This window comes from Urocitellus parryii, chromosome 3 (assembly GCF_045843805.1).
Source record: "Urocitellus parryii isolate mUroPar1 chromosome 3, mUroPar1.hap1, whole genome shotgun sequence".
NCBI lineage: Eukaryota > Metazoa > Chordata > Mammalia > Rodentia > Sciuridae > Urocitellus > Urocitellus parryii.
The window spans coordinates 205573592-205710623 of record NC_135533.1 but is presented as its reverse complement, the minus strand read 5'-3'; the positions used below and the strand labels follow the sequence as shown (position 1 = coordinate 205710623).

General features: G+C 56.4%; 7 protein-coding genes across 9 annotated transcripts; 6 read left to right on the top strand and 1 right to left on the bottom strand.

Moving 5' to 3' along the window:
* Window positions 1-18291: 18291 nt before the first annotated feature.
* On the top strand, window positions 18292-19233 carry LOC113183648 (olfactory receptor 1f45-like). The gene has a single exon (XM_026390018.2). It carries the CDS (start codon window positions 18292-18294, stop codon window positions 19231-19233), a length of 942 nt encoding a protein of 313 aa, XP_026245803.2.
* Window positions 19234-27988: 8755 nt separating this feature from the next.
* Window positions 27989-50595, top strand: Tpm4 (tropomyosin 4). 2 transcript variants are annotated; one of them, XM_026389986.2, is made up of 9 exons: window positions 27989-28137; window positions 33678-33803; window positions 38211-38344; window positions 40830-40947; window positions 41451-41521; window positions 42493-42568; window positions 44717-44779; window positions 44859-44928; window positions 49155-50595. In XM_026389986.2, exons 1-9 carry the CDS (start codon window positions 28024-28026, stop codon window positions 49235-49237), a joined length of 855 nt encoding a protein of 284 aa, XP_026245771.2. In that variant the 5' UTR covers window positions 27989-28023; the 3' UTR covers window positions 49238-50595. The 2 variants fall into 2 exon arrangements, with proteins under 2 accessions (XP_026245771.2, XP_026245770.2); XM_026389985.2 differs by lacking the exons at window positions 27989-28137; window positions 33678-33803 and adding an exon at window positions 34063-34326.
* A 2936-nt stretch (window positions 50596-53531) lies between these two features.
* Window positions 53532-70768, top strand: Rab8a (RAB8A, member RAS oncogene family). Its single transcript, XM_026389921.2, has 8 exons — window positions 53532-53664; window positions 58427-58487; window positions 60322-60382; window positions 63666-63743; window positions 65018-65107; window positions 65980-66045; window positions 66961-67011; window positions 69603-70768. The coding sequence occupies exons 1-8, from the start codon at window positions 53541-53543 to the stop codon at window positions 69693-69695; spliced, it is 624 nt and encodes a 207-aa protein (XP_026245706.1). The 5' UTR covers window positions 53532-53540; the 3' UTR covers window positions 69696-70768.
* A 7205-nt stretch (window positions 70769-77973) lies between these two features.
* Hsh2d (hematopoietic SH2 domain containing) lies at window positions 77974-85497 on the top strand. Its single transcript, XM_077795720.1, has 6 exons — window positions 77974-78077; window positions 79531-79676; window positions 80610-80699; window positions 81585-81750; window positions 82525-82682; window positions 84987-85497. Exons 2-6 carry the CDS (start codon window positions 79552-79554, stop codon window positions 85495-85497), a joined length of 1050 nt encoding a protein of 349 aa, XP_077651846.1. The 5' UTR covers window positions 77974-78077; window positions 79531-79551.
* A 2240-nt stretch (window positions 85498-87737) lies between these two features.
* Cib3 (calcium and integrin binding family member 3) lies at window positions 87738-94030 on the bottom strand. The gene is given in 7 exon segments (XM_026390069.2): window positions 87738-87759; window positions 89169-89364; window positions 90326-90352; window positions 90355-90472; window positions 91999-92110; window positions 93736-93770; window positions 93980-94030. Coding segments are annotated over 7 exon segments (561 nt in total).
* Window positions 94031-103311: 9281 nt separating this feature from the next.
* Window positions 103312-107148, top strand: Fam32a (family with sequence similarity 32 member A). The gene is made up of 4 exons (XM_026389923.2): window positions 103312-103422; window positions 103511-103652; window positions 105754-105807; window positions 106106-107148. The coding sequence occupies exons 1-4, from the start codon at window positions 103349-103351 to the stop codon at window positions 106172-106174; spliced, it is 339 nt and encodes a 112-aa protein (XP_026245708.1). The 5' UTR covers window positions 103312-103348; the 3' UTR covers window positions 106175-107148.
* Window positions 107149-110526: 3378 nt separating this feature from the next.
* Ap1m1 (adaptor related protein complex 1 subunit mu 1) lies at window positions 110527-136612 on the top strand. 2 transcript variants are annotated; one of them, XM_026389990.2, is made up of 13 exons: window positions 110527-110674; window positions 115842-115998; window positions 118114-118181; window positions 118820-118950; window positions 120288-120435; window positions 121578-121613; window positions 130365-130491; window positions 131198-131340; window positions 131733-131804; window positions 132401-132559; window positions 135767-135892; window positions 136319-136394; window positions 136502-136612. In XM_026389990.2, the coding sequence occupies exons 1-13, from the start codon at window positions 110633-110635 to the stop codon at window positions 136522-136524; spliced, it is 1308 nt and encodes a 435-aa protein (XP_026245775.2). In that variant the 5' UTR covers window positions 110527-110632; the 3' UTR covers window positions 136525-136612. The 2 variants fall into 2 exon arrangements, with proteins under 2 accessions (XP_026245775.2, XP_026245774.1); XM_026389989.2 differs by lacking the exon at window positions 121578-121613.
* The last annotated feature ends 420 nt before the right edge of the window (window positions 136613-137032 follow it).

Below are 137032 nucleotides of genomic sequence, written 5' to 3'. Positions count from 1 at the left end.
ATTCCAGCCTCGGGGCTCCAACTCCCAGGGCTTTTAATTTTCTCTCTGACAAAAGAAAATGGAGATAATGAGCAGCTTCAGGAGATTTTACGAAACCCTGTCCCTCAGGGTCTCTGTCCTCAGAGAGGTTTTCCGGTGACTCCGTGGGCCAAGGGTTCGTTTGTCAGAGGGGCTGGTTTCCAAGGAGGTTCAGCCTGAGGACACCCTGGGAGGTGGGGAGACCAGGTGCACGGGGTGCAGCGGGGTCTCCCTCGGACCCCGCAAAGGGGGGGCGAGGGCCAGGGACTCCAGGGCGGGCTGCCGGGCTCTAGGTGTGATCAGAAAGGAGCAGATGGCTTTTTGTTCAGGTTTGTGATCAGAACTGAGTTTCTGGCCAACATGGGGAGGCAGAGGGAAGGGGCGCGTCCTCCTCCCCTGGGGCTCTCTTGACCCCAGCTGCTGCCTGGTCCCTGCTGAGAGCCTGCCCACCGCGACCCTCGGGAGGTTGAGCTTCTGAAGTTCAAGGTGAACTTTCCCAGAATGCTACGTGGGGACACCAGAGCTCCTGACAGTTGTCCGGAGCTGAGACCAGGGACAGCTTCATCTCCCCTTTTGGGGACAGTAAAATAATGACACTCTGAAGCAGTTTTCAGAGATAAGAACAGTGAACCTTGGAGAGACAGGACCAAGGAGCCAAAGTCGGTTGCACGGACAGAACAGGGGACACAGAACAGGGGACTTGGACTCGGTCACAGGGAAGTTCCCGCCAGTCCCTTGTCACCTTAGCCATGTCCCCTCAGAGAGTTTACTCATTTGGCAAATGCTTACAGAGGGCTTGTCACTCATCTGGAGTTGTGTGGCCAGGGGGGACGGTCAGATAGCTCTCTTTTATTACAAAACTAGCCACGAGGCTGAGGCCAGGCTCCAGGGTGACTTGCATGCACGGGCTGGGGGGTGGGGGTCACTTTGGCCTCTGTGGATCCCAACAGGAGTCACCTGTCTCACTGTTGTTTGTCCTCCAATGTAAAACTCCTTACAGTGACATTTTACGGATGTCTATTTGTTTAAAGACATTTATACTCCGACCTGGATAGACAGCTTCGACTTTTTTCATCTGGATTTGAAAGAAATGGAAATGCTGCTGTGGCCCGCGTCCCCTGTGTTTGGTGGCCAGGGGCCCGAAAACATGACCAGGGTGGGCTGACAGAGGCCCCTCAGGAAGCCCGGCTGCTCTTCATCCTGAGGAACCATTTGATTTAGAACCAGGAGGTCAGCCCCAGGGTTCAGCCTGGACCCAAAGCTGCCTGTGACCTGCCCTGCCTGGCTGCCTGCGGAGGAGGGAGTCCCTGTCCTTAAATGTCCTGAAGGGAAAATGTGTGGGCGTGACTAACAGGAGGAGACAGGGTCCTGTGGGGGGAGCCGCTGGCAGGAGGCCCCAGAGCTCATGGGGGACAACGTGCTGGTTTATAGATCCATCGTGAATAAAGGGAGCCCCCAAAACTCTGGAAGGAGAAATGAGGCCCGGGGAGCACAGGTGGAGTGTTTGAGGGAAGGAAACGGACCCGTCACTGAGAAGGCACCGCGGAGACCCCAGACGGTCTTCAAAGGCAGGAGGCCCAGCGCCCGGAGGCAGGAGCGTGAGCTGGAGACCTGCAGGAGACCAGCCTCACCCGCTGGGCATCGCCTCCAGACAGAGGCCGAGGGTGTGGATGGGTCAGCGCGGCCAGCAGCCCGAAGGCCCGCCAGGCCAGAGCCAGGTAAGTGCTCGGGAGCGCCAGGGTGGGACAGCCAAGGGCACCGCGACACCCCAGACTGGGGAGGTGGCTTCTGCCCCAGGACAGGAAGTACAGGTGACCGGCAGGAGAGCCAAGGACGCACTTGGGTCCTGGAGGATCTGTCACAGAGCTGGTGGCAGAAAGTGGTGACGTGAAGGGACAAGCAGGAGCCATGGGGGCTGTGGTCTAGAGATGGACTCCACCACCACTGGCCAGGTGACCTCGGCTGCTGCGTTATTGTCCTGGCAGGGCCACCGCAGAGCACCACAGTGGGGCAGGGGCTTGGGACAGCAGGAGTGGCCTGTGTCACTGTTCTGGAAGGCGGAAGTCCTAAGTCACGGCACCAGCTGGTGGGCTCCCTCCTGGGCCTCTCAGGGACAGTGCTCCCTGCTCTCCCAGATGCTGGTGGCTCGAAGGGTTCCTGGCCACACACATGGTCCCCATCTTTGACTCTGTCTTTACACAGGTCCCTGTTCTTTCTCTGTGTCCCCTCCTCTTCATGGGAGGACACAAGTCACTGGATTTAGGGTACCCCCAGAATTCAGGATGAATTCATCTTGAGATCCCAGCTAATCACAGCTCAAAGACTGTTTCCTAACAAAGTCAGATTTTTAAAAATGTATATATATATATATTTTTTTTTTAATTTTTTTAATTGTAGATGGACACTATACCCTTATTTTATTTATTTATGTTTATTGGTGCTGAGGAGGGAACCCAGGGCCTCACGCGGGCCAGGCTAGCGCTCCACCACTGAGCTCCAGCCCCAGCCCGAGGTCAGATTTGAGGTGCCAAGTGGACACAAATTTGATGGGGTGGGGACATCCAGGATGGAATCTCTGTCCTCTCACCCCGACAATGCAGATAGTAACCCCTACTCCCGGGAATTAAGCAGGAAAATGCCTGTAAAATGCACAGATCACCCAGCCCAGATGTCGGCAGTGAGTGTGAGGGTCGAGACGTGTTTCAGGGGACAGTCGTCAGCCCTGCTGGCCTTAGCGGGCACCTGGTGTGCGGCAGGACGCAGCACCCTGCCCTGCCCTTTAGACAGGGCGGAGGGTCCGCGTGTGAAGACAGAACCAGATCCGTCACCCACTGGAATGTCCTTTGACACGGTCCTCGGGGACAGTCAGGCTATGAGTTGGCCCCAAAGGACAAGATTAAAGACTCTCCTGTAGGCAGAGATGTGCACCCAGCGGAACTCTCCCGGGAGTAAGCGGGAACTGACGTTTATTAACATTTCCTAGAACATGGAGCTGAAAATGCAGTTTCACAGCAAAACCTCCAGGCTTGCGCAGGATGGGAAGCAGTGAGCTCTCTGCTGAGCTGCTGCGACTCTGGACCCCTGACGGTCCCAGAGACTCCACCCGAGGTCAGAGATGGTCAGCAGAAGGACTGTGGACTTTGGGATCAGTTTATTCTTTGTGATGGGGACTGTCCTGGGCCCTGATGCTGAGCAGGGTGACTTGTTGCCATGACAACAAGAAATCACTCCATCAATCAGTGCCAGGAGCATGCCCTGCTCTTCACACCCAACAGTGTGCGATGGGCTAGGAACGAATTTAAAAATCATTCAACCTCCTCTTCCTCTTCCTCTCCTCCTCCTCCTCTTTCTCTTCCTCCTCCTCCTCTTCCTCCTCTTTCTTTTCCTCCTTTCTGCAGAGCTGGGGGATGCTGGCGATGGAACCCAGGGCCTGGCACACACCAGGCAAGGGCTCTGCCAGTGAGCTGCACCCAGCCTCAGTCCCCTTGAGTCCCCTTCACGATGTGAATCACAGTCGCCACCAAGTCCCTGCTCCATGGCGGCTGCAGCGCTGAGCTCCTGGGTTCCCTTAATTCCCAGCTGCCGTCAGGAAGGGTCATTTGTCCCCACAGGCTGGTGGCCAGCTGGAGTCCCACAAAGGTCAGAGAACTGGCCCCAGCCCTAGGCCAGGAGGTGGCTGAGGTGGTGCTGGGATCGAGCTCTGAGCTCTGGGCGTAGTCCCCTAACTCTGAGACAATCCGCACACACCTGCCCAGCACCGATCGCACACTCAGGTTCTCCCTGGACGTTCTACTACCCACAGGTGTATTTGGGCTTTCTTCCGTCCATGGCTCCTGACCTACAGCTCCCTCCCACGGCTGCCATGACACTAGATTTCTCTTCTCCGAGGCAGGTCAGAGGGCTCCGGTCCCCCTCCCTGTCTGTCTGGGAGCTGGTCCTAAAGAATTCTCAGGTTTCCTTGGATTGAACGTCCCGAGATTCAGAAGGGCCCTGCCCCACACCCGGGAGGAAGAGGCGGCCCTGGAGGGGCGAGGAGCATCTGGACAGCTGGCCCCCGGGGTCCCCCCTGCTGGGTTGGCTTTCCATCTGTCCTTTTCGTCCCCATCATGTCTGCCTGTGCTTCAGTGGCACCTGTCAATGACGTTTCCTTAGAACCCCCCAAACACAGGGTTCCCAGAGCTTCCAGAAGGCTGAACACGGGAGTCAGGCGGGGCGCCCCCACTCCATGCAGAGAGAAGCGCTTGTTCTGGGGACCTCACCGACTGCACCCCCCTCTTCCTCTGGCTGCTTACTTGAATCCGTTGAAATGTCCTTTATAAGAAACGGGTGACGTGGTGTTCCCATGGTGCTGTGATCTGCTCAGGCAGATCAAGGGAACCCCAGGAGGGGGCAGTGGGAACCCTGATGTCGCTCAGAAGCACAGAGGAAACTGGGGCTTGGGGTTGGCAGTGGAAGCGGAGGGGACAGTCTTGGGGACGGAGCCCTCTGCTTGTCAGAGAGGACACAGCAGGACAGAAGTGGATGAGCCGATGCCCGAGTGGTGTCCGCAGCTGCCCCGTTCACACGGAGTGTGTCCACAGTGACCTGCGCTGTGCGCGCAGCAGGAGAAACCCAGCCCGACTCTGTGCCTCTCCATCATCTCCCCTCCCATGGAGCTTTCCTGAGCCCTCCCCACCAGGCAAAGCCTCGTCCTCTCTGCTCACTGTCCTGAGGTGACTTGCTCACCCACCGGCACCTCCACCAAACTCTGAGTCCTTGAGGGCAGCGCTAGAGGGCCTTCACATTTCCAGTCCCTGCATCATTCGAGGAGCGAATAAATCAGATATGGCTTCAACCACGAAGCTCACATGCCATTTTAGATTTTATTATTTTTTTTAAAAAATATATTTAGGGAGCAAAAGAAAAAGCTTGCTGGGTGCAGGGGCACACACCTGTAATCCCAGAGACCCAGGAGGGTGAGGCAAGAGGATGGCAAGTTTGAGGCCAGCCTGGGCAACTTAGTGAGGCCGTAAGCAACTTAGCAAGACCCTGTCTCTAAATAAAATATAAAAAGGGCTGGGGACGTGGCTCAATGGTAAAGCACCCCTGGGTGCAGAAGGAAGGAAGGAAGGAAGGAAGGAAGGAAGGAAGGAAGGAAGGAAGGAAGGAAGGAAGGAAGGGCTTGCAGATCTTCTAGGTGTGCAGCTTCATGCTGTGACTCACATACACACTGTGTAACGATTGTCACAGTGAATTTGATCAACTCCTCGGCCATCACCCGTGCTGTGCACTAAAGCTCCAGACCTACTCACAAGGGAATGCCTGTACCCCTTGATCAGCCCCCAGCCCCCCGGTAGCCCTTCTCCTTCTGCTCAATACCTCTCCTGTGAGCCTCCAGGAAGCCGCTACCCAACCACCGCAGTTGACCTGAAAGACAAAACCGCCCCCCACCTCCCCGCAGACCCCTTGTCAAATGCCCTGCTCTTTCTGCAGGTGGATGACGCCTCCTGGAGGCTGGGGGCATCCCATCAGTCCGTGACCTGGGATTTCCTTCTGGTGGGACTCTTCAGCCACACGGGGCCACACCTGGTCCTCCTGTCCCTCGTGGTCACCGTGTTCGCCCTGGGCCTCCTGGGCAACACCGCCCGGCTCTGGCTGATCCACGCGGACTCCAGGCTCCCCGTGCCCAGGTACTTCCTGCTCAGCCAGCTGGCTCTGCTGGACATTGGATTTCCGCTGGTCACCGTCCCCAAGATGGTGGCTGGCTTCCTGCGGGGAGACAGCTCCATCTCCTCCGCGGGGTGCGCCGCTCAGATGTTCTTCCTGATGCTCATGGGCGTCTCTGAGGGCGTCCTGCTGTCCCTCAGGTCCGATGACCGCTACGTGGCTGTGTGCCACCCACGGCACGATGCCGTGCTCAGGAGGCGACAGGTCTGCCTGCTCCTGGCTCTCGGGCGTGCTGGTGGCCTCCGTCCAGACCTGTGTGGCCCTGCGCCTGCCCTGCTGCGCCTCACCGGGACAGCGTGGTGTCCCTCTTCTACAGCCTCGTCACCCCACCCTCAGCCCCCTCATCTGCAGCCTGAGGAACAGGGAGGTGCGCCTGGCCTTGGTGAAGGTCGTGGGGGGGGCGGCTCCAGGTCACGGAGATGACCTCGTGGTCCCTCTTCTCCTAGGGGCCCTCCCTGTAGCTGAGGCCTGTCCTCTGTTTGAGGCCCCGGGGTCAAGACGTGCCCCTTCCCCTCTCAGGCTTCAGTTGTGGGGGGCGGGGGGGGTCATAGGAAGCAAAAACCGTCACCCAATAACTCACAGGAGGAAGAGGGTGGTTTTTTTTGTTTTTTTTTTTTTTTTTTTTTGGTCTTGAACAGAAGACTTTTTTATTGTGGGAGCTGAAGTGCCATCATGCGGTGTTCAGAGGACGGGGACCGACCCCAGCCCTGGTGGTCCGGGGGGCCTTGGGACTGGTGAGGATGGATAAGGTCATTGGGAGGGAGCCCCTGATGGGTCCTGTGGCTCTGGAGGAAGAGGGAGAGACACAGGACACACACACACAGGTGCTGCCTGCCCTGTGCCGCCTTGGAACGCTGCCAGAAAGAAGGCCATCGCCAGATGTGGCCCCTTGACCCTGAGCCTCGGGGTCGTGGGCCAAAATAAATCTCTTCTAACTTACCGGGTCTGTGGTACTGTGCTGTTAGGGACGCAGGGAGCCACCTGTCAGTGTCCGCCACACACCCCATTCTTCTACCAGGGATGGAACTCAGGGGCCCTCGACCCCTGAGCCCCCTCCCCAGCCCTGTTTTGTATTTTATTTAGGGACAGGGTCTCTCTGAGTGGCTCAGCGCCTTGCTCTTGCTGAGGCTGGCCTTGAATTCGAGATCCTCCTGCCTCAGCCTCCCGAGCCGAGGTATTACAGGCGGGCACCACTGTGCCTGGCTCATTCGTGTGCCTTTCTGCAGTGAGGGCTCTGGGCTTCCATCCTGGGCAAAGGTGGAGGCCTCTGGATGGCACAGGAACCAGCACTTAGGTTTCTCCTGTGACCTCTCCTCCCATAATTTGTTCTTTGGAGGAAAACTCTATAATTCACCATTGTCCTCTATGGTTACCACTTTCTTATTTCAGTGAGGATTTCTGGGCAGCCTGTGCTCTAATGGACAAGCACACCAGCTAAAAGTCCTCATTTGATTTAAATTTGTCGAAGAGAATGGATGCAAAGAAGTCTAAATGATTTATGTTTCACAGAGATTGATCCCTTCCCAGCCAAGCAAAGACGCGGCCACTGTCACAGAGTGGCCAGCTCGAGGCGGCAGACTGCTAAGAGTAGAGAGACTTTGCAGGAAGGAGATAAAATTTCCCAGAGCTTAGAGACAGCGTGGGGCGACATAATGGCTGCTCTTGCTCCTTCAGCAAGAAACCACTGAAGTCTGTCCCCAGGCCACCAGGCCAAGTCCACAGGGACACCTGACTCCCTGCTGGTCAGGAGTGCCAAGAGCAGGACCTGGACTCCTCCGCCCACGCTGGTCTGCCCTCACACTGCCGCAAGACCCCGCTTTTCTCTGTCACTGCCACCGTGGCCGTCCCAGCCTCAGCCACCTCCACACAGTCACTCCTGTCTCCTGCTGGAGATGCCACCAGACACGATCACAGTCATCTGTCCCTGCTTCTACCTTCGTCCCTGCTTTCTCTGTAACGGACACATAAGGATTGCACCCATGTGTGGACACATACACGACGTGTTGGGAGCAGGCGAGGGTGAGGGACATTCCCCTCTCCTAAGCGGTGGTCATCTCTTGGTGTCAGGAGCCCACCAGCTCCTCCCCTCTCGCTCTTCCTAAAATCTAGACACCTTGCTGTAAACCGAGTCGCCCTCCTGTGCTGTGGAGATCTAGATCTTACTCCTCCTGCCCAGCCGTATTTGGGCACCTCTGTCATCTGTCCCCACTCCCTCGTCCCCTCTCTTCTACCAGAGTTAGAGGTCAACCGTCTCAGCCCTCACCCTGAGCGGGGACATGTGCTTGTCTTGATGTGCTCTGTCATTAACCGACGTTCTCCAGGTCTATCCTGCTGCTGCAAAGGACAGGCTCTCCTTGTTTTTCTGGCTGACTAGTGTTCCGCTGTGCGCGTGCCATCTGCTCTTCACCCATTCGTCCACCCACGGACCCCTCGGTGGCTCCAGTCAACGGGCTTCCTCCCGCCTGTCACCCTGCACGAGGCCCCCACCAGGCCCCCACCGAGAGACAGCGCTGAAGTGGAAATCAGCTGGCAGCCGAGACGACATTAATCAGAGAAACAGTGAGATGTGAGAACGGAATGAGAATCTGTCCCTGCTCGGGCCCCAGAAAGAAGCAGTTCTCTCTAGTCCCAGTGCCCTCTGTCCCCAAAAGCACTTTCCCAAACAATGTTCGCCGGCTCTTCCTCATGCATCCTGTCCCCCGATTCCTGGGTCTCCCCAGAGGTGTCTGAGCAGGAGACTCCGGGTCCAGGGAGGCAGGGAGAGTGCCCAGGAGGACACGATGCCTCTTCTGTGGTCCCTGAAATACGAGGCAATTCGATCTGGGATGAGGAAGTGTCTGATGGTCAGCCACAGTGAGGGACGTCCCATGCCACAGCTGGCCTGGATTCTCCAGCCCTGTCGATGTTCAACCCCGAACACGGGTTCAGCCTGGATGTTCCCAGGGACTGTGCCATCAGTTTCAAATTTAAAAATTTAATTAATTTAATTTAAAAATATTCCATGTGATGACCAAGGGAAGCCTAGGAACTGGTTCAGGTGAACAAGAGACGTGGCAATTAGATCTACCTGATCCTGGTGTGGGTCTTAGACCAGAGGCGGGGAAGCCTGCTGTGAATTATGGACATTTTCAATACTCACAGATGTTTGATCCGTACTCCACATTCGACAATAACACAGTGTCCTGCTGAACTTCTTGACTTTGATAAATTTACTGCAGTTATGTAAGAGAATGCCCTTGGATTCAGGAGGCTGAGGCAGGAGGATTTCGAGTTTGAGGCCAGCCTGGGCAACGTAGTGAGAACTTGTCTCAGAAGAAAGGAGAAATGGGGTTGTAGCTCAATGGTAGTGCCCCTGGGTTCAATCCCCAGTGTCTATCAATAAATCAATAAATAAGAAAATGCCCGTCTTCAATACCCAGTCGATGAGTATTTGGGGCAGAGGGACATTGCTATGGCCTCATTTGTGTTTCTGCAAAATTTACAAATTGAGGCCTTAAGATCCGATGTGACAGTCTTGAGAGACAGGACCTTTACGGAGATACGTAACTTGGGTCTTGAAGGAGGAACCCAAACCAGTAGGACTGGTGTGCTCAGAAGAGAAGGACAGACAGAAACTGGGGAAGGGCCAAGGGAGGACACAGCAAGAAGGCAGCCAGCCTCCCACAAGCCCGAGAGAGCCCTTGCCAGACGCCTGCCCTGCCCACACCTTGGTTTTGGACTCCGAGGCTCCAGATTCCAAGACAATACATTTCTGTAGCTGAAGCCACCTGGTCTGTGGTGCTTTGTCCTGGCAGCGCCGTGGGGTGGCGCATGTTGAGACTTGACCCTTGCTCTGGGGAGGCGACTAAGTCATGGGGGCTCTGTCTTTATGAGTGGATTAGGACGGTTATGAAAGGGGCTGGTGATGATGGGTGCACACTCTTCTGCTCCTCTGCGAAGGGATGACACGTGTTCCTCCTCCCAGCAGCGCAGGAGGTGGAGGCAGGAGGATCACTGGAGTCCACAAGTTTGAGACCAGCCTGGGGCAACATGGAGACCTGTTTCAAAGAAAATTTTCTTTTGCCATGTAAGGACACTGCCAGATGGCATTGACCCGATGGCACCCTGAACTGGGACTCCCCAGCCTCCAGAACTGTGAGAAAGAGTCTACCACGCGGCCTGCGCAGTGGTTTCATTAATGAGGTTCTAGGCATAAAGTTAGTTAGACGAGATCGAAATAAAAACACAAGACTCAATTACCTTAATTCTATTGCTAGGTCCAAGACGGCTCCCCTCTCTGGTTCGCTCCTCTAGCCGCCCAGCAGGGCAGCAAGGATTACTCAGGGCTAGCAGGAGAGAGAGAGCGAGCACGCCGGGGAGTAGCCTTTTATTAGGGAACCAGAGATTCAGGGGAGAATTCCATCCAATGAAGGTTGAGGGGGGGCTGCACTCCAAGGTCAGGGTCAGCGATTGGGTCCCCGGGGTCAGTGGTCAGGCACACCCCCACACGGATGGGCTCTCTCATCAGGAGAGGGCCAGGAAAAACTTCGACTTATGCCAAAGTGCCTCAGACCCTCAACGGGAGGCACCCGATCACGTGTGAGAATGGCTCCCAACAAAAGAGAAACAAATTTCTGTTCTTTATAAATTGCCCAGTCTCTGGTGTTTTGTTATAGCAGCACAAGGGGACTGAGACAGGCCACCTGAGCTGACTCATCCAGCTGTCACCCTGCATCCTCCCCTCCAATGGCTCAGGAAAAAGAAATCTATTGTATATAGAGATGGAGCAAGAAAATAAATAGGGGGGGCGGTGGCAACTGAAGAGCCTGAGAGGAGTTATTTGTACCTTGAAACTCTTCTCCCAGTTTGAAATATTTCACAACTTAAAAAAATCAAAGTGATAGTGACATCATCAAGGTGTTTTCTGAGAGTATGTCAAAACCTATCAAACGTGCATGCTAAATATGTGCTTTTAGTGTATATCCATCAAACCTTAGGATGGTCTAGAAATGAATTAAATGCGACCGGGGAATGTAGCTCCGTGGCAGAGAACTTGCATAGCATGCGCAAGACCCTGGGTTCCATCCCCAGCAGCCCCCCAAAAAATAGGAAAAGAAAAGAAATAAAAGATTGCAGAGGGAATGGCAAGGGGAGGCAGGTGGGAAGGGAAGGTTGTGACAGGTAAAGGACACCGCCTTCTAGTTGGAGCTGGACGACCAACAGAGGTGGACTTCTGCAGCCCCAAACTGAAGTTGGTCCTCAACCCTCACAGGGCGCGTTTCCCAGGGAAGGCGCTAGGGGGCGCCAGTGCTCCGTGAGCCGCACGCTCGTTTCTCCAGGCTGCAAAATCGCCCTCTGCCTACAGCACACCCCGAGCCCCAGGGTGGCTCCTGGGGGCTCTCAGAAGTCCCAGAAAACGTTCAGGACACACGGGGAAAAGTTTTAAACCACACATTTTCAAAGCATCAAAGCATAGCTCCAAGATCATGATCAATAAATGGAATGGAATGTCTACTCGGCCTGAGGAAGGTACCAACTCTTCATTAGCTTGACTAAATTCACAGAAATCGCCCCAAGGCAGTGACACTGAAAAGTGACCCTGGTCTCTGCAGCAGGTCCTGTAAAAGGCGCCGTAAGTAAACGAGTTTTCATGACACCTAAATAATTTCGAAATCAAAAATACAACGATCCTCTCTACTTTGATTGACTGATCTGGGGGATCAAACCCAAAGGGCACTTTACCACTGAACTCCGTCTCCAGTCCCCCACCCCAGTTTTTTTCCCCCCAAGACAGGGGCTGGCTAAGTTGCCCAGGTTGGCCTCAGACTTGAGATCCTCCTGCCTCGGCCTCCCCAGTTGCTGGGATTACAGGAATGTGCACCACGCCTGGCTTCTACCTTCTATTTTTAACAAAGTTAGAAATCATTTCACTCAGCTCCTGATAGTGTGTTTGCTGGGAGGCGGGGCAGGGCCCACCCCCACCAGGCTGGGAGCCCAGGCTGGGCCTCCACCCCTCCCTCAGGGAGGCCCGTCACCCTCCCCCCACACTTTGGCCAACTCCCCCCTGTTCACCAACCGTTTCTCAGGCCAACGTCACCTCTCCGGGAGGAGCCTTCCCTGACCCTAAGGGGACCCACTTCCCGATCTCTGGCCGCCTCGGTCACATGGTGACCACAGCCTAGTCGTGCGGGTGAGGGGCAGGACCCAGGACCGAAGGGCACATGGGAACGACAGCGTGGCCCTCCCGGGGACTTCGCGCCCGTCTCAGTCTGTTTTCTGTTACTGATGACACAACGCCCCGCGCTGGGTCAATTACAAAGGAAAGAGGCTTCCCTGGGCTCATGGCGCTGGTCCTCGGTCAAAGGGCCAAATCTGGTGGCTCAGGGCGTCACACATGGGGGGACAGGGAGACCAGAGGCCTCGCAGACCGCCCTTTACAGCAGCCCCCCTTCAAGAGGACCCTACCCCATCGGTCACAGAGGGGTTGATCCATCCGAGAAGGCAGAGCCCTAATGGCTTCTCAGAGTCCCCGGGCACCTCTTAGCGCCTGACGAGGGCATCGCGTTCCCACCTGAGTCCGGAGGAGACAGACCGCACCCAAGCCACAGCACTGTCCACCCGAGTGGGCAAGAGCCCGTTGCCAAAAGAGCCTTCCAGGGCCCTGCTGGGGGGCTTTGGGGGACACAGAGGAAGCTCAGCCCCAGGCCCTGCCCTGGAGAAACCCCAGGCTGGGGGTGACAGAATGTCAGAATGCGCCAGAGCAGGGGTCCTGCAGGTGCAGAACGGTGGCAGGAATACACCCGCAGCGGGGCTTGGGCTCATCTGTCAGAAGGGATAGGGGTGTTCCAAATGGACGGACCATATGTGCAAAGGCCCTGAGGCTTGAGAAAGCTTTTTCTGGAATAGAATGAAGGATAAAAAATAGTTATAGAGGCTGGGTGCGGTGGTGCACGCCTGTGATCCCAGCAGCTCAGGAGGCTGAGAAAGGAGGATCATGAGTTCAAAGCCAGCCTCAGCATCAGTGAGGCGCTCAGCAACTCAGCGAGACCCTGTCTCTAAATACAAAACAGGGCTGGGGACGGGGCCCAGGGGCCGAGCGCTGGCCTGGCATGTGTGAGGCCCTGGTTCCACTCTCAGCACCAATAACAATAAGTTAATAAAATAATTTTTAAAAAAATTTTAAATCAATAACAAAGAGATAAATGTTAAGAAGTTGTTGCTTCCGGCCGTGGACAGCCAGAGATGTGCCCCAGGGCTTGGCCAGGTGCCGGGCGCTGAGGGAACACCCGGAACCTGTGCTCTGCAGGGAGGTCCCCCAGAGAGGCCCAGCGCCCCGCCGCCCTGCTCAGCCGGTGTGGAGGGAAAAGTCCGGATGGGCCAGGGGGCCCTCCTTCCCTAAGAGGCGGCCCAGCGGGGACAGCGCACAGAGCAGACAATTAGCAGGTGTCCTAATGAGACACCAGGGACCGAGCCCAGGGGTGAGATGGAGGGGGCCGTGTGCTCTGCCAGGTCCTGCGCTCCCCAGCGGCGGCCGAGGTCTGCCTCCTGTGTCACACCCGGCTCAGGACATCTTCCAGGCAGGGCTGGCTCCCCTCCTGCCACGTCTCCAAAGCCGGAGCGACACCTCCCACAGGTGAGTGGGGACAGAGAGGGCCAGGCAGCGGAAGGAGAGGGGCCTCAGCAAGCAGCGTGCAGTGGAGTCTGCAGCCAAGCCGACTGTGTGACCTTGGGGAAGTGGCTTTGCCTCTCTGGGCTCACTTGTCTGTGTAGGGAGAGTAGAACGACTCGGGAAGTCCTGCTGAGAGGCTCCCCCTCTGAGTTCTGCGTGGCGATTTTAAGAGCTTTGGAATGAGACTATAAAACCCTGAGTGGTTGATTATTCTCTTTGAACTTCCTCATTCTGTATGAGGAGGGGATTCCCTACCTGGGAGGGTCTGGTGGTGGAGCTTGTTGAAGTCCTGGCCCCGGTGCCGGGTGTCCAAGAAGAGCATCGTGAACCTCAGCCCTCTACCGCAGGGACCCGGGAGCCAGTGCAAGATTTTAAGCAAAAGAGAGGCAGGACTTTCACCCGGGCGGTGGCCACTGGGGAGGGTGGACTGGAGAGTAAGTCACCCACCACCACCCACCGCCCTTGAAGTGGGGGACCGCGGTGTGCGCACCCGTGTGTCCTCAGGCATTGAAAAGGGACAGCGGGAGGTCCAAGCCGGGGGCCGGGGCTGGGCTCAGAGGGAGCGCCCGCCTAACTCGGGAGGCCTTGGGCGCCATCCTCAGCGCCACGTCAGGTCAAGTGAAGGCGTCTGTCCCCCACAGCTGAAATGAGCCCACAAAACCCAGGGGGCCTGGCTCCCGGTCATCACCACGTGAGGAAGGGGACTGTCTCGGGTAGAAAGAAGGCCCCCACCCACTCTCACCCCCCATGAACCTCCGCTGTGGTCCTCACCCTCCCTTTCTCCCTCCCTACCCGGCGTCCATCCATCCATCCATCCCTCACCACCGTTTCTCTTGATCGCCGCCTGTCTTCCCGGCCTCTCTGTCCTCTGCAGATCTATCTTCTCTGGTACCTTTTTGGGGAGGGTTCGTTACTGGGGATTGAACTCAGGGGCCCTCGACCACTGAGCCCCATCCCCAGCCCTTTCTGTATTTTATTTAGAGACAGGGTCTCACTGAGCTGCTTAGGGCCTCGCTGTTGCTGAGGCTGGCTTTGAACTCACGATCCTCCTGCCTCGGCCTCCCCAGCCTCTGGGATGATAGTTTCGCACCCCGCGTCGGCCATCTCTGCTGTCTCTGTCTACCTTTCTGCCTATCCACTGATTAGCCATCTATCTTTTTATCGATCTTCTATAACCTGTCTTCCTATGAATCCACTGATCCATCACCTACTCATCTTTCTGTATCTACCATCTCCATCTGTGTCTTTCAGACATAATCAACATCCTGGATCATCTGATCTCCATTATTTCTTGACACTGTAGAATGTGCCCATGAATGCCACAGCGGCCCTCCACATCCCTGGGTCCCACGTCCGTGGATTCGGTCACCCATGGATCAAAAGTATTTTTAAAAATTACGCCTGGCCGGGCGCGGTGGGGCACACCTGGAATCCCAGCAGCTCAGGAGGCTGAGGCAGGAGGGTCTCGAGTTCAAAGCCAGCCTCAGCAACTCAGCGAGGCACTAAGCAACTCAGCGAGGCCCTGTCTCTAGATAAAAAAAATATAAAAAAGGGCTGGGGAGGTGGTTCAGTGATTAAGCGCCCCTGGGTTCATCCTGGTACCCTCCACAAAAAAAGAAAGAAAAAGAAATCGCGTCTGTGCTGGACACGTGCCGACCTCCCCTGGTCCTCGTCTCCTGGTCAGCACAGCGTTGTATTTGCGTAGCTTTCACACTGGAGGGGGCACATGAGCCCGTGGAGGGGACTTAAGTCACAGGAGAAGTGGGTGGGGAGCCAGGTCTTGGCCATCGTCTCAGAATTCCTGTTCCCTGAAGATGTTCCCTGAGTAGTGGACACAGGAACCAGGATGTGTAGACTTCCTGTCCAAGGGGGGAGGGAGATGGCAGCAGGTGGCCGGTCCAGGGAGACCCCTCTCCAGTCCAGACACACAACTCATAAGACAAGGGAAGGTCGGGCAGCCATGGCTGAGCTACAGGCAAAGGAGGCACTTGGAGTCGACCTTAAAGACAGGAGAGAAGTCCTCAGGGAAGAGCTGTCCCGAGCAGGTGTCAGGGTCCTGAGGCAGGACCATTCTTGGACCAAGAGACCCCTGTGGCTGGGGGGCAGGGGCCTGACTTGAAATGGGGGAGGTCAGCCGGGGGCGGAAGGTGCAGGTTCTAGCTGCATGGGGACAGAATTTGTGGAGGACCAGATCTGACTTAGTGCTGTGAAAGTTCTTCCACCTGCTCGATGGGGATTTTATCGTGGAGGCCAGGGAGAGAAAGAAGAGTCAGTGGGGGGAGGGATAATCTAAGCAGAGAGAAGGGGGGTGCAAAGCCCTGAGGCAGGAGCAGGCCCGGGTCCAAGGAGCACCAAGGCACCCAAACCAGCAGGAGGGAGAGGAGGCACCCAGAGGTGACGGGGCGGGGCGGCCAACAGGGCCTGCAGGCAACTGAGCGGCTGTGGGTTTTCCCCAACGGTGGCTCTAGACCACGGGCTGAGGAAACAGATGGACGTTCCAGAAGGGTTTCCCTGAGGGTCATGTGGACACGAGACCATGGGGCAGGAGTGGAAGAGGACAAACCAGTTAGGTGACACTCCCAGATCCCAGTGGAGAGGACATGGCGCAGTGGGAGGGAGAGTGTGAGACTGCTCAGGTGCCGGGTGAGGGGTGGAGGGCGCAGCCGACAGGTTCTGTCAAAGGCTCTGGGGTGGGTGCAGAGCAAGGCAGTGGGCGGTGACTCCAAGATTTGGGGGTGTGAACCACCCAGAGGGATGGAGCTGACGTCCCCGGGATGGAGTCCAGGCTGGAGTCACCGGCTCTTACAGCCAATCATCAAGCATCGTATTCATGTACTGGTCGATCGCATTGGACCCCGAAATATGAATGATCATTAAGTGTCAATTACAGGGGTCTTTTATTTATTTATTTATTTAGACAGGGTCTTGTTAAGTTGCTTAGGGCCTTGCTAAGTTGCTGAGGCTGGCTTTGAACTTGCGATCCTCCTGTCTCAGTCTCCTGAGCTGCTGGGATAACTAGCATGCACCATCATGCCTGTCTGTTTTTAAAAATTTTTTTAAAGATTTTTTAAAAATTTAGCCATAGATGGACACAATACCTTTATTTATTTTTATGTGGTGCTGAGGATCGAACCCAGGGCCTCACACATGCTAGGTGAGCACTCTACCGCTGAGCCCCAACCCCAGCCCCTTAAAAGATTTTTAAAGATTAATCCCAGCAGGGACTGGGGTTGGGGCTCAGCGGTAGAGCGCTCGCTCGCCTAGCATGTGTGAGGCCCTGGGTTTGATCCTCAGCACCACATGTAAATACATAAAATAAAGGTCCATCAACAACTAATCGAAATAAGGACTGGGGATGTATGTAGCTCAGTGGTAAATTGCCCCTGGGTTAAATCCCCAGTACCAAAAAAAAAAAAAAAAATGTCACATACTTTTGACTTATACAAAAAAATTGCAAAACAAAACAACAAAAACCAAAGTAAATCTTAACTTTTCAACACCAAAACCGACCTTGAAATTTAAGGATCATGATAAACGGGTACCTTCCCTGGTGTGCAGAGGATTTCACAAACACAGCCACCGACTCGGGCCAAGGTGGCTCTTTCCAGGTGCCCACTTGGCCAAGACCAGGGCACCACTCCACAGCTGCAGCCTGGAATGGGGGGTCTACCTCTTGGTTTTTACTGTGAGGTTCTCCCTGTCCTCTGAGGTCCTACGATGGTCTTCATCAGCCCGTGATGAATACTTCTGGATTAGCCACAGGATGACTGTCCTGGTGCCCGCTGGCCGGCTATCAATCCTGGATCCGCGACAGGCTATCTGGTGGCCCTTGATGGGCCATGTATTTGAGGAGGGTCGAGGTCCCGGGCAGCAGAGGGAGGGGTAGCTGCCAGCGCTAAGAAAGGGATTCTTTCCGAGACCGGGGAGTCTCGCCCTCTGTGCCCTGGCCGGAGGACTGCCCAAGGCGGGTTCGGAGTCGGGTCTGAGGGTGAGTAGCTCATTTCATGGACACGCCCCGAAGGCCCAGTGAGTACCCAGGGGAAGAATGGGAGGAAGGGGGCTGTGGTTTGGACATGGTTGAGTGTCCCCTAAAGGTTCATGGGGGGCAGCCAGGCCCCCAGTGTGGAGATGTCGGAGGGGCGGAGCCTTTAGAGGTGGGGCCACCTTAGGGTGCTGACCTTGGAGGGGAGGAGGGGAGTTCTCACTGGGCCCTGGCCGGCCACCCTCCACTGGGGACTCTCTGTGTCCCCATGGGGTCGCCCCCTCACAGTGCTCCCACCATGAGGTGCCATCTCCCATGAGGTCCCCCCCAGAGCCAAGCAGTGCTGGCACCTTGAGCTAATAAGCCCCTCCCCCTCATTACAGCTTCAAGGGTCTCCTCCAGCAGCGGAACTCGGGCCCACACGTGGGTGGGGCGCAGGAGGCTCCCCTGGGGCAGGAGGGGGGTGATCCCGCCGCCGACCCGTGTTCTACCTCGAACCCTCAGAAAAGAGGAAACGGGATTCAACCATGAGCCCTGTCCCTCATCAGCGGAGTGACACTCCTGGGGGTGTCTGGTCCCAGGACTTCCACTTTAGGGTGGACACAGGCTCAGCCTGCCCCTGCGGCCAGATGGAGCCTTGCGCACAGAGGGGGAGGCGGTGGCCGTAAGAAATGGTCAGTGGCATGGAGTTGTCCCCCAAGCTGTAGGCGACATCCCGTGAGCGGGCGCTGGGATGAACAGTGTCCACCCGGTGTTTTCTGCTGAGGATGGAGCCGGCGGGCGGGGGAGGGGGATCTGCTGCGGGGGTGGCGGAGGGATCTGTTGAATATCTGCACCCACCAGAGGGCGGGACCTGGGGGACACCTGGGGGACAGGGGGCTGACCCGGGTCGGCACCACGGACAGCTCCCCTCCCTTGCTGATCGTCCAGGGGCGTCATGGAAGGAGCCAACCTCACCTGGGTCCCCGAGTTCCTGCTCCTGGGCCTCTCGGAGGACCCCAGGCAGCGGCGGCTCCTGTTCATCGCCTTCCTGTCCATGTACCTGGTCACGGGGCTGGGGAACCTGCTCATCATCCTGGCCATCGTCGCCGACCCCCGGCTGCACACGCCCATGTACTTCTTCCTGGCCAACCTGGCCTCCGTGGACGTCTGCTTCACCTCCACCACCATCCCCAAGATGCTGGCCAACCACGCGTCAGGACGCAGGGGGATCCCCTACTCCGGCTGCCTGACCCAGATGTTCTTCTTCATCTGGTTCGCCGGCATCGACAGCTTCCTGCTGACCGCCATGGCCTATGACCGCTACGCGGCCATCTGTCACCCTCTGCATTACGCCACGACCGTCACCCCCCGGCTCTGCGGCCTCCTGGTGGCCATGTCTTGGACAGCCGCCTTCGGGAACGCCCTGACCCACACGGTCCTCCTGACCCGCCTCTCTTTCTGCACCCACAACCAGGTCCCCCACTTCTTCTGCGATCTCAGCCCCCTGCTGAAGCTGGCCTGCTCCGACACCTTCCTCAACCAGGTGCTGGTGGACACGGTGGGCGCCCTGCCCATCATCGTGCCCTTCGCGGGCATCCTGGTCTCCTACACGCGCATCGCAGCGGCCGTGCTGAGGGTCCCGTCCGCAGGCGGAAAACGCAAGGCCTTCTCCACCTGTGGCTCGCATCTGTCTGTGGTGACCCTGTTCTACGGGACACTCATTGGGGTTTACTTCAGCCCCATGTCCTCCCACACGGCCCAGAAGGACACGGCCGCTGCAGTGATGTACAGCGTGGTCACCCCCATGCTGAACTCCTTCATCTACAGCCTGTGCAACAGCGACATGAAGGGAGCCTTGGGGGCCCTCATCAGCAGGAAGCCGGGTTTTATTAAATGACTGGAGGGGTGGGAGGTCCAGGAGCCACATATGCCCCCTGTCCTAAACCTCCCAATCTTAAATGTTGCCTTCACATTGCTTTCTATTGTTATTATTTTTTTTTTATTCCCCCAACACCTGCTTACAGAGCATCTATTCTGCTCGAGATGCTCTGTCATGGGATGAGGATGCAGGAGAAATGAACAAATCCCTAGCCCTGGAGTCTACACTCCAGCCTGGAGAACGCCCGGGGTTTTAAATGAACCCGGAAACCAGAGAGGCCAGGATTCAAGTCCTGCTCTGGATTCTGTTTCTATAGCAACATAGATCCTTGAAAAACCTGAGCAGAACTCTGGCCCCGCTGCTTCTGGTCCATCCACTGCCGGGAACACAGCGGGTGCTCTTTGCTCTTTGCTAGCTGAGTCCTGAGTCTGTTTAATTCCTTGAACTACCACGCCTTTGTCACTCTCAGGAGACAGATGCTACTTGAGGTTCACTGAATCAATAGCCTTGGGAAGATGGCAAGAGCCCCGCTGTTACTGCCTGGGAGGCAGAAACCCTTTGGCTCATCCAATCCTGTGATCTGAGAGGTGGCCAGTTCTTGCTAAGACTCTCTATTTCTTGTCATGGTTTTCCAAAAGCAGCAAAAAGCAGCCAATATGAAGTGACATCCCTTTTTCTTTCTAATCATTCTAGAAGCACAGACTAGGAGGACACATGGCCAGCCCTACAGCTATTCGCAGGTGATGGTCTTTCCAAATGTTCTTTGGTGTGGCAACGGTCCCCAGCTTGACAGTCTGCAATGCTGATGTCTTTGCCTCCTGGCCACTAAGCTAATGCAGCCATTTTCATAAGGCAAACACCCCACTTTTGGTACCAACCTCTGTACCAGTTAGAATGAATGGCCTCCTTGCCGTATCAGTTTGCCAGGGCTGCTATAACAAAACGTATATCCTCGCTGTTCTGGAGGCTGGGAAGTCCAGGACAAGGGCCCCCTCAATGCCTCATCCTGTGGAGGAGAAAGGGTAAAAGGGAGAGAGAATAAAAGGGAACTGAACTCCTCTTTGTAATAAATCCACTCTCACAATGATAAAGCCACTCCTGCAATAACCGGCATTCACTTATTCGCTCCACCTTTGTGATCTAATTGCCTCTCGTTAGGCCCCACCTCCCCAAACACTGGGGATTAAATTTCCAATACATGCTTTTGGGGTGACTTGTTCAAACTATAGCCCGGTTCTAAGTTGCTTCCATTTTCTGTCGTTAGCAAACCTAAGGCATCGCCTTGTCTGCAAGCTGGGTCGCAGGCCTGTCTATGTTCCTGTGTTCAACAGGTCTTCCCTCATCCACAGTTTGTGGTTGTTGTTGCTTTGTCTGTAGTGCAGAGGACCAAACCCAGAGCTACCTCCCCAGCACCTTTCACTTTTTATATTAGACAGGATCTTACTAAGTTCCTGAGGCTGGCTTTAAACTTGCAATCCTCCTGCCTCAGCCTCTCAGGCCACTGGAATTTCAGGCACACACCTCTGTGCTCAGCTCTCTCATCCACAGTATTGCACACTGTAGCTTCAGTTATGCACACTCAACCACAGTCTGTAAGAATGAAATGGAAATTTCCAGAAATAAATAATTTGTAAGTTGCCAACTGCATGGTATTCTAGGTAACATGATGACTTCTCAAGCCATCCCACCCAGGACATGAATTATCCCTATGTCCAGTGTATACAGGCTGTATATGCTACCCACCCATTAGTTACCTGGCAGCCATCTTGGTTTCAGATAGAGTGTCCCTGTATCATAGTCCTTATGTTGAAATAACCCTTACATAGTAACCCTATGCTATGTCATAATGCCTATGTCATTTGCCTTATTTCACATCACCATGTACACATTGTCACATCATCCCAAGAAGGGTGAGTACAGCATAACAGGATATTTTGAGAGAGGCCACATTCATATAACTTTTTTCTACAGGATATTGTTATAATTATTCTATTTTATCATTAGTTATTGTTATTCTCATGCTTAATGTATAAATTAAACTTTATCATAATTAGATAGGTGTAGGGAAAACATAGGATACAGAAGGCCCAGTACTATCGGTGGCTTCCAGAATCCATGGGGGCAGGGATTTCTTAGACCGTATCACCCAGGGACAAGGGTGTCAACTGTAGGGGGAAATGGGAGCAGGAGGAGCTAAGTCTCCCCCAGAAGGACACACGGAATTTGCATTCACCCTCCACAGGTGAAAACTCAGTCACCAACACTGTCTCACCTCAAGGGAGACTGAAGGAGAATATAACGTAGCTACAGAGTCACACGTTCATGTCTATTTTTGCAGGGCTGGGACGGAACCCAAGGCTAGGAGTGCCAGGCAGGCACTCTGCCACCGAGCTACAACCCCAGCCCTATTTTACATTTTTTAAAAAATGATATATTCAAAGGGAAAAAAAACATTGAGTAAGTGATGGTAGCTTTGGCAGACAGACAGGTACAGCCTCAGCACAGGCCGCTGGGGATCTCGAGCGCCAGGCTGGATCAGGGGCTGCAGGAGCGGGCTGTTAGGAAGCGAGCCGCCTGTCGCATTGTCTCTTCTGCACACCACGTGCCAGTGCCCTTCCACGCTCCACCATGAGCGAAGCAGTGCCAGTCCCTCAAGAGGAACCAAGGGACCCAGCCCCTTCTCCTTCCTCCTTTTGGCTTCCTGGCTGATGAGGTGAGGGATTTTGCTCGGCCACATGCTGCCACCACGATGTGCTGCCTTGCCACAGGCCCCAAACAATGGGATCAATGGATCATTACTGGAACCTCCGAATTGTGAGCCCAAATAACCTTTTCTCTTTATAAAATTCGCTATCTCCCGTACTTTGTTATAGTGATGGAAAACTGACTGCACCCTGTTGGACTTCCCCTCCTTGGGACCACGAGGCAAAGGAAGCCTCTTTCCTTTATTAATGATCCAGGAAGATCCTTACAGGAACAGAAAATAGGTTAAGGCACAACTGTCAACCACTGAAGGCCAAGAATTTGTGGGCAGGGCTGGGGATGTGGCTCAAGCAGTAGCGCGCTCGCCTGGCATGCGCGGGGCGCTAGGTTCAATCCTCAGCACCACATACAAATAAAATAAAGATGTGTCCACCGAAAACTAAAAAAAAAATTAATTAATTAAAAAACAATTGGTGGGCAATTCCTTCCAGTCCCCTAAACACTTCAGTGGGATGACTTTGAGGAATCCTGCATCAGTTGCTCAGAAGATTCCACAGGAGGCCAAGTGCGGGTTTCCCTTCATGAATGTGTCTCCCCTCCCGCCCCCTTTCCCTAGGCCCTCACCGTTCTTTCTGGGACCACTTCCCTTGTTTGGGGGAAACCCAAAGTAAGACATGGACAAAAGTCGGAGTTGATGTGGGAACAGCCAGCATTTGTAAACCCCGAGACAGTGCTTCTAAAACACTCAGTGCCTAGCATAGAGTGAGTGTTCAACAAATGCTTTTAGTTGTATTTTTGCTACTTTTTTACATTATAAAATACATAGATATACATATTTTATTTATACTTTATACAGTTAACCATTTTAATCATTTTTAAGGGGGGTACCAGGGGTTGATCTCAGGGGCACTCAACCACTGAGCCACACTCCAGCCCTATTTTGTATGTTATTTGGAGACAGGGTCTCACTGAGTTGCTTAGGGCCTCGCTTTCACTGAGGCTGGCTTTGAACCCACGATCCTCCTGTCTCAGCCTCCCGAGCCGCTGGGATGGCAAGCGAGTGCCCCCACACCCGGCTGAGGCTGATATTTCAACCTAGGCACTGCTAACTCTGCTGCCCCACTCGGTACCTGTAGCTCGCAGCAGAGGTGGGACCAAAACAGACCAAATCCACTGTCCCAGTAGCGACAACTTGGTGACAGCTGGCATCCCAGAACTGTGAAAGGTCTATGCTGTGGTTGGGGTGTGGTTTGTCTCCCCGGGGCTCACGTCCCCAGTCCCCAGCGTGGTGCTGGGCCTGAGTGGGAGGACTTCAGGTTGCTGGGGCCTAGGGTGTTTCTTCTGGAACCTAGAGTCAGTTCTCCCAAGAGAAGGTTGTCTTAAGAATGAGCCTGAGCCCTGAATCACTGGCTGCTTTCCGTCTGGGGCTGTGTGACCTCTTATTCTTGGTGTGTGCCCCTCCCTGCCTTTGTAACATCATCCTCCGTAAGTCCTCACTAGAGCTGAGCTAATGCCTTTTACTTCCAGCACTGTGAGCTAAATAAACCTTCTTTCCTCATAAAGTTACCCAGCCTTGGGTGTTTTGTTATAGTAGTGGAAGTGGACCCCCACAGTTTGAGATTTTACCCTACTTGTAAGCTGACAGTTTAAACCCTACAATTTCATGGATGCTGGCAGAAAGCAGGGGACACCAGGGTCAGAGAAAAAGGGACTTTATAACTGAGGCACAGAAAGCAGTGTGAGTTTTGTGTTTAAGCTGGTGCTTCCAAAGACTCACACGGGTTTGTTCCACAGCCAAAAGCTTCAAGCTTAGAAATCCCAATTTTTATAGTGGACCCAATCCAACCTGCCCTACCCCTATGAGAGGGAGACTCACCTTGATTCTACGGAGAGCAGACAAACCTCTCTGCTCCACAGGAAGAACCTCTCTCTATCCTCCAGTGCTGTTTGCTCTACAAACATCCTTGAAAGGACAGCTGGAGCCAAAGCCGTCCACACCCTGCTTGTGAGATGTGCAGATATTAGAGACCCATGGATAATTGTCCCCCATTAGCATCAGTGACACCCAGTGGCTGTCTTCTGTGGCACAACTTGGACTGGGAGTGGAACAGGAGAAGCTGTCGAGGGTACAGTGTAGTAGGTCAGCGGTGGACTCTGGACCCGTCCCCGGGTCCAATGCCAACCCTGCCTCTGCTCCAGCAAGTGACCTTGCCTCTCTCTGACTCGGTTTCCCCTTCTGTAAAGGGGACCCGCCACAGCTCCCATCTCAGGGGATTCTGTGAAAGCAAAGTGGGCTTCTGAACAGAAGGCTCTGGGAACAGCGCCCGGGCACCCTCAGCCATGTCTGTCAACTGTCATTATCACTAATTAGCGTGACGATGCTGCCAAACTTGTGGTCGTGCCTGTTTGGTGGCATTTGTGGGCAGGCCCTCTAACCCACACAGTTCCCTCTGAGTGTGTCCCAGAGACTGGGGCTCAGGCCTGTGCTCCCCTCCAGCAGCCGGTGGCCCCTTCCCAGTCGGTCAGCACGACCGTGGGGGTGGTGCTGTTCCAGAGTCCCCGGGAATCAGACCCCCTCAGGGTCAAATCCTGGCTTGGCCACACGCCAACTGTGGGACCCCAGGGAGCGGTTTTGCTGGGGGTGGCCGCGAGGACATTGCAGGGTTCCGGGTGAAGCGCGAGCCCCCCACGCCCCCCCACACCTCATGCAACTTGCTGGGCGCGGGGCTGCTGCGGGCAGGTCTGGGTCACCCCCATCGGGGCAATTTTTGCTCTGATCCTTGTTATTTTATTATTCAGTGATTCAGCCTCGTGACTGAAGACATCCCCGCTGTCCCCTGTGGTCCTCCGTGAACTCACTCTGTCCCCTCAGGTCTCCCTGCAAGCTGGATCCCAGGGTGGGGAGGGGTATCCCAATGTCCTCGGTTATTCAGGCGCCATCCCCACCTCTGCACTCAGGGGGACACACTCACCTGCCCAGTCCGTCCCTCGCACCTGTCACCTCTGGTCACGCTCCACGCCCACCCCCCAACCCCACCTCCGAGGCCGCCTCCTCCGGGCAGGAAGCCTTGCCTGACGTCCATGGAGGCGAATCAGGTGCCCGCCTGACCCATCCTTGAGCATTTTCAGCCCCCGCTCTCTGTCCGCGTCTCCCGGGCTCCCGGGGTCCCCCGACCAGGCGCCCCTTCCCCGGCACCCGCGGGCGGGGAGCTCCCCGGCGGCGCCGCTTCGGGGCCGTCGACTTAGGCTGCTCTCTGCTGCCCCCGGGAGGTCGGCGGCGGGACTGCGCCCGGCTGCCCGCGGTGGTCCCTGGCTCGGTCAATGCCCCGGGAGGTCACCCCTGCCTGTCTGGCATCCCCACACCCTCCTCCCGTCTCCTTGGGTCAACTCCCAAATAAACTACTTGCTCTCAGATTCTTCCGGGGACAGCTGTCTGCCCTGTTGAAGGTAATGGCTCATTGTTTGCAGTAATTGTCCCTCTGCCCCGCCAGGGTGAGGCGTGTCTGCCACCGTGCCCGCCACCGTGCCCGCCACCGTGCCCCTAAAACCTGCAGAGCGCAACTGCAGTGGCTGGAAGAGGATGCTCCATAAGTGACCTCGTGTCCGGGATGGTGACAGGGATGTGCCTCCCCTCCCTGTCCTCAGGAGACCCAGTGGGAGGCTTAGGAGGGGGAGGGGGAGCTCACTCCTCTTGAACTATAAATGGCAACTTTCAACCACCTCATGTCCCCGGCCACACAGCCTGGACAGCTGGGCCAGGGTCCCCAGGGTCCAGGAACTCCAAATGACCCCTCCACTCTTGGCCAGGGCTCCTGAGGTGTCCCTGGGGCAGATACACAGACAGGGTGCAAGTGTAGCCCTGAGGCTGCAGGGCAGGGACTGGAGAGGACCCGATCGGGGTGGGGGGGACACAGCTTGGCCCTGAGGCCATTCCTAGCCCCCTCCTGCCCTCCCGGCATCAGGTTCCACCTCCGGGAACTCCCTGGGCAAGACAGCGTTCCAAGGACAGGGGTCTGCCCTACAAGGCCATGCAGCGGGCAGCCGTGTCCTGCGGGAGGGATCCCTTTCCAGAGCAGGTGGAGTCAGGCCTGGAATTAGCCACACCACCTGCGACCAGGCCGGTCCAGGGGTCTCCAGGGACAGCAGGGAGGCAGCCAGATGACCGCTGGTGACTCGGCCTGGGGTAGTCAGCACACGAATGGTGGGTGGGCAGGAAGAAATGGGGGGCTCAGGACATGGCACCAGCTCTGGGCTAGAGTCTGGGGGTCACCGACCATCTGGGGGACCATAGGGGGCCACTTTGGGCCTCATGTCCCCCACCCCCCAACCAATTTCTCGAGTTGGTTCTAGAGACAAAGGAGCCTCAGCTGGAGCCACCTCACGGCTGCGTGGCCTTGAGGGAGAGCCTGGCCTCCTATCTGCAGTCGGAGAATAAGATGTCTCCAGCTGCTGGGGCTGCAGACGCAAGTGGGAGGCTGTGCGCCCAGCGTGTGGCTTCTTGATAGGCCCTTATCTGCGGGTGTCCTTCGCCATGTTGACATCCTCGGACATGAGGTCAAGACTGCTTGACCACAAAGGGAAACCGAGTCTGCACCGAGAGGACCCGGGAGATCAGGGAGGAGCCCGAGGGCAGAGCTGGGGAGGGCTCTGGGCCAAGCCTCCTCAGCTCCCAAACATGAGATGAAACCAACATGCTTAGGACACAAAAGAGGTTCCAGAAACTTCTGTTTGCTAACTGCCCACCTCCTGCACCTCCCTGCCAATAAGGGTGTCGTCCTCACCATGACAAAGAGGAAGAAGCTGGCTTAAGGGACTGTGACATTGCCAGCCATGAGCAGAGGAGAGCTGCGAATTCCATATCCTGCCATGACTCCCATGTCCCCCAGCAGTGCCGGCCCCCTCCCAGTCGCTCCCTTTATCCTGTTCCTTCTGAGGCTCAGGGCAGGAAATTCTCCCAACCTGCATCCACCCCACAAAGAGTCCTGATGCGGGGCCGGGAGTCCAGGGCTCTGCTCGGGTATCGGGAAAGCTTCCTGGAGGAGTCCTCTACGTGGGGTCTTGATGGATGAACAGGAGTTTCATAGGCAGAGGTGTGTGTGTGTGTGTGTGTGTGTGTGTGTGTGTGCAGGAGGAATTGCTCACTTGATTAACAAGCACTTTCCCACCCTCTGGGGACCTCAGGGGACCTTGAACAGGACTCAGCCACAGGCCTGCCTTCTGAGCTCACTCTGCTATTGTTCAGCACGTGAGAGGCACGTCAGTGGAAAGTACAGGAGCTGAGGCCATTTGCTCTTCCACGGCCCCTGGGGAGCCACAGCAGGTTCTGAGCAGGGGAGAGAGGGCATGGGATCTCAGGAGCCTGCCCAGGCTCCAAGAGTTTCCAAGAACTGATTGATCAACTGATTGGCTGGTGGTCTCCCCTGGTGAGCGGGGTGCAGTAGAACACCGTGGGTGGGAGGGATGGAGACAGAGAGACAGAGACTAGGAGGAGAGGGAGGGGAGATGGAGAGAGACGGAGGGTCACTGAAAGGCGGAGGTGATGAGAGAGAGGGACCAGAGAGGTGGGGGCAATGCAGGAGGGCTTCCCAGGGTGGTGGCTAGGAGTGGGACAGAGGCCTGACCCTAAAACCCAGAGGCAGGACCCAGAGAGAAGGACCAACGGGACTCCCACGTCTGGGCCCAGGACTGGGCACCCACCCCAGTGACAGCCAGGGACACGGGGGCCACCTGGTGCACCCCCACCCCAGGCCTTGCCGCCACAGGTCCTCTGGGCCCACACGGTGCCCTCGTGCCCACGCGGGACCAGGACCTGGGTCACCAGGTTAAAAATGGAAACTGCCCTGGCCTCTTCTTTCTCCTCCTTTGAGAAAATCCTAGGCCCAAATAAGGCGAGGGCTGCGGGCGCCGGGTGAGCTGGCCAAGTCCTCCCGACGAGCGAGTGGCGGCTGGCCCGGCCGGCCGGGCTTGGGCCTCCTCCAAGACTCGCCCTGCAGGAGGGCGGGTGCACCCCGATCCTATAAGGCCCTCTCCTGCACCCTGCCGCTCACTCACCCTCCAGCCCGCAGCCCGCCACAGCCCCCAGGCCCGCGCCCCCGCAGCCCAACCATGGAGGCCATCAAGAAGAAGATGCAGATGCTGAAGCTGGACAAGGAGAATGCCATCGACAGGGCTGAGCAGGCCGAGGCGGACAAGAAAGCCGCCGAGGACAAGTGTAAGCAGGTGAGTGGCCTCGGCTGGCTGGGCTGCACCAGGCTGCCCAGCGCCCTCTCTGTGCCCACTCTGCAGTCCAAGTGGGGTAGGTGCTGGGGCAGAGGGTGGAGGTCACAGAAATTTTGGTACCTGAGTGCCGGGGTGGGGCCAGGGCTGATGCTCTAGCAGAGACAGAGGGGACCACTGTGTTCCCTGGGAGGGTGTCCCTGGGCTGGGAATCAGGAGTGACCAGACATGGCCTCAACAGGGCCAGCGGGAGCCCAGGGAGCTGGAGAGGGAAGTTGCTGTAGGGCAGGGGCTGTGTGCCCCAGGGGGAGGCTGGGTGTGAGTGTGTGTGTGTGAGTGTGTGTGAGTGTGTGCACTCGAACACCTCTGTGTGCCTGTGCATATTTGTGCGTGGCGAGCATCTCTGTGTGTGTGTGCTAGTGTGTGCCCATGGGGACTTTTCTGTATTCACGTATTTGTGTGTGCTTGAACGTTTCTCTGTGGGTTGTGTGTTTGCATGTGAGCATTTTGGGGTGTGTGTGTGTGTGTTCCCGAGGGGACTGTGGGCAGGCGGAGGTGTGTGCAAGGACCGGTCAGTGTGTGGCCTGTGGTGTGTGGTGTGGGGCTGTGGACAGTGGGAGGCAGGCTGTGTGGGCATGGAGGTGACCGTGTGTGTGTGTGTGTGTGTGTGTGTGTGTGTGTGTGTGTACGCGGGGGCTGACTGAGCTTCTGTGGGAATGTGTCTGGGTGACTGGTTTTCGGGAGGACGTGGTGTTGACTTGTGTGTCTTTTCCTTTGTCTTTTTATTGTTCTTTTATTCATTTTTACGTGGTGCTGAGGATGGGCCCGGTGCCTCTCTGTGACAGGCGCTCTGCCCCCGAGCCACCACCCAGCCCCTGAGATGTCTCTGTGCCTGTGTGTGTGCGCGTGCGTGGAGAGGAGGGGATGGCTGAGCAGTGCGTGACATGGGACCCTGGGCCAGGAGGAGAGCTGAGGAGCCCCGCCTGGCTGTGTATCCCAGCGTGTCCTGACGTCCCAGGGACAGGAGGTGATGGCCTGGGGCAGGAGGGAGGCCGCTTCCCACCCCAGCAGCCCAGGAGCCCACGCAGAGCCAGAGCTCCAGGGAGGAGACCCCAGGAGACCCTCAGGACGGGGGTCCAGTGGACGGGGCCGGGTTGGGCCAAGGCTGGGGCTTGGGGTGGACAGCGGGAATGGCAGAAGGAAGGAAGGGGCTTGTGCCCTCCCGGGGTGCCCTTCCTCAGGCTGCGCCATCCCGGGCCACCTGCTGGGCCCTTGAGATGGTGCGGGGCTTCGGATAAGCCCCTGTCGTCCCCCAGGACGGCCACACCAGGGGCCCAGGCCGGCCCAAGCCAGGCCCGGTTCATGTCATCAGCTTGGTCACTGGGTGCCCTCACCTCCCAGTGCCTAGGTGGCACCTGTGTGAGGTGGGGACGTCACTGGGCCTTCCTGGCTGCATGGGAGGATCAGAGGTGACTGTGCAGGTGGAGGCCTTGGCCGGGTGCCTGGAGCGAGGAAGGGCTGGAGGCACAGGGGATTATTTCCTGCCCCGCCCTGCCGCCCTGCTGCCTCTTTGGCCCTCCCTACCCCAGTTCCTAGGGCAGCCCTGAGTGACACATCCATGTGGGCCAACTCCACCCCAGTGTTCCCGGCCACACTCCTTTCCCTCTTCCCGGGGCCCCTCCCTGGCAAACACAGACCCGTCCTGCCTGGGCCCTGGCCTGCCGGCTCCCTCCATCAACCTTTAGCCCCGTCATGGGCGGCTTAGCCAGGGAGCAGCGCAAAGCCCGTGGCTCCAATCCTCACTAAGGTGTGGGTGACTGATACAGCTCCTCTCCAGAGGCAGCCACGAGCTAGAAGGGAAGGTCCTCTAGGCCTCTAGCCCGCTGTCTGACCCTGGAGGTAGACACGGTGCTCCAGTCTCTGGCTGGATTTTATTCTTTCTTTTGTTGTTGTTATTATTATTATTATTAGTAGTAATAGTAGTATTTTGTACAAGGGGTTGAACTCAGGGGTGCTGGACCACTGAGCCACATCCCCCGCCCTTCTTTTGTTTTGAGACAGGGCCTCATTGAGTTGCTTAGGGCCTCGCTAAGTTGCCAAGGCTGGCTTTGAACTCGTGATCCTGCCTCAGCCTCCGGAGCTGAGGGATCCTCAAGGTGGCAGATGAGTTTTCCAATGGCCAGGCCTGGAATCCAAGGTCCCAGAGCCCCACAGGGCCAGTGGTCCACCCTGCCTGGGAACGGAGGCGGTGGCGAGGGGTCACCTTGCCCAGCCTGCCCTCTGCTCCAGGAAGCCAGAGAGAAAGCGACCTGGGACCAACCCAACCCTCAGGGACAAGGAGCAAAGTCCCGATTCCCATCCCTGCTGGTCCAGTGGGAACAGGTCATGGAAGGCCAGCCTGCCTGCTTCCTGCCCACTCCCCTCCCAGGGCAGTGACATCCGCCACCATTGGCCTTTGACCCCACATCCTGCCTCAGCCTGGCCCTAAGGCCCGTTTACATGGACTAAAGTTGCTCCACGACCCTCCGGGCCATTTCACAGGCTGGAAAACTGAGGCCCAGGGAAGGTCAGCAACTTGCCGGGCAGGGCTGCACGTCCCAGCACGTGTTCCGTGGGTGGAACTGGGTCAGAAGGAAGGGCCCGTCTGCAGCGTGGGTCTGCAGATCCGCCACCCGCCCCTGGGGGACTGGTTCCTTTCCCTGGGTCATTCGACAACTCTCCTACAATGGTCTGGGGAGGTGGTTCCAGGGAGCCCTAGGCTGGGGGACGGGGAGTCCCTGCGGCAGAAGGTGGGGAACCGTGGGCACAGCTCGGCCAGCAGTCCAACAAGCAGATAGTTTTGCTGTTGTTGCTTTTTAATATTTTTTTTTTTAGTTGTCAATGGACCTTTATTTTATTATTTGTGTGTGGAGGTGAGAATCGAACCCAGGTCCTCACACATGCCAGGCAGGCGCCCTGCCCCTGGGCCCCAGCCCCCGAGTTACTCAACAGAGTGGGACTCCCATCCCCCGCTGCTGGACACCCTCATTCCCCTTTCAGACTCCACTTGTCCTTCTGGAACGGGGACTCGAGGGAGATGGCATTTGCAACACGCCTGGGACACTCTGAGATGCTCAGTAGCCTCCTACCCACCCTGGGCTGGTCCCACGAGTTCTTGTCCAAATGTCCTCAGAGCCAAGCCATCTTCACACCCCAGGAACCCAGTGTGCCTTGTTTGAACCCATGTTTGAGCCCCTCCCCCACACCGGCCAGGCACACAGTCGGTGCCCAGTCAATGCTGGGATCCAGAAGGGAGACAGGGGTTGCTGGGTCAGGACTGATCTGTGAAGTGTCTTAAAGGAAACTGGCTTAGGACTGGGGCTGGGCCCGGGCTCAGGGGCAGAGCGCTGGCCTGGCACGCGGGAGGCACTGGGTTTGATCCTCAGCTCCACACAAAAAACCTTAAATACACAAAACAAAGGTGCTGTGTCCCTGTGCAACTAAAAATTTTAGATTAAAAAGAAAATTGTCTCGTTTTCTCCACGAAGGCAGAAGTTCAAAAGCCAGGGTGGTGAGAGGCCACCAGGTCAGAGAGGAAAAGTGAGGTCAGAAAAGGGGACAGGGGTCACATAGCTGGGACTTGGCGTCAGTCCTTACCTGGAGTTAAAGGCCAAAACCTGCAGACCCTGACTTTGGTCTGAGTTGCTGCTGGCACTGGGTTGGGCCCTGTCACCTTCCTGTGACTGAATATTTTTGCGGGGGGGGGGGGGTCCCTGGTGACTTAAGCAGACCCATCCGTCCCTGCTCTGGGCAGCACCTCAGCTAGAGACCCTCACGGGGCACTTCAGTGACCTGAGCTGAAGCCCCGGCAGCAGGACTCAGGAGCTGTGAGTCTGGGTGGCCCTGACTAGGGGCAGGACCTTCTAAGCATTCACGCTAGTGTGCGCACACTCACTCACGCACATGCTCACACCCACACGGCACCTCACCTCTGGGGGGAGAGTGGGATCAGCCGCTCCAGAAGTCTCAAGCACAGGAGCCTTTATGATCCATCCTTTGGGGGAAGGGAGAGAAGCCAGTTGGGGAGGAAGGAGGACAGCCCTGCTGGCGTGGGGGACAGGACAGCAGCTGGGTCTCCGCCCCGGGAGCTCTAAGCAGAGCCACGGCCATGCTTCCTCCCAGTCTGGAGGCTGGGAGTCCAGGGTCAAGGTGCAGGTGTGCTGTGGGGAAGGCTCTTCTGGCTCCTTGACAGCCACCTTCCTGCGGTGTCCTCACATGGAGGGGACGAGGGAACGCTGGTCCCTTCCTCTTCTTCTGAGGCCCCTGGTCCCGTGATAGGGACTCTACCCTCCAGACCTCACCTCACCCTAATCCAATCCCAAAGGCGCCCACCTCCAAATACCATCCCTTCCAGATTGGGGTCCAAAATACAGGTTTGGGGTGGGGGGACACAAGTATAGAGTTCATAGTGGTTTATGTTCAGAGGAACCGAGTTCCAATTCTGTACTGTGTGACCTAGGAAAAGCCACCTCACCTTTCTGGGCCTCTTCCTGGAAGGAGGACAATGAAGCAGGGTCTTGGGCTGCCTGCTCCTCCTAGGAGCATGAACAACAGCAGGGTCGGACCAGCAGAGACAGCGGTCAGACCAGCCCATGGGATGGATGTGGCCACCCCAGTCTGGAGGGTGGTGCAGTGTGGGGTCTGAGTTGATTTGAGGGCGTGGTGGAGGTAATGGGGATGGAGGTGATGGGGCCTGTGGTTTGGATCCCCCAGACTCAGGAGCTCCTCAAACCAGGAGCCAGGGAAGACTCTCAAGATAAAGAGAAAGGACTAAAAATTTGGAAAAGATAAACATACACCAAATATGCAACATTGGAAAAGATTTAACCTGAGCCTTCAAAGATAATGATTTTTGATGGGTTGGTTTCTTCTAGCCAAGTCCCCAAAGTTAAGAAGTTGGGGTGCAGGGTCGGAGCCCTTTGGAGAATTTTGGGAGACAGTCTTGAGATCCACTGCCTTGGGCATGGCTCAGGGCAACAGGCAATGGGGAGCCATGGCAGGTTCTGGGCAGGGAAAGGGCAGCCATACTCTTTGGAAAGTTTCCCTGGCTGCCAATGCGGGGTACAGACCTAGAGAAAGGTAGACTGAGGAGAAAGAGGAGGGGTCCAGATCCAGAGTATGAGGTTCCCCTTCCTGCTTAACCCACATCACTAGGGGGTTTTGCAAAAGCCTGAAATAGTCATGCAAAACTGAATGAGCAGTGTTTCTGCAAAACCTGTGGGAACACCAATTACTCCAAAGCTGTGATCGAGTCTCCAACAGGACTAGGGACCCCAGTGAGGTTAAGAACATTTAGTCCCCAGGACGAGGGAGGGATGCGGAAACCCCTGGGCAGGTCGCATTTCTTGAATGGTGCGCACTATTGTTATCCCTGTTTTACAGATGAGGAAACCCGTGCCCAGAGAGGAGGAGAGCCAGAGGACTTTTGTGGATATGGGGGCCAACCCTGTACCGCAGGGGCACGGTGGCACCCCAGGCTGATGCGTCCCCCGATCTGTCCCCAGGTGGAGGAGGAGCTGACGCACCTCCAGAAGAAACTGAAAGGGACAGAGGATGAGCTGGACAAATACTCGGAGAACCTGAAGGACGCGCAGGAGAAGCTGGAGCTGACGGAGAAGAAAGCCTCCGACGTAAGTGCGCAGTGCTGGGGGTGCCCGCGGCAGGGCAGGCAGGAGCCCCAGGGCTGGCCGGGCGGGCAGCGCTGGAGGAAGAGGAGGAGAACCAGTTGGAGAAGGCGGTGCCTCCCGGCGCTTTCTCCAAATAAGTCCCGAAAAGGGGCACTTTCCTGCAGCTGCGGCCAGCGGTGCCGACGTCAGGCCCTCCCCCAGCGGTGCTGACGTCGGCGGCCGGCCCCGGTGACCTCATCGCCTCGACGGCAGCGGGGCCGGGGGGCGGGGAGAGGCGGGGGCGGCCCGGCGCAGGCAAAGGCTGGGGGGCCGGGGCGCGGCTGCTGTAGCTCTCTCCGGAGCCGAGCCGAGCCCAGCCGATCGCCCGCTGCGTGCGCCCCCGCGCCTCCGCGCCATGGCTGGCCTCAACTCCCTGGAGGCGGTGAAACGCAAGATCCAGGCCCTGCAGCAGCAGGCGGACGAGGCGGAGGACCGCGCTCAGGGCCTGCAGCGGGAGCTGGACGGCGAGCGCGAGCGGCGCGAAAAAGTGAGAGCCCCGCGCGCCCCGCGCCCGCACCCCCAGCCGCGCGCTCTCCTTTCTCTCCCGCTCCCGCGCGCCCGGCTGCAGCCGTCACTGCCCGGAGCCCGCCTTGGCGCCCTCCGGCCTGCCGCTCCCCGATCGCGGCCCCGCGTCAGCTCCCCGGCCGCCGCCCGCCGAGTCCCCCCCGTCTTCCGCCGCCATCCTCCCTCTCGGGCTGGGGCCGCGGAGGGGGCGCTGCATCCGCGGCGGGCGAGGCCGGCCGGGCGGGAAATGGGGGGATGGGGCGGAGGGGTGCGCAGCCCCCGCTGGGGAGGTGGAGGAGGGGGTGCGCGGCGCTGGGCTCCGGGTCCGGACAGGCGCGGAGTCCCCGGCCGAGGGGCTCGGCTACTGGGCCGGGCGGCGGGGCGCGGGGGTGGCAAGGCCGGCTCCCATTGTCTGGGGCTGGGCCGGCTGGACTTGGGCGGGGGGCGGGGGCGGCGCGCTTTCTCGCTTCCCCGGTGGCTTCCCGGCTCCCGCTGAACTTTCCCAGCCGTTCCCAGGGGCGCGGCGGCGACGTGTCTGCTCCAGGCAGGGGGCGGAAGTGCAGCCCTGAGCCGCCGGCCTTTCTCTCCAGCTGGTCCCTGGGGCAGCCAGGGCCGCGGGACCCCGCCTTCCTCCAGAAGGCCCTTGGAATGTTCTCGAGGGGCCCTCCACCTGTGATCCTTTGAGCACCTACTGTATGCCTCTGCTGCACGTTGGTGGGAGGGAGCTAGAGGGAGGACAGGTCTGAAAGAGAAGGGAGCACCCCTTCTCCATCCCTGACTGTCCCTGGGGAGAGAGGGTGGCAACACTTGGGACTTGGGGACAGATCTGGATCTTAATCCCATCTCAAAGTACTTACCAGCTGTGTGTGGCTCTGGCCCATAGTAGGTGCTCAACTCGTTTTTCTCCCCTCCCTCCAGCCCTGGAAGAGTTCACGGTCTTTTAGAGGAACAAACCAAGTGTGGTTAGCATTCCAGGGGGCTCCTGGGCCGGGCCAGGCTGGGAGGCCGGGTCTAGAGTTTGTGGGGACTTAGACAAGGGGTGTGTGGGGCAGGGGCAGTGGAAGCCCCGGGACCTGAGAGCTGTGGGACTGGGGCTTGGGGCTCAGGGTGGAGATCCCAGAAAAGGAAAGATCCTGGCCAGGTGGTTGCATGGGCAGTCCTGGGGCGAGTCCAGGCTGGGGCTGGTCCCCTTCCCAGGCCCTTCTGTGTTGGCCTGGCTTGCAGCCTCTAATCCTGTAAGGGCTCTCTGGCTGGAAGAGACATTGGAAACCGTGTCAGCCCCCAAACAGTAGCTGCTCTGGCCTCTTTCACACACCAAAGCGTCCTAACCCTTCCTCTGATCTCACCCCAAGGCATCTCACAGGAGGACAATTACTTCTGCTCCAAAATGGCCCTCAGCCCTGAGCCAAGACTTAGGAGTGAGACAGTCCGGTGGGGAGGGGGGATATTTTTGGAAAGTTTGGGGCTTCTTTAAAGTTAACTCTACAGAGTTGCTTCTCTAGGTCTGGAGAGGGGAAGCCTGAAGGTGATTGGTGATTCCGGGAAAAGAACTGGGAGAGAGAGGAAAAAAAAAGAAAAAAACCCCGAGTCTCTTGTAGAGAAAGCCAGGAGCAGGCGTGTGGCAGGATTCTGGGCCTGCCTCCCAACAGCTGGTTTCATTTAGATTTTTGTGTGATTAACCGACATCTTCCTGTTTCTTTGCCACATGTATCTAGCAAGCCTCTTTTACCTTATAAGGAAAATCCTTTGTAGAGTGTGGAAGGCTTTGATTGCAGGAAGGGGTGGAGCCCAGGATGACTAGCAGTGACTAGCAGTTTTTCAAAAATCCATATATACGCCTGTGCAGGCAGCACCTACGGGTGCGCAGCTCAGGGCTCTTGATTTCAGAGCGTGGCTGCTCACTAGTTAATTTTTTAGACAATTTGTGAATCAGGTACCTCTGTGTGATCCTAAAAATCAACTCCTGTGTCTTCAGGATAGGTTTTTGGAGGGAAAGTTCTGGAATTAGCGGTGTTGATGGCACACCTGAAAACCACTGAAGGAAAACAAACAAACCCCAGATTCCTCCCCGAGTTGAGTTGTCGAATGGTGCTGGGCAGACTTAAGAGTCGTGCAGTTGAGAGAGGTGCCCGGGCTTGGCGTGGGGCTCCGCGATAGTGTTTGCCTAGCATGTGAGAGGCCCTGGGTTCCCTCCCCAGCATCCAAAAAAGAAAAAAAAAAAAGAAAAGACCCCCTCCTCATGGAAAGGTGATTTTGGTTTTGTTTTTGGTGGCAGTGCTGGAGTGGACCCAGGGCCTTGTGCATGCGGAGCCAGCTCTGCCAACTGAGCCATAGCCCCACCCCAAAGGGTGGTATTTCTTTCCTTTTTTTTAATTAATTTTTTTGTAGTTGTGCAGAATAACTTATTTATTTTTATGTGGTGCTGTGGATCGAACCCAGGGCCTTGCACATGCAAGGCAAGTGCTCTACCGCTGAGCCACCACCACCCCAGCCCAAAAGGTGGTATTTCTAAAGATGTCCCTCAGCGGTCTTAACGGCTCTCCACATTGCTGGTTCGGGGGCGCACCCGTCAGAAGCCCCCGTGGGAGTGTCCTTGCTGCGGGGATCTGGCCGCAGACCTTCCTGGTTCAGTGACTCCTGTTTTCTGAGGTATAGACCCGGCCGGGCAGGGCGTGGTTCCCAGTGATTTTTACAGTCTTTCCCACTTGAGAGATTCCTTGTCTAGATAGGAAGAAGGCATGTGCTTGGCCCCTTGGTTGGCCCTGCGTGACTGTCTCAGCATTCCTTTCCAAGGGTGGCCATGCCCGCCCCACTGGCCTGGCGGAAGTCCCCCTCCCCGGAGGACTAAGGGATGTGGGGCTGGGAAAGCCAGGGCTCCAGGGCCTCCATCCCTGACCTGCTGAGTCACTGAACAGAACCACTTCCCCTAGCAGGGCCCTTGGTGCCCCCATCTGTGAAATGGGTGAGATGTGAGACTCCAAGGGCTGCGTGGCCCTTCCCACGTGTCGGGCTGAGCCGGCCATGCCCTGCAGTGACAGCCCTCATGGCAGTCCTGTGAGGTCATCAGGCTCTGCGGGAGAGAGGCTCAGAGAGGTGATGCAACCTGCCCCAGGCCACCTGGCTGCGAGTGGCAAGGCCCAGATTCGACCTGGCGCTTTTTGACCCCGAGTTCCTGCTTTCATGCCCTTGGCCAAGCTTCCTCCTTGATGGGTGAAAACACCCTGGAAGGCGGGCAGCAGCAGCGTCCAGACACCTCTCCGCGCCTGTGGCCACGTCTTTCCTTTCTGTGCCTTTTTGTCCCGTGGTCTCTGCCAGACATTTCCAGCTGTGCTGCCCACTGCCACCACCTTGCTGGTCAGGGCCGGCACGTCGGGCTTCCTTCCGTGTGTGCTCAAGTCTTGCGTTCGGGTGTGTGGCGGCAGGGCTTGGTGGACGTGGTCAGCCAGGTCACCAGGGGCCTTGCCTCCTGGGAGTCCTGCGGTCGGCCCTGGTGACACACTCGGTGTCTTTTTCAGAGGAGAGCCACACCCCGATGGTGGCTCTGTTGTGAGCTGCCTGAAAGGCCCACCCGGGGTCCCAGGTCCCCGGTGTGCGCCTCTTATTGTCCCTGTCATTATTATTTTCATTGATGCATGATCTCGCACCTGTCGTCCCTCTTTGGTATGGACTGGCCGTCCCCTGATTGGGGGGTGGCTATCTCCTGATGTTTTCAGGGAAGATGTGTCATTTTACATTCTCCGGACAAGAGAGGATGGATTCCTTCTGGGGGGGTTTGGGGTGGCCTTTGGGACTCGGTCAGCGGAGGGGAGGCGGGAGCTCTTGCCGGGTGGCTGCTTCTTAACCTGCCCGCACCTGTGACCTCCCCAGGCCGAAGGTGATGTGGCAGCTCTCAACCGACGCATCCAGCTGGTGGAGGAGGAGCTGGACAGGGCCCAGGAACGGCTGGCCACCGCCCTGCAGAAGCTGGAGGAGGCAGAAAAGGCTGCGGATGAGAGCGAGAGGTGAGGACACTGGGCTGGTGGCCTCCGTGAACTGGGGATCACACTGCTGACCTCCCAGAGAAAAGCAAAGAGAGCAGCGGGCAGTTTGCAGAGGGATACTTCCTTAGAAAGCCACGGCACTTCTCTTCAGTGTTCCTGCGACATGTGAAACATTTTCAGGGCAGTGTGAAAAGAGGGAGAACTGTGTGGTGGCTCACACCTGTAATCCCAGCTACTCAGGAGGCTGAGGCAGGAGGATGGCAAGTTTGAGGCCAGCTTCAGCAACTCAGTAAGACCCTGTCTCAAAATAAAAAGATAAAGGGGCTGGGCCTGGCTCAGGGTAGAGACTTGCCTGGCATGTCCAAGGCTCTGGGTTTCATCCCTGATGCTGTGCAAAAAGAAAACGGGAAATGAGAACTGGCAAGGCCATCTGCAGATGTTAACGGGGTGGTGCCGGCTGTGTCTCAGGGACCAGCGCCACTGATGTCCTTACAGTGGATGGGGCCGCCCCCATAGCATTTGCAGCATCCGGGCCTCCACAGGGCGCTCTGTCCTGGGAGCAGGACCGTCCTCGGGCACGCCTTGGCTCGGAGGACTGAGGGCAGATTGTGCGGCTCTGGGAGGCAGCGGCCTCTGAGCGGTGGTAAATGGGCTCCTTGTGCGGCCATGGTGTGGGCCGGGCCAGTGGTCACTGCGTCTCTGCCACACAGTCACCAGAATCCTCACTTGACCTGTCCACCAAGAGGGCCTTCCAGTGGAAGCTCCCCACAGGCTTCGTTTCTGATGGGGCTCCTGGTCATGAACCAGCAGGTTCCCTCTGGGGACCCGGGAGGCTGACTGCAGGTTTCCGAGGCGGATGCTTCTTCCCTGGCCGTGGCACAGCCAGGGGAGGGAACAGGCCGCCATGGCCCCTGCTCGCCATGCCTTAGATGGACAGGGTGGCGGCTCAGGCAGCCACAGAGTGACCAGGATCTAATGGAGAGGCCCTTTCGGTGGTGCCCGGGGCCTGGACTGGCCTCGGCACGAACTCGTGGTCACACCTGCTGGACATCTTACGCAGAGGGCCTCCGCACGCCACACTGAGCCTGGGAAGTGTCACCCTTGGGGGGACGCTGCTGCTTTGGTTAAAAGGATTCTTCTCCTGGAGCCGGAGGTCCTTCCCCTGCCCCTTACCACAGGGCCTTGAGCAAGCCACTCCCATCTCAGGGTCACAAGGGTCTCCCCTCAACAAACACTCCAGCGAGCCCCCCACGGCCGGCTGGGCCAGGCCCTGTACCCGCAGGCGTTTTGATGGCTGAGACTGTGGCGAAGGCCAGAGAAGTGCTTCCTGGACGGAGGGGAGTGGCACGAATGACACACATCGATGACACGTGGTCCTGGTGGGCCTCCTCTCCGGAGTTGTCACTTATCTCTTCCTCCCCGACTTCCTGGTCGGCCGAGTCGCAGGAAGGATCAGCTGTCCCCAGGATGCGTCCTTCTAAGTGCCTCCCTGTCATTCAGACCCCTTCATCCTCACCTGATCGGTGCAAGTTGAGTGTCCCTTGTCCCAAATGAGGGGACCAGGGTGTTTGGGATTTCAGACTTTTCGGGTTGGGGATATGGGGTGTACACAGTGACGAGCCACCTTAGGGGTGACAGCCGGCGCACAGCCTGAAGGTTACTTGACGGTGTTTCAGTGCCCCGCACTGTGACCTTGGCACACTGTGACCTTGGCCGGGAGCCCAGGGTGGCATTCTCCACTGTGGCCTCCTGCTGGTGCTCAGCCGTTCTCTGAAGCTCGCTGGACGGGGGCTCGGGGCCTGCCTCTCACTGCTTTCCCAGGCAGGCCGGCTGTCATTTTATTATGTCCTGTCTTGAAACCCTCGGTCCCGTGTGCCCTCCGCATAAACACCTCGGCTTGTCACTCAGGCAGCCCCCTGACCGCCAGGTTCCCACATTGCCCATCCTCGGGGCCTTCTGCCACAGTCCCCCACGCGGGCTCCCTTTCCCTCATGTTCACTGTGGCCTTTCTTACGTACACTCTGTCCCCAACAGCCACGTCCCCTCCTGGAAAGCCTTTTGTGGCCGACCACAGCACTGTCCGTGGCTCCTACTCAGCTTCCCACAGCCACCGGCTGGGCCCTCTGGTCGCGCCGTAGTGACAGCTGTCATGTGGTGACCACATGCCTCCCTACATTCCTGAGAAGAGTCTAGAAGGAGCGCACAAGCGCATAGACGGCCGGGTTCGGTCCCAGCTCTGCCACTGACTGGCTCTGTGACACGTGACCTCTGGGCCTGGGGGTGATGGAGTCATGTGACCTCTGTGAAATGGGGGTGATGGAGCCACTTCGCGGGGGCGGTTGCAGGTCAAGACAGTCAGCAGAGGGGCCGTGGCCGTGAGCTTGGTGGCTGGCGGCCGGCTTCATCTCTGCAGTGCCGTGACCGGTGGTGCCCGGTGACCGAAGGGCAGGAGAGCCCGGGGCGGGGTGGGCGAGCGCACAGCTCATCCTGAGCGCGCTCCTTGCAGGGGAATGAAGGTGATAGAAAACCGCGCCATGAAGGACGAGGAGAAGATGGAGATTCAGGAGATGCAGCTCAAAGAGGCCAAGCACATCGCCGAGGAGGCCGACCGCAAGTACGAGGAGGTGAGCGGGTCCCACGGGGCAGGAAGCGGGAGGAAATGGCGCTGCCGATAGCGAGGACCACAGGCTGGAGGAAGCCCCGGGTTAGGACCGCCGGCCTCTGGGTGCACATCTGTTTCTGCAGTGACAGCCCCTTGGCTAGGAAACTGTATCTTGCACGATGCCAAGAAGTCCTGAGGTCCCTCGTCCAACTTGGCTGGAGAAGCCGAGGGATCGACTCCCTCACATGGGTCCCATGTTCTGGCACAGTTTGGCAAAAGCTGCAGATTGTGGCCCCAGCTGTGTCCCTGCGGTCCCTCTCTCCTCCCCGTCCTCGTCTGCCTCACCCCTGGGGCCTGTGCGAGGGTCGTGGTTCCCTCCGGGCCCACCATGATGTGAGGGGGCCAGCAGAAGGCCCTTGGTGCGCATGGCCTGCGTGGCCTGGCCACCTACTGGGGAGAGCGCTTCCGACTGGACGGTGGGGAGCGGTGGGGATGGGTCTCAGCGGGGCCCTCCTGTCTCTGCAGGTGGCTCGGAAGCTGGTCATCCTGGAGGGCGAGCTGGAGAGGGCAGAGGAGCGTGCCGAGGTGTCTGAACTGTGAGTGGCAGAACGGGACTGCGTGGGCCCACTGGTTCCCTGGGTGGAACCCGAGGGAGGTGGCTGTGCTGGGCTTGACACTGGCTGGGCCTCTGTGCCAGTGGGCGGGCACCTGGACTCCTGGCTCATCCCTCCTTTTTTTTTTTTTCTTTTGGTGGTGCTGGGGGTGGAACCCAGGGCCTTGTGCATATGAAGCAAGCGCTCCACCAATTCAGCGACAGCCCAGTCCTCCTCCCTCCTTTTGCATCCGTAGTATCTTGTCTTAATGCCCCGGGAAGCATTGCCCACGTCTTCTCTTCCCAGGAAGATACTGGGGAAGAGCAGTGAGACAGGTGGTAGCGCAGAAGTCCCGTTTCCCAGCGAGGCCAGCTCAGGGGCTGAGAGTGTAGAGAGCAGGCTGCGCGTTAGGCTTTAGGGCTCTGCTCCTGACGTCAGTGTTGGTCCCCTGACACGTTCCTGGCGGGGAGGTGAAAAGCTTGACCAGAATCTCACAAGTTGCAACAATCAAAACACTTCCTCCCTTGGCCTTGGATGAGGAATCCAGCTCCAGAGAGCGTCCTGCAGAGCTGAGAGAGATCTGCTTTCTCAAACCCACTCCAAGCTTGCTTCCTGGAGTGCCCCGAGTAAGCTCTGCTCACTGCCCCCCCGGCCCCCACACTCCATCTCATTCTTCCACCTTCCGGAGTCAGCCTCGGTCATCACCAGTTTCACAGTCCTGTCGCCTTGCCCTTGGCGGAAGTCCAGGAGTGCTTTACAAACCTCCAAGAGCTCCTGGCCCGCCTGGCCTCTGCCCGGTATGATGGGGTTTTGATAAGTACACAGCATCACATCTAGAAAATTCCATTCGCATTTTTTCCACATTCCTTCTGGGGGCCCTGGGCAGCGTGGATTGCTCCTTTTGAAAGTTTCTTTTAAAGGAATTGCCTGCAGCTCGGGAAGATAAAACACACACGTTCTTTGTCTCATTGTAGAAAATGTGGAGACCTGGAAGAAGAACTCAAGAATGTCACTAACAATCTGAAATCGCTCGAGGCTGCATCTGAGAAGGTTGGTGGCTGGCTCGAGCTGGAGGGTGACAGGGTGAACTTTGTTGTCTCTTCAGGAACAAGCCAGGGGTCAGCAATCTGACCTTTACTTGTTAATAGTACCGTGGGTGCCCAGCAGCCAGGGTGGTCCTCTCCAGAACGAGCTGTCCAGGGGCTGGATTTCTCCTGACAGGTCTTGGGTCCTCTTCTGTGGGGGTCTTAGCACCATCTTTGATTTCCATCTCGTGGTAAGGATCCTCTTAGGAGGATCCGAGCAAAACCAGATCAATGGAGAGCCGCACCAGGCCTCGCTCTTGCCTGCGTCCTCCGGGTCCTCCAGGTATCCATGATGCAGGTGGAATTGGCTTTTTAGGTTGAAAGTGCCCAGAGCAGTCACTGCAGAGCAGACCCCATGAGGAGCGTTGTCCACCCTTCTTGGTGGCCCAGCCTGATGAGCTCCAGCCTCATCTCTTCCGCAGGCTCCCTCCTGCCACCTTCCAGGTGCACAGAACCTCAGCTTTATGGACATTCCTTGTCCTTGCGTCCCCTCCATTTCTTTGAAGCAGCTGTTCCCGCAGCCTGCGGTGGCCTCCTCGTCCCCTTTGCCTGATAACCCCGTTCATCCTTTAGATCTCTGCTTACACCTCGCCCCTTCAACGACGCTTCCCCTGATTTCTCAGCCAGGTTATGGGGTTCCCTGCTGTGGAGCCCCACCTGCTTCTATCCCTGGTGTTAGGCTTATCGCGTTTACTTAGTCATTTATTTTACTTAGTCATTTATTTGCGGTGCTGGGGACGGAACCCAGGGCCTTGTGTGTGCTCAGCAAACACTCCACCACTGAGCCTCGCCCCAGCCCTGTCACATTTATTATAATGACCCAATTGATGTGTGCTTTCCTTGCTGGACGACATCTATCTTGTTTAGGGCAGGGTCTCCCATACCAGCATGTGACTGGTGGATGTTTGATCCCAGCATACATAGTGAATAATTGCAGTTCAGTGTGCAAGCCAGATGTGGCCTTAGCCAGGGACAGAGCTGTTGCAGTGATCACATGTATGGTTTCTGCTCTGGAAGAGCTCAAAATGTAGTAAAGTGAAAGAGACTGATAAAGTTGTAGTTCTTGACACCATGGTGGCACACGCCTGTAATCCCAGAGGCCTGGGAGGCTGAGCCAGGAGGATGGCGAGTTCAGCCTCAGCAACTTAGCAAGACCCTGTCTCAAAAAACGGGATGTGTTGGCTGGGGATGTGGCTCAAGCGGTAGCACGCTCGCCTGGAATGCGTGCGGCCCGGGTTCGATCCTCAGCACCACATATAAACAAAGATGTTGTGTCCGCCGAGAACTAAAAAATAAAAAATATAAAAATAAATAAATAAAAAAAAACGGGATGTGGCTCAGTGGTTAAGTGCCCCTGAGTTCAGTCCTCCGCTATCAAAAAAATAAATAAAGAACTATAGTTCTTTGAAAATTCAACAGAGGGACCTTAGAAATTTAGGAGAAGTGTCACTGAGGTGACATTAAAAAAGGCATGGCTGGGGTGTGGCTCAGTGGTGGAGCTCCTGCCTAGCGTAGATGAGGCCCCGGCTTCCATCCCCAGCATGGAAGAGGGGAAAAACAAGGGTAGCCCTGTGATTCCGGCCAGAAACACAAATTCCAAAGTTGGGCTCAACTCATGGCTTTGTCACTTTACAGCTACGTGACCCTAGACAAATACTTACCTTTCTTTCCATGGCCCTTTCGTCATCTGGAAAATGGGACTGAGGATATCTAGCCGTGATGGACGGTGGCAGGAGCATGGCGGGCAGTTCTAAAACGTTAGTGATATTAACCTGAGATGATTGACAGGTAGCCATGGGGAAAGGAGCCTGTCATGCTGGGGACACAGTCAGGGACAAGCACTGGGAGATGAGTACACAGAACCAACTCTGCAGGCTTTGCCTTGGGGGAGCTGGTGGACAGACTTAGGGGCATGCACTCCCAGAGGCCCGTGCGCCCCACTCCCTGGGGCTCAGGGCCACCTCCCTCCTCCTGAGAGGCGCGGCCTGGGCTTGGTTCCTGAGCATGCTCTCGTGCGTTAGGCACTCAGTCTTCTCCAAAGAACGGGGGATATGCGTTCCTCTCTGCCTGTGCCCCTCTTTTTTACAAAGCCATGTTTTGGTGTCTCCCGCAGTACTCTGAAAAGGAGGATAAATATGAAGAAGAAATTAAACTTCTGTCTGACAAGCTGAAGGAGGTGAGTGTGGTGCGGCCCCCCAGCTCTGTCCCCTGGGCCCCCCGAGCCCTGGTCCTGGTCTGACTCTCCTCTCCTCCAGGCCGAGACCCGCGCTGAATTTGCAGAGAGAACAGTGGCCAAACTGGAAAAGACGATCGACGACCTGGAAGGTATGAAACTGGCATCTAAGAGTATTTGTCCTGCTCCCCCTGCGTGACATATGCAGGGACAGTTGGTGGACAGCGGGGGCTGAGCTGGGCTTTGTGTCGGTGAAGTGCAGAGGGAGGGAGTCTTTGGAATTTCCTCAACTTGCTCATTTCACAGAGATGCCTGGCATTTTTTGGAAATGCTTTGCATTTTTTACGGACTCTCTCCCAGAGAGCTTGAAGCGTATCTCAATGTAAGAGAAAGGAAATTCAGAGGACTAGGGACCCCCGTCAGTAGACCCTGCTCTGCCAGTCTGGCTGGTGCCCCGCGTAGCCCTGCCTGTTGAAGGGTTCTAATGTTAAGTTCAGTCCCCTGTTCTTCATGAAATAGCCCGGAATTCCAGAAATGGGGTTAAAACAAAGTCTCCCAGACTGCCATTCCCCCAGCAAGGGGGCAGAGCCGTTCTCCAGACTGTGTGTCCCTGTGTTTGCTTTGGGAAGCGAGATTTCCATGGAAGGGAGAATGGCGGTTCCCAGTGTGAGCTGTGGGCTGGGTGACATCCTTGGAAATCAGACATGACCTGGGGCCTGCAGCTGTGGGGGCAGCTCTGTCCACTCCTAGTCACCTTCTCTTCAGGTTCATTGAGGCTCGTCCCCTGCAGAGCCTCAAACCACCCATGAGTCTCCGCGCTGGTTGGCTCCTCCTGTTCACGCTCTTTTCTCACTTCTTTCCTTCCTCTCGCTGTTCACCTGTGGCCCTCCATTCCCACCGTTGCGTCTGTTCCCTGAACCTCTCCTTCTGACTCTCTCCCTGGGGACCTGCGCCCTCTAGATGAGCTATATGCCCAGAAGCTCAAGTACAAGGCCATCAGCGAGGAGCTGGACCATGCTCTCAACGACATGACCTCTCTCTGAGCCCTAGCAATGCCAAGTCCGCCCTCCCTCTGTGGGGCCTGCGCTCTCGGGGGCTCCCGTCTCCTGGTCTGCTCTTTCACGGCTTCTTCTGACGCGTCTGCGACTCTGAGTGAATAAAGACAGGCACCCTCGTCTTCCTCCCTCTCCTTTGCATTTTCTCTGCCACCTTTGAGTCGTAGCTGTGTGCCTGTGGCCTGCTGGGACAGGCGGTGGGGGGGCTCTCACTCACCACGGAGGAGCTCATGACAAGGGGGAAAATCAGGCCCACGTGATTCTTTTCAGAAGATGCGAAAACAAAAGCCAGCCTGGCCGAGCCCTCCGATGTGGCGTGAGCCAAGTGCATCTGAATGCCAGTCATTTCGCCTTAAATAGAAATTGTTTTGAATGGAGACTCCTCTCTCCAAGCCTCTTGGGCATCTTATCAGAGTCGGCAGAACCTGCGGAGACGCAGGCCTGTGACCAAAACGGGGCCACCCTTGATGGGGTGCGAGCTACGCATTCAAACAGCGGCAGTGGCGTCCTGTCTCCTGGTCCCTCCCCTTCTCATTCGTTCTGTTATACTCTTGACCCGTCTTCCCCATGTCTCCACTGTCCACGGGACACTCATCCAGCTCTCACCCTCGGGAGCAAGTTCACCAGCAAAGTCCTCCTCTACACGCTGCCCTTAGAAAGCTGACTCACAGGGGGACTGAAGAGCGCCCTGGGGGGCGGGAGTGTGGCGCAGGGGTAGAGCCGCGGGTTTAGCATGTGTGAGACCCCAGGTTCTGTTCCCAGCCCCCCACAAAAAAATGAACATCCCACGGGTTGATGGGGCACAAGCCAGTTAATCCCAGCTACTTGGAGGCTGAGGCAGGAGGATTACAAGTTCAAGGTCAGCCTGGGCAACTGAGTGAGACCATTTCAAAAAAAGGTGGGGTGGTTGGGGAGTCAGCCAGGTACTGTGGCTCAAGCCTGTAATCCCCGCAACTTGGGAGGCTGAGGAAGGAGGAGTGAAAGTTCAAGGCCAGCCTTAGCAATTTAGTGAGGCCCTGTCTCAAAAAGAAGGGCAGGGCATGCCCAAAGCCCTAGGTCCAGGGTCTCTGTGCACGTGCGCGCGCGCGCACACACACACACACACACACACACACAGGAATACAAGTGAGATGATCATCTCCTGACTCCAGGCAAGGTGCCCAAGATCCTAAGATCTGTCCCTTCCCTTCTACTTAACCCTAACTCTGGTTAGGCCATGAAGATGGCCTGTGGGATTAAAAGTTCATGCTTAAAGTGACCAGAGGCTCAAATTTCAAATAGTTGTTCTCTCCTGCATACCATCTCCTGATACCACCTCAGAGTATCCCAGAAACACTGGCACTTTGTCCAGGCCACACCTCCCTGGCTGTCCTTTGAACCTGGAGATGGCATAAAAATCTCCAATTAGAGCATCAGTTTTGGGTCACTATAGCTTGTTCCTCATCCTCTGGTTTTAAAGTCAGATGGGAACTTCTGTCCTGATTCCTTGTACTCATCCCCCAGTGGCCCATGTCCTTCCCTCCAGCCTCTGTCCTCCTTCCCTTTATCCTGAGCCAGTGGCAAACCATCAGCTGCCCCTCGCCTCACCTGTGCCCTTGGAAGATTAGACGCCAGGGGGTGGTTTGTTGTTTGCTCCATTCATTGCTGGGATTTCTCCAGACATGGGTAGCCTCCACCCACCCTGCCTGTCCAGTCTCTACCAACCCGTACGTGGGTGGGGCTTCATTCCCAGAGATCAGTGCTACTACCTGTTGATCGCCTGTGAGCCTTGTCACAATTCTAAAGGACAATTAACACTTGAAGGGAAGGCCATTTCATCTCATACCTAATATAATAAAAACAGAAGCCGGGGAATCCAGGTGCCAGGGTGAAGTGGCTTCAGGGTTTGCAGTGAGAAGTGGGTTGGAACCCTCGCCCATCACTTCAGCTGTGCCCCTTGAACAAGCCACGTAGCTTCCTGCAGAATAAAGGTGCTGGCCCAGTTACTGTGAGGGTAGAATGAGACGATGGAGACTCTGGCTCAGAGTCAGCATGTAATTAACATCCGTTAGTCCAGACTGGATAGGCCCAGGTCGCAGTCACTTCTTTCCCTTAAGTCCCTTATGGAAGGAAAGGTGCCCTGTTTTGCAGTCCCTTTATTTTTTTTCTTTCTGAAAATTTCCATGTCGATCCTCTCACATTTTAGGAGGTATTTTGCTTTTTCTTCAGTATTTTAATGACTCAAGCCTGGTCCCTTATCAGCCATTGTTCAACTGCAAACCAGTCCTCGAGCTCTGTCATTCTTAGTGGGATTTTTTTTTTTCTTTCTTTTTTTTGGGGGGGTGGTGGGGCGGTACTGGGGACTGAACTCAGGGGCACCCAACCACTGAGTCGCATCCCTGTTTTGTATTTTATTTAGAGACAGGGTCTCACTGAGTTGCTCAGCACCTTACTTTTGCTGAGGCTGGCTTTGAACTCCTGATCCTCCTGCCTCAGCCTCCCAAGCCACTGGAATGTGCCCCACCATTTTTTTTTTTCCTGTATCAGTTCAATTACTCAGTAACATTCCTGTCCTCTGGCTTAAATTTCAGTTATGAAATCTGACTTTACCTGAGGGTTGCATTTACCTGGGGGTTGGCTCCATTGCTCTGGGTACACAGACACAATGACATAATTATGCCTGGAATTTAGGCAGCCATTCCCAGAGGCTCCACAGGAAAGAGGGGTTACAGGGTCACATTTTCCTACCCTGAGTCAGCCACTCATTAACTGGCATGGGGGGGGGGACTTATAAGCACCCAAAACTAGAACTGATATCTTAAGTTTGTATAGCATTCCATAAGTTCTGAAGGATCTCTCATTTATTCCCCATGTCACATGCTGAGGTCATTTCCCAGTTTGACATCCGGGGAAGCAGACCTGGAGAGCTAACTCGCTTGCCTCAGTGGTGCAACCAGAGCTTAAATCCAGGTGCTGTGACTCTGGAGTTGCCAGACTTATCAAATCAAAATCAGGACACTGAGTTAAATTTGAATTTCAGACAGGCAAAGCAGTAATATTTTTGGCCTCAGTATATTTCATGCAATGTTAGGGATTCATTATTTGTGGTCTGTATGAAACTCAGTTTGAGTGGGCACCTTGTATTTTATCTTGCAAACTTGACTTCAAAATCGGGTTCTCGGTCCCTGTTATTCTGTGGTATTCTGCTCTAATTAAAATAGAGTATTTTCTCTGCTCTGATTTGCCCTTTGGTAGTTTGAGGTTTAGAGACTTTCGTTTGTTTGTTTCCCCTTTAACAAAGATGCTTGTTAATTCATTTTTCCCTTCCCTCTTGATTCCACCAGAAAAACTTGCCCAGGCCAAAGAAGAGAACGTGGGCCTACATCAGACACTGGATCAGACACTAAATGAACTTAACTGTATATAACCAGAACCGGAAGAGTCTTGTTCCAACAGAAAACCTAGAGCTCCATGTCTTTCTCTTCTTTTGTAAGAAGTTTCTTTTGTTATTGCATCTTCGCTTTGCTGGGATTTCAAGCAAATTATGATTATGTGACCAAATATTTTGTATCAAAGAAGCTTTGGGCACCAGTTAAATCTAATTCCCCCCCCCCCCTTTTTTTTTTTAAATTTCCAAATGGCACCAGCTTTCTCAGCTCTACTTTTATCCTTAAGTTGCATTTATTCCTAAGGTAGGCAGGGCGTTCCATACTGAGCACACTCCCTTCAGATGGAGGGCTTTTGGTTCCTGGGAATATAGTCAACCCCACACTTTCAAGAATAGGCTCCGATGTCTAGTCATGGGTTGATTTAAGATGCTAACGGGTGTAACGGTTCTGGGTCACTGTTGGCCAAGTTACAGGAGGCTAGGGACCATCACAATAAAATGGGTGGGGATTTCCCATCCAGAGCAAAAAAAAAAAAAGAGCCAGCGTGGGAAACCATGAACCATAGATAAACCTAGTCGTCCCGCCCTTCTCCACACTCCACTGTGCAGAATACATATCCTTGGAGCAGTTAGCTTGACAGTGCTTGGGAAATAGTCATAATATTTACCCAGGAATTGCCTGGAAAATCCTTGATGCTATGTTCTACATTTTTCTTTCATTCTAAAGTTGTCCTCTGATGAGCAAGTGTCTTATTCTAATAATGACCCAAGCTTGTCAGCTCTTGGGGCCATACCTGAGCAGGAATACTGTGCAGTACAATCCTGTTAGGGTCAGCCATATCAAAAAGACTGCTAGCCATCCGTAAATTACACAGAAGAGTTGTTTTTGTTTTTGTTTTTTTCCTGTCAAGAAACATGTTGGGCAGAAGGGGTCTCTCTGGCAGCAAAGTAGATATAGAAAAGTAATTGGCCTGACCTCCATCCTTCAGGGAATGGCAAATTATCCAAGATTTGAATTCCTTCTTTGGGACCAAGTTAATAAAAGACCAAGAAACTCCTGATGAAACTGGATATGGAGAACTTTGAGGCAGGGGCTGCACATTTTGGCTTTGTTGTATTTTTTGCTTTCTCTGTTAACATCTCAGAGCTGAAACATTCCACATTTCCCCAACAGTGTGGGGACCAACTTGAGTTTACAATTGTGACTAAATTCACCCTGCTTCCAGCTTATCCAAATCCCCTGCCCCTCACTCCTATTTATTAAGCATCACACTACCCAGGAGATACACTAGCAAATTGTGCAGCTGAATAAAATCCATACTTTTCTTTAGATTCTTGCAACTGTATCATATGTAATAGTATCACTTTTTCTACATTTTGGTCAAATAAATTTTTACATAAATGACAATTTGTGTGAATTTCAAAATGGGTGGGGGCATAACAGCATTTTGGTTTAACAAATGTAAATTGGGTAGAAAGAGAAGGTTATTGTGCCAAGAACTTTTGCGTTATACCATGACTTCATGATAGATTGTGATCTCCGTATTGCAGAGTGTGTGCTTAGCCTCAGTTACTCAGAAGCTCCTGTCCTGTGATCCTCAGTCCTGCCTAAGCCAGGTTGTGAAGAATAAGTAGGATTTTAATAGATGTGAGAACATGGAAGGTGGTTTCTACTGCCTGAGTTAGACAAGTACAAGATCTGCCTGAGTAAAGTTTCTGTATGCTTCACAATTAAAGGGAAGCACGTGTACAGTTGGAAGGTAGGCTGGGTCCACACTGATGAGAACTTGAACTTAGTATGGTTAGGAGTGGAGAAGCACTGAAGACTGAAGTAAGCAGATCAGAGCAAAACTAGGGAATTCCACTCTGCATGCATTATGAGGAAGGACTCGGGGGAGCAGACTAGAGGGAAAACAAGTTGGGAAAATCAATAATCCACAGTAGTGCCTTCCATGAAATAAGAGGGAAGAAGTAATCAGAAGAAAGTAATTTAAACTTTAGCCAAGTGGGTGGCAGGGAATTTAGAAAAGAGAGTGTCAAGTCACTACTGTTTCACTACCTGAATTGCTCTCAGTTTACTCAAGATCTTGGCTTGGGGAGGGGAGGTAAGGAATCAAAGAGAAATGAAAGCCTTTAAAATGTAATGTAGATGGCAGGTGTGGGGGAGGTTGAATACAGTATACTTCTCTCCTCTAAGCCCCCACCCACCGATACTATATGGAAGTTCCTCCTTTAAGTACCTCTTTTCTCCCTCCCCACCCTGTTGGGTTGTAATCTAACCTCAGGATCCTGTTTTAATCATCTTTGCACCTCAGCATTTCAGGGTCCAGTGTTCCTTAACTGACGTGGCCCAGCTCTTGGGGAGTTCCCAATGCCATCAAGTATGGGTGGAATACAAGGCGAGTTGAGGACTGTGAAGGGCGGCAAACACTAGGGTGAAGTTTTTTTTTTGTTTGTTTTTTTACCCAGCTGAGAGACAACAGACGGATATTAGATAAGTGTTTTAAAATGAGCACACTGCAGGGTGTATCTAGGTTAGAGGAGTGGCCAGTGAGGCCAGTGGAGAAATGTGATGACCTATGACAGTGGAAATGGGAGAGCAAGATTCAAACACTGTTCTGAACCTTCCTAAGAACCTTGATGTCAGAGATCAAAGAAAGATGTCAAAGATGACTGAGGTCTCACTCAGGCCAAGCTAGTCTGGATAGAGGAGTTCAGTGGTGGACATAACTGCATTTGAAGTATCTTTAACAAATCCAAAGGCAGATGACGAGAAAGCAGTTAAATATGGAGGGATGGCTATAAACATGGGCTGGCTGGCTATGGATCACCAACAAAGTTGTTGGCGTGGAGATATTAAAAGCCACGGGAGCAAACGAGATCACCCAGAAGGTGAGTAAAAACAGATCCATGAAGAACAACACCTAGAGAATAAACAGAAATCCCCCCCCCACCCCCTGACCAAAAGGCTGTAGTGGGCTTGATGAGCAGTGTCCAGAGAAGGGGGAGTGGTAGAAGCCGGCAAAATGGGGAGAGCACCAAGAGAAAATATCCAGAGAACAAGAGTAACACCACGGAGACGGAGGCCCAGAAAGTGGTCAATGGCTCTGGTTGGAACTTTTCCCCCAACCTAGGTAGATGAGCTGAAGGGGCAGGAGGACAGGCTATGGCCAGCTGTCAGCATATCCTTAGGTGAGTCCCAGAGTGATCCACCAGAGACTGGGACACGTGTGACAAGCAGGAAGCCCTGGGGCCCAAACTGGCCTGCGAAGCGTGACGATCTGAGTTCAAATCCAATTTCCCACTTCGGAGCCTGGGAAAGTCACTTAACCTCCTTTGACCTCAGTTTTTGCTCACCATAAAACTAGAAAGTAATACCTACCTGGCTGGGCTGGTGTGGGGATTCAGTATGTTTTTGCTTTTACAAGTGTGCAGAGCACCTTCAGGCGCAGAACCAACGCTCCTAAATGCTACCTAGAATTGTCACTGTCCTGACTGCCCCAGCAGGTGCGAGACCGCCAGGCGTGCCTGCGGGCTGGACCGCCGCGGGCCAGACGAGGCTGGGGGAGGCCCTGGGGGCCGGTGGGCCGGGTCGGCCTAATTAGGTCGGAGGGCGGATCCTGCGGAGTCCCAGCGCGCCCCAGGGCGCAGTCCGCGGAGGTCTTCTAGGTAGGCCCACTGGACAGCACCACGATCCGGAGGCACGGCTCAAGGAGCTGCTTTACGAGTACAACCTGCGCCCTCCCGGGGCTGGCACCTAAACCTGCAGTTGACCGTGTCAGCACCACCACCCATCCTTCCCGCGCTCGCCTCGACACCTACTGCGGTTGCGCGCCTTGGGTCGGGCCTTAGCGCTCCCTCCACGCGCTTGCGCCCTCTGCTGGAGACCAACGGTCTTCCCAGTGTGCGTGCGCACATGCGCCAGGCCCCGCCCCCGAGCTGCCGGCGCGCGGAGCCGTTGGAGGCGCGCCCCGCTCTCCCCCTCCCTTCGGGAGGCGGGGCGGAGCCGCTCAGATTGGGGAGAATAAGGCGGGGACTCGGAATGCCAGGCCCCCTCTCTGGTCCCATTTGAAGCCCCTGACTCTTCACCGTGGGCCAATCGCAGCCAGCCCTGTTCCAAGAGCGGGCCAATGGGCGGCGCACTCGGGCTGCTTCCGGCTCCGGACCCAGTTCGCCCCTTCCCCGGGTCCCCCCGCGAAGGGCGGGGCTCTGGGGCGGGCGTCGGCCGCGGTGACGCGCGGCGGGCCGGGAGCCAATGGGGGGCGGGTTCGGCACTGATGGACGTGGCCAGCGGCCAGTGGCGAGGCGCTGTCCGCACTTCCCGTCCGGGAGAGAGTGTAATATGGCGAAGACCTACGATTACCTGTTCAAGCTGCTGCTGATCGGGGACTCGGGGGTGGGGAAGACCTGTGTCCTGTTCCGCTTCTCCGAGGACGCCTTCAACTCCACTTTCATCTCCACCATAGGTAGCGGGGCCGGGGGGCGGTCGGGGGCACTGGAGGCCTGGGCCTGGCGCGCCCCGGAGCTGCTGGGGCAGAGGGGTCGACCCGGCTGGTCGGGTCCAGGGCTCCGAGAGGGTCGAGGGGGTCTGATGGGAGAAGAGCAGCCCTCTCCACCTCCTTTCTGGGTTTCCCGAGTCCTGGTGGTGGGACTAATGCCCATTGTGCAGAAGGGGACACAGATTCTCTGATCCCCAGCCTGTTCGGAAGTTTATGTCCTGAACTGGGGTCATCACGCCTGTCATCTCTTTCTGTCCTCGAAGCAGCCCTCGAAACGGTTCTTTAGGGGTCCTTCTTACAGAGGTGGAAACTGAGACATGGGGAGTTGGCATGGAAAAGGGATAGTGACACCTGACCTTATTGAGCATTTTCTTTCTGTGCATTTTCACACTCTTCCGTATCCTATGTTAGGTCCTGTGTATAAGCTCATCTTACAAATGAGAATTTGGAGGCTCAGGGAGGGCTTGGGACTCACCGAAGGTTATTGTAGCAAGAATAAGATTCGAACTTGGGTGGATCAGACCCTGAAACTTGAGGCTTAGCCACCCCAGAATGATGCCACCATGCACCCCCTAGAACAGGCATAGCTTATCCACCTTGGAGCTAGGACTCCAATCCATAAAGAGCAGGGGAGCCCACTCTTTACTCTGGAATATTCAGGAGTTGAGCCATTTCTCCTCTCAACTCCCAAGAGTGACTTTCTTCTAGAGGGAATGGTGACAGCAATGGCAAGTGACAGCTGCCTGCCCTGGGACCCGTCATCCCCAAGGAGATGCAAGATAAAGCCTCGGTGAGAAACTGAAATCAGCCACTGCCACAGAAAACCTTGACTTCCCTATCACAGGACCCAGGATTCACTTTGCAGTACAGCTTTTCCTGCAGGGCCAGCCCGCATTGTGGTTGAACAGAACTGGCTTGTTGCATCTCAGTTCTGTCATCCACAGAGGTGGAGCTGACTTTTCTCCTTGCCACAAAAACCGTCATTGCTGGATCAGAGTGGCCTGGGAGCTACCTAGTCCTGCTCAGGAGGGGAGATGGTCACCAAGCCCAGAAACTTTGTCCCAAACTAGAAACCTAGGGGATGAGCTTTGCTTTTCCCCTGTGTAACATCAACCAAGTCATTTTTATCTCCCTGAATCCCACCGTGATGTGCTAACTCCATCCTTGCCCTGCTCCAGGACCTGCACTTTGTAAAACAATTACATGCAGAAGGGATTGGATTGGAAATCATGCCCGATTTCCAGATGCCATCTGCCTTGGCCAGTGCCCTGGGTGGCTGAAGCTCAGAAGTACACCATGAATAAAGGCTTATTACCATTGCCAGAGGCCGTCCAGGGCAAGCAGAGCGGCTCCTACAGCATCACCTTGAGGCACAGGTGTTTCTGAACTCTCTCCCCCTCTCTTGTTCAAGGTCAAACTTTGGTAGCCCTTGAGTCCCAAACAGCCAGGAAGTGGTGTTGACTCCTGTCAAGACAGTGGCTCACTCTCATCCCATAGCTCAGGTGCTCAGCCTCAGGTACTTCCTGCTCAGTGCAAGCACTGTTGAGATCAGCTCGGGTTGTTTTGCTGGGTTTTTAATTCTTAACCAGGACCCTCTCTAGCACTTCTGAGCTCCAAGAAGGCTGGCCTTCTCATTTGCAGATGAAGATGTGACTTGGTCAAGGTCACTTAGGGAAGTGGAGGTAGCACTTGAACCCACGTTCCCTCCTTCCTCTAGTGTTCTTTTTTTTTTTTTTTTTTTTTTGAGAGAGAGAGAGAGAATTTTTTTAATATTTATTTTTTAGTATTTGGCGGACACAACGTCTTTGTTGGTATGTGGTGCTGAGGATCGAACCCGGGCCGCACGCATGCCATGCGAGCGCTCTACCGCTTGAGCCACCTCCCCAGCCCCACCTCTAGTGTTCTTCACACTACATTTGTAGCTTTTCTATGGGCCTCCTGTCTTCTAGGAAAGTTTAATTTGCCATGACCTTGAAGTTATGGCCTCATAATTCTTAGGCCTCGTAAAGTTTATACTTCCTAATTAAATTTGGAGTGTTAATAAAACCCAGGAGGAGCAAAGACAAAGTGATGGGCTTGGCCGGTGAACAGTGCTTCTTGATTTTGTATATCTCTGAGCATCTCTGACAAGAGGTGGGGAGTGTTTTCGGATCCGAGGACCCTGGACTGCTTGCCCTGAATACGCTGAATCCACGGAGGCAGCTGTCTGTTGGCACTGAGTTTAGCTCTGGGTTTTCTTTATAGATCAGGGATCGAGGAGCTATTCATTTCTGCCCTTCTTATGATTTTGCCAGAGCCCATTCTCCTCAGCTCCATTGATGACTTGTGGTATGAACTTGGCCCTGTGGCTCTCTGGAATTGGTTCTCACCAGCGCAGCTCCTCAGGGGCCCATTCGTTGCTTCATCAAGAAGGATGACATTCAGAAAGCGCTTCCTAAGCCATACAGCACCACGCTGACCCGGCTGCTTCTAATTTGTCATTCGGCCACCTTTTAAGCAGTGCCTGATGTCAGCCTTGGTGCTGGGGCCACTGAAAGGACTCAGGAGAATCCAAGGGAAGCATAAATGTAGTGAGGCCTGAAGCCGAGGTGTCTGGGGACTGAGGTCTGGCACATCTGCATGCCAGCCCCGCCGTGTTTAGTCACTGGAGGTAACAGCAGGAAGACGCCTCAAGCCTTGCCCTCAGGGGGCTTATGTTCTAGTGGGTGAAATGCAGGTGCAGACTAGTATTCCCATTGGTCCCCAGGACAACTCGGAGGCTGGCAGGGACCAAGTTAATGTCCCCAGCATGGGTTCTGAGAGGTCAGGCCATACCTAGGCCTCCTGTCTTCTCCAGCAGAGTTTAGAACAGCCTGAGGGACAAAGGTTGGGTCTGGCTCTTCTCTCCACAGAGACCACTCATGGGGCAGGTTTTACCCAGGGCTCCCCTGAGCAGTTTGACTTTCAGTGTGCGCAGGGTCTGACCCATGGATTCAACCGTGAATTGGGCTTACATCAGTACTGAACATGTACAAAACTTTTCTTGTCATTCTTCCTTAACAAGACAATGTAACAACTGTTTACAAAACATTTGCATTGTATCCGGAGTTAGAAGTCACCTAGGGAAGATCTGAGTCTCCGAGTCTCCAGGATGTGGAGGGATCCAGTGAAACACCGCATCTTAAAGAAGGGGCGGGAGCATCCCCAGATTTTGGTATCTTCAGGGGATTGGGCAACCAGTCCTGGTCGGATACCGAAGGACGACTGGATCCAGTGTTGGTAAAAGTTGGTGAAGAGGAGAGGACAGGCCAGGGGAGAGGAGGTGACGATGGGCTGGAAGGCTCCCCTGAGGCCACTTGAACATGGACCTGAGCAAATGGGACCCAGAGGCTGTGGAGGGAGACAGCGTTCCAGAGAGGGAAGAGCCATGGGAAAGCCAGGGACAGGCGCGTGCTGGGGGGGTTTCGGAAAGAGCCACCGGGTCAGTGTGGCCAGAAAGAGGGTCTTGACCAGTGGGTGCCACGAGGTGACGCGGTCAGGCAGGCCCTTGAGACGCCGGGGCAGCTGTTTCAGTTTGACTGGGAGGCACAGGACAGCCTCCGGAAGGTGTGCATGTGGCCTGATGATTTGCGTTGGTTGTTCTTGTTGTGGTGCTGGGCATCGAACCCAGGGCTCGAGTGTGCTGGGTAAGGACCCTTGGCTTACTTGGGTAAGCCTCCAAGCTGCATCTCCAGGCCTGGGTTGATACTCTTTAAACAACTCTTTTGAGGTGGAACTCATATGCTACATCTGCCCATTGGGATGTGTGATTTGGTGGCTTTTAGTACGTTCACAATGGGGCATCCATTCAGCAATCAGTTTTAGAACATTTTCATTGCTCCATAAAGAAGCCCCTGGACTCCTAAGCCAGCCCTCTTAATCTTCCCGTTCTCCTCCACTGGCAATCGTGAGTATACTCCTTGTCTGTATGGATTGGCCTCTTCTGGACATTTCACATTGATGGAATCGTAGTCTTTGTCCTTTCACATTTGGCTTCTACACTCAGCATTGTGTTTCTGAGTTTTGTCCACATGGTAGCCTGTGGCAGTGCTTTGTTCCTTTTTAAGGCTGAATAATATTCCACGTCTGGTTTATGGCCACACTGGAAATTCTGGAGAAGAGATTAGCTTTTGACATAGTTGTATTTTTGAAGGCTGGAGAGGGCCCAAGGGGGAGCCCTGGCAGCCTGGAGAGCTTGGGGTTAGCCTGGGCAAAGGGAATTAAAAGTAGCAGGTGGGAAGGGAGGAGAGTAGGGTCAGGAAGGCTTCTTGGTAACCTTTGAGCAGGTCTTGGATAGGCAGGCAGGGCATAGGCCACCTGCAGAGAAAGGTCGGCAGCAGGAGCTCTGGTGTGCCGGGCGGTGGGGAGGGCCCTTGGAGGCCAGCTGTGGGAGGCTGCCCTGGGCAGGGGCGTGTTCAGCGGGCATTGAGGGCGTGAGAGGGAGCGTTGAGACCTGGGTCTGAGGGTCTACCCTCAGCCCTGCCCTGGCTCCTCCCCGGGAGCTCCCAGCAGCCCCCAAAGCCCCAGGTTCCTTGTGGAGACGCATTTCCAGATGCTTCCAGACTAGATGTGGATTCTGAGATCCCCAGGCCCAGCGCCAGGCAGGCGCTCCACATGCCGGCACGGCTGTGACCTGCTCAGTGGCCGCGCCTGTCTCCCACGCAGCTAGGAAGGGGCTGGCAATGACATCCCTTTGCTTTTTTTATTTCAGGAATTGACTTTAAAATCAGGACCATAGAGCTTGATGGCAAGAGGATCAAACTGCAGATATGGTGAGAGTCGTCGCTGGGCGGGCCCTCCACTCAGCCACGCTCAGGCCAGAGCCCCGGGTGCCGCCCCTGTGACCCCTGCCCTCTCCCATCCAGCCCTGACTACGCTTTTCAGAGCCCCTGGAGCTCCCACCCGCCCAGGGAGCTGGGTTCTGCTGGTTGCTCGGCCTCGTGTCTGCGCCGTGGGGCAGAACTCCCTGTCGTTAGCTTAGCATCCAGTACTCCAGCACCGGCCAGCCAGGCCCAGGGCCAGGCAGCTCGCCCTTGGGCTGGGAGAGTCTCTGTGCCTGGCGGGTGAGGTGGTGAGGACGGCACGGGGAAAGCAGGTCGCCTGGCTGGGAGTTTCCTTTTGAGCCGGCAGCTCGCTGGGGCCAAGGTCTGATATCACTTCCTCTTTTTGCTCCCGGGCCTCCCTTCTGGCGTGCAGACCGAAACCCCCAAACTGGAATTAAGCCTTCAGAGGAGGCCAGGCCCAATGGTGGGACCTGTCCTCAGACCCGAGGGCGACTTCCCCTGCCACGTTAAATTGGGGAAGTTGTGAGCTGCCAAGTCCCCACCATGGCACTGACTCTGTGCGGCTGGGCGGCCGGGTCCCGGTGGTCGGCTAGAGGGCAGCCCCGCACCCTCACCACGCACAGGGACGAGTCACGCTGCCGAGTGGCTCACCCCCACACCAGTCAGGCACCTTTGGGTGGCAGCGGGTCGTCCTGGTGGGGTCCTGAGATGGGCCCTGACACTGTCCTCCCTGACTCTGTCTTGAGTGAGCTCAGAGCCCCGAAGGTGTCTTCCACTCCAGCCATGCTCGTCCCTTAATCTGATTTCAGACCCCAAAACTGGATGAGGTGTCATTCCTTGTCAACCCGCAGAGCTGGGTAGCCATTCAGTCTCTGGCCACCTTGTCAGTTACAAGCCATAAAAAAAAAGGTCCTCTACTCCAACACGGTGGCCCCACTGCAGCCTTGTGCCCAAGTCCGAGGGACACTGTAGCAGCAAGCAGAAGTCACGCTTTCCCTTCCTCCTCTCCTCCTGCTTCTGCTCTTAGCAACCTTGATGGAGGAGTGAATTAGTGACTGCCCTAACCAGCCCACCGTCCCCCTCGAACTTAAAAAAAAAGCACTGGTAGCTTTGGGGCCAGGGTGCAGCTCGGAGGTCTGGGTGTGGCCCTGGTTCCACCCCAGCACCCCAGAATCACCACAAAAGGTAGAGAGTGAACCCGGCACGGAGTGAGCAGCTGGGGCCTCCGCAGGAGGAACAGGCCAGGGACAGAAGGCGTCCCAGGCTGCTACTTACTGTCCGGGCCCTGCCACCCATCAGTTAGTTAGGCGACCTTTAAACCAAACACCATCCTCCTGGCCAAGAGCAGGGCTGGGCGTGGCTGCCTCTGGCCCAGGGAACCATGGACCATGGGAACACTCCCCATCACAGAGAAGTGAGGAGGGCTCCCCGCCCCCCAAACCAAGTGGACGAGCTCAGCTGTGCTCCCCAACGGCCAGGACTGTGGTTGTGGTCCGCGGGACCACCAGCCTTCTCCTTGAGTGGCCCTGGGTGTCAGTCACTAGTGTTCAGTCTGGCTCTTCTGTGACGTAGCAACCCCAGGCAGAGTTCACTGGAAGCAGCTGCACAGAAGAGAGGGGACAGGGGCCAACGAGATCCTGGCCCTGCCACATCCCCAGCTGGAAGACGCCCGAGGTCTTCAACTTCTCAAGCCAGAGTTCCCTTTTCTGTCGTCCCAGGGAGAGCAGAGGCCCTGGGCTGTCCTCAGGAAATGCTTGCTGCCCTCTGTTGGGGACAGTCTTGCCTGTGTTATCACTAATGTGCCTGATCCTCCTCATGTCAGGGACACAGCCGGCCAGGAACGGTTCCGGACCATCACGACGGCCTACTACCGGGGAGCCATGGTATGGATTTTTCGTTTTGTCTTTTTTGAAGTCAAGCGGGCATCCGTGTGCCACCCACGCCAAAGCCTGGTGGTTCTGTGCAGCCTGTGTCTGATTCCTTGGGCGGCGGGTGGGTCTTGTGTTAGTTTCAGGAAGAGACAGTGCGCCCCTCCCGCCCCCTCCCCTCCCGTGTGCACCATGCCCCCTGGCTTCAGAGACAATGCAGGGTTTACACAAAGTGAAGAGTCATTCAAGGAAGACCTAGAAGCCCTGGAAGCCGGTTCTTCCAGGTGAGGTCACTGAAATTAAGAGCTGGCGTGCCCCAACACCTAGAGGGGTCACATGGCCCACATCAGCCCCTGTGGAATTTGCTACCCACACTTGAAGACCTTCCAGGCGCTGACTTGTTTGGGGCTAATAACTGGTGCTTCACCCATTGCCCAGGCCTGCTGCAGGCTGAGCTGCAGGAAGGCTGTTCACCTTCCCTCATTCACCAGCGCCTGCTCGGGGCCTGCTCAGAGCTAGAGGGGAGGGGAAGAGCCGGTGCTGCCTGCAGGTCCTGCTCACGGGAGGAGTAGACAAGGCAGGGGATCCAGGGCCCAGTGGGAGTAGGAAGCGGACCCCCTGGCCCTGCCTAGGATCGGGGCCACCCTCTGAGCTGTTTCCTACTTGGAAATGGAACAGGGAGCAGGAGTGTGCGTCCGGCTGCTGTGAGGATGAGTGACCGTCCCTTCATTCCCAGCACCCCCTCCATGTGCACCCCAACATTTGGGTGCATAGGTTCCTGATTCCCCCACTAGACCAGAAGCTCGGTGAGGGCAGTGCCGCGCCTCAGACACCGCGCAAGCTCAGTGCCTGGGAACCGTGGGTCTGCAGGAGGAGCGCAGGGAGGCGTGCGTGCGTGCGTGCGTAGCGAGGAAGGAAGGCATTAAGTATTTAGAGCGTCCCACTCAAAGTCTGAAACAACGGAAACTCAATCGGAGGCTCGCAACGTTAGTGTTGTTCATCAAAATTAATCGCTTATTTTCCCCTCGCCTTGCTGTGCTCTGGTGGAGGGTGGTGGAGCGGGGCCCCTGGCCACTGGGGTCCCAGGGACCTTCTGCCCCCTGGAAAGGGCTGTGCGGGCTCTTCTTTTCGTCTCTGGGCTGAAATAGCCAGTCCGCGTGGTCCCCTGAGCCCTCCCGTGCTTCAGACAGTAGTGCCATGTTGGCTTGAGTGACCTCCCTGCAGCCTGGCCAGGATCCTCCGCGTGCAGGTGGCATCGCTATCCCTGCTTGATAACCAGGAGCCGGGGCTGGTCACACAGGGGGCGGGCTGGGGCCCATGTGCTCGGCCAGCAGGAGGCGCCGGTGGCTCTCAGCCCTCCCCGCCTGGCCAGTCCTGCCCACAGCAGGCGCTAGCCACCCTCAATCAGTGGAAGTTGAAACCCAGCCCCTCCAAACCAGCACATTTCAGGTGCCCTGAGCCGAGTATGGCCAGTGACAGCAGAGAAAGTCACCACCCCTGCAGGGGCACTGCCTGTGCTTCAGCGTGGCCCTAGAAACCCCAGGTTTGGCAAGCCCTGGGTATCTGGTGTCCCATCGGAAGCCTCCAGACAGAGGGTGTTCCCTGTGCGGGAACCAGAAATACCCACTGAAGGGAGTTTCCAAGAAAACCTGGGACAGGTGACAGCCCAGTGTTTTGTCCCCAGATGATCCCCTTCCTCCCCACACCATAGGTAAATATCCAGGAACTTAGAGTCTTGGACAGTGGCGCCAATTTATTGGTGGCAGCAGGAATCCTGGGCCTCCTAGGAGACGGTCCTTGGATAATGGCAAAGAGGGCTTTGTGCGTCTCGGCGTCTGGCCCCTGAGGGCAGAGCATGTGCAGGTCTTCTGCCCTGGCTGTGGGCTGGGGCATGACCAGCATCGCGGCCTCCCTCACCTCCCCAGCCTGCCCCTAGCAGTCTTTGTTAAGTGTCCCCTAGAGACTCCTGAATGAGGGTCCCGGGTGGCACCTTTGAGGAGCCTCAGCCCTCACTGCGTCTTGGGGTCAGCAGTGACGGGGCAGAGGCTCTGTCTGGCACAGCTGCTACCTGGGGCTGCCCAGCTCATTCTTTCTCTGCAAACTTGGGTGGCCTCAGAAATGTCCTGGCCAGCACCAGAGGTCAGTGCCCCCTGAGGTGCCCCAGACACAGGGCTCATCCCAGGGAGCAAGTGGCTTGGAGTAAGGGAGTGAGTCAGGCCGGGGCATGAGCTGGCCATTTGCCCCAGAGCCCAGTGCTCAGCCCCAAAAGGGGACTGTGCTGGCCTTGCAGGCTGGCCCTCCACAGGTGACACCCAGGGCAGCACGAGGTCTGGTGAAGGGCTCCGTGCTTTATTTTGGTGCTGAGAAGGGGGATCTAACAGGAGCAGGGTCATCACCTCTGTCAGAGCTGGCCCCCCCTGGGATGGAAGCCTAGAGGTGCCCCTCCCGGAGCCTCGGTCCCCTGTAGCAGACAGCAGTGGAGGGGCCGCTCCGCACTCAGGACCCGGGGCCTGGCTCCCAGCTGCCTCTGCGCATTGGCTAGGGAACAGAAGGGCCGCGGTGCCACTTAGCCCAGTGTTTGACGCTGGCCTCTGCTCTGAGGGTTCACAGAGGGCACCTGGGCATCAGCGTCAGGCTTCCCTGGGGGACCCCAGTTCTGCATTCATTTCCTCCGATGAAACTAGACGGGCTTAGAGCACAGTCCACCTCAGATTTCCTGCTGCAGAGGGGACACTGCCAGGGCACAGGTGGCTGTAGCAAGACCCACTGCCATGCCACTGCCATTGGCCCCAGACAGGCCCCAACTGAGCCTGGGAGGCGATCTAGGGAGGGTGAGTGAGGTGGGGAGGAGGCCAGTAGCAGTGGAGGGTCGGCCTGAGGAGAGCAGGGCGGGCTGCAGGGCCCTTGGAGCAGGGCTCGCAGGGTGAAGGCCGAGGGCGCTCTGCTGTTGGGCACGTGGCCCACACCTGGCCTGCTGACTGGAGCCAGCAAGACTTGTGAGCAAGGTGTGGCAGGGTTTGGCCTGGGGGCAGAAAGGTCACCTTGGTGGCCAAGGCTGGCCTGGGAGAACAGGGCAGCCGGTGCTAGAGTCCCCTGGAAAGAAGGAGCCCAGGGATGGAGAGAGGGGCTGGCTTCCTGCGCCTGAGCCTGAGCTGAGGGCCGCTGCTCTCTGTGCTGGCAGGGAGCATGTCACATTGTCACCACCACAAAGGCACACATGGCCCCCACCCTGCTGGGGCTCTCTGTGTAGAGGGCCTGCAGCTTGTTGAGAGCCTCTGTCCCTGTCCCCCCTGCTCAGGGTATCATGCTGGTCTACGACATCACCAACGAGAAGTCCTTCGACAACATCCGGAACTGGATTCGGAACATTGAGGAGGTGAGCACAAGGCCCAGAGAGAGCTAGAAGTGCAGAGCCCCGAAGGTGGGGACAGAGTGGGAGCCAGGCTGACCCTGCGGTGGACCCCAGAGACCACACACCAGCCTGAGAGCTCGGGCTGGGCAGTCGGGTGTGACCAGTCTCAGTCAAGCTGTCTGGGCCCTGGGTCACCATCAGCATTTGGTGCTTTCCATAGAGAAGGCTCTAGAACCAGTGTGACCCTTGTGTTGGAGGGTGTGGTAAGATGGCGCGTCACGTTGCACTTTGAGCTACTGTAGAGCAGGGCGTGAGCGGGTGCAGGCCACCTGTGTTCAGGCAGCAGCTGGCTGTGAAAGGGGACCCTGAACCATGGAGGGACAGGGCGGAGGAGGGCAGTCCCACCTCGACTCTTCCTGTCCCCAGAACATTGACCTGCCCCAGAGCTCCCTGGGGGCGGTGCCCTGAGGCCTGACCCGCCGGGGCTTTGGGCCTGAGACCCCAGCAGAGAGCTCCACCCGTCCAGAGGCCACAGCACAAGCAGGGTCACTGTCCTCCCGGGATCCCAGTCGCTCCATGAGCAGTCGCACCGCCTGGCTCGGCGCCTGGGCTGGGGGGGCATCTTGGTGGCAGGGGAGGCGGCCACGCTGATGTGGCTGCCCTCCGGGTCTGGCCGTGGGCAGCAGGGAGCAGCACGACGGTCACACTCAGAATGGAGCTGGAGAGGAGAAGGCGCCTCCTGGTGTCCCCAGAGAGAGCTAGAAGTACAGAGCCCCGAAGGTGGGGACAGAGTGGGGGACAGAGTGGGAGCCAGGCTGACCCTGCGGTGGACCCCATGAGGGCACCCTTCAGGGCCTAAGCAAGGGTTTGTGAAAGAGCGCCCAGGAGCGAGGCGTCCCTGGGGAAGGGGAGGTACCCAGGGCTGGGGACAGTGGGGAGCCTCAGTGACCCAGCATGGCCCATTTCCAGAGCCCAGAGAAGGAGAGAGCAGGGTCAGAGACAGCAGCCAGGGTGTCCCGCAGAGGAGGGAAAGGTGGGCACGCCTCATCCCCCGCCTCCCGCCAGACCCCGGGTCTGGTTGACGCAGCCCAAAGAGAAGCTGTTCTCAGCAACCAGGAGGTCTCAGACAGTATGCGCCTGAGTGGCTGCTGAGCCCTGGGGTCAGTCAGAAGCTGCCGCCCTGGCACTGGCTGGGCGACGTGGGACCTGACCTCAGCACGCTGATTTTGAGGAACGGGTGGCATGCAGGCCAAGGCACCTGCCCACAATCCAGTCTGACCCTTGTCCCCTCCCTGCAGCACGCCTCTGCAGATGTGGAGAAGATGATACTTGGGAACAAGTGTGATGTGAACGACAAGAGACAGGTGTCCAGGGAACGGGGAGAGAAGGTGGGTATGATGGCCCTCCTGGGCGCCGAGGGGCAGAGGGTCCTCTCGCCGCAGAGGGCCGCCCTGAGGGCTGACCAATGTAGAGTCGGGGCTTTGGGGGGGGCCCTTCACGATCCTTGTTTTTTGCGGTGCTGGGTGAAGCCCAGGCCTTGTGTGTGCCGGGCTACGGCCACACCCAGCTACGGCCCTCCGTGTGTGTGTGTGTGTGTGTGTGTGTGTGTGTGTGTGTGTGTGTGTGTGTGTGTGTGAAAGAGAGAGAGAGAGAGAGATGCTGGGACTGAGTCTAGGGCTGCTCTCCCACTGAACTCGTGAGACGGTCTCGCGAGCTTTACCAGGCTAGCCTCCAAGTTGGCTATCCTCCTGCCTCAGCCTCATGTGCCACATGCCTGGCTGTCCCCTTCATGGTTTTTATGAGCACAAAGTGACCTGCCATCCCGGTTTGCTTGAGGGGCTCCAGTGGGAGTTGGTCGTCCAGCGGGGCACATGCCTCAGCCGGATGGCGGGAAGAGCGCACCAGCCGGGCCTCCTGGTGACGGCCACACAGGGAGGCTGGGCCTCCTGGGGTGCTTTGCTGTCCCCGTCCAGCGCCACACGGGAACTCATCCCGACCTGTCAGCTGCCAAGGCCACAGAGAGCGCGGGGTAGGGCTGTGGCTTTGCCCAGGCCCCTGTCTGCCCTCCTGGTCTCGGCTGCATCCATAGCACCACTGAGGGGTGCTGTGGCCCGCTCCCCTCTAGAGCTCGGGGGTCCCCCACTGCCTCCTCAGTCCCCTAGCACAGGGCGAGCCTGCGGCCCGGCCCTCTCGGCACTGCCCACCCAGGGCCTGGCACACCCCGGGTCGGGCTGACGTGGGCACACTGTCTCCCTCACAGCTGGCCCTTGACTATGGAATCAAGTTCATGGAGACCAGCGCCAAGGCCAACATCAACGTGGAGAACGTGAGTCTGGGGCCCTGTTGGGACTGGCCCCTGCGGGCTGAGGGGGTGCTGCCGGAGGGACCGGCCCCGGCTGCAGAGTGCCAGCTGTCCTCGGGGGCTCTTCCTGGGGGCTCCCCTCAGCGTGCGGGGCCAGCAGCCCGTGGAAGTCCCTGGCTGCCACGCGGGCAAAGGCCCCGCCGGGTAGCCAGCTCATGTCCTCTCACTGGCTCTCGGGCACCTGGGGAGCAGGCCCAGAGTCCCACCGGCTGAAGGCAAGAGGGTAGGGAGCCCTGATGGAGCCCGCCCCGTCACCCTCTCCACTCCCCACCCTAGGGACAGCGCCCAGAGGGACCTCCACATCACACTGCCCCAGACTCCCTACAGTGACAAGGGCAAAGGCCAGGCCCCTCCCTCCCGGGCCCTGACCCACCACCTCCACCCGCAGCCACCTGGGCCTCGCTCTCGGCCTTTGGTGCTTCCTCTCCCTGAACCCCATCTCCCCCTTCCCAGGCCTCCTCGGGGTTCTGGCCCACACGAGGAAGCTGCCCACCCCTCACCAAGCCCCCTCCACGCAGGCCCTCCCACGTCACGAGGCCTGTGCCCAGGTCTGGCCTCTCCCCCCATAGGGCCCTCCGAGGGCAGGGAGTGTGTGTGGCGGTGGGGGGTGGGGGCTATTTGTCAGAAGAGCAGATGGGGCCTGGGAGGCCATTCAGAGGTGACAGAGAAGGGCCAGCTGGGGCCTCAGGCAGAAGTCCCGTGTCTACAGTAAGAGTAGATGTGACGTTGGACGGTCCCGGTGGGCAGGCAGAGCTGGGGCCAGAAGGGAAATCACACATGGGGCGCTGTTTACTGGCCTGTCACACCCACTCCATGCAAGTGACCTGGGACTCGGAGACCTGTCATGTGAGGGGCACTGACAACTTGGTCTTTCCACAGGCATTTTTCACCCTCGCCAGAGACATCAAAGCAAAAATGGACAAAAAATTGGTGAGTATGTGCCTTGCTGGCTCCCTGCCCGGGCCTCACTGGATCTGGCCACCCTCGGCACAGCGGCCTGTAGCCTTCCAGGCCAGGCCCCGCTTCTCAGGCCCAGCCAGAGCCAGCAGCCCCTAGCCAGGAGAGGAGGAGGGGCTTGCAAGGGCAGTTGGAACATCAGTGCCAGCTCTGCCCACCCAGCCCTGGGCTAGCACGGGACACAGCTCCTCCATCCCTCCTGAGAAGGGGTCTTAGCCTGTTTTCTGTTGCTATGACAAAATGCTTGAGACTAGATGACTTATAAAGAATAAGGGTTATAAAGATTAAGACTGAGAGCTCAGGGTTCTGGAGGCTGGGAAGCCCGAGAATCTGGTGCTGGTTGCTGGCCCTTCTGGCTAGATCGTCAGGTGGCAGAAGGTACGACGTGGTGAGACGGCAGGCGTGCCCGCTCGGAGCTCGCTGCCTCCTCTTTGAAGCCCAACTCATGCCATCCTGGAGGCCCCCCTCTGCCCTCATCTGGCTGAATCACCTCCCAAGGCCCCAGTTCCAAATACCACGAGCAATTGGGGGTTGAGTTCCCAGCACGTGGGTGCTGGGGGGCACACCCAGATGTGGCACAAGGGTCTCACAGATGACATCATATGCATGGAAAGAGCATCCCCCCAGGTCCTGGGGCGAGGCTGGGCAGGGGTCCACCAGCATCACTCTGTGCCGTCTCGGCAGGCAACAGGGTGACAGCCTCTCGCAGCCCCAAGCTCTGCACATGTGACAGCTCTGTGACCTTCAGTGGGTGTCAGGTTCTCGGGGCCTCTGTGTGTCCCCTGCTTCTGTTCTCTGCGATTCCGTGGCCCACAGCACTCGGCGTGGGCAAGGCTGTCCCGAGAAAGAACACTCCCTGTCCCTCGGGACAGGGGCCTTGGTTCCAGCGCTGCCCCCTCTTGACTGAGTACGTGTGCTGTCTGAGCGGAGAGCGGGGGCAGCCTCTGGGTGAAGCCTGGCCTCACAGGGTGCTCAGGAACAGGCCTCGCGCGGTGCCCTCTGGTCTGCAGCAGCCCCGCTGTCCCGGGAGCTGGGGTGACGGCGAGGCCTGGTCAGAGCAGCCTGGGGACAGCGCGCTGCCCACAGCGGCAGGATTTCCTCGCCATCCCTCTTTTCTTCAGTGTAAAGGTCAAAGTTCACACCTTCCCAACCCTCTCGCCCCTTTTGCCCATGGAGCCTGTTGGTACCTGGAGAGCCGGCCAGTGCCCCAGCGCATGGCGGGGGTGTGGTGCGGGCCTGGCCCTCGCTCTTCCTTTCTCTTCCTTTTTTGGTACCAGCCATTAAACTCCGGGACATCCACCGCTGAGCCCCTCCCCAGCCCTTTCTGTATTTTATTTAGAGTCAGGGTCTCCCTGAGTTGCTTAGGGTCCCTGAGTTGCTGAGGCTGGCTTTGATCTCGCCATCCTCCTGCCTCAGCCTCCCAAGCCGCTGGGATTGCAGGCCAGCGTCACCACACCTGGCTTCTTTCTCTGAACTTGGGTCAGGAGCTGAGTCCCGCCCCTCCTGCTGGTGGTGTGTTTGAGGTGCAGCTGTGTGCTGCCTCTGCCTTCCCTGTTGTCTTTGGTGCCCCTGATGCGGCCCTGACAGCATCCCCATGGCTGTGTGCATCTGCACTTTCTCCCTCTGGGTACTGCTGCGGGGACAGGTTCCCGCACACAGCGTTGTCAGTGTGGCGCTAGGTGGGGACTTCTGCAGGAGCCACTCTTTGTTGCCCCCACCCAGCCCCCCCCTTCAGAAAGTCCCTGTTAGACGTGGCCAAATGCATATTCCCATCCCCCCCTCCGCTGTGGGAACCTCACTCTGTGTCTCCCCAAGGTCTCGGTCCCCCCCACAGCGAGCGCACCCCGGCTGGGTTCCTGCAGGGGAGGCAGGTTTTGCCTGAGAGCTGAGACAGAGGAGTTGGTGGAGAGGGTGGAGGCTCCCAAACGGGGAGGTGGGGAAAACAGGGTTTGAGGAGTTCCTGGGGCTGGTGGGCCAGGTGACAGGGCTCAGAATGTCGGGCGCTCTGGGAGGGCACTGACGCGCTTTGGGGACAGGGGGTTGAGAAGGTCAGCGTCCAGCTTTTCCGCCCCTGGCAGCAGGTGGAAGGCAGGTCAGCGGGCAGTGGGGAGGGCAGCCCCGCACAGGGCGGGGCACCCTGAACCCAGCCTCCAGATCCCCGGGGACAGTCGCTCTGCGCTTCCACTGCCTCCCAGATTAGTGCTCCGTACAGAGTGGGAGAGAGGAGGAAGGAGGGGCAGGGGACCAGGAAGAGGAAGGGAGGGAGGAGCGCCAGGTGGGAGGGGCCGGGCGAGGGGGGCTGGGGTGCAGACTGTGGGGGACCAGCTGGCACACAGTAGAGAACTGGCTGGTGATTGGAAGCGGGTGGAGGGGTGGAAGGGTGAGTGGTTTGTCAGGGGTCGGTGGATGGACTGACCCCGTTGGGCGGTGGGGACGGAGTGGGGGTGGGAGCAGGAGGGCGGGCTGGGGGGGGCTGTGTGAGGTGGAGGTGATGAGTGGGTGGGGCGGGGCGGGTGGCCAGGCAGTGCCGTGCTCGGGAGTAACTCCACCCCTTGTGACCTCAGGAAGGCAACAGCCCCCAGGGCAGCAGCCAAGGCGTCAAGATCACCCCCGACCAGCAGAAGAGGAGCAGCTTCTTCCGCTGCGCGCTGGCGTGAGGAGCCGCCGTACCTGGGCGCGCCCGGCCCAGCTGACTGTGCCTGTCCCCAGCGAGCCTGGCTCGCGGGGCCCTCCCGCTCCAACACCTCACCCGCCGGGGCCACCGGGCCCTCGGCCACCAGAACATAATTGAGAAATTATTTTAGTAACTGTCTGATCTTTTTCAACTTTGGAGATGGAAGAAGAATTCGCTATTTTCCTCAAAGCCCACCAGGACGGCCCACCTGTCCATCTACCAGAGAGAAAGATGGGGTCCCGGTGATCAGCAGCCGCCGCAGGCAGACCCCGTCTTGGGGCCTCTGATCCTGGTGTCACCGCAGCGCCCCACAGAAAGCCTGTCCCGCCGCCGGTGGTGCCAGGCACGTCCGCTCTGCACCGAGCAAGTGACCGATGGCCAGGGCCGGGCGCATTCACCCGACAGGTCTGCCGCCCGCCCACATCAGCCTCCTCTCAGTTTTGGACAAGTGACAAAAACCATTTCCCTCCCGTCTTTCACTGTTAAACCAAAGGGAAGCACAAATCCAAGACGCCCTGCGCGCAGCGCCAGGAGGGAGGAGGACGGGGCGCTCCGACCGCAGCCAGGTCTTGGTCTGTGGCCCAACGGGCCTCTGAGCACCCCACTGGAGCAGGGGGGTGCTGTGCCCGCACAGGTGACCCCAGCATCAGGGCCTCGTGGCCGGGGCTCCCCCCTCAGCGGTACCAAACGGCCCCCACCCTGTCCTCTCGCCATCTCCAAATCGGACATTCTTTCTAGCTGAGATTTTTTTATTTTTCCAGATTTGTAGTGCCATGAAGTGATCCCGTCTTTGATTTCCAGGGGCAGACCCAGGTGACGTGCAGCACCCTGGCCAGAGGTGGCCAGGGGCCCGGCAGCACCGTCCACACAGGGGCCCTGGCACGGCCGGGGCACAGGCATTCCAGGGACAGGCTGGCCGCTCGGCAGCCTGGGTCGGCTTTTTACTGTCATCATTCGGTTCCGTTTTGATAGCTTTGTCCTCCCGGAGAGACTGCGATTGGGGACCACATATCCAGGCGGAGGGCGCCCCACCCCCACCGTTTCTTTGCCTCTCCTCCCGCCCCGCCCCCCCCCCCCCCCCCCGCCGCTGTCAATCCAAGTCATTGACGTCACCTTTCTCCTTTTTTGAATTAAAACGAACATACCAGCAATGTCTGCTCTCCCCTGGGGTCTCTAACCTGCTCTGTTTACATCATAAATGCACTTAAGGAAAACAGACCAATTAAAGCTCATTCTAAAGTTCCCGGGCTTCATGTTCACGTGCTGCCCAGAGGGGGGGCGGTGGGCCCGGGATGTCCTGAGCCCTCTCCCCACCTGGCCCTGCCCACTCCTGGGTCACGTTTCCATCCCTCTCTGTGTCTCGTGTATTTTTTTATGTTTTCCCCTCCATCCTTGGGTCTCCCCCTGCTTCCGACCCCTATCGCCTGCGTCTTCCCCACCCAGAGTTGCTGTGCGTGTGTCTGGCACTGGGCTGGGACCCAGGCCCCGCTCACACCAAGCACCCTCTGCCACGGAGCTGCAGCCCCCCCTGGAATTCCAGTCCCGGGACTGTGTGGCTCCAACCTTTTTGACTGGTTTCCAGTTGCATTCAAATAAGAGAAGTACCTGGGCGGGTAGAGCTGGCCGGGGAGCGCGCCCTGGGCTGCATCCACCACTGCAGAAAGCAATTTTTAAAAAGATTTTGGAGCTGGGTGTAACGTGATGTCGGGGCCTGGAGTCTGCGCTCCTTGGGAGGCTGAGGGAGGAGGACTGGGGGAGCCCTGGAGTTCAAAACCAGAGGGGAAACAGCAAGACCCCATCTCAAAAACACTGAAGGAAAAAGTAATAAACAGCCCAGGTTGGGGGAGCAGGGGGGCTCCCCTCAGTTACAGCTGAAGGACTTCCAGGGAGGTGACACCGTTGTCATTGACCTGGCCCTGACACCCCACCTACAGTTCCACTCTGTGCACACCACAGCCTTCCCACCGGCCCCCAAGACTCTCTTGTCCTGATCCCTGGTGACGTGGCCAGGTTGAGCACTGGCTTCAGACCCTCCCCACCCGAGTTCCCTCCTCCCGAGAGCAGCCTCACCTTGGCTCTGCACTGCTGGGCCTCTTCACTCAACCACCATTTGCCTCCACATCCCCTGGTGGCCCCTCCCAGAGCCCATCCTCTAATCCAGATTTCATGGCCTTCTGCCCCTTTGAGGGTCCCCAGGGTCACTCCTGTGCTGGCTCACCAGTGCTCAACATCTGGTGTATGGCATTCGTGTATTTCATTACTGTAACGAAGCCCCCAAGGCAGCCTGCTTTACTAAAAAAAGAGGTTTCTGTAGCTCACCCTGTGAGAGGCTGAAAGTCCAAGGTCAGGCCGTCGCCCATTGGTCCAGCCCTTGGCAGCATTGTGTGCTGGAGAAAGATGTCACGTGGCAAGACAGGAAGCCAGACAGCAGCTAGGGTCCTAGAGTCCCTTTGGAGGGCAGGGCCCCGTTGACGGTCAGTTGACTCCCTCTAGGCCCCTCCTGTAACAGGGCCACACTGAGGACAAGTTTCCAAACACGAACTCTGGGGACAGATCACATCCGAACCATGGCCTGTGCTCAAGGCAAAGGTGGCTCACAGCCAAGGGCTAAAGAGCAGCATCAGCAAATCAAGGATATGTGCAGGGAAAACCAGGCAGAAGCTTCCAGAATCCCCCCACCATGGAGTCACACGTGTGACCCACAACGCGTGTGCAACATGGTCATCACTGAAGCTTGGTACACTCGGTGCCCAAGCTCCCATGGGGTGATCACGTGGACACCCTCTGCCTCTTGTTTAAAAGCCTCCCCGGTCCCGACTGGCATTCAGGGACACGATCCTCGCTCCTCTCATGACTGCAGTCTCCCCTGGTAGTCGCTGCCCCAGGGCCTTGGCACTTGCCTCACCCTAGGCTGGTGGTGCCCTGAGATCGCACAACTCTTCTGGAGAAGAGTTGCTATTGTCCCTGCGTCCCCAGCACTGGCTGGACGGCCCTTCCTGCTGAGCCCTCTAGAGGCCGTGGGAAATCTGGTGGCCTGGGCTCAGATCCCAGCGCAGCCCAGACCCGGGCACGTGCTCAGCCTCACCAGCTCAGCCTCGGCACCCCCATCTCTGAAATGGGGGTGACCACGGTTCCCGCCTCAGGATGGCTGTGGACAGCCAGGGAGGTGGCAGGTCCCAGACAGGGACAGGCGCACAGGACACCAGACACTGAGCTGTGCCCCAGGCAGAACCGCCTCCCTTCCCACCTAACAAGGGAACCAGCAGCGGAGTAGCTGCTGTTGGCTGTCACTGGGCCTAACGGGCTGCGTCCACAAACCTGGTGCAGAGTGGAAGGGCCTGGAGGTTCGGGTGGTTTCCCCGGCCCTGGAGGGCAAAGCCGGGGAGGGCGACCACCACTGAGCCACACTCCTGACCCTTTTTCTTTCTTTTTTGAGACAGGATCTCACTAAGTTGTCCAGGCTGGCCTCAAACTTGCCATCCTCCTGCCTCAGCCTCCCAAGTAGCTGGGATTACAGGCGTGCACTACCCAGCCTGGGAAAATATCCTAAATTGCAAATGCAGAGAACCGGCCACCCTACCCAACACCCCGGCCCAGCCTCGCCCTCCTTGAGCGTGCTCAGGACCCTGCCTTAGCTTGGTGGGTGGCCAAGCGTCTAGCACAGAGCCTGGCCCACACTGCGGCTGGACCGCGCTAGCGCTCCATTAAATACTACGCTGAACGGGAAGAGCAGAGGGTTGTTGGCGGCACCCTTCACGTAATGGTAAACTGGAGCCATTTGAGTCAGGGACCTTCTGTGTTTGCCCCCACAGCCTCAAATCCCCCCCCCAGTGAGGTCACGGGATTCCTTGACTCCCTCAGTCCTCCCTTATACCTGACCACTCGTGCAGCAGGTCACTAGATTGACAATAGATTTCTTTCTTTCAGAGTTCTACTTTTCTTTTCCTCCTCCTCCTTCCTCCTCCTCCTCCTTCCTCCTCCTCCTCCTTCCTCCTCCTCCTCCTCCTCCTCCTCCTCCTCCTCCTCCTCCTCCTCCTCCTCCTCCTCCTCCGGTACTAGAGATGGAACCCAGGGGGTGCTTTACCACTGAGCCACAGCCTCAGCCCTTTTTATATTGTATTTTGAGACAGGGTCTCGCTAAGTTGCTGAGGCTGGCTTTGAACTCGCCATCCTCCTGCCTCAGCCTCCCGAGCTGCTGGGGTGACAGGCGTGCTCCACTGCTCCCAGCACAGAGGGTTTTTTCTTTTCTTTTTAGGAGTCGATTTGCCTTATTCCCAGGGACTGAGATGATGAGGGGGCGGGCCTGGGGGTGGCTCTGTTGCTAGTGTCCCCTTGAGAACTCACATCTTGAATTTTGTTTGAGGAACACTGTATTGAGATGTCCTCACACCATACGGCTCTCCCACCGAGACCTGCAATTTGGGGGCTCGTTAGTGTCCACAGAACTGTGCCGCCACGCCCACAAGGAGTTTTAGGACGTCTTTGTCACCCTGCCCCACTGGTTATCCCGAGCCACCACCCGTCTGCTTCCCGGCTCTGTAAATTCACCTGTTTGGGACATTTCCTCTCAAAGGAACCCTGCGCCGTGTGACCTTTCACGGCAGGCATTTGTCACTCTGCATGGTGTTTTCAAGGTTCATCCATGCTGTGGCACAGGTGAGGGTCCCATTCCTTTTCATGGCACAGTAATATTCCATTGTGTCGTGCTAAGGTTTGGATATGGCTTGAGTGTATCCCTCAAAAGGTTCCTGTGCCCAAAATCGGTCCCCGTGTGGCAGTGTTGTGCTGGCACCTTTATGTGCCCTGCCCGCCTGCCCGGTGGCCACCCACGGGGGCTGCCAATGTGACAGCGCCCGCTGAGGCCTCCAGATCGCCCCCTGGAAAGGCTGCTGAGAGGAGGAGGGCCCCGGAGCCCCAGCCCGGCCGTCCCCACCGCAGTGACACCCCTTCCCCTGGGGGCTGCGTGTTCATGGGTGGACTGCAGACATGGGGGGGAGGACTCTGCGGTGACATCCTGAGGACGCCAGTGTGTGGAGGCCCACGTCCCTGAGTGGTCAGGGGAGTGAGTGGGGCCTCAGGGTCTGGGCCAAGAAATGAGACCCTCGGTGGCCAGGCTTTCCAAGTGACAAAGTCCCACAGGCCCCTCCTATCCTCTTCCCCACAGTCTGCCCCACACCTTCAAGGAGCCAGCCCAGGAGCTAGGGAGGGCATGGAGGATCAGAGAAGTAGAGCCAGTTGCCCAAGGTGGCCCAGCCTGGGAGGTCCAGAGCCTGCGTCAACCCCAGCCAAGTCCAAAGACACTGGACCAAGTCACCACACAGAGAACTGATGCCGTTGCTAACTGAGCCCATGTCCTTCCTCGAGGCTTCCCTCCTGTCATCTTTATGTGACTAAGAGGATGTGATCCTGCTCAGTTCACAGCTGCAGAAACCGAAGCCCAGAGAGGCTGAGTGACTCATGCAAGGCCACACAGCAGTGAGTGAAAAGCTGGGGTCCCCGTATCTCTTGCTTGAGTCGTTGACCCACAGACTCCAGACCCTCCCCCAACCCACTTCCGTGAGGGAGAGCTGTGGGGAGGCGCCAGCTGGATCCCACAGTGGGGTCTGGGAGGCCAGCTGGGCCAGGCTGATAGGCAGCCAGGAGGACGAGGACGGGCCGTTTCTGCCCCACGAGGAGGAAGTGGTTTTGCCTGTGCACTCAGGGGGCCGAGGGCGGGGGGCAGCCGCACACAGCGGGTCCCAGCTGTCCCTCAGGCCTGCGCCCTGGCCCTCAGAAGAGGGGCTGGGGATGTGGCTCAAGCGGTAGCGCGCTCGCCTGGCATGCGTGCGACCCGGGTTCGATCCTCAGCACCACATACCAACAAGGATGTTGTGTCTGCTGAAAACTAAAAAATAAATATTAAAAAATTCTCTCTCTCTCTCTCTCTCTCTCTCTCTCTCTCACTCTCAAAAAATAAAATAAAATCGGAAGAAACAGCTGAACACCGGAGAGTGAGCAGACTCTGGGCATCCAGCCCTGGACACCAACACGATCCGGAGACACAAGGTCAAGGGCATTTCCGCAGAGACAGTCTGGGGGACCCTGTGCCGGGGTGAGACCTCAGTCCAGTCCAGGCTGGGTCCAGCTGCGGGCCCTGCACATGCTGGGGGCCACCTCCTGCCCCCTTTCTGCCCCCCCCCCCAGTCGGGTGGGCTTCCTCTTGCGTCCTGTGCCCCTTGCCCCAGGTCCCCGGGCTCCTCTGGGACGGCCACCAGCCCTTCCTGACGGGCGTCCACCTGGCAGTGAGGACCTTGGAGACTCGGTCGTCTCCATTGCTGGGGAAAACAGTCACCAGGGGGTGGGGTCTGCCCTGCCCTGGGTCCTCCCTGTGGCCCCCGGGGCTGGCACACAGTAGGTATTCAGGGAAGGCTTGAGAGTCACCTCCCTCCACCTGGGCCGCGGTTGGCTGGGTGGCGCCCCGCCCCGGGCTCACGCTGGAGGAAGCAGGAACCGAGGGCGGGTGCCCTGCCCACGCACCGCCCGGAGCCAAACCAGGCCCGGCCGGCACCCCGGGGTCTCAGGTACCTGTCCCCACCCTCAGCCCCCGCAGGGGTCCCTGCAGGCAAGGAATGGGGGGGCTGGGCCAGCAGCGGGGACAGGGGGCCAGGTCCCCAGGTCCCCGGAGGCAGGAGGATTTTCTGCAGAGCTGGGAGGAGGGCTTCCTGGAGGAAGGGGCACCAGGGCTGGCCCTGGAGCTGGGAGGCGCTGTCCTGGCGGGGGCTGGGGCTCCCGCCCTCCTGTCACCCAGCCCCAAGGCCACCTGGGCAGCACAGTGTCACCCTCCCTCACAGTGGAAATCGGGAGGCCCGGGGCAGCTCAGAGGAGGCACCTGCCTGGCCTGCTCGGCCCTGGGTTCAAGTCCCCGGCTGGGGGGGTGCACAGGAAGGTGGCGGCTGGGGAGTCTGGGACGAGGGCCCCTCGCGGGGGTGCGGCTGGGTGCGCTGGAGCCTCAGCAGCCCCCCCGCTCCCCATGAGCACATGTCCCGGTGCCCTGCCGGGCCGGGTGATGCAGGGACCCAGGGGACAGACGGAACAGCGGCCGTGGGCCTGGTGGTCAGGAAGCCCCGTGGGGGAGGCGGAGACAGTCCCAGCTGCTGGGGGAGTGCGGCGAGGGAGGGGGGAGGAGGAGCCCCGGGGAGGAGGCCCGAGGAGGCAGGGAGGCCGCCCTGGCCTCCAAGGGGAAAAAAAGTTCCTGGGCTGGGCAGAGCTGCTTGGTGCAGACAGAGTCGCGTGTTCCTTAACCAGGGGGCTGCGTCCCGAGGAGGTGTCACTTAGCAGCCCTGTCACCTGCGCAGGCCACGGTGACGCCAGCGCAGGGATTCGGGGATCTAAACAGGGCGAACAGAGAAGGCCCAGGGAGGGCCCCAGGCCCAGGAGTTACTCAGCTGCCGTGATCCTGGGACCTACAGCCCTGTCACCCCGGAATCAGGTCATCTCGCAGCCCACGCCCCCCGGCCTCCGCGGCACCTGAGCAGGTGAATATTATGCCCAGATATCTCCGAAAATACAGGCACAGGGAGGTCAGGTGGCCTGTCACACAGCGGCCGAGGGGTGAGCTAAACTAGAACCCTACTCAGATCATCGGCCTCCAACTCCAGACTCCCTGTTCTCTATTTATTTATTTATTCGTTTAATTTGTTCCTTTTGATTCTCATGACAGTGCAGTGTCTCCGACTTGTCATACATACACGGAGTCTGACCTCCCACCCCAAGATTGCTCATGCTGCAGGGCTGCTCTGGCCCTGGATCCTATATGAACACAGCAAAGTCACATCCCACTCATTCGACTGTTTCTCCAATTCCCATCCCCCTCCCCTCCCTTCATCCCCTTCCTCTAATCCAGTGAACTTCTATTCTTCTCCCCCACCCCCACTTATGGGGTGTGAGTATCCACATATCAGAACATCTGGCCTTTGGTTTTGGGGATTGGCTTGTTTCGCTTAGCATGATAGTGTCCAGTTCCGTCCATTTAGTGACAAATGCCATAATTTCATTCTTCTTTCTGGCTGAGTAATATTCCACTGTGTATATATAGCATAGTTGGCTATTGTGAATCGAGCTGCTATAAACATGGATGTGGCTGTGTCCCTGTAGTCTGCTGTTTTTAAATCCTTTGGGTAGAGACTGAGGAGTAGGATAGCTGGATCAAATGGTGGTTCCATTCCAGGTTTTCTGAGAAATCTCCAGACTGCTTTCCAGAGTGGCTGCACCAATTTGCAGTCCCCCCAGCAGTGTCTGAGTGGGCCTTTCCCCACATCCTCGCCAACACTGAATGTCGCTTGTACTCTTGATGATGGCCATTGGACTGGAGTGAGGTGGGATCTCGGTGAGTCCGTTTGCGGCTCTCTGACCGCCCCAGACGGTGAACAGTTTTCCGCATATTGTTGACCCTTTGTCTTTCTTGTCCCGTGAAGCGTCTGCTGGGTCCTTGGCCGGTTGCGGCTGTTCCTGGGTGTGGAGTTGTGGAGTCCAGCTCTACCGAGGGGCGGTGGGGACCCTCCCTCCCTGTGGGCCGCCTTCCCCTTCTTGATTGTTTCCTTTGCTTCCAAGAAGCTCCAGCTGGACTCCACCCCGTGGCGGACCCTTGGCTTTGCATCTTGTTCTGTAGGATCTTGTTGGGGAATTCCAGGCTCCTTACTGCTTGTCACCGGGCCCTGTCCTTGGGAGCCCCCAGAGACAGAGCCAGACCAGAACCTTCCGACTGCCCGAGGCTGTGGCCGGCGGTGGGCGGTGGGGAGGGCGGTGGGGAGGGCTGACACAGTTATTTACCCTCCGCCTGCTCAGAGTTCCCTGGGCCACACCCCAGGGCTGTGCCTGTCACCTGAGAAAGTCAACAGTGGCTGCTGGGGTCCAGGGCCCTCCCTTGGGAACAGCCCAGCTGCCAGCCTTCCTGACCCCGAGAACTGGGCGGAGCTCCAGGTTGGGGACAGAAACCCCGGGGCACCGGGGACTCCTGCAGGGAGTCTGGCAAATCAGTGCTCTGTCCCCGTCACCTCCCGTCAGGGACTCTCCAACCCAGAGTAGTTGAACTTGAAGTTGTGGGAATGTTGTCGCTGGCACGCGGCAGGGGCGCTGCGGTGGCCGCCACCTTCAGCAGCACTGGTGGCAGGAGCCACTGCAGGCCACATGGCCCCTGGTGTTCAGTGAAACCATGGCAACGGGCTGTTGGCCGTCACCTCCTCAGCCCTCTGGGGACGTTGACACGGACTTGATGTTTACAAGCCGCCCTGCTCGGTGGTGCACAGCTGCGATCCCAGTGACTCAGGAGGCTGAGGCAGGAGGATCGCACGTTTGAGGTCAGCCTCAGCAACTTAGCCAGGCTCTGTCTCAAAATAAAAAATAAAGAGGGCTGGGGGAGGGCTCAGGGGAAGGGACCCAGGCTTCCGTCCCCAGCCCCGCAAAAGCAAAAAGGAAACCAAGCAAAGCCACCTGCTCTGTGCGCGAGCCTTTGGTTTGTTCCATTTTCCGGTGCTGTGGAGGGAGCCGCGCCCGCTGGGCCACCACGCTGCCCCTGAGCGGCGCCCCTGCACCGGAGGCAGTTATTCATAAGGGGGACTCCCAGGTCCCCCTGGCAGTGACCTGATAAGACTGAAGTCAAAGGAAAGGTCCTTGGAGACTTGGGAGCAGTCAATGACTGAATGGCACCGGGTGGGTCTCGGCAAGCCCAGGGCTGGAGCCGGCTGACCCCGGCCAGTGGAGGCCAGCGGAGGCCAGCGGAGGCTTCCTGAGCAGGGAGCAGGGATGGGGGGACCAGCCTGACCCTCCCCTCTCACCCCCAGGTGGCCGCCGGACCGGGAGCCATGGCCGAGGCCGAGCGGCTGCCCCCGCCGCTGCCCCCGCGACTGGACTGGTTTGTGCACACACAGATGGGCCAGCTGGCCCAAGGCAGTGTCCCCGAGTGGTTCCACGGGGCCATCTCACGAGAGTGAGGACACACCCTGCCCTCCCCCGCTGCCTCTTTCTACCCCCAAACCCCACCCGGGCAGATCATCCCTGCAAAATCCTGGGCTCCACTGACACAGGGTGAAGGGGCTCTGGGGCCTCAGGCTGGGGTCCTGCTTCCTCCGTGGGCCTGTTGTGTGACCTTGGCAGGTCACTTCCCCTCTCTGGGTCTCACCTTTTCTCTGCCACCAGGCCAGCTCCCCCAGGCACCCGGCAGCACCTGCCACCTTACCCAGGTGGGTGGCACCAACCAGTGATAGCAGGATGCAGCCTCAGAATCCTTGTTAACACGGTCCCCAACCAGTGGCCCTCAACCTTCAGGATCCAACCAATGTGCAGCCGTCCCTCTGTGTCCACGGGGATTGGTTCCAGGGCCTCCCTCGGACACCCAAATCCCTAGATGCCCAAGTCCCTCTATCAAATGGCATAGCAATTGCCTAAAACCTGCGCACATTCAGAAAGCCAAGAGGGGAGAGAAGGGAGAACGTAGTAGCCATAGTGAACGTGGGGAGCACTCGGGAGGGAGCAGGTCCTTCACACCAGCCCTGGGAATGAGGTTTACTTTCCCCTTAGCTGAGGGTCAGAAAGGGAGAGACACCTGCCTGAGGTCACACAGCCAGTGAGCGGCAGAGCTGAGTTTTGACTTGAAGTGCACCTGCCACAGCTCCTGCTCCATTACCTGGGGCTCTCAGTTCACCCCAGGTGCTTTGATGGGAGGAGATCTGCCCTGGGGTCATTGTCACCAGAGGTTGACTGCCTCTTTGCCTCTGTCCCTGACTATCCCAAGATTTAAAACAACTGGGAGAAAAGTTGGGTTTAGTTTGAAAACCACAAGAGCTGGCCACCATGGCTGTGTGGCCCCCGTGTGCTGGGCAGTTGTGCCGTGGCCAAGTCCCTCCTGTGTGTACATTTCCAGGGCTGCTGAGGACCTGCTGGCGTCAGAACCACTGGGGGCCTTTCTCATCAGGGTCAGTCACAGCCACGTGGGCTACACCCTTTCCTACAGGTAAGGCTTGGGCTGAGGGCAGGGCGGGCGGGGGTAGGCGGGCCCTGGGCTTCTTTGAGAGGGCAAGGGGCGCTGCACACCACAGCTTCCTAGGGAGCAGACAATGTGCAGATCCAGCCAATTTGGCTGGAGGTCATGGCTGCAGGTCTAGCTGTATCCAGCAGATGTAGCTGAATCCAAGGCATGGTGGTGACTTGAGGCCAGGAGCTTCTGGGGATTCTGAGAGTGGCTACTGCCATCCCTCCACCTTCACCATCTAATTAGTGATTCTCTGACTCCTCCTTAAGGAAACCTAGGGCAGCCCAAGGCTTCAGTCCTGATTGGCATCTCAGAGGATTCAGAAGCATGAAACCACTTTTCAACAGGCAAATCCAAAGGATTCTAGGTCAAAGGTTAAACATCAAAGTGTCCCATGAAAGAGTTACAATGGGAAAAACTCAGGCCCGAGTTAGGTACTTGGGCCGGGCTCTGCCATTACAAGCTGTAGGACTTTGGACATGTTACTCAGCCTCTCTGAGCCTCCTGCAAAATCATCGTCTGTAATAAAGGAATACTAATTCATTTGATTAACTGAGCATTTATTGAGCACCTATTGTGTGCTAGGCACACAGCCTTGGACTGGATGGAGCCTGAAATTTCCATTGTACCGAGTTCTAGCCATTCTCTATCCCCAGCCAGGCACTGCCTTCAGCTTTGGCCTGTAACGCTTGTTTCACTCTCGCGAGAATTCCTGAGGCCAGCCTTGGTCACCTCTTGTCATAAACGGGGACACTGAGGCACGGCCGGTTAGGAAGGGCTTGGAGTGGAAGTGGGCGGTGGCTGGGGGGCTGCCGGCTCAGGGGGGTGAGTGGAAGGACGAGCCGTCAGCCCGCAGCGTCTCTGCAGGGCCCCGAACTGCTGCCGCCACTTCATGGTGAAGCTCTTGGACGACGGGAGCCTCGTGATCCCTGGGGAGAAGGCGACGCACGCCTCGCTGGACGCTCTGGTCACCTTCCACCAGCAGAAGCCCATTTGGCCCCACGAGGAGCTGCTGACCCAGGCCTGCGGGCAGGTGAGGGTGGGTGGGATCCTGAGGGCCACGGGGCCCTCCGGGGTCAGGACCTCGGGGTCAGTCCCCTCTCCTGCTTCTGCTGCTGCCACTCCCGCAGTGGGCAGCCCCTGTCGCCGCTGCCCTGTCCTCGCGCGCATGGTTTCACGCTGAGGTCACGGGAGCGCCTGTGTGTGGGGGGTGCAGGTTGCTGCTGTGTAGGGATGACATTGCCTTCAAGGCCCAGAGCGTGGCCTAGAGCCCGAGAATCTGGGGAGGGCAGGATGCAGCTCCTTATAAGGCTCGGTGGGCGTGGCCCAGGCCTTGAGACCCTGGGGAGGGCAGGATGCAGCTCCTTATAAGGCTCGGTGGGCGTGGCCCAGGGCCTGAGACCCTGGGGAGGGCAGGATGCAGCTCCTTATAAGGCTCGGTGGGCGTGGCCCAGGGCCTGAGACCCTGGGGAGGGCAGGATGCAGCTCCTTATAAGGCTCGGTGGGCGTGGCCCAGGCCTTGAGACCCTGGGGAGGGCAGGATGCAGCTCCTTATAAGGCTCGGTGGGCGTGGCCCAGGCCTTGAGACCCTGGGGAGGGCAGGATGCATCTCCTTATAAGGCTCGGTGGGCGTGGCCCAGGGCCTGAGTAGCAGCTGTGGGTGGGGCATGTTTCCTTAGTAGGACCTGGGCGTGGCCTACTTCCTAAAATTACTAGAGGAGAGTCTGGGACCTGCTTTCCAGGATGTGACCAGGACCTCAGTCTTTCCCCTTCCAAGGAACTAAACATAGGTCCCTTGGCCCTGCAGAAGGATCCAGCAAACGTGGATTATGAGGATCTCTTCCTTTACTCCAGTGCACTGGCAGAGGAGGCCACCAGGCCTGTCCCTGGCCTTGGGGAACATCAGAGACCTTCCTCCTGCTCAGTGGCTGCACCTGAGAAGGTATGTGATGGGGAAAGGGACACGTTTGATCTGTGGGAGAGGCAGGAGTAGAGAACGACCAATGGCTGCCAGAGAGACTCTAAAAGGAGGATTTGATCTATAACTAGGTGCCTAAAAGCTGTCCAAGGGAAGGCTCTGAGATTACAATCCAAACGCAGCCTCGGCTCTGCTCCAGCCCCTTGGCATTCCCTTTGTTGTTTGATGCACCAGCTTCCCTCGGGATCTTTCACATGCTCGTTCTTCCTCTGGGCATTTCCCTATGACCGGCCCACTCTGGGCCTTTCCCTGTACTGGCCCCCACCTCAGGGCCTTGGTATGTGCTCTGTTCTCCTCCCCCAGATTTCCATGCCTGGCTTCTCTTAATTCTCCTTCAAGTGTCTCCATCCGTCTGTGGACCTCCAGCGGACCCACCTATTATCCTCTTTATTCCTTGCAAAGAACTCCTTGTGGCTTAAAAAGCCCTTGTTTATTTCTGGGTTTGTTTCCTGAGGGCTTCTCCGGGAGGCTGGGGAGTCCTCCTAGCATGTTCTATTTCTGGGTTTGTTTCCTGAGGGCTTCTCCGGGAGGCTGGGGAGTCCTCCTAGCATGTTCTCCACTGCTTTTCTCACCCCACCCCCCAGAGAAGTCCTGGCATATTGAAGGAGCTCAACTGATGAATCTGTACATGAACGAGTGGGTCCCAGCTTCTTGGGGCAGCGTGGACCTTCAGGTGCCCCTAGGTGGAGGCCTATCCTCCCTCCAGGCCCCTTCTGACAGCTAGTGTGCAGGACATCAGCGGGGGTGCAGGCCCAGGGAGTCGGGAAGGCTTCCTGGAAGAGGCTGCGTAGAACTGGGCTGGGGAGGTCAAGGAGGAGCGATCAGGACTGGCACCCAGGCAGAGGGGACAGCACATGCAAAGGTCCTGGAGCTCAGTGTGTCAAAAACAATAAAAAGTGGGGTTTGTGGATGGTTGTGCAGGTAGTGAGAGGGGAGTTGTCAGAAGGTGGAGCACGGGGTGACGCAGGGGCCTCTGTTCCAGATGTGTGGGGAAGCCCCGGGAGAGCGCCAGCGTGATGACATTGCTGGCTGCCGAGGGAGCTGTGGGGAAGCAGGGTGGAAGCTCCATGAGGTCCCAGCCCGGTGCCCTGGGGCAGGAACAGTGTGAATAGTGGTGACATTTTAGAAGGAAGCTTGCTGCTGGCCTGGGGGGGGGGGAAGGGACACAGTCGTGGGGCGGGTCCCTTGGTTCTCCTTGTTTGGGAGCTGACAGTCCGGAAGCTAGGGAGCAGGCAGGACAGAGGGATGGGGGTGGCGGGCACCTGGCGGAGCAGGTTACTCTAGTGGCTGGCGGGGTCCAGGGTGCCCGGGATGGGCCTCAGCTGTCCCACCGGGAAGGGAGCTGGGCTTTGGTCCTCCACCTGCCGTTAGGAGACCCTCCAGCTCCATTTCCCCTGGAGACTCCCAGGTGAGAAGCCGCCGGCGGTGGCACGTGGGAGCGGGGCTGGGGCTGGAAGCGCTTGGGGCCGGAGGTGGGCAGGGGGGCCGGGCAGCGCTGGCACAGATGGCATCCAGATCCTCTGGGTGGACCAGGGCTTTGCAAATGTCCCTCGGCCACATCCGATCCCCTGCCTGCTTCTGTCCTCCTGGGAGTTAAACGTGGCTTTTAAAAAGGTTTTAAATTGTTTAAGAAACGACCAGTAAACGTCGCATTTCATAGGCAGGTGGCCCCTGGATTCCGTGTCCCTAAACAAGGGTTTGCGGACCCGCAGGAGCTCAGCACGTGGCTGTGCCCGCAGCGTCGCAGACCTCAGTGTGGCCCTGTGACGGCCCTGTGACATGTAGGCTGACACTGGGCCGCAGGTGGGATGGTCCCCTGAGATCATCACGGAGATGAAAGCTCCCTGTGGCTCGGTGACCCGGTGCCCGGTGGGCGGTGCACACCCGCTGTGCTGCCTGTCTCCAAAAGCAAAGCTCCTCTGGGGCACAGTGGGTGGTGGCACCTGCCCCGCTGGAGGCCCTGGGAGTGAGCGCCACCAGCAGAGGAAGAAGTGGCATCGTCGGGCACTGTAGGACACCCGGTGGCCACGATGGCCCGATGGCCCTGTGCTCACGGTCACTGCTCTACACCCGGGCGCATGGGGCTGGGGGACCGCGGCTCAGCTGGCCCAGCTCCTGGGGACACGGGGAGCCACGTGCTGAGACAGGGAGGGAGGGCAGGGGCAGGCCCCGATTCAGAGCTCTGGTGGGTGACCTGGCCCAGGTGTCGCCATCTCTCCTTTGCAGGTCCCCTTGAGGCCAGCCCTGCCCCACCCCGGGACAGCGAGGAAGCCCTCTGCAGAGCCGGGCAGGGCGCCCCCCGGGGAAGCCTCTTCCTCCTGCCCCGCGAGGCCCTTCAGGGAGGCCGGGCAGAGGCTCTGGAGCAGCCTCAAGGCGCTGCCCGCGTCGGGCCGCATCGCGCAGCCGCAGTTCCGCTCCGCCCTGGCGGCCCTGAGGTCATCGCTCCAGGAGGCCAGGCCGGCTCGGGGGACCCCCGGCCCCAGGCCCCGGGCGGACAGCAGGAAGCACTCGGGCGAGGCGGCCTGGAAGGACAGTGTCTCTGGGGACCCGTGTGTGGCCACACCCTCTGACTCCTCGCAGCCCCAGGCCCCGAGACCCAGGGACGCCTCCGCCAGGAAGGCCGCCAGGCCCGAGAGCTGGAGCGGGGCCACCCCGGCGGCTAGGGGCTGGCACCCATTGGTGGCGAGGGCCCTGTCTTCCCGGGAGGCCACGCCGGGGCCCGACGACGTTTCCGAGCCCGCGGAGGACCTGCTGCCTGAGGAGTACCTGCCGCCGCCGCCCTTCGCCCCCGGGTACTGCTAGGGGCGCTCTCCAGCTCCAGGACCTTGGCCAGGGGCCGCCGCTCGGGGGGGGGGGGGGGGGGGGCCTCCCTTTGCCACCGTCCCGCGCGTCTGGTCCTCGGGAGCTTGGGGGACCCAGTCCTGCAACTGCCATCAGGACAGCCTGCCGAGTAATAGCAATCGCAGGAGCAGCCCGGCCAGGGCGCATGCCTGGAATCCCAGCAGCCCGGAGGCTGAGGCAGGAGGACGTGAATTCAAAACCAGCCTCAACAACCCAGCAAGGCCCTGGGGGTGCAGCTCAGAGGTAGCATCCCCCCTCCCCCCCCTTCAGTCCCAGTACGACCAATAGCAACAGTAATAATAATAGTCATGGGGTGGCTTGAGATGCCTACTGTGTGCCAGGCCCAGTGCCAGACCCTCCTCTGAGGTCCATACCTCCAGTTCAACCAACCACAGATAAAAAATATTAAAGACAAAATGTTACCTATCCTGACACGTATGGACTTCTTTTCTTGCCATTATTCCCTAAAAAATACAGTTTTAATAGCTATGTCCACAGCGTCTGCACCTTATTATATATTAGAAATCATCTAGAGATGTCTAAAGTCCTGTGTGTCCATGCACAGGTTATATGCAAACACGGTGTCATTTGCTATAAGTGACTTGAGCATCTGTGGGTTTGGGTGTGAGGGGAGGTCCTGGAACCAATCTCTGAGGATACCAGGAGACCACGGGACATGTTCCTGAGCAAGCCTATGCCGTAGGGCCACTCTCCACATTCTGAAGAAGAGACTGAGGTTCAGAGAGAAGAGGCAGCAGGGTGTGAGCATCGGGATTGAAAGCTGAGCCATTTTGCACCGCCTGAAACCACCCGGCAGGAACCTCCGCCACCACAGAGCTGGGATTTGCCGACTCAGTTCCAAGTATGTTCTCACGCAAGTGGTGGTGGCAAGCGCGGCTACTCACAGCCTCCTCCCTCCTGAGCTTGGTGCACAGTAGGACTTCACCTGCAGCAGCATCATGATATGCAATGTGAGCCCTTCTTTTCAAAAAGGAATGAGCTGGTGAGCACAGTGGCTCACGCCCATAATCCTAGTTACTTGGGAGGCTGAGGCAGGAGGATCACAAGTTCGAGGCCAGCCTCAGCAACTCAGCAAGGCCTTCAGCAACTTAGTGAGTCCCTGTCTCAAAATAAAATTTTAAAAGCACCACAGATGTAGTGTAGTACATCTCTCATCTACAGATGTAGTGTCTGCAAGCCCCTGGGTGTAGTGTCTGCAAGCCCCTGGGTTCCACCTCCAGGACCACCAAAAAAGGAAAAGGAGGAGGTGGCCCGGGCTTGTGGTTGAGGATGGGCTCTGGAGGGAATCCTAGGTCAATGAGCTGTGTGACTTTTGGCAAATCGAGACCTCTCTGGGCCTGGAAAATGGGAAGAAGAGCCGTCACTCCTCAGGAGGAACCGCAAGATGTGGACAAAACCTGGAGTATTGGCACAGGGGTGCTTGATCTTTAGGGGTCAAGGTTGGGGCACAGTGGAGGTGTCCGGGATGGTCCCTGACCTGGCGTTAGGGGCAAGCCCCTTGGATAGACTGGGGCCACAGAAGAAGGTCCTGGGGCAACCCCAGGTGGGTGGCGTGATGCTCCTGAGTTCTCAAGATAAGGAGGTGTGGAGTGAGGCGCTCCTGGGCACGAGCCAGCCACTGCAGATGACTCACTGCGTGCCTTGGTCTTCCTCCACATGCAAACTGTGACGTACCCTGCCCACCTCAGTGAATGCCACTCCTAATCCCTCCCCCTCAGAGGCGTCCCCACGGCAGTGCTGATGAGTCATCAGAGTCTCAGTCCCTTCCACGGACCTGGGGCACAGGGACAGAGGACTGAGCAGCCTGTGGTGGATTCTGCTCAAGGACCACGGGTGGGACGGGGTGTGCCTCCTCTCCCTGCCTCGGTTTTGCCTGTGGAGGCCCACAACACGCCCTCCCGGCCTTCACCGTGGAGAGATCTAGAAGCCAGCTCATCCCTTGAACAAACAGGAGATGTGTGGCCCAGAGAGGGCGAGCCACACCCAAGATCACCCAGCAAAGGGTGATCCAAGCCTGTCCCTCCCCCCTGCCAGGTTGAGGATGGAAAGTGTGTCCCCCAGCAAGGGTGACTCAGTGCCTCGTGTTTATTTCCAGCGCCTACCCCGCCAGGGGAGGCCAGAGTCCACAGTGGGGTGGGGGCTCCCCTGCCCTCCTTGGCCGATCCTTGTGGGCGGTGCTCTCAGATGCGGATGTGGAAGGTGCTGTGTGCAGAGAGAAAAGAGTCAGCCTCAAGGACGAGGCCGCCCGCCCCTGAGTCCCCGAGGCAGGGCCTCTCCAGCAATTGAAGGACCCTCTCAAGCAATTTTTTTTCTTGTCCTTGGGATCGAGCCACCCAGGGCACCTTACCCCTGAGCTGCACCCTGGGTCCTTTTTTCGTAGTTGTAGGAGACACGGTGCCTTTATTTTATTTGTTTTATGTGGTGCTGAGGGTCGAACCCAGGGCCTCACATGTGCTAGCAAGTGCTCTGCCACTGGGCTGCAACCCCAGCCCTTGATCCTTTTTATCTATTTATTTTTTTATTTGGTCTTTTTTATTTTTATTTTGAGACAGGGTCACGCTAAGTTGCTGAGGCTGGCCTCCAACTTATGATCCTTCTGCTTCGGCCTCCAGAATTGCCGGGTTCACTGGCTGCACCACCGTGCTCTGCTGTTGGACCAGGGTTTACATCCCAGCTCCACCCTAGACTTGCCAGGGACTCGGTGTAGCCCTCTGTAAAATGGGGTCAAAGGCTGTTCCTCAGTGGGACTAGAGTGAGGGTGACCAGGCTGAGGTGTGGGGGCACAGAGCCCGGCCAGTGGGTCCTCCCAGTTTTCATTTTTTGATCTCTGTTTGCCAGGAGACCCGTCCTGCTGGGTCAGGTAGAGGAGGTCTTTTTGAGCACTGAAGGACATCATGGATAATAACGTCAAGAACAGCAGGACAGCAGGTCTTACTGATCACCTACTGTGTGCCAGACACCACCCAAAATCCTCCCTATAGGTTAACACAGGGCCCACAGCCTTATTCTGCAAAGAACAAACAGTTGATATTTGTGCAGCAAATCAACTGCACCAAAGCACTCATGGGCCATATGTCCATGCATGGGTGTGGCTTGGGCCAAGAAAACCTTCTTTGTGGCCACAGAATTCTGGATTTCCTACCATTTTCCCTGTCATGGAATGTCATCACTGGAAAATGTAAAAAAAAAAACAAAAAAAAAACAACCTTAGCACACAGAAAGTACACAAACAGGGTGGACGTTGGTCAGCCCTGTGTGGACTCACTCAGCCTCCGTGTCAGCCCCGTGGCTAGGGCTCTGAGTCTCCCCGCAGGCTGCCAAGTCCAGTTGCACAGTCTGTTCACTGCAAAACTATTCAGGTAATGCAGACCCAAGTCCAGCTGTGTGGCACTTGACCAAAGAGCCACATCCACCCACCAGAGGTGCCCGTGGGGCTCCTAATGGTCCCCATTGTACAGATGCAAAGACTGAGATTAGGGAAACTGAGAAAGTTTCCCAAAGGTCACAGATGAATCCACAGAGGAATCTGGAAAAACGGAGTACGTGAACGGTCTCCGTAAGGGCCCCTTGTGCGCATGGAAGTGGGCGGAGTGGGGTGCTGGGGACATCACCTGAGGAAATCAGGAGCCCGCAGAATCATGTTCTGGAAGTCTTCCAGGGACAGCCGCCCGTCGTGGTCCCCGTCAGCTTCATCCAGCACCTTCTCGCACACCATGCTCACCTCCTCCGCGCTCAGCTCCCCCCGCGTCAGCTTGGTCACCGTCTGCTCCAGGTCCCACGCACAGATGTAGTCATCGTTGTTAAAGTCTGTGGCGCAGAGGTGGGGAGTGTGGGAGGGGACCCAGGGGGACAGGCAGGCTGGGCTACCTGTCAGCACATCTGTCCCGGTGTTACAGGAAGGAAACCCAGGCACCGGGAGACCACCCGGACACCACCCGGACCCTCAGGCTGGGATCTGGGCCGTTCTTTGGAGTTGGGCTGGGGCTGCTGGGAGTTCATTCATTCATTCAACAAATACCGTGTGCCAGACTCCATGATAACATTCTCCTTTATTTACTCACTGAACAAGAATTGAGTGCTTACTGTGTGCCAGGCACATCTGAATCAATGAAAAATAGTTATTTTTCATTGATTCACCAAAAGCACATATTGAGGGCCTACTGTGTGTCAGGCACCGTGATAACTTTCATTTTATTCACTCAACCAGTATTTAGTGAACACCTACTACGTGTTGGGCACTAGGATAACTGTTTTTCATTCATTCACTCACGAGCATTTACTGAGTGCCAACTAGGTGTCGGGTTCTGAGGACCTGCTTTACTTTCACTGAGTGATTCATCTCAACAAATATGAACTGAACAGCTAGTGTGTGCCAGGCACAGGAGACAGATGGTGCCCTAGACAGACATTGTCACCACCCCTGGGTATCCCTGGAGAGCAAACAAGAAGTAAACAGAGGAAGGAATGAGAGCCAGCGTTGCCTGGTGTTGGGTGACACAAAAGATCGTGGAACTGGGAGCCAGGGGCAGGGCCTGCTTTTCACCCATCTAGACCTGGAGGGTAAGAAAGGGCCAGGGGAGGTGCTGCAGGCAGAGGTCACGGCTGGGGCAAGGGCCTGGGACAGGTGGCTGGCTCAGAGTGCGCAAGGGGAAGGGCTGGGGGTTCTGGGCGGGCGCCGGGCAGGGCCAGGAGGCCTTGAAGACCTGGGGACACGGCGGTGACGGGGCGCCATCGGGTTGGCTGTCCCCACCCGAGGTCGCGCACTCACCGTAGATTTTAAAAGCGTAGTAGGCCTGAGGTCACGCGGAGCCATCTCGCTCATCACGGAGAACATGTCCAGGAAGTCGTGCAAGGTCATGTGGCCATCCCCGGCCTCGGAGAAGACCTGGGCGATCCTCTGGCGGAAAGGGTTGTCCTGGCAAAGGAAGGACACGGAGGCCACCTCCAGAGCGGGACCTGGCAGGGTCCACGTGGTCCAACCCTCTGCACCTGCCTCCTGTGCCCTCTGCTCCCTTCATGTGTCCCTGGACAGCACCTCAAGCAAGTCCACTCCGCCCCTGTGCTGTGGACCCCCTTCCCGCTCCAGGGGAAGCCACGTGGCCCGGGGAAGGCCAATCAGAGATTTCTGTTTCTCCTACAGCCTTGATTGGCTCCGGCATGAGCATGTGACTCAACCTAGCCAATCAGAGGCCAGAGATTTCTATTCCTTCTACAACGTGATTGGCTCTGGCAAGGGCATGTGACTCCACCTAGCCAATCAGAGGCTGCCCTGGAATATTTTTTGAAAAATTGGGCGAGGGACTTGCTTTCTGCTGCTGGCAGAGCTGCAGAAGCTATACAGGTGGCGGGGGTTCCTTCTGCTACTTTGAGGAGAGGCCACCTGGGACTGAGCCTCTTCCTGAGAGGAGGAGGGGTGGAGGGGTTGTTCCCAAGCTTGTCATCAGAGGTCCTGCTTCTAGCCAGACCTAATGCTAGCCTTTTTCTGCCGATCCACTTCATTCTGTTCCGACAGGCGGTGTCTGTCCTGCTTGCAGTGAAACAGTCTCCTGTCTGCCGTTTCTGTACCCAGAGTCCACAGATTGAAAATGTTCAGAAAACGTGTCTGAACCAAATCTGTGCCAATTTTCTTTCTCCTGCCATTTCCTCCTAAGTGGCACAGTGTACAACTGAGTTCATGGGTGTCCCGTCATCTAGAGAGGATTCCGAGGTACAGAGGGCGCCACAATGGGTTCCATGCAAAAACTGCGCCACTTTGAAGGATTTGAGCATCTGAAGATTGAGATTCCCCAGGGAGTGGCCTGGAACTAGAATTCCCTGTGGCTACCAAGGGGGCGGCTGCAGCCCTTACCCTCAGCCAGCCATGCTCTCTCAGGTTCCCTTCAAAAGCAGAACCTATGCGTCAAACAACCAGCCAAGAAAGACCTAGCAGCTCCTGTTAGGGAACCTCCACTCCCCCAGCTCTCACTGGCCCTTCCCCTGTGACAGCTCGTCTGTTAGAGTCTGTAAACAAGTCAGGATGGCGCCTGGCATTTTGCCAGAGGGAGTGGTTTGTGAAGTAACACCAGCGAGCCATTAAGTGTGGAGATTTCTTATTGGTTGACTGATGTATCTAGTTTATGTTAATTAAGATAAGCTGTGTGGAATGTATAAATACCGCTGTTGTCCTACAATAAACGGCTCCCACTCCTGCTGTATCAATCTACACAAGTTGTTCGTCACCCTCTGGTTATTTTGCTGCAGCCGGACTGTGGCACTCGTCGCCTGCTCTACAACTCTCCGATGCTTTTACGTTGCAGCTGTGTGACATGAACAAGTTCTCTGACCTCTCTAAGCCTCGGTTTTTCTATCTGTAAAATGGGGGTGCTTGTAGCCTCACTGGTAGGTGTGCAACAGGAGATGCTGCTACTCGGTTTCCCCTTCCTGCCCAAGGCCCAGGCATACCTTCAGCTCTGGCATGCTGCCAATGAGCTCGTAGGGCACCTTCACATCTGGGCAGCTGGTATAGTCCAGGGGCACGAGCTGGGGGGCCAGGTCCTGGTAGCGATAGAAGAGCCTGGGGTGGGGAGGAAAAGTCAGGAAAGACTGGAGCCAGGAGGGAGGGGTGACCTGTCCCTCTTCTCTTACACATGCAGCAGTTCACCCCACCCAGAAGGGAGGCGGGGTCCCTGCGATCCCTCAGTCCTGAGGATCCCTCAGTCCTAAGTCTGATCCTCACGCAGAGCTGGCCTCGGGCACTTCAACCCCAACCTGTGGACCAGGCCAAGATGCTGAGAAGAACCAAGGCTGGGGAAGACTAGAAAGAGGAAAGCCAGCTAGAGAGAAGGAAGGACTTACTGGAGGAGGGGCCTTTGGTGTGGGGCTTAGAAGTATGCATAGGAGTTTGCCAGGAAGACAGATTTAGGAAAAGGGAGGTGCTGATGGCTGATCATTTCACAACAAGCCTCCGGAGACTCCTCGGTTAAGCTCTGCGTTTCTGGACTTGGTTACACTGTTGGCAAGACCCTGCCTACTGACCCCTTCCCCGGGTTCTCACAGTTTCCCTCTCTCCATAATGGGGCAGGGCTGAGGCGACAGAGAGTACTCCGATCTTTTGAAAGGACAAATGAAAGGCATTTTGCAAAGCCCTGAATGCCACCACCACTGCCCGGGCCGTAAAGCCAGCTCTCTGCTCCGCTGGCCACCCTCATCTGGTGACACTGTACCTTCCTTGGTGCGTGTGAGAGGCAGCCTTGCAGAGACCATCTTTGATGACCCTGAGGTCCCCAAGCTGTTAGGGACTTTCTCTGAGGAGGCTAGAAACTTGACACAGGCACCTGGAACTTCAGTCCCCAAGGCCAGCTCCCGGCAGGTGCCCTTAGGCAACATCCTGAGTTTGGGTCTCTGGTCCCCTTCCCACTCTGAGCCTCCGTTGTTCCGTGGGACACTTTAGAAGGTTGGGACAGAGCCCTGTGGCCTTCAATCTCCTTGGGGCCCTGCACATCTGCCCCTGGCCTGAGATCAGCCCAGCCCTGTCTGAACCTCAGTTTCCCCAGCAGTAACCCGATCGTGATGGCCAAGGTGACCCCGCCAGCTGTCCTCACTCCCCAGACAATGGGGCTCACTGGCGAGGAGTGTGCCCATTAATAATGGATGCCCGTGCCCACACAGCTGGGGCGTTGGCCACGATCGCTCTGCAGCTGAACCCCAGCCAGCTTGGGTTTCACAGCTCCAAGTTCATGGGCCGGGGCCCCCGGACAATGGCCCCACAGGCTGAGTGATGACGTGGGCCACTCATCTGTGCCCATCTCGTTGGGCTCACGCCAGGGACCTGCAGAAGCCCCGGGTCACCTCCACACACCCTCACTTTGCTACCACCAAGTCCCAAGCTGGCTCTGGATTCTGCCCCTGGTCTTCCAGCCTCCAGTCCCAGCCTCCACACACTGGCCCCGGGGAGATGACTCCACATGGGACCCGCCCCTCCCTGCTCACACCCTCCAGGGCTCCCTGCCACCTTCGGGACAAAACCTAAACTCATCCGCATAGAGACTGTGACAAAGGACAGGACATGACTCCTGAGCTTCCCGCCTGGTCCTCCATCCTCCGACCGTGACTGAACCTCCCCCCCATCAGCGACACTGATGACCGAGGGCATCCGAGGGCAGGGGATGGCCGTCTCCCAGCACTTCCTGCAGCACTGACCTCATGATCTCCTTCCTGGTGAAGAAGGTGCAGTCCTGCGGGGAGAGGTGTCCGCTTGACCAGACCCTGCCCCTGGGGCCTCCTTCCCCCGCCCCCTAGGGCCACCCCAAAGCCACCCCGATGGCCGATGCCATCCAGAGCTTGGCAGGAGCCTTGCTGACTGCAGCCCAGATGAAGGGGAGCTGCGCCATCCCCAGGCCAGGAACCCCAGCCATGGCCCCCAGGCCCCCCGCTGGCCACCCACCTGGTAGGCTTCCAGCTGCTCGTGGGTGAAGATGGTCTGTTTGTTGCCCATATGGCGAGACGGAAGGACGGACTCCAGGACAGACTCCCCAGGGCCACGCGGGTCACCAGACTGCTACACGCCGGTGTCCGGGCAAATCTTCCTGCCCCGGCTGTCACCTGCCCACCCGCCCCATCACCCCCAGCCTGTGAGACTCAAGTTACAGCCAAGCTCTCTGGGCAACCACCCATGCATCCTCGGGCAAGAGGTCACAGAGCAGCCCTCCATGTCCACCACCACTGGGGGTGGCCAGGGGTCTAGGGCACCATCGGGAACCAGGCAAGGGGGTAGGAGGGCTGTGGGCACATCCAGCTCAAATCCCAGAGTTTGCTCACTCGCTGTGTAGCCTTGGGTAAGTCACCTGACTTCTCTGGGCAGAAATAGAAATAGAAATTATATTAGTACCTCCATCATTGGGTCACACTGTGGATTTAAATAGATGATTGATGGCTGGGTATAAGCCAGTTCCAGGCACTGGGGATATAATGGTGAACAAGCTAGATGAGGTTCTGAGGTGTGCACCAGGGTGGTGACGATGATGATGATGATGATGATGATGATGATGATGATGATTAAGTGTTGTGTTATGACTTGAGGAAAGTGATCCAAGGTCAAAGCTTGAGAAGCAGTGGGTTAAATCACACCAGACTGAGTTCTCTGTCATTGGATTTATCTGGGCCTTTGACATTCTAAGGGGCACCGTGCACCTGCAGGGAGAAGATGCTGGGTAACAGCTGCTGAGGAGCTGGGGTGGAGCTCAGTGGCACAGCCCTGGCCTGGCAGGCGCACAACCCTGGTTTCCATCCCAGCACTGCAAAATAAATACATGAGCAGGTCCTCCTGGGCAGAGAATCTGAGGGTCTCAGGTCCCTGGCAGGCCCTCCATCCCCTTCTCCCTCTGGGCACCACCCGTCTTTCCACTTCCCCCTCCTGCTCAGTGTTTGGCTGTGCCACACTCCAAGTCCCCGGGAACACTCTTGGGTCTTCCCTCTCCCTGTCCTCCCTGGACCATTGCAAGTCCTCCTGGCAGGCTTCCCCGCCCCAACCTCACCAGCTCTTTCCTACCCCACTCTGCACAGTCATGTGTCAACCATGGCTCTGATCAAGCTTTAAAGACCTTCCAAGGGCACCATCGAAATGAAAACAAAAAACCGACAATACCAAACGTTGATGAGGATGCGGAGCAACTGGAACTCTCATACACTGTGGCTGTGGAGGCTTTAGAAAATGGGCTGGCAGGTTGATTCTTTTCTTTTTCTTTCTTTTTTTTTTTAAATAGAGTTCAGCCTATTTGCACATGACTCTGCAATCACATTCCTGGGTAGTAACCTGGGGAATGTGAAAACCTATGATCAACCAAGAGTGAACCTTAATGCAAACTACAGACTTTGGGGGACAATGACATGCCGATGTAGGTTCATCAATTATAACAGACGTACAATACTTTCTTGCAAAGGGGATGTTGATAATGGGAGTCTATGTAGGTGTAGGAACAGGGAACATATGGGAAATGGAAATCTGCGTACATTCTACTCAATCTTGCTATGAATTAAAATTGCTCTTTTTAAAAAATCTAATCAAATATTTTGGAAATTCTGTCCACACAAAAACATGTAATACCCACAGAATGGGAGAAAATATTTTCAAATCATAAATCTGATGAGGGACTAGTATTCCTAATACATAAAGAACTCCTACAAATCAACAATAAAAAGACATGCATAACCCAAGTAAAAAAATTATGTATGCTCAGCAAAAGAATCCAGACCTAAATGGTCACATATTGAATGATTTCATTTATATGAAATGTCCGGAATCTGTTTTCTGTTCTCATGGGGTTAGGGGAATGAAGGAATTTTAGGGGGCGGGGGCAGGTGATAGAACTGTTCTCTATCTTTATCGTAGTGTTGGATATGTTAAAAGTTTAGGCAAATTAACTTCATCACAATTACCTGAGCAAAGAATGGTGGGTGAATCAGCCCTCAGAACCAAAAGAGGTTCAGAGAGCTCCACCCAGCCACTTGGGCATAAACAGCTTGATGGGGTAGGGCTGGGCATTTGCCTTATTTGGGCATTGCTTATTGGTTGGAAATTTGTGATTGATGGAAGCTTGGCTGCTATGATTGGTTGAGACTCAGCTCTTTGTTGCAAGAACATACTCTTTTTTTTTTAGGTTGTGGTTTGTTTACATACTAAGTTAGTTTGCAGTTGGCTAGGTAGGGACTCAAGATTCAGAAGCTGCATTAGGCCAAATTTAATTGAACAAGAATACATTGCCTGTATTCTTTTGACAAAACTCATAGAATTACTCCAAAAGGGGTGATTTTTTTTGCATGTGAATAAATATTTTTAAATGAAGACAATAACAAAACAAGACCTCCTTACTCCTGTCACCTCCTGATTGCAGTCCACATTCCTTGCCTCATCAGACACTTGGTGATCTGGTTCTGTGCCCCCACGACTGACAATTAATTATCAATTAGTATGAGCACTCTCTGTGTACCCTCCTCTTCCTCCAGGTCTTGCTGATACATCCGTGAGCAAAGCCACACATGTGCTGTCATGGAGCTCACATTCTGGGGCGGCGTAAGTACATAACTAGTCAGGAGTGCTAAATTCCAAAATGAAATAACAAGGCTGGGAGGGAGAGGAAGGTGGGCCACATGGATTGGGAGGGGAAGATTCCTCTGATGGGTGGCATTTGAGTAAATGACCTGAAGGAAGTGAAGGGACAGGTTACATGGGAAGAGAGTTTCTGGCAGTGGGCACAGCTCGTGCAAATGCCCTGTGGTTGTGGCAAGCTTGAGGACTAGGAAGGCAGCCCCTGCTTCCCAGAGGCTCTGTGAGCACTAACTATGATTACTCAGCTAGTGTCCACAATGACCAGAGGCTGCTTCTAAGACATCCTATCTCCAATGATGGTGTCTTAGTCCATTTTCTGTTGTGATAACAGAATACCAGAGACTGGATCATTTATATTCTTTAAAAAGAGGTTTATTTCAGCTCTGGAGCATGGAGCTGGCATCTGCTCCCCTTCTGGCAAAGACCTTGTGCTCCTCAGCAACTTAGTGAGACTCTGTCATCTGAAAATAAAAGGGGCTGAGGATGTGGCTCAGCCATTCACTTCTCCTGGGTTCAATCGTCAGTGCTTTAAAAGGAAAGGGGGGAAAAAGAGAAAGAAAATAAAAAGAAACAAAGACAGCCACAGGCTTGGGTGAGTCTCAGGGGGTTATGCTGAGTAAGAAAAGCCCATCCCAAAAGGTTACATGTGAATCATTCACATTCTTAAAACCGGACACGTCAAGAAGAGACAGGATGCTGGTGGCCAGCCCGCCCCAGGCAGGGGATCTGGCTGTGATGGACTTTCTGTACCTGTCGGCCAGTGCAGTCAGCGTCCTGGTTGTGACGCTCTGCAGCATGCTACCTCTGGAGGAAACCGGCACATTCCATCTGTTTTCTTTCTTTCCTCTGGTGACTCATTTTCCTTGATGTGAACTTTATTAACTCATCAACGTGAGATTTAGTCAATCTAAGCCCAAAGTCGATTCATTTGCCTTTATTTCTCAATGAAACCGCTTTACCCTTCGGAGAAAAGGTAGTCTATGGGAGTCCTTCCTCCCTCCCTCCCTCCTCCTCCTCCCTCCCTCTCCCTCCTCCTCCCTCCCTCTCCCTCCTCCTCCCTCCCTCTCCCTCCTCCTCCCTCCCTCTCCCTCCTCCTCCCTCCCTCTCCCTCCTCCTCCCTCCCTCTCCCTCCTCCTCCCTCCCTCTCCCTCCTCCTCCCTCCCTCCTCCTCCTCCCTCCCTCTCCCTCCTCCTCCTCCCTCCCTCTCCCTCCTCCTCCTCCCTCCCTCTCCCTCCTCCTCCTCCCTCCCTCTCCCTCCTCCTCCTCCCTCCCTCCTACGCCCCCTCCCTCCTCCTCCTCCCTCCCTCTCCCTCCTCCTCCTCCCTCCCTCCTACGCCCCCTCCCTCCTACTCCTCCTTCCCCCTCCTCCTCCCTCTCCCCTCCCCCTCCCTTCCTCCTCTTCCTCCTCCTCCCTCTCCCCTCCCCCTCCCTCCTCCTCCCTCTCCCCTCCTCCTCCCTCTCCCCTCCCTCCTCCCCCTCCTCCCCCTCCTCCCCCCTCCCCTCCCTCCCTCCCCCCCTCCCTCCCTCCTCCCCCTCCTCCTGGACAGTCCCTGGTCTTTTGAACATTATGGTTTTATCTATATTTTTTCTTCACTGCAGCGAATTTCGATTTCGTTATATCCGTATTAACAAAAAAGCCATAAAGAAATTTCAAGTCCCACCAGAGCCGAGGCCTGAGGCCCCGACGCGCGTCTTGGATGGTCACAGACCACGGGGTGGGGGTCCGGGGACAAGTGCGAAGCTAAAGCGTCTTTACAACATCAAGTCCCGCCCGGATTCTGCGCGGGAACCTCCCGGAGCCCAAGTTCGGGGCGGGGCTGGGGCGGGGCTGGGGCGGGGCTGGGGCGGGGCTGGGGCTGGGGCTGGGGCCTGAGCCCGGGGCCGGGCGGCGAGGGGGGAGCGCCCAGTTCCCTTCCGTCCAGTTCAGGGCGGGAAGCGGAACGCGGCGACCGTGGCTTCGGGCCAGGGGCCAGCTCCCAGGCCTCCACGGCCGGGCTGCTGGGTTGGAGTCTGTCACCGACGGTGCCACCCGTGAGGGCGCCTCCTCGGGGGAGGGGGCGGCGCCGGGTCCAGGCCGCGCATCGCGTCGGGCGGCGGCTGCCCCCTGCAGGCGGGACTGGGAACGGCGGCCACCGCGGCCTCCCGGTCCCGGGTCCTGGTGCGGATTTGGGGACACGTCGTTGCTGCTTCCCTCTCCTCCAGCCTCTGCGCCCTCCACCCCCCACCCACGAAAAAAGAAAAGAAAACCCTCCAGAGCATCGTGTTGAAGGACTTTTTAGCTGTGCGCGCACACATATCTTTACTTGTTCGTTTTTACGAGGCGCCGAGGCTGGAACCAGGGCCTCCCTCCCTCGTGCCAGGCGAGCGCTCGTCCAGGGCAGGACCTTGACAACGCGGGGCTGGTGGCCTAGCGCGAGCAGGAGGCACCTGAGACCCGCAGGGCTCCAGATGTGGGGGCGCGGGGGCATCGCGGAGGGGGACTGGGGTGCGGAGAAGAATCTTAGGAAATGATTCCTCACTCTCGGAGGCAGCGGGAAGGGGGCCCCACTTTTTCTGCCCTTGCTGTGGTTTCCCCTCCCTTTCTTCGTCCTTCCTTTCGATTCTGCAAAGCGTGGTTTCCTTACCTGGGAGTGGGGGGGGGGGTTAAGGTCAGCAGAACACGGTGGGAGAATTTTGATTTCTTCCCTCTTTCCCTCCGTATTAAAAACCCAGCGATTGATTTTTAAAGAACCTAACACCTGAAAGCAGTCGCAAAATATTCTCATAGGAGAAAAGTCTGTTCACCAAGAAAGTACTAGAGTGAGATCCCACTTGCATTTTTTAAATTATTCTTGTTGAGAGACTAGAAATAGAGGAATCAAGACGATAACAGCAGGATACAGCTGGCGCACACCTGTAATTCCAGAGACTTGGGAGGCTGAGGCAGGAGGATTGCAAGTTCGAGGCCAGCCTGGGCAATCCAGAGAGACTGGGTTCAGTCCCCCGCCCCAGTTCCAAAATAAATAAATAAGAGGATTGACGGTATGGCTCCGTGGTCAGGTGCCTGTCTAATATGTGTGAGGCCCTGGGTTTGGTCCCCAGCACTGCAAACAAAACAAAAGAGATTATTTCTGGTTGAGAATGATTTTTTCTGTCTTTTTGGGCTTCTCTGCATTTTTCCAATTATATATCCCACAGTAAATGTTTGTATACCCTTTGTAATGATACAAAAAAAAAAAAAAAGTAAGACATGACACTGTGGACTTACTTAAAAGTGGACCACTTCAAAGTGGTTGCAATGTGAATTTCATGTGCACAATAGAAGTAATGGGAAGGAAAGATGGAAGGAAGGCCAAGTGTGAGATGTTAGAAAGAGACTCCCCCATCCCACAGTGTATCAGTCAGCTTCACGTCACTATAACAAAGCACCCCCGACACAGTCTACTTATGCAGGTTCAAGTCCAAGACCAGCAGGTCCTGTTAGCTTGGGCCTCTGGTGAAGGTGGCACAGCGTGGTGAGAGCACAGGTCAGGGAAAGTGCTCACATTTCAAGCAAGGGACAGAAGCAGGGAGAAGCTGAGAGGCCAGGGACCCACGATCCCCTTCCAGGGCATGTTCCCAATGACCTAAAAACCTCCCATGAGGCCCCACCTCCAAAGGCCTGTAGCTCCTCCCAGTACGGCCTCCCAGGGACAAAGTTTGGAACATATGGACCTTTGCAGGAAACTACCATGTTCAGCCCCTGGCCCTGGAGATCTCAAGGTGGGAGGCGGGAGGCGGGACTTCCCATGCAGATTCACAAAGGGTGTGAGTCCCAGAGCTCACCTCCAGCTCTTGTTCCCTCGGCCAGAGCAAGCTTCCAAATGGAGGTCAGAGACCAGGACAGAAGCTCTGGTAGAGAGATCGGGGGACACTTGGAGGGTGAAGTGGCCATGTTGTAAGTTCCTCCCTGTTCTTGGGGCATAAGGGGCAGGATGCTACCTTCCACCACCAAGCCAAGCAAAGACGGCTTTGAGACGGCCTGATTCTTGGAGAATCCAGTCAGAGCCACGCTTGAGAGGGTGAAAGGCTGTCTGGAGGGCAGGACCTGGGTGTGATGGCAGAGCCAGGTGGCTGCAGGCATGTTGGGACCAGCCTGTGTGAGAATTTCCCAAGCACCAGATGGGAGTCGGGTGAGACAGAGCTGGTGTGACATCATCTTGGATCCCACTCAACATGACTGCCCAGCAAGGGGAGGAAACCTCAAGAGAACAAAGCTGGTGGAGCCTGCTGGCTGCCCAGAGGCTGAGGGAGAAGCTGTCAGGGACCACTACAAATTAAGATGCATACTCCAGGGTCAAGTTTTCAGGGGAGAGGGAGTTTGTTAGTCAGTTTTCTGTCACTGTGATAAAACGCCTGAGAGAGTCAATTTATAAAGAGAAAAGGTTGATTTGGGCTCAGTTTTAGAGTTACAGTTTATGGTCAACTGACCCATGATTTTGGGCCTGCAGCAAGGCAGCACACCGTCATGGGAGCACATGGCAGAGCCAAACCACACGGCTAGAAAGCAACAAGAAAAAGAAGAGAGTCTGGGGTCCCATAATCCCCTGCAGGGACATTTTCCCAATGACCTAAAACCTCCCACAAGTCCCCACCTCTCTAAGGTTTCACAACCCATCAATTGTGCCACCCCAGGTACCAGGACTTTACCCAAAGACCTCTGAGGGACATTCAAGATGCAAACAAGGAAAGTGCTAGAAAGCAGGTAGAAAAGCACCCACAGGGAAGGAGGCAGCTACCTATAACCAAGGAACCCCAGGAACTGTCTTACTCTCTTACTTCTTCCTCCTCCACCTTCCTCAAACACCCCCAGGGACACAAACAGCAGCTAATAGTGAGAGGGGACAGGAGCAGCTCATGCGCTTCCCGGTCCCTTGCCCTAGTGCGGTGGGTCCTGCAGAGGGAGAGGTCGCTGTTCTCTGCATCAGGTTCTGGACGCTCCAGTTATTCAACGGCCTATTCACTGCTCAACATCACGTCAAAATAAGAGCAGGGTCTTGGGACCTGATAGCGTGTTACCCAGGACCAGAAGATGACTCGCATGTTTTAAAAAGGGCTTGAAAGGATGGAAGGAAACGAAAATAGAATTGTGTCTGGGTTATGATAGCAGTTCTGTTACTCCAATGACTCATGGTCCTGGGAAACAAAAACCAACGGCTGGGTCCCCAAGTGTCATGGCACCCTAGATTTTTTTTTTTTTTAGCATTCTCTGTGACTCTTTTCTATGCTTAAGGCCTCAGGGCCGGAGTGGCTGAGATCAAACATCTCATTCTGGAGCAATCCAAACCCTGCTGCAATTCTGCTTCAAGAATGAACCCATGAGCTGCAAAGCTTATGTCCACACAAAGGCCCACGTTGATGTTCCCAGCGGTTCTTCTCATGATCGCTGCAAACTGGAAACAACCCAGGAATCCATCAACAGGTGAGTGGATAAACAGATGGAAAATATTTGCACAGTGGGAGAAGCCTCAGCAAGAAAAATGAATGGACAATTGTTCGGCCCAACCGCAGAGGAATCTCAAAACGCATCATGCCGCAAGAATCCCAGCTCAAAAGAATACCTATGGCTGGTTCTAATGGAGTGGAACATTCTAGTCCCACAGACAGCCACCAGGTGGTCTCCTCCACACCCCGGTTCCCTTCCTTACATTATTTTTTCATTCTTGCCTTCTCCTTTTCACCTTCTGAAAACTGCTTTACGGGACATTCTGTAAATTAAATTAGCCAGTCTCTTTCTTACAAGGCTTGCTTCCTGCCTGCACCCATCTGAATTCTTGACAAATGGCAGAAGTAACTTCCCTCCCCACCTGGGGATTTTGCCTTTAAACCTTGCTTCAGCCTGTCTGAAATTTGTGTCTCCTGAGCTGCAACTCTTGAGCAGCCCAAATAACTGTTTCTTAATCAGTTTGTGCACCCATTTATCTCAGAATAAGAAAAGATAAACTTATAGAAGTAGAAAGTAGAACCGGTGGTGACCACGGGAGGAGGGAGAGGTTGTGAAGTTGGTCAAAAGATTAAAAATTTCAGTTAGGAGGAATAAGTTCAAGAGATCTGGCATGTAACATATTCAACATTGTTAACAGCAATATAATTAGTTCTTGGAATTAAGTGTTCTCCCCCCAAAATAATGAGATTGCACATTAGTGAACTCGATTGAGCCATTCCAAATGTATGTGAATTTCCAAACATCACGTTGTGCACGATAAATATGTGCATTTTTTTGTCACTTGAAGAATAAATGAAGGATTCTAAAGGCATTTTTAAACGTACATATTGATGACTCAAAATTCGTTTATTATTTTATTTATCAAACGCTTGGAAATGAATGAGAACTGATCAGGTTACAAAATCAGGTCCAGGGTCTTTCAAACGCTCCACACACGGCAGGGAGCGAAAACGCATCCAAACGTCCAGCAAACGACAAAGCGTTGGGTTTTGAACACCTGGGCTACAGGCTGAGAAAGCGGAAGTAGGCGTCAAAACCGGAAGTGTGGCAGCTGAGAGGCTCGGGCACGCGCCGGACTCTCCGCCTTGCCCGCGACCGGAAATGTGGCTCAGTCTGCACGCCAAGGACGCCCGCGCGCCGACCACGTCAGCCAATCAAGAAGAAGTGAGGCGGGCGTTGGGACGGAAATAACATTTACAAACAGGAAGTGTGGCAGTCTCCCCACCGAACTGCCAGCGGGAGCCATGGAGGCCTACGAACAGGTCCAGAAGGGGCCCCTGAAGCTGAAAGGCGTCGCAGAGCTCGGCGTGAACAAGCGGTGAGGCCCGTGGCACCCGTTCCTCTGTTCCGCTAGAGTATTCCCGGGGCCCCCGTCCTCACTGTCTCCCTCCCGTCTCCCCTCCCAGGAAGAAGAAAAAGAAGGACAAGGACAAGGCGAAACTTCTGGAAGCCATGGGAACAAGCAAGAAGAACGAAGAGGAGAAGCGGCGCTGCCTGGACAAGCGGACGCCGGCCCAGGCGGCCTTCGAGAAGATGCAGGAGAAGCGGGTGAGGCGCCGCGCTGGGCGGCGGCCCCCGGGGCGGGTGCTCGGGCTGATCGGGGGCTGGAAGCTGCACGGGGCGAGGGTCGGAGGGGACTCAGGGCCGGGGAGGCGGTTCCCCTCGCCCCTGGCAGGGCGTGGGCCGGGCTCTCCCACGCTGTGACTCGCTTGCCTTGCGCCTCTGCCCGAGCCCCATCAGTAGGTGTCAGGACAGCACTTTGTCCTGAGGGGTCGGGGACGTTGGCACTAGGTCTGGCCCTGGGCGCTCACTGGGTGTCAGCTGTTGGTTGTTGGCTGTGCTCAGCTCCGAGCCCCCACGGCCCGTTTCTATGACGCCCTTGTTGGGCAGAGTCGGATTTTCTGTATTACAAGGCCCTGTGTGTCATTTCTGTTGGTGTTAAACCCTGAGTGAATCTGGGCGGCGAGGGAAAGGAGACAGGCTTAGCGGATCATGCCGGAGAGGGAATAACGGTGTGGGTTAGTGCTCCTAGTGGTTCTCTCCCCCAGCACGGGTCTGCCGAGGGAGTGCTGTGGACATCCAGCGGGTGGGGACCAGCGAGGCCATCGCTCTTCCTACCATCACAGAACGGTGCCCCCTGCCCCTGCGAAATGATTTGTCCTCAAATGCCAATGGTTCTGAGGATGAGCCAGGTTCAGGGGTGCTGCGTGTAATCGGGAGGCTGAGCAGAAGGATCACAAATTCAAGACTAGCCTGGGCAACTTTGAGACGTCCTGTCCAAAATAAAATATAGGAAAGGGCTGAGGATGTGGCTCAGTGGTAGAGTGCTTGCCTGGCATGCATGAGGCCCGGGGTTCAGTCGTCAGTAGTATCAAAAAGAAAAACAAATTAGTGCTGAGGCTGGGAAGTCCTATCCATAGTCTGTGTGAACCTAAACAGTGACACTGGTGAGAGTTAACTGGTTACCCTTGGAAAGAATTTGGTCCATACAAAAAACACGTGGCAGGCTGGGGTTGTGGCTCAGTGGTAGAGCACTTGCCTAGCACTTGTGTGGCACTGGATTTGACCCTCAGCACTGCATAAAAATATATAAACAAAATAAAGGCATCGTGTCCATCTATAACTTAAAAAAGTCAAGTGTCCATCCACTTAAATAGGGCTAAAGTCTTCCTTGTAGGGTTTTGGTGAGTGCAGGTCTGTCCCCAATCTGTAACCTGTGGTTGTAGTTGCAAGCAGGGCTGAGATTTTGTGGCTGGAGTCAGGAAGGGAGGCTAGTGCAACCCTCGGGTGACTACTGAGAGCCCTCAGTTGGCATTTAGAATGGAGAAGGAAGGCGGATATTTGTCATCAAGAAGCAGGCCGTCCTTCCTCTTAGAACTGCTTTTCCAGACACATCTGATGGGCATCGCCATGGCAGACATTGCTCATTGATTTTAGCATTCTTTATAATGAATGCTGGCACGGTCCTCACAACCCTCAGTCTTGGGCCCCGGGTATATATGTCCAGCATTGGCACATCACCTGGCGCCCCTGTAGCTTCCACAGATGAGTGAGGACACGTTGTATGTGTCTGTGACCCAGATCCTGTAGCCCTCGGCACTCCAGCTGGAACTCAGGATGGGCCCTTTACCCTCCTCTCTCCCATCCTTCCTGTAACCCCATGTGGGACTTGCTCTTCTGCAAGCTGCAGTGCTGTCCTCTGCCCAAGGGTGCAGGAAGCACGTGTCCAGCTTTCAGCAGAGTCTGCTCATGCTCAGTTGGTGCTGGTTCATTTCCTCCCACTCAGGAAGCTAGGACCAAAGGTGACTGAGCCAGGTTCTCTGTTGGACTAGCCTGAGTGGATTGAGGCGAGGGACAGGGTGTGCATCCTGAGGCATCTGGCTGTTCTATAAGCATGATTTTTTTTTTTAAAGAGAGAGAGAGAGAGAGAGAGAGAGAATTTTTAATATTTATTTTTTAGTTCTCTGCGGACACAATATCTTTGTTGGTATGTGGTGCTGAGGATCGAACCCGGGCCGCACGCATGCCAGGCGAGCGCACTACCGCTTGAGCCACATCCCCAGCCCCCTCTGGCTGTTCTAGAAGGGAGACCAGGCTGGCTGGGCCGTGTTGGGCATGCAGAGTCACCTCCCTGTCTCTTCTCTTCCAGCAAATGGAGAGGATCCTGAAAAAAGCATCCAAAACCCATAAGCAGAGAGTGGAGGTGAGTCAGGTGCCCAGTGTGGGGAGACTGAGCCGTTTAGGGTCCCAGCTTGGCCCAGAGTCTGTGGGAGCTATTGGAATGCTGGTGGGGGAGAGGTTTACTCAACAAGAATGGCACTTCCCATGGCTCCTTTAGAGAGAGCCCAGTGTACAGGGGTTGTAAGGCTTGCAGGGTGGGTGTGAGGAGGGGCTTGCTGGGCAGAGACAGGACATGGGAGAGGTGGGGCTGGGCAGTGCCATGAGTCCCTAGTGCCCTGGCTGGGCCTGTGCTGATGCAGACCTTCTCCTTCGCTTCCTAGGACTTCAACAGGCACCTGGACACCCTCACAGAGCATTATGATATCCCCAAAGTCAGCTGGACCAAGTAGATCCTGGCCCTGGCTGTGGAGGAGCATCGAGGGAGAGCAGAAGACAAAGTCAGGATTGTTTGGTTGCTTTGGTATTTTCCGGAAACATTCTTTTATACCCATGCCTCTTCTGCTGACACAGTGCTTTTCAAAACTCTGTCCCCTCAATCTAGAACTTGATTAAAGTAAGACTGCCCTTTTATTTAACTTTGGTCTTTTTGGTAGCACATTGACGGTAACCCTTTTTAGTTTGAATTGGAAAGTTCTGGAGATGCTAACCTCAGACTCACTGTATGAGTGTCGTGTAAAGTTTTGAGAGTGGCATCTGACACTCTGAGGCCAGCCAGCTGTCTTTGCCTGGATGAGCTGGACTGCAGAGGACGAGAAGCTGACCTGGCCTGGCCCGCACCACGCAGACCCTGCAGACCCTGCAGACCCACCCGGGCTGCTCTGACTGGGGACTTACATTCTTCCGCCCAGGCACTGAGGAGCCCTGTGCAGCCTTGTGGCCTTCAGGATGCCTCCCCGGCCACCTGATGCCATGCAGCCCGGTAGCAGAGCAGCCACCCAGGGCAGGGATGGACATGAATGTGTGCCTTGACCCCTTTTAAGCCGGTGGCCTATTTTCAGTCTCTCCCCCCAGTGAATGCTTTCTGGACGCATCTGATGGTGTTGCCTTGGCAGACGTTGCTGATTGGCTGCAGCGTTCTCTCTAATGGAATCCGGGCACAGTCTCGCACACAGCCCTCATCCCGGAGCTCCATGTGTATATTCAGAGGCGGCATGTCACATGGAGCCTCTGGTTCCTGACCTCGGACCCTCATGGGGGACCAACCAGGGCAGAGCCCAGCCCAGAGAGACAGGTGCAGAGGAGCAGCAGGGCCCAGGTCCGAAGGCTGAAGAGCTCGAGGCTCGGAAGGTCTGCGTGCACCACAGGAGGATAAAATGGCAGCATGTAAACTACAGAATAAAGCAGAACCGCTATTAAAATGGAAGTCTGAGGGTCTCAATTATAGATCCGTTACCACAGAAGCGCCGCACCTGAAGGATGTGTGTGGTGCAAACTATCTCTCAATGGAAAAAAGTAGAACACACATTGGTTTCTACCTGTGGTTTGTATCTAAGAAAGAGGACATGCAGGTTGGGTGTCCCTTATCCCAAATGCCTGGGGCCGGAATTTTTGGGATTTGGGAATATCTGCATAAACATAATGAAGTATCTTGCAGTATCTAATACAATTCATTGTTTCATATACACCCTATACGTGTAGCCTAAGGGTAATTTTAAATATTTCTAACAATTTTTAAAAAACTTTTTTTAGTTTTACATGGACACAACATATTTCATTTTTTATGTGGTGCTGACGATCCAACAGTGCCTCGTGTGTGAAGCAAGCGCTCTGCCACTGAGCTGCAACCCCAGCCCTATTTCTAACAATTTTGTGCATGAAACAGTTTCATGGTGTGGAATTTTCCACTTGATGTCAGAGCTCACAAGAGTTTTATATTTTAGAGCATTTGAACTAAGGGTGTGCAGCCTGGAGTCCCATTAGCACTGACTGGCTCCTTTCATCAGTGACTCGCAATGGCTGGAGAAGAGTCAGTCTCAGGCCCTGCCCGTTAGCCTGGGTCCGTTGTGTGCTGTGAAAACCTTTGTCCATGAGGTGGTAAGATGAATCTTGTAATTATCCGCACATTGAGCTCCTGCAAAACAGCGGCTTAAAACATTCGTGATCTCAGTTCTGTGGGTGGACAGCTCGGTTGGATGGTTCTTGTGGTTTATTTCACTGATGTGGCTGCACTGGCTAGTCCGAGGGCCGGCAAGTCCTGGAAGGCTTGTCCTCCTCCAGGGTTTTTCTCCATGCAGCTATCAGTCAGCAAGTCATAGCCAAATGCAGGGTCTGGGAGGGAGCTCACCGAGAACCTGGGCACTGGGAGGTCTGGTTTGTTGTCACAGTCCATCACCGTGGTTCTCAATTCCGCACGTTAGCGTTGCCCTGAGTGTGGCGATGGACATCCCGGGGAGCATTAAGAACCACAAATGTCAGAAGCCATGGTCTGGGGTGGGGTTAGGTCATGAATTTTTCAGAGCTCCCCGGGTGACCCCAATATGCAGCAAAGTTTGAGAAACACTGGTCTACACGATAGGTATGGTCTTTCCTGATACTGCTGAGATCATATCTGGCATATATAATAAATGTAAAAGCCAAGGTTGAAATTCAGATGTGACCTGAAATCCCCCATGTAGAGAAAAGGGTTACTGATAGTTTATGTGTGAAAACAGTGTTTTTAACTCAGAATACCTTCAGTGAGCCAGAAATGTTCCATTGAGTGAGACCTCACCTCCCTTGCTGGTTTTCTTCTTGCCTTAGTTTTTTTTTTTTTTTTTTTTAAGAGAGAGAGAGGGAATTTTTAAATATTTTTTAGTTTTCAGTGGACACAACATCTTTATTTTTATGTGGTGCTAAGGATTGAACCCAGAGCCCTGTGCATGCCAGGCGAGCACGCTACCGCTTGAGCCACATCCCCAGCCCTTGCCTTACAGTTTTTTTTTTTAGAGAGAACTTTATAATATTTATTTTTTAGTTTTCAGCAGACATACATCTTTATTTGTATGTGGTGCCGAGGATCAAACTCAGCACCACGTGCATGCCAGGCAAGCGCGCTACCACTTGAGCCACATCCTCAGCCCCCTTGCCTTACTTACAGTTTTGACATTTCTTTTTCTTCAGTGAACATGTCAAAACTGTAAGTAAGTAATCTGAAAATACACATGTTTTTTAAATGCAATAATTTGGACATAGTATGAAGCTATGTACAGGGTTTCTTATACATGGCATCAGTCACAGGTACTTCTTTCTGAACGATGGATTTCTTCTTCAGTAGTCGTCACCAACCTGATGTGTGATCACAGTCCATCTAGAGTGTGTCCATCCGACAATTGGTTTCAAAAGCTCTTCTTGGCCGAGCTTGGTGGCGCACGCCTGTAATCCCAGCAGCTTGGGAGGCTGAGGCAGGAAGATGGTGAGTTCAAAGCCAGCCTCAGCAATTTAGGGAGGCGCTAAGCAACTCAGTGAGACTTTGTCTCTAAATAAAATACAAAATAGGGCTGGGGGTGTGGCTCAGTGATCGAGTCCCCCTGAGTTCAATCCCCGGTACCAAAAAAAAAAAAAGTCCTTCTTGGCTGCCTGCTCTGTGCTTTGTGCAAGAATGCTTCCAGGGCACCGCAAAAAAGCTTCCAACCTAGGATTCGCTTAGTAGCCTTCGAATATTCCATATTTCTCAATTATATTCTGCAATTATCTCTCTATCCTAAGTAGAAGTTATATAATCACAGAGTTGCCAAAACCCTCTTTCCAAATGCTAAACAGATAAGAGGCAAGACAGAGATATGTGAGAGATAGGCAGACTGAGTAAATGCTCTGACAGCCCTTTTGGGATGCCCTGAGTGTGGCGATGGTTCAATGGGACAGAATGCAGGAATTTCTCCACAGGCCAAGCGTTCATAAAAGCAAACTTGGGGGGCTAGGGATGTGGCTCAAGCGGTAGCGCGCTCGCCTGGCATGCGTGTGGCCCGGGTTTGATCCTCAGCACCACATACCAACAAAGATGTTGTGTCTGCCGAAAACTGAAAGATAAATATTGGAAAATTTCTCTCTCTCTCAAAAAAAAAAAAAAAAGCAAACTTGGCTCAGTGGTGGAGCTTTTGCCTAGCATGCCTTAAGACCTTCGTTCCATCCCCAGCACTGCCAGAAAAAAAAAAAAGTTAACTACATATAATCCAATCGAATAATTAGCCACAATTTGCATGATCCACAACGACTCAACTACAAAAATCAACCTTGTTTTTTGCCCACGCTAAGTGGGGCGTGGTTTTCACGAGAGCATTCCAGGCAATAAACTGGCACGCTTCTTCACTGATAAAGGTTGACACTGACAGGTGACACGCAATAACTGTAATATTTAATTGCCATTCCGAGAGTTTATTTGACTTCCATGTCGTCACCGCCCCTCCCCTTAGGGCTTATCGCAGTCCATTACTATATTTGTTTCCCTGACTTCCCGATCAGACTGCAGGCTCTCTAAGGCTGGCCCCACGTTGGTTCCATCACTAGCCTCTGTCGCCTAATTTGGACCCCAGCACGGGGTTTCCAGCCGCCGGGTGTTCCCGGCAGCTGGGCTACCCGAGGGCTCAGGTTTAGTCAGCCCTCCTTGGCCCCGCCCCCTGCCATTTGCTTCCGGCGTGTTTGAGACGGGGGCGAGAAATAAGGTCGTATAGGATGTACTGCGTCTGCGCAAACTCTGTCCCGCGCCTGCGCATCCTGGTACCTCCTCCCGACCGGATATAACGGTCCGCGCGCGGCTCTCCGAACCGGAAGTGGAGAGGAACTGTCGCGGGGCGCGTCTGGCCTGACTCAACGCCCGGCAGTCTCTGCCGTTGCAGCCGCCCTCGGCGCTGCCGAGGCTTCCCGCAGTCGCCATGTCCGCCAGCGCCGTCTACGTGCTGGACTTGAAGGGCAAGGTACTGAAGGCTCCCCACCTTCCCCGTTGCCAGGCAACCAGTGGGGCCCTCGTCCCTCGGGGACCCACCCTGTTGCTAGGTAACCGGCCAGTGAGCCCCACCCTGGCATTAAGCGTGGAGGTCGATAGGCCTCACCTGAAGGGCCCCACCCTGTTACTAGGTAACCGGGCGGTGGTCTTCACTCCGCTATCACTGGTCTGTTGCTAGGTAACGCGGTGGGCTGCCACCGCCGCCGTTGCCAGGTAACCGGTGGCCTCATCCCCTTCCGATCAGTCCTGAGTCCCGAACTTTGGCCTCCTTGGGAACCCCCCACCCCAATTTGGGTAGGACGGGCTGCAGCCGCCCTCAGAGTCCGGCCAAGCGCAGAGGGGCCGTGCGACCCTTGACCGAGGTAACTGGGCGTGGCGGGGACTCTGTGCCCTCGGGCCAATCCCGCCTTCTGTAGGCGCAGCAGCTTCTGTTTAACCTGCGTGTTCTCCCTGTAGCAGTTTCTCTCTGTTCATCATGACATTTAATTACGAGGGTTAGGGAGGTGAGTGGGGGGAGCGGCATTTTAGAAGGAAAAACTGAGGCACAAAGAGGTGAAGCAGCCTGCCCAAGGTCAAACCGGTCACAGAGAAGTTGCAGGTCTCCGAGTTCCACTTGGAGTCAACTGTCATTCAGTGATATTTGCAGAGAGTCTACTAAGCTCCAGGCATGCTTCTAAGTGGTGGGCTATTTTGCGGGGAGCACAATCAGTCAGTCCCTGTCCCATGAACTGACAGTCTGGTGGGGGAGATGGACATCAATCTCCAAATACAAATAAGCACAAGTAAATGTCGATCACAGTGGGGGAGCAATGAGCATCCCTGGGGGAGTGACAAAGGAGACTGCAAAGGGGACTGAGTCTGAGGGAGTTGGCATAAGTAGGACCAGGCATCTTCCCTAGGGTTGTCAGACAAGAGAACCTCTTACAGAAAAAAATGTTCAGGCCTTCAGAAGTGGGCTGTTGCCCTCCAAGCCCACCCAGGTGGAAGACAGGGACACCCTCGTCTTGCATGTGGGAGCAGCAGGAGCTGGCCCAGCAGTGTTAAACAAGCCCCACATTCATGGGTGACAGAAGCGTGGGTGTTGGGTCCTAGGCGAGGTGGACGGGAGTTGGCTCAGAAGTTGAGGCTGAAGAGGTGAGGTGGCTGCCCCTTCCTGCCCCACTCCCAGAACTTTCCTCAAGTCCCTTGAGTGAGTGCCTGCCTTGGGTGCCACCAAAGTCAACAACTGGTGAGTCCCAGTGCTTCTTCCCCCAGCCTTCTCAGAAACAGGGAGGATGCCCTTCTTAGAGGTGTACCAGCGGGTGGGTGGGTACAGTGCTCCCTAGTCCTGGGGGCACATGTTCTTCCATCCTGGCCACCACATCTCCAGAGATGCCACAGAAGGCCTGTCTCAGCTTGCTTGTTTCTTCAGCAAACCTTTCCTGAGTGCCTGGCACGCACCCAGTCCTGTGCCAACTCTGTGGAGCTAGGCTGAGTGCAAAACCCATCTCGCTGTCGCAGCTGTGTGACTTCTGACAAATACATCTTCTCTGGGCCTCAGTTCCTCACTGGTTGGAAGAGGCTTTTATGGGGTTATTGTGTGGAAATGTGGGAAGCTTGGCCCTGCTGTGGTCCACAGTTTGCATTAGGCTCCACAGGCCCTCGGCTCTAGCAGGGGAGGCGCGTGGAAGCAAAGAGGTTACTGAGCAGTCGGATCCAGGCAGCTACAGGCAGAAACAAGGCCCCGGGTGATGCAGTTGCTCAACCTGGTATTTGGCTGTCAGAGGAGTTACAAAAGGCTCCCTGGCAGAAGGTAGTGCCGGAGCTGGTTTTGAGGTGACCAACTAGTGGTCAGGTGGAGAAGAGGCGTCCCAGTGAGTACAGAAGGTGACGGGCAGCCCACGTGGGCTGGCAAATCACAAGTCTTGGTTAATGCCAGAGCCTGGAGGATGGCACCAGGTGTTGAGAATGTCCCGATTGGAGAAGGGAACTGAAGGGACCCCTTCAATTCCAGGAGGAAGGAGTCATAATGAGGAGATTGTGGCCTGGGAGAAGCATGATCAGACTTGCCCCTGGGAAGCTCCCCTCCCTCCCTCTGCAACCAAGATGCCCTTTATTCCACTCCCTGGGACCTCCAGTTCCAAAAGTCGGCCTCCTGAGCAGACTGCACTGAATCAAAAATAATGGAGGAGCTCAGGACCACGTGTCTGCCTGCCAAGCAGAACCTCGGATCCCTGAGGAGACCAGTGTGGCCACATCAGCTGGTAGCAAGCCCTCCCTGGACACTTCTGCATCTCTTGCTTCTTAGCAGCAGCTGACGCCACTAGCCACCAGTCATCAGCACCTCCCCCAACTCTAAGGATGTCACACTATTGATGTTCCTTTTGCTGTCCGCCCCTCCCGCACAGCTCTGTCCTGGCTGCTCTCAGGCCTCAGTGTGCTCCCATGCTGTCCCTCGTGGCAGGTGGCTTTAATTTATGGCAGTGCCAGTGGCTCTCAGTTGTACTGCAGTCCTGACTCACCTCTGCCTCTCTGACCATCACTGTCCATCTCTGTTGGCTCTGAGGCCTGTTGGCCTCCAGGACACCGTGGCAATCCCAGCCACTGCACACTGGGCATTTCCCAAAGTGAACATCCTGTCACCTCCCAGGTTTGCTCTGGGTCCACCTCACTAAGCGGCACAACCGTTCATCTATCCATCCAGTCGTCCCCACTAGAAAGGCATTGTTCTGACCCCTCCTCATCCCATGTTGACTCCATGCGTGTTTACTGAGCATCTACTATAGGCAGGACCCTGGGTGCTGAGACACAGCCGTGAAGGAGACAGGACTGGTTCCTGGTCCCGGGGAATGTCAGACATTAAAGGAAGGTGCAAATAAATATATGATGCAATGTGCAGGATGGGCACTGAGGACAGAGGGGCCAGGGTGGAGAGGATGGGACACGCTGTCAGCCAGGGCAGGCAGGCAGGACCCGTGGAGGAGATGCCGTCCGAGCTGAGGCTGGAGAATATCGGAGGTCAGGCCTTTCTCAGCAGAGGGGGCTGCAGGTGCACAGGCCCCGAGGAGGAGCCGACCTGCATGGCTCCAAGAGCCGGGGGTGGGACTGTGGGGCGTTAGGGGCTGCGAGGAGCCCGACCCGCAGGGACCGTGGCCCGTGGTGATGGACGGAGGCTTCGGTCTCAGTACCAGGGAGGCTGGGGTAGGTGTCAGTTTCAGCAGGAAGAGAGACTCACTCCTGCTTCTGTTGAGGAGAGGCCTGTCACATTTTGTGAGGAAGGACCTGGGCTGGGGACAAGGGTGACAGCAAGGAGAGGGACTGTCACCTTAAGTGTTGCTCCCTCCTGCCTTTACCTCTCCTCTGGCCCCACAGCCCCAGCTCCGAGGCGGTCGTCACTCTGCCTGCCCACTCTGCCCAGACCCCCGTGGGCTGCCCCCACCCCACACTTCAGCCGCGCTTGGTTCCCATCTCTCCTGTCCCTCAGGCCTTGATTTGAAGGTCATGCCCTCGGGAAGGCCCCCAATGCCCCCTAAGCACATGCCCATGCCTTGGCTGCTACCATGCCCCCAGGCCCAGCACAGTGCCACCTTACAGGGGCACAGAAGGCATACATCTTTTAAATTTTGGGTTTTGTTTGCTGTGGTACTGGGGATTGAACAGGGGCACTCTGCCCAGTCCTTTTTGTTAGTTTGAGGCAGGATCTCGCCAAGTTGCCTGGGCTGGCTTCGAACTTGCTGTCCTCCTGCTGCAGCCTCCCAAGTAGCTGGGATGACAGGCGTGTGCCGCGGTGCCCGCCACACGTGCTTACTGACTGCGAGAGCACCTGGGCAGCCCTGGGGGGGCAGGGAAGCAAACTGTGCCCCTCTTTCCTTTGAGCACTCTGGGGACCCAGAGGCCCCCGTCCAGGCCAGCATCCCTCAGACTCTGGATCCCTGGAGAAGAAAGTGGACCATGAGAAACCAGGGCAGCGGCTTTTAGCCGCAGAGGAGGCCCTGGAGCCCACTGGGGCTGGGGTGAGGTCACTGACTGCTTCACTCGCCGTGTGGCCTCAGGCAGACAGCTTCACCCTGAAGGGCATCCCGTCTGTCTCTGACGACCACGGGCCTGCCTTAGGGTGATGACCAGGAGGACAGGTGGGAGTCCCCCGGCCGGGTCAGGGCCCATGAGCTCACCCACAGGGCCTTTCCCCAGAAGCCACAAAAGAGAGACCAGAGAGGCACCCCTCGCCCTCTCCTGCTGTCTCCTGCCCTCTCAGACTTTTTCTTGTCATTATTCCCTAAACAATATGGTGTGACAACCGTTTTCATAGCCTGCGTGCTGTCTCAGGTGTTGTGACCATCAGGAAACGGGCCGGAGTCTACCGCAGCTGGGTGGAGGTTCCGTGCGGGTGCTGGGCCGCTTGACACCAGGGGCTGGAGCAGATTCTGGTGTGCTGGTGGGGCAGGTCCTGGGGCCAGTCCCCTGCAGACACAGGGGGTGACTGGTGTGTTCCTTTCTGTTGCTGCTGGCTGTCTGCGGTGTGCCTGGGCACAGTCTTCTCTCTGTTCCGCTGCTGAAGGCCGTGGCCGTAGCCTCCAGGTCGGGTCTGTCTAGTGCAGAGCTGCTGCAGGTGTTCTCTGACCCACAGTCCCGTTTCTCTGGGGTGGACACCTACGGGAAGGCGGCTCCTGCGGTAACTGTGGCTTGACTTTTCGAGGCACTGTCAGACTTCCCATCGTGCTTGCTCCGTTGTGCAGCTCCGCCACATGTGGGCAGAGGGTCCTGATCCACAGGTGGGAGAGGAGGGGGCTCTCCTGGTCGGGCTGCAGGTGTGATCTAGTAAACTGAACCTTCAGTAGCGAACAGGACCCCGACACAGGCAGGAGAGCAGGTGGCGTTAGCCGGGGACGCCTCCGCGAGGGCCCGTGCAGGGAGCTGCTTGGCCTGGTGTCTCTGAGCCAGCGCTTCAGACCTGGGCCTTCCCTCCAGAGCCCTCTCCTTGCCAAGAACCACCGTTAGTGGGGGTGTCCTCACGTTCACCTGGAGGGGGAAGTGGCCTCTGGTCTAGTTCCTGTCCCCAGGAGGACAGGACAGCTGGCACATCTCGCCCCTGCCTCAGGGCCCAGACTGCAGCACCCCAGGTGAAAGCTCCTGTCTGTCCTCTTCCTCCCCGACCCCAGGTGCTCATCTGTCGGAACTACCGTGGCGACGTGGACATGTCGGAGGTGGAGCACTTCATGCCCATCCTGATGGAGAAGGAGGAGGAGGGCATGCTGTCCCCCATCCTGGCCCACGGGGGTGTCCGCTTCATGTGGATCAAACACAACAACCTGTATCGTATCCCTTTCCTGGAGTCCTCCTGTGTGAACACCCGAGTGTGTGTGTCGCCTACACGCTGTGCCCTCAGGGCTGGTCCAGTACCGAGCAGGGTACACAGCCCTGTCCTTCCAGAGCTCCCTGCTGCCCGAGGAGATAGGCTAAGAACACAGCATGACAGGTGATGAGTGGGGAGGAGAGGGCAGGAGGGGGCCCAGGAAAGGAGTGACATCCTGGAAGAGACCTGTAGGAAGGCCAGCATGCAGGGCAGGGGGCATAAGGAACACTGGGCCAAGTGAAGCTCCTGCAGCTGGAGCTGGGGGTGCAGAGCAGGGGCAAGGCCGGCGTGGTCAGCGGCTCTGCAGTCGGGTCTAGAAGAATGTCACCTAAATGTGGTGGGAACTCCTGGGAGGGCTTCAGGCACATCTGCATTTCTGGCTGCTGAGTGCACCCTTTTAGGGAAGAGCAGTGGCCACGAGGAGATGATGTCGAAGAGGCCAGGCCAGTGTCCACATGGGAGGGGAGTTGGCCTGAACCACTGAGGGCAGCAGCTACAAAGATGGGGAGAGATTTGCTCAGATCATGGAGTCTCCTTCCTGCCCTCCGATCAAGCCAGACTGCCCATGGGGCCCAGCTGGCCCTCCTGCTTCTTGGACCAGGTCTCCAAGCACCTCTGGTACCCACACTGCTGCAGCAAGGCTCAGCTGTGCTGTAGCCAGCCCGTCTGGGCCCCTACAGCAGCTGAAGTGCAGAGGCCGTCCCCTCCTCCCACAGTGCAAGGGAGCAGCAGCCCCCTCTGCTGGTGCACATACGGCCCCGCTGTGTTTGCAGGGACGTGGGAACTTGCCATGCAGGCGCGCTCCATGGGCCACCGCACGCCCAGAGCTTTGGGACCCTGGCCTCCCTGCCACCTTCCCCCACTCTGCACTGCTGGGAGGCCAGCCTGCTGGTGCGGGGCTCGTCTGCGGTGGGAGGGGGTGGCCCTCCTCTGGCCTCTGCTTAGACTTCGCCCTTCTCTAGCAGGCCAAGACGGCTCTGGAGAGTCTCTGGGCAGTCTGTAACTCAGGGAGTTGACCGTTCTCTGAAGCCACCTGGGTCTGGGCCGCACACACCCAGGTGTGGGGAGGGGCCAGGCACTGATGCGAGCTCAGCAGCAGCCATCAGACCAGTGTCCCTCTGGATCCCCACATTCCACACAGGGACAGCTAAGGAAGAGACAGTGAGGGCTCACCCCTCTGGGTGAGTGGACATCCTCCCACCCTAGCCTGGTCCCCAACTTTATCGTCTGGTGACAGTTTCCAGAATGAACCCAACTCTGAAGCCAGGAAAGTCACCACTGCTCCCTCCCTGTGTCTCCGGGAGGCCTGCTGCTGGGCTGCAGGAAGGGCCTGCCCTCCTCTCTCCAGCGCCCATTTCCTGACCTCTGTGCTGTGCGGGGAGGGTGGGAGTGAGGGGGACGTGGCCCCTGCCCTCCCTCCCTCCATCCCAGAGCTCGTGCTTGGCACACCAGCCACCTAGCTCAGGCATGTCACACAGGGATTTCTGTGGTGCCACACGCAGGCCTTAAGAGGGACCAGCCTCCCTGGTGGCTCCAGGCCCATTCAGGAAAGAGGAACAGGAAGTGCCCAGCACCTGCTGGCCCTGTGGAGGCAGGGGCTGGTTCCTGCAGGAGGGGAATCTGGGCCAGGCACCTTACACAGCAAGTCTGCGCTCAGGCCCCCATTAAACAGGGAGGGACGTTGAGGTTACGTTAAAAAGATCCGCTTCGGGGGCCACGCCCATTGCCAGAGCCGGCAAGAGCTAGCGGCAGAGTTAGCCCAGCCATGTCCCAGGGGTCCTGGCCGGGAACCCCGACCCATCTTTGGAGGAGCAGGACTGGTCGGTCCTGTCCTGCTTTCTCTTCTTGGAAGAGGCCACCCCAGGCCACTTCACCCAGGCCACTTGTCATCTCTGTGATTCTCTGTGTCCTCAAGTGCTCCCTGGGGGCTGGTAACTGCTGTGTCCCAGGCCTGGCTGGAGCCCCGGGCCTGCTAACTCCCCTTGCCACAAGTAGGTGGCAGGTGGTGTGACGGGACGGGAGAGGCAGGGCCTGTGGGCAGGGCCACTGGGAACGCTCCTTAACCAGGCTCCGTGCAGTGGTCGCCACCTCCAAGAAGAACGCGTGCGTGTCTCTGGTGTTCTCCTTTCTTTACAAGGTGGTGCAGGTGAGCGCCCTTCAGGGCTGAGGAGTGACTCTGCTCTCGCGTCCTAGTTGTGGCCATCCCTAGGGAGTTCTGAAGCCAGAACTCTGGAAGTTGGAAGGGGCACCCTGCCTTCTTGCACTTGGGGTTCTCTGGCCTTTGTAACTTTCCCCCCTGATGAGGTCAGGAAGTGGACAGAGGAGGTGGAGCTGGGGCAGGGGCGAGCCCTGAGCCCGGAGGAATGATGGAGGACAGCTGGCAGTCGGGTTGGGAAGGTGGGCTGACCCAGGCTCTGCTGGGACTCGTCAAGGCCCAGTTGCTTGGGGCCCACTTGAGGGGGTGGCTGACACATGCCAGGTGTCAGCACAATTAAAGAGAGGTTCTGGGGAGGCCACGGGCCCGGCGGGGGATGGAACTGTGGGTTGGGATCCAGGGCTTCTGGTCCGATGTTGGCGGGCGTCTGCCCAACCCTGCTGGTTCCCCCTCACAGACAGCCAGCGCTGTCCTGCCTGCCTTCTCCAGGCCGAGTGCTGCAGAGCACGTCACCAAGCCTGGGACGTGTGCGCAGGGCTGTTGGCTCTGCCTGGAGGTGGAGGAGTGTGCGGCCCCTTCACCCCGTCTCTCCTCCCAGCGCTCCTCCCGCCCCCACCCCGACACCACAGGTGTTCTCCGAGTACTTCAAGGAGCTGGAGGAGGAGAGCATCCGCGACAACTTCGTCATTATCTACGAGCTGCTGGATGAGCTCATGGACTTTGGCTACCCCCAGACCACGGACAGCAAGATCTTGCAGGAGTGAGTGGGTGGGGAGGGCCCCGTGGTCAGGTGGCCCATGTCATGACATGCTGGCCTCAGGTCTGCAAGTGGGAGAAGCAGATGTACATCCCTGCTGTCCCCGTCTCCTTCCCATCTCAGCTGGACCTGAGCCTTATTTATTTGTTACTGGGGATTGAACACAGGGTGCTTAACACTGAGCCTCATACCCAGCACTTTTCATTTTATATTCAGAGACAGGGTCTCACTGAGTTGCTTAGGGCCTCGCTAATTTGCTGAGGCTGGCTTTGAACTCGGGATCCTCCTGCCTCAGCCTCCCAAGCCGCTGGGATGACAGGCGTGCGCCACCGCGGCCAGTGTGGACATGGGTTTTAGATTGAGCTGTTCTGGGTGGCTTAGGGTCCTTTCTCCACAACATCCCTCATAACATGACCATCATTTCCTGTTGTAGCCACATAAATGCCCTGAATCCCTTGCTCTCGGGAAGTGCTGGCTTATGTCTCACTTGCACAACAGGCTGTGACAGAGTCTTCCTTCTTTGGAGTTTTTTTTCCATCAAAAACCCAGTCAGTGTGGGTCCAGCACTTACTGGGCCAGATGTGGAGAGCACTTTCCCTCCTCTCAGTCCAAAGTCCTGGGCACCAGTCTTCATTTCATAGGAAGCCAGGGGACACCCAGAGAAGCCTGTGTTCCCGACCCATCTTTGGAGGAGCAGGACTGGTCGGTCCTGTCCTGCTTTCTCTTCTTGGAAGAGGCCACCCCAGGCCACTTCACCCAGGCCACTTGTCATCTCTGTGATTCTCTGTGTCCTCAAGTGCTCCCTGGGGGCTGGTAACTGCTGTGTCCCAAGCCTGGCTGGAGTTCTGCTCATGTGCCCATCTCATAGGCTCTTCTTCTACTGGGTGCGGTGGCAAGCCTCTAACCCCAGCTACTCGGGAGGCTGAGGTGCAAGGATCGTGTGTTCAAAGCTGGCCTCAGCCCCTTAGCGAGACCCTGTCTCAAAATAAAATAAAAAGTTTTTACAAAGCGCAGGGCCTTAGCTCAGTGGTAGCGAGCTCGCCCAGCGTGCACCAGGCCATGGGCCCCCCAGCCCTGCAGTCGGTCACACCTGCATGCACTTGAACACACATCCCCAAAACACTGTCTCCTTGGCTCCCCGAAATAAGTGCTATTGGTTGTTTGTCGCTGGATTCTGTCAGCCTGCTGGACAGCACTCAGGGGGTCCTGTCCTGGAGCCCACGCCAGGGAGGGGCTTCCATGTGGCTCAGGACCTCCTGCTTCCACCCTGCCCTGCCCAGATGGCCACCTGAAGCTTCAGTGCCAGTGCAGGTGACACCTCCTTGACTCTGGCCCCACAGGTACATCACTCAGGAAGGCCACAAGCTGGAAACAGGGGCCCCGCGGCCCCCAGCCACCGTCACCAACGCAGTGTCTTGGCGGTCTGAAGGCATCAAGTACCGGAAGAATGAGGTGTTCTTGGACGTCATCGAGTCTGTGAACCTCTTGGTAGGCTTCCTTCTTCCTTGCTTTTTTTTTTAAAGTTTTTTTTCAGTTGGACGCAGTATTTTTATGTGTTTATTTTTATGTGAGGCTGAGGCTTGAACCCAGGGTCTTGCATGTGCTAGGCAAGCACTCTACCGCTGAGCCATGACCCCAGGTTTCTTCCTTGCTTTTTAAAAAATGCTGTTGAGTGCTCCATCATAGGAAAAAACTAATTTTAATTTTAATATTGGCAAAGCCCTAAGAAACACGGAGGTTGCGATAATCGGCAGTCAGCAGTGTTGGGCCTGCTGCTCAGGAAACAGGCCGTGTTAGCCGGAGAGCGCTTGTGCTGACACTCAGTACGTGCAGGTTGTTGAAAAGAAAGAAAGTGTAAAAAGCTAAAGTTCCTGTCATCAGGATGACCTCCTCCCTGAAGGACTGTCATTGTCGCTCCTGGGACCTCATGTCGGATGTCCAAAGGGTGTGGTTTTCCAGGGCGTGGAGAGTGTTCGGGGTGGTTCTCCAGGTGCTGCCTTGGTTTGGAGGGTCTGGGTTGGGTTCTGGTCCACTGTCTGGTGCCTGGCTTCGTTTGTTTTCAGCGCTGGGGGTACCAGGGCCTCGAGCATGCTGGGCTGATGCTCTGCCACTGAGCCACACCCCAGCCCTTCTGGTTTGTTCCTTTAATTTGCTTTTTAGCTATTGAGTAAAGTTGCTCGTTGTGCCTGTGAGTGTCAGCCCCCATTCATACCTGTGCACTCGTCCCCAGCCAGGGTGGAGACCCTCAAAATGTCCATCCCTCGTGTTGCCCCTTGTAGCCCGCTCCCCTCGTCCCCCACCCCAGGCAGCCACCATCTGTGCTCAGTTACTGTGGCATGGTGTTTGAGATTGTCACCTGGATGGCATCGTCCTGCAGTGCAGCTGTCGGGGGTGAGGAGCCACATGTCGCGTTGCCAGTGCAGTGCCTCTCGGGGGTCCAGGTTCTGTGTGTCCACCGCTGTTTCCTCGCTGTGCCCTTCTCTTTGTTTCACATTCTGAATGAACCACAGTGTGATTCTCCATCCATTGAAGGACATTTGGGTCATTTTCCAGTTTTTGGCAATAAATGAGTGGTGTTGCTGGGTGTGGTGTTCGGGGTCGTGTGTGGACATGAGTTTTCATTTCTCTAGGGTAAATACCCAGGAGTGGGATGGCTGGGTCACACGGTAAGTGTACCTTTAACTTTATAATAAACCACCGAACTCCCCTTTGCACGCTCACCAGCAATGGGTGGGATTCTGGTGGCTGTGCCCCCGTGGTCATTTTTACTTTGCGCACTCCCTTCTAGGGCGTAGGGAGCGTTCTCTCAGCAGAGTGCTTGTCTGTGTCTCCCCAGGGGTCCATGACGCGCAACGTGCCTTTTTGTGTTTCCTTCTCACCTCTGAACCCTCTGTGGAGCGATGTCTCTCTGTGTCTCTGAGCACTTTACAATGGGATCGCTGGTTTTCCTACTGTTGAGTTTACAGGTTCTTTATATCCCAGATACAAGTCTTGGTCAGGTAATCGGACCAGCAAGTAGTTTCTTCTCGTCTATAACTTGCCTTTTTATTCTCTTAGCAGTATTTGGCAAAAGTTTTTAATGTTGGTGAAATCCAAGTATCAAAAGCATTTTTTATTGCACTTTGGGTGTCGAGTCTGACTCATTGCCAACCCAAGTTCAGGCCAGCCTTCTTCTGCATGTCTTCTCAAGGCTCTATAGATTGTATTCAGATCCACAGTCCATTTTGAGTTGGATTTTATATAAGGTGGGAGGATTTATATCCAGGTTTCTTTTTGCATATACAATATTTTTTTAAGTTGTTCCAACACTGTTTTTCTTTTTTAGAAGAGTGCCCTTTCTCTATTGAATTGCTTTCACACTTTTGTCAAAATCAACCTCACTCCGTGGCCTGTCTTCTCTTCCAGTGTCTGTGTAGCTGTTGTGTCTGCATATTCCACTGTCCGTATTGTGCCCGTCTCTTCCGTTGGCCTGTGTGGCCTTCTATCCCTACATCACTAACACATCGTTTTGATTGTTGTAATTTTATAAGAAGTCTGAAAATCAGTATGATTTTATGATTTATTCAAAATAGTATTATTTTGTGTGTGTGTCCCGGCGATTGAACCCAGGCTGCTTAACCACATCCCCAGCCCTTTTTATTTATTTATTTTTTTTTTATTTTGAGGCAACATTCTTCATTTTAAAATGTTTTATTCTAGTTCCTTTATATAAAATTTTGCAGTCAGCTTATCTATTTCTACAAAAGTTCTGCAGAGGTTGTGACTGGTCTTTTGTTAACTCTATAGGTCAATTTGTTGAGATTCGATATATTTACTAAATTAAGTCTCCCAATCCATGAGCAGAGAGGGAGAGAGAGAGTGTGTGGGTGTGCACGTGAGAAAGGAAGAGAGATTGGATTTCTGTCATCCATGTTGTGTAGTTTTTACTGTGACCGCATTGTTAGAGTTATTCCTAAGCATTGCATTTTTTCAAGTGATTTATTGACTGTGAACGATAAAAGCCCTCTGTAGGTGAGAAGGACGTTACTTTTCCTGATTCCTGAACTCTCACAAGTGTGGGCTTAGCGGGGCGGGCACTCGAGAGTTTATGGTCCCCTTATTTTCATTCATCTTGGTTTCTTTGTTCGAGGGGATAGGTAATAGGGATTGAACTCAGGGCCCTCCACCATTGAGCACATCCAGCCCTCCTATTTCGTATTTTATTTAGAGACAGGGCCTCACTGAGTTGCTTAGCTCCTTGCTTTTTGAGGAGGCTGGCTTTGGACTCTCCATCCTCCTTCCTTAGCCTCCCTGCCGCTGGGATTATGGGTGTGTGCCACTGCACCCAGCTTCATCTCTGGATTAGAATAAGATGTCAGGTATCAGCAAGAATTTCATCTTTTGAAGCTGTTATAAGTTATATATTTTAATTTAAATTTCCAACTGGACATCACCAGGGTTTAGGAATGAGACATTTGTTTGCTAACCAGGTCCTGCAACCTTGCTAAACCCACTTATTCTTTTTTTTTTTTTAAGTTGTAGATGGACACAATACTTTTATTTATTTTTATGTGGTGCTGAGGATCGAACCCAGTGCCTCACACGTGCGAGGCAAGCGCTTTACCAACAAGCCACAACCCCAGTGCCCTAAACTCACTTATTCTTGAAGTGCTTTTTGAATTCCTTGGGACTTTCTACATAGATGTATTGGCCATAGACAGGGACAGTTTTATTTCTTCCTTTTAAATCTTTATGCCTTTTATCTCTTTTTTTGACCTAGTACCTCATTAAAACTTTCAGGGCAGTATTGACTGTGAGCGTTGAGAGCAGACCTTCTTTCCCTGTTCCTGAAACGAAAGTATTCAGTCTTTCACTGCTAACTAGGAAGGCAGCTGTAGGATTATCGTAGATGTCCTGTTTTCATGTTAGAAGTTCCCTTTTATTGCTAATTTGCTGCAAGATCTTTATCATGAATAAGTGTTGTGTTTGTTAAATGCTTTTTCTGTGTGAATTGTTGCGAGCATGGGGGTTTCCTTTTTTAGGTTTTTGTTTGATGTTTGTTTGCTTGGTTTTTGCCTTGGTAGGGCCAGAGCCTAGGACCTCCCGAGCTAGGCAGGCTCTCACCAGCCTCACCCCACCCAAGATGTTAACATGGTGATTTCTGCCAGCTGCTTTCTGATGATTGAACCAGGCTTGCATTCCTGGAATAGATCCAGTTGGTCTTGGTGTGCTATTTTTTATCTGCCTAATATTGTATGGAGAGTTAGGGCTCTGTATTCATAACAAAGTCTGGTTTGTATTTCTCATTTTGTAATACTTTGGTTTGGTTTGGTATCAAGGTAGTGATGTCCTTTTAAAATGATCTGGGAAGTATTTCCTCCTCTTTTCTGACAAAGATTATATAGAATTGGTGCTAATTACTTAAACATTTGTTAAAATTCACCAGTGAAACTAGGAAACTAAGCAGTGATTTTTTTCAGAATGTTTTTAACTACAAATTTCAACTTTTTATTTCATTACTATTTTTCTATTTTAGAGCTTGGTCCATGTCACATGACTTGTTGAGTGGTGTTTATAGCAATCCTTTAGGTCTTTAATGTCTGAAAGTCTATGCTGGTATTCCTCTTCATTCCCAGTACTGATCATTTGTGTTTTCTCTCCTTTTTCTTTATCAGTTTTGTGAGGTGTTTACCTATTTTTTTGATCTTTACAAAGAATCAGCTTTTGATTTCATTGATTTCCCCCCCCCCATTTTTCTGTTCTTTTCAATTTAATATTTTTGCATCATCCCTACAATTTCCTTCCCCTTGATGAAGGTTTCTCTTCTCTTTCTAGTTACTTAGGTAAAGCTGTAGATAGGAATTTGAAACTTTTCTTCCTGTCTGAAGTAAACCCTTAATGCTGTAATTTTCAAATCATTGTTATTTAAAACATCTCACAGTCAATATGTTGGGGTTTTATTTTTGTTCAAAAATACCTTCAAATTTCCTTGAGACTTTCCTTTTGATAATGGGTTATGTTTAAATTTCTGAAGGTTTGCAGATTTTTGTCATCCTTTGTCATTGATATTTAACTCCATTGTTGTCTGAGGACATTCCTTGAATAATTTCAGTTATTTAAAATGTGTTAGGTCTGTTTTAAGGACCCAAGAATGCTCTTTCCTGGTGAGAGCTCCATGTGTGTAGCCAAGGAGTGTGTCCTCTGCTGTTGCTGGGTGGCACGTGTCCTCTGCTGTCCTTGGGTGGCGTGTGCTGTGAAGGCCCGTTAGATCCAGCTGATCGATGGTGTTCAGTTATTCCAGCAGTTTTGGCAGTGCTCTGCTGCTTGTCACCCTTCACTGACAGAGGGGGTAGGGTGCCTGCCTTTACGGTGGCTGTGTGTCTTTGCCACCCTGCTCTTGGACACCAACGCATTTAGGCTTCTCATGTCTTCTTGATGAACTCCCTTTATTATTATGCCACGTCCTTCTTCATTTCTGATAAGTGTTCTGCTCTGAAGTCCACTTTGCTATCAACACTGTCACCCCAGGGTTTTGCTTTGTTTGGTTGGAGGTGCTGGGAGTGGAACCCGTGGCCGGGCAGGTGGTTAGGCCCCAGCCCCTCTGGTGCTCTTGTGATTAGTTTTTTCATGGTGTACATTTCTTACTTTTTCCTCTCATCCCTTTACTTTAAGCCTTATACACAAAATGACCATCAATTTTTAAAGATCTGATGATCTTTTGTTTTTTTTTTGATAAGAATAACTGTTGCCCAGGCTATCTTGAATTTATTTTATCTTCTTGCCTCAGCTTCCTGAGTAGTTAGGATTCCAGACTTGTGCCACCGTGCCCAGCTGTAGTCTGTGTCTTTTCATTGCATGTGTTTAGGCCATTCATACTTTTTGTGACTGAATTTGGACTGAGGTCTACCATTTTGTCATTTTTTTCCTGTTCTCTGTTTACAATAGTCATTCACCACATAATGACATCTTGGTCAACGATGGACTACATATTGATGGTGGTCCGATAAGGTTTTAAAGGAACTGAATATTTCCTGTGACCGGGTGATGTCATAGCTGTCATGTCACGTGTTGGTGATGCTGGTGTAAACACACCTACTGTGGTACCAGTCATATAAAAAAGTACAGCACATACAGCTGTGTGCAGTGTGTAATGCTTATTAGTGGTAATGAATGACTGGGTTATTGGTGCACGTATTTACCATGCCACACTGTTTATCACCTTTTCCAAGAGTCCTCCTTTTAGGTTTTTTTTTTTTTTTTTTTTTTTGCCATAAAACTGTGTTGTGTGATCGCAGCAGCAGCCTCGTGTTACCACAGTCTCTGGATTGCACCGAGAGGCTGTGTCTAGTGATTGACTTGTGACCTCTATGCATCTAGGTCCGTATGAGTGTACTTATGATGTTGGCACAGTGACAAAGTCACCTAATGAGAACATAGCCTGGTCATTAAACACGTGTGACGGTACTTGTGATTTCAGAGTTACTTGGAATCAACCTCCTACACTTCCTTTGGTCTGTGTGGACACTGCTACCCCTGGTGGTAGAGTCGTCCCGTCTGTTACGTCTGCGTAGGTGGAAAAGCCCACCAGACACCTGAACTCCTTTCTCAGCTGTGAGACCCACTGCCACCCCGAGAGGAGAGCAGTCCCCATAGTTACCCAGGTGCTCACCAGTCCTCTGGCTCTTAGCGATTTTTATAGTTCAGGTCTGTGGGACACCAGTGTCATCTGGGAGCGTCTTCACATTCTGCCTTTGTTCCTGAAGGATCTTTTCAGTGGACACACAACTCTGGCTCAACAATTTTCTTTTAGCATTTTAAACGTGTTGGGCCGCTGCCCTCCGACGTTCCTGTTCCTGGTGAGGTGTCCCAAGTCGCTCAGGTCCTGGTCCTCTGTGGGTCACGTGTCGTTTTGCTCTGGCTGCTCTCCCAGTCTTTCTTTGACTTTAGTTTTCAACAGTTAGGTTTTATTTTTCCTGCTGCTGGTGATGCAATCCAGGGCCTCTTGCATGCTATTCGAGCACTGTACTGTCGAGCCAGGTCTGCGGCCTGCCGCATTTAGACTTCAGACATCAGGTGTGGACGTCTGTGCGTTCCTATTTGGAGTTTATTCCCCTGTCTTTCCCCCGCGGTTCTGGGTACTGAAGCCAGGCCCTCCCCACGTGCCGGCCGGTGTTCCGCTACTGCGCTCGGCCCAGCCCTTCACTCCCCTCCTGAGTCGTAGGTTCAGTCTCTCACCAAGCTCAGGAAGTGTTCAGCCACGACGTCCTCAGGTATGTTTTTATTTCACTCCATTTCCTTCTGGACTCCAGTGCCACGGGAATGTCAGACTTCTGTTACTGTCCTTCCCATCTTCTCTCCATTGTACCCACTGGATCATTTCTGTTGATCTGTCTTCCGGTTCACAAGTTCACTGACCCTTTCCTGTGTTGTCTCCTTTCTGCTTTTCATTTTTATTTTAGTTAGTGTATTTTTTACTTCTAAAATTTCACCATTTAATTTTTCCATGTGTCATCTTTTCTTTGCCGAGACTTCCTATTTCAGTATTGGTCACAAGCATGTTCATGATTATAAGGTGCCTGTTTAAAGTCCCTGTCAGATAATCCTGACATCTGTGTGTCAGCAGTAACATCCATAGATGGTATGTTTACCACGCAGGTTGAAATTGTCATGGCCTCCATGTGCTGCGTAATTATGAATCATATCCTGAACTCTAAATTACTACATGATGAGATTCTAGGTCTTATTTAAATAATATGGAAAATGTTGGTGCTTTTGTTTTATCCAACAGTTGATCTGGTTTTGTCCAGGCCACAAATTCCAGCCCAGTGCTGTGAGCTGAGTCTCAGTTCAGTTTCCCAAGCCTCAGGCCCATTCACTTTTAGCTGAACGTGCACTGCCCAGTGGTCATTCTGGGGCCCGGGTGGTTAGATTGGCTCTGAGTGGGGGGCGAGTCATACGGCACGAGGATCACACTCTCATGCAAACTCCGGCGTGCTCTGGAGACACGACTTCCCCGTGTCTTTCCTGAGTCCCTCTCTGCACTCTATCCAGCCTGTTCCCTTTCCCCCGACCGAGCCCGGGGCTCCAGCTGGCCACAGTGGTGTTCACCGGCGGGCCTCACACAGGTGGGGACAGGGAAGAGCACAGGTTGCCCATCCTCCTGGAGCAGCAGCCAGCGTCACGGGATGGCCTGGGCCCAGGACATGAGAGAACAGAACTGTCCCCCTGAGCTCCCCAGTTCCCCTTCCAGCCCCGAGTGAGCCGAGGCCCTCCAGTGCCGTCTGCCCACAGTGCTCACTTCCTCCAGGGCCTCGTGTCCAGGGCCGGCCATGGCCATCAGTGCGCAGTGAGGCTGGCGGGGCTGATGGGCGCTGCCGCCCTCCTGCAGCACCCCTGGCCTGGCATGGCCTGCTGATCGGTCACGTGGGCCCAGAGTGTGTCCCTCTGGCCGTCACAGCAGGGCACGGGCCACGCTTGCTCATCTGCAGGTGTGTGCTGGGACAGCTCCCTCGCTGGGTCGGGACGTCCAGAGGGTGGGGTCTCCAGGCCTGGAGCTGTCTGGGAGGGGGCTCCTCTAGAAGATGGTTCCACAGCTCTCACTGCAACCCTGTGTTCCGAGACGGTGACCTCGTTAACCACCGTCCCCTTCTGCCTGGGAGCCCTCATCTGAATTGTTGGAACTCAGAACATGGCTCTGGGTCCTCTGGGTGGAAAAGCAAATCTAGGGGTGCAGCTTAGAGCTAAGGGGGACAGCACCTAGCCATAGTGCACTGCTGCGTGTGGCTCTGCCCAGGATCCCACTCCTTCACAAAGGTCACCACAGGGGCCCATTGAGAGCGTCACCTTCCCAAGTCTGACTGCTGGGTCAACGTTCGTCTCCAGATTCCTGTCGTGTGGGTGGAGCAGGGGACCTTGCAGCCAGTCCCCCTTGGCAAACATCTATCTGACCCATGCCCTGTGGAGGGCACTGGTTTTGGGTGGCCGGGCAGCTGCCCTGAGGCGGAGACCGACCTCATGGGCTGGGAGGCCTTCTGGCTGCGCTGCCTGGGCTTGCCGGCCAGGGTTGGGGCACCTGCGCAGGTGAAGGGGGCAGCTCCCAGAGGAGGGGCCCAGGGGGTCCTGGAGCTCAGGGGTCAGGTGCCTGCCTGGTGCTGGCTGAGCAGGGAGCGGCCTGGCCCCCTCACTGGAGGGTGCTGCAGGCAGGCGCTGGACAGACCAGGGTGCGGCCTGGGGAAAGGCGACGGGAGGCCAGTGGGGTGGGAGTGGAAGGGGGACAGCGGCAGGAGGCCGGCCTGCAGGGCCTTGTCCTTTCCTGTGCCTTCCTCAGAGTGGTGGTCCCCTTAGCCCCACCGTTTCTCCCCTCCCCTCAGTGACAGCAGCCTGGTGGGCTTCCGTTTGTCCACCTGGTGCTTTTTAGACGTTTGTGTGGAAAACGGGGCGATGTCCTGCTCCTCTTAGACACCCCACCTTGGGCCCTCCCTGCACCCTGTGGGCGGGTGCGCCCTGGCGTGTGGCCCTGGGTCTGAGCTGACGGCCCTCAGCATGCTTGCCAGCGTGGCCTTGCCCATACAGAGTGACCACGCGAGCTGTGGCAGGGCTGGTTCCCCCTCCGTCCTCGGCCCAGGGCTTCCCTCTGTGCTGCAAAGTCCTCCTCCCTAACGGGGGCTCCCGGGACGGGCGGCAGGTGCAGGCTGTCACCTGGTGGCATGTGACCGCACTCTCACGTGTGTCCTGGGTTACGAGTGCAGTGAGTAGCGGCCCCCTCCAGTCACAGTCCTTGCCCCATAGGTGCCCTGAGAGTGTGTCGGGGGGCCTGGCACAGAGGCTGCGGTCCTCCGGGGCCCTGGCTGCTGTGACAGGACGTGTTTCGTTAATCGTCACTTTGGATTGAGGGCTCTCAGACTTCAGGGCAGCCCTGGGACACGGGGAGGGCCAGGACCCGGATTTTCCACCTCTGACCACCCTGGGGAGGAGGGGCCGGAGGCCCAGGTGGAGAATAGAGACCTGGAGAAAAGTGAGTCGCGCCCGCCGCCAGGTGAGCAGGGCTGGCAGGGTCCTGCCCCGGGTCAGCTGAGGACGCGGCCTCACAGGAACCAGCTGCTCGGTCTGTTCAGGGGCCACTCAGGGGCTCCCATGTGAGAGCCCCTAGGTCAGTTCCTGGCACTGCGTCACCAGGCCCAGTGTGGCCCGAGACCTGTGGGTGGGGCCTGCAGCGTGTGTCCCCCTGGTCCTAGCAGGGGGCTGGACAGACCCCCTCGAGCCCAGAGCTCTCAGCCCGGCGTGGGTTGGGAGTGGGGTCTGCACCTGGGCTTGCCCCTGCCAGGGCTCAGGAGGGGGAGCGTGGAGACGAGAGGGGTGCCGAGAAGGAAGCCGTGGGGGGCTGCCACGTGGTGGGGACACTGGCAGGCGGGGCCCTTCACACCGGCTGCCGTCTCCAGGTCAGTGCCAACGGCAACGTCCTGCGCAGCGAGATCGTAGGCTCCATCAAGATGCGGGTCTTCCTCTCGGGAATGCCGGAGCTGCGCCTGGGCCTCAACGACAAGGTCCTCTTCGACAACACGGGCCGTGAGTACAGGCCGAGCGGGGGCGGGCGGCGGTGGCCCAGAGCGGCCAGGGCCCGCAGACTGTGGGCCTCGCCCAGGGCAGGCTTCACGGGGCTGCTCACCGGGGAAGGGAGGCCGGCTCGAGCACGTGGCCTGGGGCAGCTCACAGGGCTCACAAGGTGGCGCAGGAGACGCCAGAGTGGAAATCCCAGAGTCAGGTCCCAGGCCACCCAGGGCTGGGGAAAACCAGGGAGCACTGTGAATGTCAGCACGAAGCCTCAGCCCCCCTGCACCGTCAGGCCAGGTCTCTCCCCTGGGCTGTCGGCAGTCACGGGAAGTGGAAGTGACCTGCAGCACTTCCTACGGTGGCCCAGGAATGTCTCTCCCGGGCATTATTAGCCCAGGAGGATGGCTGGGCAGGGCCACCCCGTCCCCTTAGTGAGGTGGGAAACAGGTTCCAGCAGGAGGGCACGGTGGGGCCTGGCCCTTTGAGGAGCCGAGCCACCGATCATTAGCAAGTGTCCGGAGAGGCCCGCTGCCAGCCCTGCCCTGGCTGCTGGGACTCGGCATAAACCAGGCCCAGCAGCCCTGTCCCCAGGACCACAGTAGGCACTCGGCATCAGGTGCCACCAGGGAGGCGAGGGTCAGCAGGGGTGTCGGCGGGCCCTGCTCTGCCGGGGGGCCCAGGGCTCACCCTCCCTCCTTCCCTCCCTCCCTCCCTCCCTCAGGGGGCAAGAGCAAATCTGTGGAGCTGGAGGACGTGAAGTTCCACCAGTGCGTGCGCCTTTCGCGCTTCGAGAACGACCGCACCATCTCCTTCATCCCGCCAGACGGCGAGTTCGAGCTCATGTCCTACCGCCTCAACACCCACGTGAGTGCCGGCCACCGGCCCTGTGCCAGGAGGCCCAGCGCGAGGCCCAGGCAGGCCCCTTGCTCCTCCCAGCAGGGCGGGACAGCCCCTGTCCCCAGGGGTGTCTCACTCCACGAGGTGGCCCCAGGGCAGCCATGGTGTCTGGCCCCACCCCCACTCCATGGGCAGCGTCCGGCTCCAAGGAGACTGAGTCCTCGGGCCTGAGCTCCCTGAGGAGGCAGGACGGAGCCCCTCCCCGGGCCAGATGTGTGGCCCCTGCAGCCCCCTTCTCCAGTCAGCACTCCTCCCAGGGCCCTGGGCCCCGAGACCCCTCCCTGGAGATGGCCTGGGCCTCCCCTCCCACCCGAGGCACTTATGAGACTGGACCCGCTCAGTGCGTCCCCTCCCCCCAGGTCAAGCCCTTGATCTGGATCGAGTCTGTGATCGAGAAGCACTCCCACAGCCGCATCGAGTACATGATCAAGGTCAGCGGGAGCCGGGCAGGGCCAGCGGTGTGCCGCCCATCGAGGGTCTTCCATGGCCCTGGCCCATCCGTGGCCTCGGGCGTTGGCTTCCATGAGGGCCGGGGTGTCACAGGGCTGCCATCTGTTCTGCCTCAGTGTGGGCTCAGCTGGGGGGTGGCCAGGCACAGGAAAGAGACGCCACCCAGGGCTCCCTCAGATGGTGCCACTTCCTTGGAGGGGCCTGTGGCCAGGCACAGGGAGGCTCCCCAGAGCGGCTGCCTGCCAGGTGGACACTCACCTCTCCATGACACTCCAGCCCACGCCAGGCTGGGGCCACCGGCATTGTCCTAGAAGGCCAGGCCAGGCCAGGGGGAGATCTGGGAACCCACGGAGGCTTGGGGGACAGGCAGGAGACACCCGACTTCAGAAGCCAGGCTCAGGGGGGCGTTGAGGGTGGGGGAGGGCGGGGAAGTGCCTGGAGATGCCAGGGCTCATTGTTGGGGAGCAGATCTACGGCCCAGGCTGAGGGGCTGGGGCCCTGGTGGCCCTGGGTGGCTGAGCTGGGCCATCTCACCTTCACCCTCCCAAACCTTGAGCCACGTCAACCCCCTCTGCAGGCCAAGAGCCAGTTCAAGCGGCGGTCCACTGCCAACAACGTGGAGATCCACATCCCCGTGCCCAACGATGCCGACTCACCCAAGTTCAAGACCACGGTGGGCAGCGTCAAGTGGGTCCCCGAGAACAGCGAGATCGTGTGGTCCATCAAGTCCTTTCCAGTGAGTACCCTCCCCCAGGAGGTCAGGAAGGCCAGGGGGGCTCTGGTGCTGTTGAAGGTCCTAGGCGACACCAGCTCTTTGTCCGTTGCTGCTCCCTCTCTCTGGATCCAGGGCCCAGCTACAGCTTGGAAGTGCGTTCGGGAAACAGGAAGGGCACCTCCTGGCTCCTCCTCCTCTCTCAAGATGGTGTTGCCCTTCAGCTCCCAGTTTTTGTATCTGCACTTACTTATTGGGGTCACCAGTCACCATCCCCCACTGCAGGCCACTGCGTTGTTTAAGATCTTTGGCTTTAGAGACACTTCAGCGGTTAACCTTGTGCCTGTGTCATCCTGTGTCCTGGGAGTGTGGCTTCAAGGAAGGTGGGTCGCAGCCTGCAGCGATTCCCCAGGGAGGGCAGCACCAGAGTTGCTGTCAAGCTTTCAGACTTCTGAGCAGAGAGAGGGGACTGTGGCCGTGCCACTGTGACTTGCTCTTCTCCTGTTATCAGCAGTGCTTTTCTTGTGACTAAGGGCCATTTGCATTTCTTTTTCTGGAAACTAGCTGTCTCTTGCTGAATTTTTTTTGGAAGGTTGGGTCCTTTTCTTGGTTTCCAAGTGCTCTTTACATATAGGCTGGATGGGGACCTTTTCGTTGGTGTAAGTGGTGTATGGTTCACTTTGGACTTGGTTTCTGGCATCTTCTGCTGATTGTGTCCTTGTTTCATTGTTAACATTGTGGTTTAACGTCGTCACATGTCTGTCTTTTCCTTGTGTTGTGTCTGGATTTTAAGTCATGCTTTGGAAGCCTCCCCATTCCCAACACAGAGGAATTCACCCACGTTTGCCTCCAGAGCCCATCAGTGGCATGTCTGGGTCCCCTGGGAGCTCGGCCTGGTACACGGGAGGAGACACAGAGCCCACGTTCTCTGTCCAGAGGTCCATTCAGGTTCCTTTAGTCATTTACTAAAGAGTCTGTCTTCCCACGGTTTGAGATGCCGTGTTCACCAGGTCCAGATTTTCACGTGGCAGTGGGTCTCTTTCTGAACTTCCTCTAGTCTGTCCATCCGTGCAGGGAGGCGCTGTCTGAACCAGCGCTTCATTCTGTTTTCACATCTGGCGCACTGCCCGCCTGACGGCCCCACGCCCTGGGCGCTTCCCTCCACTGACCTCCCAGCAGCCTTCACGGGCCTCCTTTTCCTCCCAAGCATTGGAACCCACGGGTCTGCACGAGGCTGCTGTTAAGGGGGAAGAGTAACGCCTCGATGAGGCCGAGCTGTCCTGTCCCCGAGCCACGTGGGCCTGTTTTAGTTTGGTTTTTGATACCAGGGATTGAACTCGGGGGCGCTCAGCCACTGAGCCACATCCCCAGCCCTATTTTGTATTTTATCTAGAGCCAGGGCGTCACTGAGTGGCTTAGGGCCTCAATTTTGCTGAGGCTGGCTTTGAACTCTCGATCCTCCTGCCTCAGCCTCCCAGCTGCTGGGACTACAGGTGTGAGCCACCGTACATGGCTTCCTTTATTTCTTGTTTTGTGTATTTTTGACTACCTTTTTTCTGGGGGGGGGGCGGGTAAGGTTACCTAGTGGTTTGTCTGTTTGTTTTTTTTTCCAGATTTGTTTTTGACTTTATTGTTTGTTTTCCTTTCGTATTTTTTAAGTCTTTAAATTAATTTTATTTTATCTTATTTTTTGCATTCCTGGGGGGGACCAGGAATGGCCCACACTCTCCCACTGAGCTCCATCCCCAGCCCCGAGTCTTTTTTTGTCTGAGTCACATGTTCAATTCACTTATTTTTGTTTTAAAGCTTGTTTTTATACAGGTGTCTACGCTGTGATTCTGGCTTGTAATACTTTACATTATTTTCTAAAATAATGTCTTCAGATAGAGGTGGTTTTGTTTTGTCTTCTAACTTCCTGACGCAGGCGGAGGGAGGCTTCTCTTCCCGTGTCCCTGCCCTGTAGGTGGAGGTGCGCCACAGTGAGCCCTGTGCTGTCCTTCATGGACTGAGGGAAGAGGAGAGGGCCTCGTCCACAGCCCTCAGCGCAGCGCCGTCCACCTGGATGAGGGCCGGGGCCCCAGCTGGTGCCTCCCTACGGCAGGTGCCCGTCTCGTCCCCTCTGCTCTGTGGAAGTGGCTGCCACGCCGTTAGGTTCACAGGAACTGCTTTGTCTCCCCTGGGAGTCCAGGCCTGGGGCCGTGCAGTGGTGGCCTGTCCCCCTCTGCAGGGAGCGTTCTTGCCCAGGTCCCCTGCTGGGACATCAGTGGCCTCCTCTTCCTCTCGTGGCTTCTCATTCTGGCTTGAGTCAGTCTGCAGTCCTCCCCACTGAGGGGGGATGAAGCGGGGGACCCGCCGTTTTGGGGACCCCTTCCCAGTGTCCCTTTTCCTGCCTGCTCCCTTTGGTCCCAGGGCGCAGTGTGGGTGTGGGTCTGGTTGGGCGGGTGGCATCCAGGCGACAGGTGGGCTCCCCTCCTGCAGCCGCTGTCCGCCGCGGCTGTCCAGCTGCCCTCCTGCTTCCTGGCCGCACTCGCCACTCAGGCCGCTGTCTCCCTGGCCTGGGGGGATGGGCGGACGTCTAGGAGGGAGCTGAGGCTGGAGGACGCGCCCCCTCTGGGGCCGAACAGGCAGTGACCCCTGCTGAGCCTTGGTCAGGCCTCTGACTGTGGGGTCCCAGAGTGGCCAGGGCAAGGAGAGGGTCATGCCGGCCCCCCTCTGGAGTGGCTGCTCACTCCTGCGCCTGAGGCTGCTGCCCCCCGACCCTTGGGGAGCAGGACCTGGGCCAGCCCTCGGTCAGCACTGTCCCTGGGGTCCTGCTCGTCACCTCTCCTGTCCACAGGCTTCTTGACTTGTCCCTTTCCCATTCTGCCCTGACATTGGGCACGTGGCTGTCCCTTAGACCTCAGGCTGGCAGGTGGCCTGTCCCCCAGCCCCTGCCAGTGCCTTCTGCACAGTCCCCTGCTCCCCCCAAGGCCACGCTGTCTTGGTGGCATCCGTGGCAACTCGTCTCCTCTTCCTGAACCTTCTGAAGCCATTTTCCTTCTGAGAACTCACTGCCTTTCCTCAGAGTGGCTCTGGCTTCCCACTGGGGCCCGTGGGGGCAGACGTCAGGCATGGAGGACAGGCCGGCAGGGAAAGTGGGGCGCTGGGCAACCCGAGCAGACAGGCGGGGTCCCGGGGCCAGCGCAGCGTGGGCTGCTGTGACGGCGCTGGCTGACTGTCCCCCCTGCCCAGGGCGGCAAGGAGTACCTGATGCGGGCCCACTTCGGCCTGCCCAGCGTGGAGGCCGAGGACAAGGAGGGCAAGCCCCCCATCAGCGTCAAGTTCGAGATCCCCTACTTCACTACCTCAGGCATCCAGGTACGTGGGCCGCCGCGGGGCAGCAGGGACTGGGTGTCAGCGAGCGTAGGCCACACGCAGTGGACTCGGCACGACCAGCGGGAGAGGGCTGCCGCTCAGCCTGCCGTGGGCACAGGAGGCTCTGCTCCCCGGGCCCAGCCCCACCAGGGAGAGGCCTGCACCCCGCCCTGCAGCACGCAGCATGGCAGGCTCCCCTCAGAAAGCGCACGGGCAGCTGAGGGTCACAGCGTCTGGGCGGCCTCTTGTCCAGGAGGCAGCTGCCCGGCGCACAGCCTGGCTCTGGGCCTCCTGCACCCAGGGCTCCGACGCTCACCTCGGCCTCCTGGGGCCCGTGTTGCCCCCCTCACGGCCTCCCCGCCAGCGGGAGGAGGGTCGGGGCGCGAGGAGAGGGCCACGCATATACTCAGCTCTGGTCCCGTGTCCCAGGTGCGCTACCTGAAGATCATCGAGAAGAGCGGCTACCAGGCGCTGCCCTGGGTCCGCTACATCACCCAGAATGGAGGTGAGCGGGCCCTGCCTGGGGGTGCCAAGGGGTCGCCAGGCAGCCCCGGGTGGGGGCGGGGCCCTGGGGACGCAGCCGAGGGTGGACGCCTCCCTCTTGTCTCCTAGATTACCAGCTCCGGACCCAGTGAGGGGCCACCACAGCCAACACCCCGGCCCTGCCGGCCTCGGGGTTCCTGGTGGGAGCACCAGGTCGTACCTGCCAAGCCCGCCAGATGAGGAGGGCCACCCCCCAGGCCCTGGCCGCCACCCCGGCCTCTGCCCAGGGACCTCCCTCCCTCTGCAGGCCACCTGCTCTGCCATGGACACTCACCTCGGAAGACCTTTTCCCAAAGAGTCTGGCCCCTCAGGAGTCCTGTCTCTTTGTCCCCTGAAGTCCAGGGAAGGACGTGAGGTCGCCCCGCTAGAGGTACATGACACCTCCGTGCTGTCCGCCCCAGCTGCCGGGGCCTGGCTCACCCGAGCCAGCTGCCCGCGGCTCCGCTCCCTGCCTCCCAGGGCAGCGCCCGCCTCGCCCGGCAGCAGGGACATCGTTTCGTTGCCGTTTTGTTGAAGACGTTGTTTATCGCTGTTCCCGGAGCTCGGCTTTGTGCGTTTCTTGCTGCTCCTGTGCCCGCCGTCCTCCTCAGGGCAGCTCTC

Coding starts and splice junctions, on each gene's coding strand:
- Hsh2d (XM_077795720.1), top strand. CDS start 79,552: ATGGCCGAGGCCGAGCGGCTGCCCCCGCCGCTGCCCCCGCGACTGGAC. Junction 79,677..80,609: donor CACGGGGCCATCTCACGAGA/GTGAGGACACAC, acceptor GTACATTTCCAG/GGCTGCTGAGGACCTGCTGG. Junction 81,751..82,524: donor TGACCCAGGCCTGCGGGCAG/GTGAGGGTGGGT, acceptor TTGGCCCTGCAG/AAGGATCCAGCAAACGTGGA.
- Fam32a (XM_026389923.2), top strand. CDS start 103,349: ATGGAGGCCTACGAACAGGTCCAGAAGGGGCCCCTGAAGCTGAAAGGC. Junction 103,423..103,510: donor GAGCTCGGCGTGAACAAGCG/GTGAGGCCCGTG, acceptor CTCCCCTCCCAG/GAAGAAGAAAAAGAAGGACA. Junction 105,808..106,105: donor CCCATAAGCAGAGAGTGGAG/GTGAGTCAGGTG, acceptor TTCGCTTCCTAG/GACTTCAACAGGCACCTGGA.
- Tpm4 (XM_026389986.2), top strand. CDS start 28,024: ATGGAGGCCATCAAGAAGAAGATGCAGATGCTGAAGCTGGACAAGGAG. Junction 38,345..40,829: donor GCTGCGGATGAGAGCGAGAG/GTGAGGACACTG, acceptor CGCTCCTTGCAG/GGGAATGAAGGTGATAGAAA. Junction 41,522..42,492: donor CGTGCCGAGGTGTCTGAACT/GTGAGTGGCAGA, acceptor GTCTCATTGTAG/AAAATGTGGAGACCTGGAAG.
- Rab8a (XM_026389921.2), top strand. CDS start 53,541: ATGGCGAAGACCTACGATTACCTGTTCAAGCTGCTGCTGATCGGGGAC. Junction 60,383..63,665: donor CCTACTACCGGGGAGCCATG/GTATGGATTTTT, acceptor CCCCCTGCTCAG/GGTATCATGCTGGTCTACGA. Junction 67,012..69,602: donor CAAAAATGGACAAAAAATTG/GTGAGTATGTGC, acceptor TTGTGACCTCAG/GAAGGCAACAGCCCCCAGGG.
- Ap1m1 (XM_026389990.2), top strand. CDS start 110,633: ATGTCCGCCAGCGCCGTCTACGTGCTGGACTTGAAGGGCAAG. Junction 120,436..121,577: donor TCGAGTCTGTGAACCTCTTG/GTAGGCTTCCTT, acceptor TCATTTCTCTAG/GGTAAATACCCAGGAGTGGG. Junction 132,560..135,766: donor GGTCCATCAAGTCCTTTCCA/GTGAGTACCCTC, acceptor CCCCCTGCCCAG/GGCGGCAAGGAGTACCTGAT.
- LOC113183648 (XM_026390018.2), top strand. CDS start 18,292: ATGGAAGGAGCCAACCTCACCTGGGTCCCCGAGTTCCTGCTCCTGGGC.